The sequence below is a fragment of the Bos grunniens genome, chromosome 3 (genome assembly GCF_055505025.1).
Source record: "Bos grunniens cultivar Pamir isolate PY7600 chromosome 3, Bosgru_T2T1.0, whole genome shotgun sequence".
NCBI classification, from domain to species: domain Eukaryota; kingdom Metazoa; phylum Chordata; class Mammalia; order Artiodactyla; family Bovidae; genus Bos; species Bos grunniens.
In genome coordinates this window covers 15,419,631-15,545,789 of record NC_141167.1, presented here as the reverse complement: position 1 = coordinate 15,545,789, position 126,159 = coordinate 15,419,631, and the positions used below count along the sequence as shown (strand labels likewise).

General features: G+C 39.2%; 2 protein-coding genes, 1 long non-coding RNA gene and 1 pseudogene across 4 annotated transcripts; 2 read left to right on the top strand and 2 right to left on the bottom strand.

Annotated features, from left to right (window-relative positions):
• Positions 1-11,783: 11,783 nt before the first annotated feature.
• On the top strand, positions 11,784-12,789 carry LOC147375079 (large ribosomal subunit protein eL19-like; annotated as a pseudogene).
• A 3,532-nt stretch (positions 12,790-16,321) lies between these two features.
• TMCO2 (transmembrane and coiled-coil domains 2) lies at positions 16,322-18,954 on the bottom strand. The gene is made up of 2 exons (XM_086381053.1): positions 18,663-18,954; positions 16,322-16,719 (listed from the first exon to the last, which is right to left on the bottom strand). The coding sequence occupies exons 1-2, from the start codon at positions 18,894-18,896 to the stop codon at positions 16,405-16,407; spliced, it is 549 nt and encodes a 182-aa protein (XP_086237179.1). The 5' UTR covers positions 18,897-18,954; the 3' UTR covers positions 16,322-16,404.
• Positions 18,955-26,290: 7,336 nt separating this feature from the next.
• RLF (RLF zinc finger) lies at positions 26,291-106,764 on the bottom strand. 2 transcript variants are annotated; one of them, XM_086381020.1, is made up of 8 exons: positions 106,515-106,764; positions 75,163-75,317; positions 74,177-74,258; positions 71,419-71,551; positions 64,482-64,684; positions 40,949-41,085; positions 35,956-36,097; positions 26,291-31,406 (listed from the first exon to the last, which is right to left on the bottom strand). In XM_086381020.1, the coding sequence occupies exons 1-8, from the start codon at positions 106,749-106,751 to the stop codon at positions 26,757-26,759; spliced, it is 5,739 nt and encodes a 1,912-aa protein (XP_086237146.1). In that variant the 5' UTR covers positions 106,752-106,764; the 3' UTR covers positions 26,291-26,756. The 2 variants fall into 2 exon arrangements, with proteins under 2 accessions (XP_086237146.1, XP_086237153.1); XM_086381027.1 differs by lacking the exon at positions 40,949-41,085.
• An 8,248-nt stretch (positions 106,765-115,012) lies between these two features.
• Positions 115,013-119,612, top strand: LOC147375076 (uncharacterized). The gene is made up of 2 exons (XR_015156503.1): positions 115,013-115,152; positions 119,497-119,612. It is a non-coding gene; the product is annotated as an uncharacterized LOC147375076 (long non-coding RNA).
• Positions 119,613-126,159: the final 6,547 nt, after the last annotated feature.

Below are 126,159 nucleotides of genomic sequence, written 5' to 3'. Positions count from 1 at the left end.
TAGGTTCAAAAATTTTCTAGAACGTCCCACAGAACTAAGGAAAACACCTCACTTACATTACAGGTTTGTTATAAGAATACAACTGAGGAACAGCCAAATGGAAGCGGTAAGGCAAGGTATGGGCTACCGGGTGGCTTAGTGGTAAAGAATCCACCTGCCAATGTAGGAGACACAGGAGTTGCAGGCTCAATCGCTGGGTCTGGAAGACCCCTTTGGAGGAGAAAATGGCAACCCATTCCAGTATGCTTACCAGGGAAATTCCATGGACCGAGGAGTCTGGGGGAGGGGGAAGCGGGGGAGGGGGGACGGGTAGGGGCGGGCGCTACAGTCCATGGGGTCTCAAAAGAGTTGGACAACACTTAGCGACTAAACAACAACCTCTTAGAGGCTCTTAGTTCCTCACCAGGAATTGAACCCAGGCAACAGCAGTGAAAGTCTTAAGACCTAACTGGGGGTTTTGCTAGTTGCAGCAGGCTGGCTCAGTAGTTGCAGCATGCGGGAATTTTCATTTAAAAATCTCAGCGCTCCCATCCCAAGTGAAGTCAGAGGTGGCATTTTGCCAAAGAGAGTGTGACCTGGATTAAAGCAAAGAGCTAGGTTAGATATACCTGAAGTGAAGGAGCTCTCCTGCTGCTGCTGCTGCTGCTGCTGCTAAGTCGCTTCAGTTGTGTCCGACTCTGTGCGACCCCAGAGACGGCAGCACAGCAGGCTCCCCCGTTCCTGAGATTCTCCAGGCAAGAACACTGGAGTGGGTTGCCATTTCCTTCTCCAATGCATGAAAGTGAAAAGTGAAAGGGAAGTCGCTCAGTCGTGTCTGACTCCTAGCGACCCCATGGACTGCAGCCTACCAGGCTCCTCCGTCCATGGGATTTTCCAGGCAAGAGTACTGGAGTGGGGTGCCATTGCCTTCTCTGAGGAACTCTCCTACACTGTTTAAATTTAAATTGGGAATTTAAATTGATACAGCCACTATGGAGAACAGTGTGGCTGCTGCTGCTGCTAAGTCGCTTCAGTTGTGTCTGACTCTGTGCGACCCCAGAGACGGCAGTCTACCAGGCTCCCCCGTCCCTGGGATTCTCCAGGCAAGAACACTGGAGTGGGTTGCCACTTCCTTCTCCAATGCATGAAAGTGAAAAGTGAAAGTGAAGTTGCTCAGTCATGTCCAACTCTTAGCAACCCCATGGACTGCAGCCTATCAGACTCCTCCATCCATGGGATTTTCCAGGCAAGAGTACTGGAGTGGGGTGCCATTGCCTTCTCCGGAGAACAGTATGGAGTTTCCTTTAAAAACAGCTACCATATCCTGCAGTCCCATTCCTGGGCATATATCCAGAGAAAAACACGATCTGAAAGGATACATACAACCAAAGTTCACTGGAGTACTGTTTACAATAGCCAGTGCAGGGAAGCAACCTAAATATCAACCAACAGAGGAATGGATAAAGAAGACATGGTGTGTGTGTGTGTGTGTGTGTGTGTATTTATTTATATAATGGAATATTACACATCCATTAGGAATAATGTCATTTGCAGCAACATGCATGAACAAGAGATCATACTGAGTGAAGCCACAGAAAGAGGAGTATCCTAATACGATATTGCTTATATGCAAAACCTGAAAAGAAATGATACAAATGAACTTATTTGCAAAACAGACTCACAGAGAACAAACTGATGATTGGTTACAGGGGAGGGGGAGAATATATGCATATATACAGCTGAGTGGCTTTGCTGTGCACCTGGAAGTGTCAATAACATTGTATCAGTTATACTCCAATATAAAATGAAAAGTTAAAAAAATACCTCAAGTGAAAGAGCTTTACTCCTTATCTAAGAACAGATTTCTATCAAAACTCAGTGCCATGTGTGTCTTGAAATTTACAAATGACTTGTGGTCACAATAACACCTGTTAGCACATTGATTTGACTTGAAAATTTTTCTAAATGAAGTCTGATTTAGCTAGTTTGACAAAGAGACTGGCCTTGCTGATTTGCATGATTCTTATTTACAATAAATTGAGCTGCAGCTGCAGCTAAGATATATTTAAAGTGATATTTTAATGCTAAAGATGTGTTGCAATTAACAGTATCTTGAATTTCTCATCTCTTCCTAAATGCCTCTCAGTGAGAGTGATCAGTATAATTAAAGGTCCCTTGAGAAAGTTAAGGAATCTAATGACAGCATAACAATTTTTTTTGCAAGTCAGATGGTTATAAGTTCTTCGTTTCAACAAAATTAGTGGTGGAGCTAATTGAACTGTCAGCTGATGAAGGAACACTATTGGATTTTTGACATAAAGTCAGAAGGAAACTGTCCGGTGAAAAAAAATGCAAAACCTAAAAGCTGAGAATTATGTTTTTTTTTGAGGACTTTGCTGAAGACTATAACCTGGGAAGGCCTTTCAGAACTCTGAGGGACTGTTTCAAAGAAGTAAGGGATAACCAGGATAAGTGAGTTTTTGCTGGGGAAAAAACAACATGTAGTCAAACACGAAAAGATTACTGCTAAGGACAAAAAACAGGCATCTCAAGTTAATAGTTTCAGTGCTTCTCTGTGAATCAGTTCGGTTCAATCACTCAGTCATGTCCAGCTCTGCGATCCCATGGACTGTAGCACTACAGTTCTTTGCATCAAGTGGCCGAAGTATTGGAGTTTCAGCTTCGGCATCAGTCCTTCCAATGAATATTCAGGACTGATTTCCTTTAGGATGGACTGGTTGGATCTTCTTGCAGTCCAAGGGACTCTCAAGAGTCTTCTCCAACACAACAGTTCAAAAGCATCAATTCTCCATGAATGGGAATATGTAAGACTCTGGGCTCATTGTAATTATTCCTTTTGATATATGTTTTACTATCCAGGGCCAGTATGCTCATTTTCTCCATCCTAAATTCCTCTCAGGGCACAATGTTGGGGCAGCTGCAGTAGCTGATGATGTGATGACAGGCAACATTCTCTGTTTTTGCTGTTGATGTTTTCTTGTTTTTTGACCATGTGCAGCTTGCAGGATCTTAGTTCCCTGACCAGGATTTGAATCCAGCACCACTGTAGTGAAAGCACAAATTCCTAACCACTGGGGCAGCAGGGAATTCTTATAGGTAACATTCTTTGTTTACTGAAATAGCAGGCAGTATTTTTTTGTCCATAAAACCAAAGAACTGATTAATATTCTTCTAACAAAACTACCAGCATTATCATATATTTTTGTGAGTAATATTCCTCAGCACTGTATCAACTAAAAGAAGAAATAAAATTGAAAGGGAACCCTTTTATCTAACAGTAAGAAGTAGTCATTTAGATACATGAATTAATTGATAGAGAAACCCCATCTATCTCACCGAGAGTTGCATTTCCAGTAGAATTTTACCTTTTATGTTTATGTATTATCAAATTTGTAATCATGTCATTTTGAGCAGTTACATGTTAAGGATGACTATAATAATTAGTTCAGAAGAATTCTTTCTAATACAGTCAAACGATTACAGAAAATATTTTAAAATTTTACCTATATACATATTTTTATTGCAAAGACGTGATCAGTAAAATGTTTTTCAAACATAAAACGTATTACATTTGGATACCATTCTATGGGGAAGTAGAACATAAATATAAGTTGTAGAAAAACAGTAGAATTACAGAATGTTGAAGACCTCATTTATGTAATTTTAACTGGATGATGGTTATTCGGTTGTTATGTAGATCCTGTTGGATATATTATGACTAATGATTTAGATTTTATCTTAAATCGTCATTATTTACAATTTACAATTACATCGAAAAAGCAAGAGAGTTCCAGAAAAAACATCTACTTCTGCTTCATTGACTATGCCAAAACCTTTGACTGTGTGGATCACAGCAAACTGAAAAATTCTTAAAGCGATGGAAATACCAGACCACCTGAGCTGCCTCCTGAGAAATCTGTATGTAGGTCAAGAAGCAACAGTTAGGAACCGGACAGGGAACAACAGACTGGTTCTAAATCGGGGAAGGAGTACGTCAAGGCTGTTTATTGTCACCCTGCTTATTTAAATTTTATGTAGAGTACATCATGAGAAATGCTGGGCTGGATGAAGCACAAGCCGGAATCAAGATTTCCAGGAGAAATATCAATAACCTCAGATATGCAGATGACAGCACCCTAATGGCAGAAAGTATAGAACTAAAGAGCCTCTTGATGAAAGTGAGAGAGGAGGGTGGAAAAAGTTGGCTTAAAACTCAATATTCAGAAAACTAAGATCATGACATCTGGTCCCATCAGTTCAGTTCAGTTGCTCAGTTGTGTCTGACTGTGACCCCATGGACTGCAGCATGCCAGGCCTCCCTGTCCATCACCAACTCCCAGAATTTACCCAAACTCATGTCCATCAAGTCAGTGATCCCATCACTTGAAGGCAAATAGATGGGTAAACAATGGAAACAGTGACAGACTTCATTTTGGGGGGCTCCAAAATCACTGCAGGTGGTGACTGCAGCCATTAAAAGACGCTTGTTCCTTGGAAGAAACATTATGACCAACCTAGATAGCATATTAAAAAGCAGAGACATTACTTTGCCAACAAAGGTCCATCTAGTCAAAGCTATGGTTTTTCCAGTAGTCACGTATGGATGTGAAAGTTGGACCATGAAGAAGACTGAGCGCCAAAGAATTGATGCTTTTGAACTGTGGTGTTGGAGAAGACTCTTGAGAGTCCCTTGGACTACAAGGAGATCCAACCAGTCCATCCTAAAGCAAATCAGTCCTGAATATTCATTGGAAGGACTGATGCTGAAGCTGAAACTCCAATTCTTTGGCCCCCTGATGCAAAGAAATGACTCACTGGAAAAGACCCTGATGTGGGAAAGATTGAAGGCAGGAGGAGAAGGGGACGACAGAGGATGAGATGGTAGGATGGCATCACCAACTCGATGGACATGAGTTTGAGTAAGCTCCGGTAGTTGGTGATGGACAGCGAAGCCTGTAGTGCTGCAGTCCATGGGGTTGCAGAGTTGGACACAACTGAGCAACTGAACTGACTGACAGTTTTCCAGGATTTACATACATTGCAACTATTTCAATTTATGATGAAAACTGTTAGATATTGTTCAGTCACTAAGTCGTGTCTGATTCTTTGCATCCCCATCGACCGCACCCCCTGGTGTGCTGTCCTTTCCTGTTCTTCACTATCTCCCATAGCTTGCTCAAATTCATGACCACTGAGTCAGTGATGCTATCTAACCATCTTATCCTCTGCCGCTCTCTTTTGCCTTCAATCTTTCCCAGCATCAGGGTCTTTTCTAACGAGTCTGCTCTTCAAGGTTAGGTAGCCAAAGTGTTAGAACTTCAGCTTCAGCATCAGTCCTTCCAATGAATATTCAGGGTTGATTTCCTTTAGGATTGACTGATTTTATCTCCTTTCAGTCCAAGGGACTTTCAAGAGTATTCTCCACCACCACAGTTGGAAAGCATCAATTGTTTGGTCGTCGGCCTTCTTTTAGAAGACAAATTAGATCTCAACTTAAAAATGAAAGGAGATAAACATTTTTCTCAAAATGCTCTCTTGGACTTTGATTGCTGTGTCCTCTTCAATCTTGTCTCCTCTCTGGGTCCATCCAGCCTGCTGCATTCAGTTCAGAGCCTCACAGAAGCCCCTGCCACCCAGACTGTGTGGCTAAGGGTACAGACGTAGGGTCACTGCTTGCATGCTAGGACTTCACAGCTATACCACATATTAATAACGTAAACCTCTGTGCATCATTTCCTTACCAGTAAAATGAGAATAATGGTATTTACCCCCTCATTTTGTGAGGATTAAATGAAGAAAATCATGTAAAGCTTTTAGTCAGGTGTCTGGCCCTGAGTTAGTGCCCAATAAAGACTAACTACTCGCTCACCATACTTGGGAGAATCACACCTTAGTTGAACTGTCACCATTAGTCTGAGGAGACAGAGGATCAGAAAGCTGGTATGAGGTTTCTAAAAGTCAAACTGGAATTTAATCATTTATTTAACAAATATATGTCTACTAAGTACTAGACAGTGTTCTAGGTGCTGAGGATACTACAGTGAACCAAACAAAGCCCCTTCCTCTCCTGAAACTTAACTTTCTTAGTGGGCTGAAGTGGATGACCAGTTGATAGCTAAGAAGCACGTATACAGCAGTAAAAGCTGAGGATGTGATAAGTTCTATGAATAAAAAGTAGGGAAAGAAGGATGCAGTGTTGGGATGGGCACTATTTCATATTAGATGGTCAAGGAAAACCTCTCAGGTTCTTATGTAAAAGACTGGGTCACCAGTCTTTATGGTGGGTATCGAGCCAAAGAACACAACCAATGGGAATCCCCTGGCAGTCCAGTTGAAACTGTTCATGTCAGATTGAGACTTGAACCCTGGCAAAACCCATGGTCTTCCAACTAAGATCACACACCTGATTTCAGGACTTAGTGAAGCTCAAGTTCTTGATGTCTCATCACAGAAAGAATTCCTTGAGAGACAAACTGATAGGCAAGAAGTAGATTTATTAATATAGGAAGCTTGAAAGAGATGAAAGTGGGCAGGCGAGGGAGCTCTGCCCCAAGGATTAAGTGGGCTACAATTTTATAATCAAAGGAAAGTTTTGGAGTAGGAAAGACCCCCTTGTTTGAGTAGACATCAGGTTTACATCATTAGCTCCTCCTTCGTATTGGGAAGACAGCATCTGACCCTATGAGGTCAAACTAGGGTTGTCATAGTGCTTACTCAAATCAGTAGAAGGGTAGTGACATTTTTCTTTTACCTAATAACCTGGAGGCATATCTTGTGCTCTTATTGGCTTTATAGTTAAGCAAGACTACTTAGTTTCGTGACCTTGTTCTGATAGCTTTCTTGAGTGATCACTGACATACAGTGTTCTCCCAAAGTCCTAAAGGAAATCAACCCTGGATATTCACTGGACGTGGCTTCAATACTTTGACCCCTTGATGCAAAGAGCCAACTCATTGGAAAAGACCCTGATGTTGAAATGGAGCAGGACCATATGGTCCTTGACCCCACACCATGTCCTCTGCCTGCCTTTTGCCTGTGGAAAACTTTAGTCAAAAAATAAGTGTAATCAGAGAAGTGAGAAATGTGGAAACAGGAAAACAAAGGAGACTAACAATAATGTAGTCATTAAGCATAGTCAAGGACCTTTAGTTCTTTCTCAAGAGCTATAGATAATGTTCTGAGCCATATCCTGTGAGCTGTCTTACAGATACCAAAACACCAGGTGGAGAAGTTAACTACATGCTGACCAGACTGTACCCAGGACTTGAACTGCCACAGTTCTGAGAATTGACCTCAAAGAAATGGGAACAAATGCACCCTAAAATTGAAGATTTAACTATTCCTAAAACAACCAAGATGATGCTGGTCAGACCACTGGTGACCAATTGAACATGACTGTTAGAGATGACTGTGCTGTTTCTGCATGTAACCCACTGCCCCCCAACGCACTCTATTTATAAAAACTCTGACCACTTCCTTATTGGCAGGAAGCTGGGGGGAATTGGCCTTTGGACAGATGTCTGCCACCCTACCCCCACCCCCCACACACACAGTTGCCGGCATCTGAAATAAAGCAAACTTAACTTTCCACCAACCTGGTCTGCTTATTGGCTTTTGAGCACTGAGCAGCTGGACCCCCCCACACACACCTTTGGGTAACAGTGCTGGGAAATATTGAAGGCAGAGGGAGAAGGCGGTTACAGAGGATGAGATGGCTAGATAGCATCACCAACTCACTGGACATGAATTTGGGCAAACTGTAGGAGAGAGTGAAGGACAAGGAAGCCTGGTGTGCTGCAATCCATGGGGGTCACAAAGAGTTGGATGTGACTTAGAAACTGGAACTTTCACAGCTACCTGTATAAATATTCTATTCCTATTCCCAGGTGGCACTAGTGGTAAAGAATCCATCTGCCAGTGCAGGAGACATAAGAGACGCAGGTTCAATCCCTGGGTGAGAAAGATCCCCTAGTGGAGGACATGGCAACCCACTCCAGTATTCTTTTATTTGTTTGTTTTTACCAGACATCCTGGAATGTGAAGTCAAGTGGGCCTTAGAAAGCATCACTACAAACAAAGTTAGTGGAGGTGATGGAATTCCAGTTGAGCTATTCCAAATCCTGAAAGATGATGCTGTGAAAGTGCTGCACTCAAGATGCCAGCAAATTTGGAAAACTCAGCAGTCGCCACAGGACTGGAAAAGGTCAGTTTTCTTTCCAATCCCAAAGAAAGACAATGCCAAAGGCAATGCTCAAACTACCGCACAGTTGCACTCATCTCACACACTAGTAAAGTAATGCTCAAAATTCTCCAAGCCAGGCTTCAGCAGTACGTGAACCGTGAACTTCCAGATGTTCAAGCTGATTTTAGAAAAGGCAGAGGAACCAGAGATCAAATTGCCAACATCTGCTGGATCATGGAAAAAGCAAAAGAGTTTCAGAAAAACATCTATTTCTGCTTTATTGACTATGCCAAAGCCTTTGACTGTGTGGATCACAATAAACTGTGGAAAATTCTGAAAGAGATGGGAATACCAGACCTCCTGACCTGCCTCTTGATAAACCTATATGCAGGTCAGGAAGCAAAAGTTAGAACTGGACATGGAACAACAGACTGGTTCCAAATAGGAAAAGGAGTACGTCAAGGCTGTATATTGTCACCGTACTTATTTAACTTCTATGCAGAGTACATCATGAGAAACGCTGGGCTGGAAGAAGCACAAGCTGGAATCAAGATTGCCGGGAGAAATATCAATAACCTCAGATATGCAGATGACACCACCCTTATGGCAGAAAGTGAAGAGGAACTCAAAAGCCTCTTGATGAAAGTGAAAGTGGAGAGTGAAAAAGTTGGCTTAAAGCTCAACATTCAGAAAATGAAGATCATGGCATCTGGTCCCATCACTTCATGGGAAATAGATGAGTAAACAGTGGAAACAGTGTCAGACTTTATTTTTTGGGGCTCCAAAATCACTACAGATGGTGACTGCAGCCATGAAATTAAAAGACACTTACTCCTTGGAAGAAAAGTTATGACCAACCTAGATAGCATATTCAAAAGCAGAGACATTACTTTGCCAACAAAGGTTCGTCTAGTCAAGGTTATGGTTTTTCCTGTGGTCATGTATGGATGTGAGAGTTGGACTGTGAAGAAGGCTGAGTGCTGAAGAATTGATGCTTTTGTACTGTGGTGTTGGAGAAGACTCTTGAGAGTCCCTTGGACTGCAAGGAGATCCAACCAGTCCATTCTGAAGGAGATCAGCCCTGGGATTTCTTTGGAAGGAATGATGCTAAAGCTGAAACTCCAATACTTTGGCCACCTCATGTGAAGAGTTGACTCATTGGAAAAGACTCTGATGCTGGGAGGGATTGGGGGCAGGAGGAGAAGGGGATGACAGAGGATGAGATGGCTGGATGGCATCGCTGACTCGATGGACGTGAGTCTGAGTGAACTCTGGGAGTTGGTGATGGACAGGGAGGCCTGGCGTGCTGTGAATCATGGGGTCGCAAAGAGTCGGACATGACTGACTGACTGAACTGAACTGAAATGAGTCTTGCCTGGAAAATCCAATGGATAGAGGAGCCTAGCGGGCTTCACTGTATAAGTTTGAAAAGAGGCAGACACGACTGAAGTGACTTATCACACACATTCCTATCACAATGGTTAGGACTCTTTGCTTTCACTGCTGAGGACCCAGGTTCAGTCCCTAGTCAGAGAACTAAGATCTTGCAAGCCATATGGTGCAGCCAAAAACAAAAACAACAAAAAAGACACAAGCAAGCCAAAGAGTGGGAGAAAGTATGATTTATTTCTTACAGCAAGTAAGGAGGACACCATGGATTTTTCCCTACAGCAGTATCTCCCCAAACAGCAAAACTGGGGAAGTTCTGAACTGTGGGAACATGAATATTCATGAAGGGGCTCAAGCTAAAGAGAATTCAGCATAGAATTGGGGCAAAGCTTGCCAGAACCCAAGCTTTAGTTGATTGAGGGTCAAAACAGGTCAACATTATCATTCCTTAGTTTCCAACCAGTTTGGGATCTTTGCATGTATTGACAGTTACCATCCTCCACCTGGGTGGAAACCTTGTGTGTTAGTTGCTCAACTGTGTCCAACTCTTTGCCATCCCATAGACTATAGCCCACCAGGCTCCTCTATCCATGAACTTCTCCAGGCAAGAATACAGGAGTGGGTAGCCATTACCTTGTCCAGGGGATCTTATCAGCTCAGGGATCAAACCCAGCTCTCCTGCATTGCAGGCAGATTCTTTACCATCTGATCCACAAGAGAAGCCACTAAGGTGGAGACCTCAGTGCCTGAAGAACAGCTCAAAGATATAGATCAGATTGTTAAAAGGCTCTGTTTTAGCACTCAACAATTGTTTCTTGTGGAGAAGGCGATGGCACCCCACTCCAGTACTCTTGCCTGGAAAATCCCATGGGCGGAGGAGCCTGGTAGGCTGCAGTCCATGGGGTCGCTAGGGTCGGACACGAATGAGCAACTTCACTTTCACTTTTCACTTTCATGCACTGGAGAAGGAAATGGCAACCCACTCCAGTGTTCTTGCCTGGAGAATCCCAGGGACGGGGAAGCCGGGTGGGCTGCTGTTTATGGGATCGCACAGAGTCGGACACGACTGAAGCGACTTAGCAGCAGCACTGTTTCTTGGCTGCTTTTCCTTTGTTCCTGCCTTCTTTTGTTCCCTTGTTGTTGCTGTTCAGTCGCTAAGTCCTGTCCCACTCTTTGTGACCCCATGAACTGCAGCATGTCAGGCTTCCCTGTCCTTCACTATTTCCCAGAGTTTGCTCAAACTCATGTCCATTGAGTCAGTGATGCCATCCAACCATCTAATCCTCTGTCACCCCCTTCTCTTGCCCTCAATCTTTCCCATCATCAGGGTCTTTTCCACTGAGTTGACTCTTTGCATCAGGTGGCCAAAGTATTGGAGCTTCAGCTTCAGCATCAGTCCTTCCAGTGAATATTCAGGGTTGATTTGCTTTAGGATAGACTAGTTTCATCTCCTTGCTGTCCAAGGGACTCTCAAATTCAAGGGACTCTCCACAGTTCAAAAGCATTATTAATTGGCGTTTTGCCTTCTTTATGGTCCAGATCTGACATCGGAACATGATTTAAGCTCATTAATTACCAAGACCTGTTCAAGGGCAACCATTTTGGCCAGGCTTAGATCACAAAATGGCTTAGGCCAAAAATGGATTCTCTTATGTCAAGAAAGCCATGCCTGGTTCTTTTTCTCTGAGGGCCCCATATGTTATCTGTTTACAAGATTAGCTGACATTTGAGTACAGACAGACCCAAAGAAAATAAGAGAAAAACTGTGGGGCTGGAATAAGTGTGCCATGCACAGTGAACAGCAAGAGCAAAAAGGCCTTGAGGTCTGACAATGTTTAGCATATTTGAGAAGGAAGAGACTGGGGAAAGAATGGGAAAAGTAAGAAGGAGCGGGGAGTGTGCGGTCATGCCATAATGCATAGTCTTTTACTTAAGAATTTGACCTTTACGCAGAAGGAAATAATAAGCCATTAAAAAGTTTTGATAAAAGGAGTAATATGTTTTCAGCTACTCTGTAAAGAATAAATTGAAAGGGGACAAAGATGAAAGTAGGGAGTCCAGTTAGGAGCTCAATTCATAGAAGATCCAGGTAAGAAATGTTTGTGCCTGGGACTTGGTTGGTAGGGGTGTAGCTCTAGAGAAGTGAATCATGGAAAGTGAGTAATAACTTGTTCCTCTTTGCAGAAAAATAGTATTGATAGATGGGCTGGAGAGCTCCATGAGGCAGCCCCTATTCATCCTTTGTAACTTTAGCCCTGACCTGGCACAAGAAAGGGGCTCCATAAATGTCAATTCATCAGTGAAAAAAAATACATTTTTTTTTTGGCCGCTGCAGCTGCAGCCATGAGTATGCTTAGACTTCAGGAGAGGCTTGCCTCCAGAGTCCTCTTTTGTGGCAAAAAGAAGGTCTGGCTGGACCCCAGTGAGACTAATGAAATCGCCAATGCCAACTCCCATCAGCAGATGTGGAAGCTGATCAAAGACGGGCTGATCATGGGGAAGCCTGTGACTGTCCATTCCTGGGGTTGATGCCGGAAAAACACCTTGGCTTGCCAGAAGGGCAGGCATATAGGCATAGGTAAGCAAAAGGGTGCTGAAAGTGAAGTCGCTCAGTCGTATCCAACTCTGCAACCCCATGGACTGTAGCCCACCAGGCTCCTCCATCCATGGGATTTTCCAGGCAAGAGTACTGGAGTGGGTTGTCATTTCCTTCTCCGGGGATCTTCCTGACCCAGGGATCAAACCCCGGTCTCCCGCATTGTAAAGGCAGACACTTTACCCTCTGAGCCAGAATGGGAAGAATGCTCAAATGCCCAAGAAGCTAACCTGGATGAGGAGGATGATAATTCTGTGCCAGCTGCTCAGCTGATACCATGAATCCAAGAAGATTAACCACCACATATATCACAGCCTGTACCTGAAGGTGAAGGATAACGTGTTCATAAACAAGCAGATCCCCATGGAACATATCCACAAGCTGAAGGCAGACAAGACTCAAAAGAAACTTCTGGTGAACCAGGCTGAGGCCTGCAGGTCTAAGACCAAGGAAGCCCGCAAGCACCATGAAGAGCATCTCCAGACCAAAAAGGAGGAGGTCATCAAGACTCTGTCCAAGAAGGAAGAGACCAAGAAATAAAGTTCTCCCCTTCTTCTCTGTACAGTGGCCTCAGCAACTGCACAAATCAATAAAAAACAAGGCTTCATCTACCAAAAAAAAATAGATGGGCTGGCCTGTGTGGAGACTGACATGGAAGCCTCAAAACAGGCCGTTGTCTGGGTTTTGCCAAAGAAGAGAGACTGAATTTGGTGAGTAAGGATTCTCCTCCTTAGAGTGGTGGCCACCGGTATAAGGCAGTTCATGTACCCCATCTAACCTGAATGGTAAAGTAGCTCTCAAACCTTTTCTCTATTTTGCCTTGATTCTCTGCTTGCCAAGCATCCAAGATCTCTTAATTGATGTATTTTACGTAAGTGATTTGATCTCAAGAAAAGAATGACCCTCCCCCACTAGGAATGAGTATTTGGTATCAATCTCTTATGATTGTGGTGTGAATCACCTATCTTTTCGTGAACTGAGAGCCAGGAACAAGGTGATCTCCCTCAGTTTCTTTTGCGTCTAGCTCATTGTATCCTCTGTCTCCCGCACAGACTACCAAATGTATGTTACTCCCCTGTTTAAAAATCTATACTGGGCCATTTCCAAGAGTAATGGTATGAAATTTAAGGCCCTTCATTACCTGACATTGAAATGGTACACCTCTGATTGGAACTTGAATCCATGGTCTTTTCATTAGAATCACTCACCTGGTGTCTGGACTTACTGAGGATCAGGTTCTTTGTGTCTCAGAGCAGAAAGAATTCAGTGAAAGACAAAGTGATAGGTAAGAAATGGATTTGTTTAGAGAGAAGCATGCCCTGCAGACAGTGATTGGGCCATCTCAGAAAGCAAGAGACCCTGAAATATGACATGGTTATTTTTTATGGGCTGGGTAATTTCATAGGCTCATGAGTGGGAGAATTATTCCAATTATTTGGGGAAAGGGGTGGGGAGTTCCAGGAATTGGGCCAATACCCACTTTGTGATCTTTGATGGTCAGTCTCAGACCTCTCATGATGCCTGTGGGTGTTCATTTAGCTTTCTGATGTGTTAAAATGAGTGTATACTGAGGCACCAGGTCTAGCGCAAGTCGACTTGTCTATCATCTTGGACCTATTTGGGTCTAATCAGTTTATGTCATGTCCTCGGGACATTCTTTTAAAGTTTGTGCCCTGTTTCAACATCACTCTGCTCTTCTGGGTCCTTCTTTTGATCTAGCCCAGAGCTGTAACCAAGAAAACTGGGATTTTGCAGGAAGGTGCTGAAAATTAGCACAAAAATTGAGACACTGACTTTAAAAGATTGATTGGCACTCCTTCAGCAGCACAATTAAAAACCTTCCCACCTACACTGTCAGATAATGTACGTTATTGATAACCCCCATCTGTTCTGTTCACGAATTAAAGCTGATTTGAGGATGAAGTTAGTGTGTCCTTGCCTGAAGCCAAAATCCTTCATGGTACCTCTGGCAATAGCCAGTTCTCAGTCATCCTGAAATTCTCTTTGTCCTCCAGGTCAGCCACCCTCTTTTGTCTATGGCTGTGTGATAACCCCACCAGTAGGAATACTTTCCATGTCATTCTTTTGAATTATGGTTCTAGAGAAGACTCTTGAGAGTCCCTTGGACATCAAGGAGATCAAACTAGTTAATCCTAAAGGAAATCAAGCCTGAATATTCTTTGGAAGGACTGATGCAGAAGCACCAATACTCTGGTTGCCTGATGTGAAAAATCCTAATGCTGGGAAAGATTGAGGGCAGGATAAGAAGGAGGAGACAGAGGATGAGATGGTTGGATGGCATCATTGATTCAATGGACATGAGTTTGAACAAACTCCAGGAGATAGTGAAGGACAGGGAAGCCTGGCATGCTGGGATCCATGGGGTCTCAAAGATTAGTGTACATGGGGTCTCCAAGAGTTGGACACATCTAAGTGACTGAAAAAAAAACAAAGTTTGTGGAATCTGAGACTCACTGAGAGGACCACCTGCCACCATCTCTCCAGGAAGCTATCTGTCTAATCAGGGGGACACACTCATTGAGTGGAACAGCAGGTAGGTGCCTCCTTCCCTTCTTCCCTCCCTGCTAAGCCAAGATTCACATGTGGAAAATTCACATAAGTCGAGATGATATGACCCTTGTTCAGTATTATTATTATTTTTTTTTGACCACACGGCTTGCAGGATCTTAGTTCCTCAACCAGGGATCTGATGCCGAAACCTCAGCCTCTCTGTACACTGGTGCCTAATTGAATCTGGGAAACAGAGATTTGGGTGAAGCAGAAAAGGATAGCTTTATTGCTTTGCCAGACGAAGAGGGACACAGTAGGCTAATGCCCTCAAAATCATATGTCCCACTTGGGGAAGATAGCAAGAAGTTTTATAGTATTGTTCAAAGATGGCATGATCAATTCCTTGACATTCTTCTGATGGGTTGGTGGTGAGTAAGTTGGAGTCAGCAACAACAACCTTCAGGTCCGACTGGTGTGGGGTCTCCATGCTATGGGCAGCGCACCATCATTAATCAATAACTTGTCCCACTGAGAGGGGTTTCAGTATCTGCAAAACAGCTCAAAGATCTTGTGCTGTTGATGGGGAAACAGGACCTTGCACCAAGGCTGCTCTTGAGTGTTTCTCCCTAGTCTTCTATCTCCTCTATCCTTAATTATGGGCTTCCCTGGTGGCCCGGCTGATAAAAAACCTGCCTGCCAATGCAGGAGACATGGGTTCCATCTCTGGGTCAGGAAGATACCCTGGAGTAGGAAATGGCAACCCACTCTGGTAATATTGCCATGGAAGTCCCATGGGCAGAGGAGCCTGGCAGGCTACGGTTCTTGGAGTTGCAAAGAATCATTGGACAAGACCAAGCACTCATGAATGCAGGCACGCACCACCCTTCCCTAATTAACAGCAGCTTGAATCTACCCACTGGAACTCAGGGAAGGTCACGGAGGCTGAATGAAGGCCGTTTCCTATAATCAAAGAAATGGGGGATACAGAAAGAGTTTGTGCCTAGGAGCCCTATGGGACCCTGCACAATATCAAACTGAATCCATGCCCTTGGCAGTGAAAGTGTAGGCTCCTAACCACTGGGCCTCCAGGGAATTCCCTGTACTGTTTTTGTAATTCTTTGTTCTGAAATTACCCATCCAACCACCAAAACAGTGCCCCAGAAGTATTCAGGACAGATTCCCAAGAATTACCATAATGCTCTTACTCTTAGCACAGAGTAAGAATTAGTAAAAGTTGGATAAAATCAAACAATCTCCTTTATGTCCAGCCCCATCCTTGCCCACCGCTGAACAATTAATGCAAGGAGATTCCAGGCCACGTATTTTAGACCAAAAACAAACAAAAAGGTCAGCTTCCTCTCTATAGGACAGTCCACAGCATCGCCCGTAACAGTACTCCCCTGTTTTTATTGCATCTAATCCAACCTCTTCAGCATGGAGCTCAAGGTCACATCCCTAACCATTCTCCCTTCTATTCCCTCCCCATGGTTCCTTTTCTATATGGCTGCTTATGGTCTCCAGCCTGCCAAGCAGGCCCCACAAACTCAGACATTTTTAACCACCATGATTCCCCACATGACCCCACCAAACGTACACAAGTGGAAACGGCCCTGCTGAATAGAGAACCAGTCCTGGCCAGGTAATTTCAATATAGTTCTCTATCTTTATTGATACACCACCGCACACACAAGGAAAACAGTGCTTTTCTAGAAAAGGTTGGAGTCCATCACATTTCAGATGTGGATGTAAACCCTGATGTAGGCAAGGGACTCTGGCAGTCAGAGCAGCTGCAGTAGTGGTCAGAGGAGTACTCCCTCTTTGTGGTAGGTTTTTGGGAAATGATCATCCCTTCCAAGTCCTTCACTTTGTTTTCCACTGTCTGAAGCTTTTTCAGAATCTTCTCTTGCAGACCCAAAGACAGGAAAATATTATTGTCTTGAAGTGTGAGATCACTCCCTTCTGGGTTGACCAGCAAAGCCTGAAAAAAATCTGAGCCTTTCTTGTAAAGTTTGTAGAGTGTGATTGCAAACAACAGTATTTTCTAAAATAAAACAACAGAAGTTGAATGTTACTTGTTTATTCACATGAAATGCCACAGTCTACTGTAGATGCGAAAACAAAACTCTAATAGTAATAATAATCCCTCATTCCTAACAAAACATCCTCACACCTATTTTGTCTTTTGATCTTTACTTACCACAAAGTGGAGAGGTAGGCAGGGCAGGGATTATTATTTGCATCTAATTAATAAAGATTATAATAGTAAATAATGTTTGCTGAAAGTTTGCGTCATGCAAGGCTCTGTGCTAGAAGTTGCCTTGCCTGTGCAGGACATATTTATGTAGAAAAAAAAAAAGAACCAGATAATTATTTAGATACCTTCCAGTTGGGACCCTGTCATTGTCCAAGGTCACATACTTGGAAATGGTAAAGCCACGACTGGAATCCAGGAATTCTGATTTCCATGTATATTCTCTTAGGACATGGCAGTCTGAAACACTGGATTTCTTGGTCATGGAAATTTTTTTTAAAAGGTGCTAGGACAGAGTCTAACTAGGAAAAGAAAAAAAAAATCACGTTTTTCCCTTATAATAACTAGCATTGCTTATTGAGCACTGTTAATGTGCTAAGTTTTATACATACAATACCTCCTTTAATTCTCACAAAAAACCCCAAGGGGGCACTGTTATCAAACCCATTTCACAGATAAGGAAACGGGGGTTTAGAGCCTAAGGGATTGCTCTCAGCTCACTCAGAAACCCCTGCAGTCTGACTCCAGAGTTTATTACCACTCTGTTATACACCTCTTTTCCTTGGATGAAGTGCCTGGAGGGCTGCGAATCCATCTGATTGAATTAAGCAATAACCAAACAAGAGCAGAACCAAGTAACACAGATGAGAGTTTGGTGTTTTGCCTTCTCTTCTTCTATTAGTTAACTGAAATGCAGAATATGCATATGTAGATACACAAATCCCTGTTAGGGATTTCGATCAGTTGGACTATATTAAATGAGATTTTGGAGAATGTAATTTGGAATGCTAAAAATTGGGTTCGAATCTCAGCTTGGCCAGCATTTACAATCTATGTCACCTTGGGTAGGTGATAACCAAATTCCCTCACCTACAAAATGGAGTCAATAATCCCTGCCCTGCCTACCATGCAAAGTTTTCAAAGGTTGGGAGAAATGCAGGTGAGTGATTTCTCAAGAGGAGTGACATGAAAATAAGTGAATGCTACAAAATAATCCAATAATAACTTCTTTCAGCATTTACCAAGTAAACCAGTCACTCCGTAACAAAGCCCTCTTTAAACCCCATCTTCTTAAATTTAGGCTGAACGTCAATGCTCCTGTTTCCTTGTTTGTCACATGAAAAGAAACTCTATCCATTTCATGGAATTGTTGAAATTCTCAAAAGATTTTAACTATATTATAAATATAGCTGTTATTATTGGTAATTAAACAGAAGTATATAAAATCTGAAATGTTTCTTGTAATTTAAGGAGCCCCTGTACATTCATTGCAGTGACTAAATAAACATATATGTACATGCTTCCTCATCAGTTACAAAGCAAAGGCACAGTAGGAACAGAAAGGCAAAACCCAAGATGCCAGTTATACTTGTGGTGCTATTCTATAAGAAGTACTCTACATGGTGTCGGGCACATGGTTAGACACTCAAAGATGAATACGAATACATGATCAAAGAAATCTGGAGATAAGGCTGCCTTCTCATGTTATAAGCTTCTTTAATCTGTTTATTATAAGCAAGCCAAAGATCATTGTGAGAAAGCATTTTTATGTCAAAAAGCTAATTGAAGGAAAAATTTTAGGGATAACCTAATTTCAACCAACTACAGAGACAAAAGGTGCACTCTCGCTCATCTGCATGGTCTTAAAACTGGGTGGCAGCAATATGGGAGAGAACTGACCAAATTTCACAATGCGTAACTATTTAAATTTCTCCATAACAAAAGAGTATAACCTGAATTGACTGGACACTTCGTTTCCATAAGGCATACATTCCCACTCCCAACAAAATCAAAAAGGAAATTCCCAGGATAACTTGCACAGCCGGAGCAAGGTTATCTAGTGGCCCCAAATTTGTTTGCTGAGGCACACTAGTCTCTCCCAGAAGAGTTGCTTGTAGATAATTCCATATCGAGCTCAAAGAGAGATAATCTATGATGATGTCCCAGATAGAAGATGAAGATGACATTTTAATATACCAGCAGCTCCAGGAACTACATGTGCAGAGGCTTCAGGAACCTAGATATGAGTTGGGAAGAGTGGTCTGGGAGTCCAGGTGTTCTGGAGCCACTGTGAGCTGTTCTTTGTGATGTCACTGTTTTGGAGGCCAGCTTGCTTCCAACCCACCCACTGATCCTTTTCACTCAAAACCAGCCAGGCAATGGCCTGAGTTTTCAGTTCAATCATATCACTTTCTCTGATCTTTGACCAGTCCCAGCGCTGACACAGCACTGTTCAATAGAACTTTCGGCAATGATGTATCAGGTCTTTCCAATGTGGAAGCCACGGGTCACTTGAAATGTGGAGTGACTGAGGGAGTGAATTTTACATTTCATTTAATTTTAATTAAATTTAAGTAGACACATGTGGTTACCTTCTTCGTGTATAGTGCATTTCCAACAATCCACGGGATGGAGAGCAGTTATTTTCACATTTCAAATAAGAAAAGTGAGGTTAAGTGGAGATTTGAGGAGACAGGATTTGAAGAGGGACTTTCTAAAGAGCTGGGTTTCCCTGGTAGCTCAGTGGAAAAGAATCTGCCTGCCAATACAGGAGACACAGTTTGATCTCTGGGCTGGAAAGATCCCCTGGAGAAGGAAACGGCAACCCACTCCAGTATTCTTGCCTGGGAAGATCCCATGGGCAGAGGAACCTGGCAGGTTATAGTCTACAGGGTTGCTAAGAGTCCAACACGACTACACACACACACACACACACACACACACACACACACACACACACACACACACACACACACCCAAGCTAATAGTGTACTTGGTGAATGTGCAGGGAGGTTATTAGTGGATCATTTTGTAGCATTTCCTTTTTTGTATGTCACTACTGCTTAGAAATTGTATCTTTGGGAAAGCTTTTGACATATTTGAGCCTCATTGTGCTCATCTATTTACGCCTTCGTAAGATTTATATAGGAACAAATGGTATAATTGCCTAAGCACTTTGTAAAGAGTAGCATGCTGTCCCATAACCTACATGCCATGTTATCAAATCCATTATTTACTGACTAGTACCTATGTACTTGTCAAGGAGGTATGAAGATAAAATACAAGGTCTGTTCCCAAGAGTCTTACATAAAAAAGGTAGTTCACACACAAGTGTATCATATAAATTGTGAGATCAGTTATGAAGACACCAAGAATCCAACAGAGGGCTTGTACCGAGAGGAGGGGCATGGTAAGGAGGGAGAGAAAGGGGGAATTATGAAAACTTCTGGAAAAATATTGTCTGCTTTTCTGGTTTGTTCATCTGGTTGACTCAAAGAAAGAACATGGATAGGGATGCCTGGAAAATATAACTATTTTGTTCTTTTTAAAAAATTGTTTATTTTTGGCTGTGTTAGGTCTTTGTTGCTTCTTGGGCTTTCCTCTAGTTTTGGTGAGCGGGGACTGTTCTGTTGAGGGTGTGGGCTTCTCACTGGGTGGCTTCTCTCGTTGAGGAGCACAGGCTCTAGGTGTGCGGGCTGGGTAGCTGCGGCTCTGTGCTCAGCAGTTGTGATGCATGGGCTTAGTTGCCCTGTGGCATGTGGGATCTTCCTGGACCAGGGATCGAACCTGGGTCCCTTGCATTGGCAGGCAGATTCTTAACCACTAGGCCATCAGGGAAGTCCTAACTGTCTTGTTCTTGCAGGAAGGGGAGGTACAGCAAGTTGCTCAAGGTGTCAATGTGTGCTGTGTGCTTAGTTGCTCAGTCGTGTCCGACTCTTGCGAACCCACACACTGTAGCCTGCCAGGCTTCTCTGTCCATGGGATTCTCCAGGCAAGAATACTGGAGTGGGTTGCCATTTCCTTCTCCAGGGGATCTTCTCAACTCAGGAATCGAACCTGGGTCTCCTGCATTGCAGGCAGACTCTTTACTGACTGAGCTACCAGGGTGTCAGGGACACATCTAGAACATGGAGTCTAGAATGGTGTTGGATATATAGTATTAAAACCATGTCAGGTCAAAATGACATACTGATTTAGGCGTGACTGTTAATGATGTTAAACCTATAGTCTGCTTGTGACTGATCACAATTAGAATCTTTTCTAGAAAGGAATAAAAATTACTCAGGTAATTGTTTTACCATAACAAGTTAAACATAGGCCAGAAACCATTAAAGAATGTTAACCAGAAATTTTTTGGAGAAAAATATAGTTGTGACAACAGAATCATTACCCAAGATATCCTACACTAGATTCCCCTGTTACATGGCACCTTACATTTTACTTTCAAAACACTTGACACGATTAAGGTTATTTGTGCAATTTGGGGTTTGATATGTCTCCCATGACTACTGTGAACTGAAGGAAGACAGGGACCATGTTCATCTGATTCACTACCGTATGTTCATTGTATTCACTGCTTGGCACACAGCAGGCATTTGAGTATTTCTAAGTAAATACAAAGTCCCTAGAAGAATTCCAAATATCCTTATAGCCTAAACTGTTTAATCATCAAGTGCCTATTCCATTGGTGTGCTTGTTTCTATGGAAGTTTTACAGAGTAGCTGTTAAAAGAGGATAGGCGCTTGGGAGTCTACTGGATCTGGCTTCAAATTTTGGCTGTACTATTCACGAACGTTGTTACCTTGGGCAGGTTACTTGAGGCTCAGTATCTTCATTGGTAAAGCAAGAGTAATTCCCACCTTATAGGACTACTGTAATGAGAATTCGGTAATTTGTGTAGAAGGTAAAGGCAACTATCATTTATAGTGATGTTTATGATCAAATGCTAGGTATTGTAGACTTCAATAGTATCAGTTCAGTTCAGTCACTCAGTCGTGTACAACTCTTTGCGACCCCATGAATTGCAGCACACCAGGCCTCCCTGTCCATCACCAACTCCCAGAGTTCACCCAAACTCATGTGCATCGAGTCGATGATGCCATCCAGCCATCTCATCCTCTGGCGTCCCCTTCTCCTCCTGCCCCCAATCCCTCCCAGCATCAGGGTCTTTTCCAATGAGTCAATTCTTCACATGAGGTGGCCAAAGTATTGGAGTTTCAGCTCAGAACTAGTCCTTCCAATGAACACCCAGGACTGGTCTCCTTTAGGATGGACTGGTTGGATCTCCTTGCAGTCCAAGGGACTCCCAAGAGTCTTCTCCAGCACCACAGTTCAAAAGCATCAATTCTTTGGCGCTCAGCTTTCTTCACAGTACAACTCTCACATCCATACATGACTACTGGAAAAACCATATAGAGCTCCTCAAAGAGAATCTAGTCTGAAAAACCCATTTATTGTTTGACTCCTCTTGGACGCCTAAACACTGAGGAAGAATTGATCACAATGGAAGGTGTATCTCAGCCCCGCTTTAGTATCATCCATCCAGCCATCTTTTAGTCATTTCCACAGTAGTGCCCTATTAAGACTCTGACTTAACATGCGGCAACTTGTGATTTACTTGGTACACACTTTCAAACCTTCACTAGACTCATTTCCTGTCAAACAATACCCAAAATCTAGAACATGGTTATAGACACTGAAATACCTGCTGACCTATCTCATCTTCTAACTCTTTCCCTTTCCCTTAACTCTGGCTCTACTAGACTTGTCAGTGTCACTAACACACCCAGCTGTTACACCACAAAGATTTGGCACAGAATTGGATAATCCCAACTTCTTGTTTCTTCAGGTTTAAACATTGCTTTCTTTACGGAAACTTTTTCTGTCCTTTTTTTGGTTCCCTCAATCTGGGCATCTTTCATAGCACTTTTCATTATTTGCAGTTTTGTTTAATGTTTGTTGAACAGGTCACCCTCCTCGAAGAGGTTCAGGCCTCCAAATGCAGGCTGTTAAGAGTATATTTCTGCAAGTGTAGACCAAGCGGGCCTGTTAGCACAGTGGGCCACTCTTGGTAGGCTCAGTTTTACATACTAGGAGGCTATGTCCCAAGTCAGGAGTATAAAGCCACTCGGTCTCACAGGCTACTCTGGGTATGAAGAAAGGACTGAACAACTTCTTTTAGAAGTTTCTTTCGGAAAGAAAAACTCAAGAGGATCCGCTGGTGGTCCCTCCAGTGGTTAGAACTCTGAGTGGAAGCACTGCTGTGCTTCCATCCCTAGTTGGGGAAACTGCAAGTAGCCTGTGGTGTGGCAAAAAAAAAAAAAGATCTTTTTCAAAAGTCACATGTTATTCGCAGAGACAGTAATTTCTGTTTTCCATCTCTTTCTCAAATGAGGAAGTGTCAGCACTGGACACATAACTGGAGTTGAACCTGCATGACTCAGAGCAGGATCTGCATGACCTGGCTTTTACCCATGCTTCCAACTTTATTTCCCATTACAAGCTTTCACAGAAAGTACAGCTCAATTACAAAACTGGTATTTCTGGTACTTTAAATGCCACCTGCGACTTTCCATCTTTCATCCTTCACATTAAGTTCCCCTTCCTGATATTTTCCCAGTCAGATGAGACTGGAAAGAAACTTAGCTCCACTTATTCCTAATTTTTATCAGCTAGACACTGCTGATCCCCATCTTTTTGATCTGTCAAGTAAGAATACTAACAGTACTGACTTCATGGAGTTATGAAAATTCAACAATATTGTTAAGTACTTAAAAAAAAAAAATCTAATTATCCTGCAATCTCACAGCACTTTCCACTTTGTATTCTAGGCCTCTGCTTCTAGAACTTTTCTGTGCCTATGAATCATCTGGAGATGTTACTGAAATGCTGATTTTGGTCAAGGAGGTCTGGACTTGACATTCTACATTTTGAACAAGTTCCTAGATGACATCCATGCTGCCGGCCCACAGTCATACTTTGATTCTTTGCAACCCCATGGGCTGCAGCTCATCAGGCTCCTCCATCCATAGGATTCTCCAAGCAAGAATACTAGAATGGGTTGCCATGTCTTTCTCCAGAACTTCCTGACCCAAGGATCGAACCAGTGTCGCTTAAGTCTCTTGCACTGGCAGGCGGGTTTTTTACCACTAGCGCCACCTGGAAAGCCTACCCCAGCCCTCACATTGAAGCTCCATAATGGCAGACTCCTTAACAAATTCGTTATTTTTATGTCCCCCAAATACCTGTAATTATCTGTAAGTATGTGTGTACTTAAGTGTTTGGCTAATGAGTAACTCCGTCCTTCAATGACTGTCCTTGCCCGTGCAGCTCAGAAGCAGGCAACCTGGGACAGAGGGGATAGGCTGGGGCTGAAATCCCTAGGAAGGCTCATCAAAACCTTTCTTCTCCACATTGCCCACTTGTTCTTTTTCACATATGTGCTCACAAACATGGAGAAACACAGAAGCAGGAGAATTCTGGGTAAAGGGCAAGAATCAAAGTGTCTGGCATTCTCGATTTCTACCTATTAATTTTAGGGGGCACAAACTCAGCGCTTCCAGGTCTGGAGGATTTGGAGGACAATCCCCAAAGAGGTATCAAGTAAAAATGATAGTACTAAAAGCTTCAAAAATAACCCTCTGACCTTCTGTATTATCATATAATCACACATGCTGGTTTTAACAGAACGTCATCTTCAGTAAACATCAAAGGCTTCCCTGGCGATCCAGTGGTCAAGATTCTGCCTTCTAGTGGAGGGAGTGCAGGTTCAGTTCCTAGGGCAGGAGCTAAGATCCCACCGGCTTCCAAGCCAAAAAACCAAAACGTAAAAAGAGAAGCAATATTGTAACAAATTCAATAAAGACTTTTAAAATGGTCCATATTGAAATATCTTAAAAAAAAAAAAAGATCAAAAGAAGCAAACCATTCCAACTAGAATAGAAAATGCTTCTAGGATCATATTAAAGCAAACTTTCAACTGGGTTCTAAAAACTAGGGTTTGGTACTACTGCCAGTGACTCACTTGGTCCTTCCAGGGTGTAGGAGTTAGGAGTGGTTGAATACAGTTGAGTCTTTTTCTTTTGGCCAAACCACACAGCATGTGGGACCTTGGTTCCCCAACCAGGGATCAAATCTGTGCCGCTTGCAGTGGGAATGCAGAGCCCTAACTAAACCACTGGACCACTGGGGACTTCCCCTTTTTGGATGGATACAGTTGAGTCTTAAAATTAGCAGCTTTCTCTTGGTCTGGTCTAAAAATCTCTAGAATGAGGAATTTTTAAGATGAGGCCACGGGTTATTTCTCATGCTCAGACCACAGGTAAAGGACCTTTTGAAACAATCACTTACACCTCAACACTTCGTAAGGCAGGAAACTGAAGCCCAGAGGGGAAATGAGCTCAAGATCCCAAAGAACTCAGTCAGTAGTGACCTCAGCCTCTAAGAAGTTCCACTGTTTCTGCCACTTTTGCTTTCAGTAGAATCTTGTTTGAGAATCTTGTATCCTACTAAGATCTGAGCCAAGAAATGACTTCAGCTTGGTGGTGGTGGTAGTGGTGGTAGGGTGCTTTAGACTCTTAGGCTGAGGAGATGGTAGAATAAAATTCTTTAAGAGCTGACAAAACAAGGTTTAAGGGTCAGAGAAAAGATCTTAAAATTCTAACCAGAGGCATAAGAAGGTGATTTTAGGACTATCTGTGTCATTTCATTGTTAAATAATGATAAAGTGACTTCACAAAGAACAGAGAATAAAGCTGCTATATAAGAAAACAGTGCTTTTCTTGTCATTATACATGGATGTCCCACTGTCCACTGAAACTTTAACACAGAGGCCAAACTCATCTTGTGTTTCTATTGTCTTCCCCCAAACTCCTTTTTAGTCTTGCCTCAGTTGGTTGCATCCATCACTACAGAACCTTAAGTTTTCCTCAAAACATTTTCTCTACCCTCCAGTGCATAATAATCCTCTTAAATTTCTCAATTTCATCTACTCGTCCCTCTGCTGCCGTTGTTTGCCTCTCACCAAGTTTGCCTCAATTACTTTAACGGACTTAGATCTGTTTCCATTCTCAGCCCCTCCAATCACACTCATTTCAAGCAATCTACAGATTAATATGAATGTTGTTTAAAATTCTGTAAAGGCTCTCGGCTGCCTATGGACTCAAGTCCAAAGTCCTCCGTGTTCGTGGTCTGGTTCCTATCTCTACAAGAAGCTCATATGCTCCAGTGCTCCCCTTTTACTGTCAGCCTATCACATTATTTGTAGTTGCCTGGAAACACGGCTTTATTATCTCTGAATGTGTTGAGCCGTATGCCTGGCATACCCTCTCCTTTCTACCTGAAAAACTCCTGAACATCCTCTTCCAGGAGCTACCTTGACTCCCAGAGTTAATTACTCTATTACTCTATCTTAGAATTTTCTTTCCACAAATTTTTTAAGACAACAGTCATTCAAAAGGAAGCTTGATCTGAATGGTTTGGTTAAGAACTGGGGTAAAATATAAGTGCACATTTCAGAAAATACATGTGCAATTCCAATTCATGTGTGGCATGAAAACTCATTATGAGTAAACAAAAAAAATGGGTGAAAAATTGTAATTTATTGAAACTCAACTCAAAAAATATAAGATGCTGTAGTGTACAATATATTACACAAAGCACCCTCAGGCGCACATTCAAGTCAAGTAAGAACTCCATACCCCTTTCCCTAGCCCTCCCACCCTGGGACCTTAGTATCTGTTCCATATACAATCATGCACACTTAATTTGAAAAAGGAAGCCCCAATATATTTTGATGTATTAATTAGCACCAAACAAGAATACAGTTCCATTTTTTAATAAACAAAACAAAAAACCCAATCAATAAACCAACTGGAGAGCTAATGGACTCAGCCAATACTGCTGACATAGATATTATACATTCATGTAAATACACAGCCTATTCTACCCTAATGATGGTGTGGCTGGTTCTCAGCCTTTGTTCAAGTTGGCAACTGTCCCCACGTTGCAGTGCTGGAGCCAGTCTGTTTCTAAAACAAAATTGCTATTTAGGAACTTCCTACACAAAGCTCATCTGTCTTTTTTGTTGGAAACAAGTCTAAAATTGGTGTGGAAAACTTAGATCTTTCAAGGACAACCACTGGCCGTAGATAATGAAGCTGTTTTAAGGCAAGTTCTCCACAGTCTGTTAATGCTTTGTCCAATACGACCCTCAGGTTTTCCAAGGAGGGAACTGTTGTCGTCTCAGCTACTATTAAAGGTGGGATTGCAGTCAGGTTCTCATGAATTGCAGAGTCACTGGAAGAATGAGGTATGTCAACTTCAGGGTCATTGTCATTCACCATATTGTTTGCCATAACACTCCCTGTTAAGTCATTACACGGTTGTGAAGAATTACTTAATGTTAAGTGCTCTGAAGGCTCCCAATCATCAAAATCATCTTCTTTCTCTTCACTTTCCTGAATAAATTTCAGAAATGAAGATTCAAATCCCATTGGTTTATAAGTCTTCAAATCAAATGACCTGGGCTGTGGATGCTTCCTGAAATTCTCTTTTGGAACATGGGTTGAATTTTTTACAGTGTTTTCTTGCCCTGAACTTTGCTGCCCAGTTTCTGAGTCTTTGATCCTTGGTAAAGGCAGCTGGAAACTTGTGAAATAAGTCCCACTTTCAGTCCCATCAGGATTAGGTATGGAATTTTCTATTTTACAAGGAGGAGGCTGAACTATATTACATTGTTCCAAAGAAGTGGTTTCTGAACTATGGTTACATTTCAGAGTTCCTCTGTAGAGCAGAGAATCTGCATCAAAAACTGGGTTGCTCTCTGTACATCCTTTCTGGCCTCCATCCCTTTCGCCTGGATGAAGGGGGTCAGCGGTCTGCACAGGCATGCTAGTGTCTGCTGGGGGATGGCTATGCTGTATGAGCTCTGATTCACAGCTTCCATCTTCTTCTTTCTTTATATAGGGCTCTGCTTCAGAAATGGGCTCCTCCTTAATTTTGGTACCGTACTTAACACACATGACAAGGTTTTCCATCTGTTGCTCTAGGTAGGCACTACTCATCTGATGGGTGCGTTTGTAATGCCTCACTATGCTGCTCTCCAACTTCACCACAGACAAGCATCCTTGAACCATGCAGGGGTACTGTGTGTGCTCAGAATGCTCCACACACATATGGAGGGCTTCAGCTCTCGTTTTAAAACTAATTGGAGCTTTTTTGTCTTTGATTAAGCCACACTTTTTAGCCTTGGCATTAAACGATTTCCTGGTCGTCTGATGTTCGTGCCCCTGAGGGTGAGCTGTTTGACACACCTTTTCACTCCGTAGTAACCTTTCATTTGCTACTTTCTGGCTTCTAAACAGATCATCATAATAGTCCTTATGTCGGTAATATACATGTTGAGAATAATTGCTGCGATGGGTGAAAATCTGGCCACAGCCATTAAGATCACAATGAATTTCATAGTCTGAATGTATTTCTCCTTCAATGTTATGCTGTTCCATCAAGTGGTGCTTCAACTTACTGAATGTATAAAAAACAGCAGGGCACTGAGGCTGGTTACAGGAAAATCTGGCCACTGACTCAGCTTCAGAAAGCACTTTCGGCTCTTCAATGTGATCTAGGTTATGAGAGTCACTACAGTGCTTCGCAAGAGCTTTGGAACACAGGAAGCGTTTGTTACATTCCTTATATTTGCAGGCAAATATCTTTTTACATTTGACAAGTTCCCTTTTGGTTCTCGCTTTGTCTTTCTCTAAACATAACTGCTCTTTGTTGTATTGATGTACAGTCCTGTAATGGCGAATCAAGCCTTTGAGATTGGTGAAGGAGGAGTTGCAAGTTTTATGAATACAATGGAATGGTTTGTGGTATTTATTCAAAATGTAGCAGAGATTTCCTTTAGCAACAGTTCTCCTGCTACCTCTGCCCTCTCTTCCTTCTCCTTCTTCTCTATGGCTGCCTATTGGTGATGAGAGATCAGATATTTTGCTTTCCGTTTCTTCACAGGATGACTCCAAATCTGTTTCCGAACTGCACTCATCCTTTTTAGAATGACAGTGTGGCTTCTCAGAGTTACCACTGGGATCACCTCCAAGTTCTGAAGGACAATCAACTTTCAACCTGTCTACTGAGCATGGGCCTTCATGATCACATTTTTCATTATCTAATAGTTTTTGAGTTACTCTGTCGCTGCCAATTTGATGTTTATTTTTATAATGAATCCTAAGGTGTGTTTTTCGCGTAAATGACCTTTGGCAAATATGACACTGGAACGGGGAATATCGATGTTGAAACATGGTTAACTGAAGGACTTTTTCTTTTGAATAATTATGCTTTTTAAGATAATGCATTAACAAAGCCTCTCTAGTCACAAATTCATATTTGCATCCTTGAAGCTCGCAGAAAAAAGGCTTGGCTGCCAACTGCGCCAGGTACTGACTTGGCATATTTTCATCTTGATTCTGAAAATTAAGATCTGAGATTGTAGCTGAAACTGCTTGAAGAGACTTAGCACCACTGGATGGGTACCCCTGCAATGACCCTGAGAAAGATCCATGGGTTATTGAGTTTTTCAAGCTTAAATGTTTCAAGCGTAACAGAAGTTCCAACATGGTATCCTCTGTACAGGGCCTTTTAGAGGCACAGATGGAGGCTTCTGAGGAATAGCCTTGATGTTCTCGTTTACATTTAGTATGGATATTGTGATCCAGACCTTCATCTGGGGAGTCACTGTTTGTATCTGAGCTGGGTTTAGGTTCTGCATCAAACTTTTCAGTCGTTGGATTGTGTTCATTACCCAAACAGGGAAAGAGATCCTTTGTCTTTACCTTTTTGGGTTTGAAATGGTATGGATGAACCTTCCGTAGGTGCTTCTGCATGCCTCTTGCGTTTTTGTATGTGGAACCACAGCCATCAAAACCACAGGTAAACTTAGTCCCATCAAAACAAACTGCTACATTGGAACATTTCTCCTTTAAACTGGAGGGCACAAAAACTTTTTCATGAGATAATAATATATCCTGCATGGTTTCAGAGTGATCCAGTGTGTCAATTAACTCTTCATTCATGGAAGCTGAAGAGCTATGACTTAACTGATCACTAGAATTACTGTCACTGTTTTCTTTCAGATTTTCTGTAGTTTCTATCTGAGAACTAGCTGATCCTGCACAGAAGAGAAGATCCTCTGGTAAACGTGACTTATCAGTTTGGTCAAGCAGATGGGGCTGATCAATACAATCCTGCTTTTCACCTGCTGCCGGCTCAAGTTTCACTGTTTTCTTCACATCTCCATTTGAACTTTCAACATTATGCATTGAGAGGTGATTCTGATATTCAATTTTGGAATAATAGAACTTTTTGCAGCCAACGAAGTTGCACGTGTAAGATGCATCCCTAAAGTGTTGTGCTTCATGGTGGTAAAGCTGTCCCAAGTCACTGAAAACAATATTACAGCCATTTAATTCACATTTATAACGCAGATCATCATGTTTTTGTTTATGGTTAAGCAGTTCGTTCACTGATCCAAACCTAGCATAGCAATCTATAGATACACACATATAAGGCTGAGGACCACAATGCACTTGTTCGTGCTCTCGCAGGTGAAAAGCAGACATGAAATGTCGTCGACAATAAGTACACTTCTCTCTTCTATTTTTCATATCTAAGTAGTGCTTGGCATTTTCATCATTATTTTGGTGTTCAGCTTTAAGATGCACACTTAAGTATTTGAACTGCTTAAACACACGGGAACAGTCTGTGCCAGGACATGGGTACAAATCTCTGTCTTGCAGGTGGCAATCTTCTAATTTGCTGAATGTGACATATTCATGTGACTCTCCTTTGGCTTGTTCATTCAGTGACTGACCTTGCTCCAGGGCTGCAGAGGGACTCTTGGGACAGATTCCCTTTTGAGAGCCTTTCAAGAGTAATTTCTTTCTAGAGCGGTCCCTTCTGCTTGGTGGCATTTTAACATGTTCCATCACATGAGGAACAAATATTTCTTTTCTCTTGAATTTTTTAATACAAACCGGACAGGTGTAAATTCCATCTTCCATATGCATCTTAGAATGATGAAGAATCCTGGCCTCTATACATTCTCGCTTACATAACAAACAGAAAAATTTATACTGAAGCCACCTCTGGTATCTTTCAGAAGAACCAATGGGTTTCTTGTCTCTTTTCTCCTTATGTTGATCTGTCACATCTCTTCTTCTATATTGTTTATCTTCTTTACCTTCCTCATAGTCACTGAGAAATGACTCTAAAACATCTGTGTCATTAATAGACATTTCATAGCCACTTAGATCATCATCAGAATCTGAGGCTTCTTGTCCTAGAAGTTGGTGGCAGTGTCGTTTTAAAGTTTTCCAGTCCCAAAATTCAGGATCAAAAGGCCAGTGGGCTTTTAAAGCTAGTAAAAGCTCACATCGGAGAGAATTTGGAACTGGTGCATTTTCTTCATCAAATTTTTGATCTGGTTGGGAATACAGTTCTTCCAACATGTTAAATCCATCCAAACTGGGTTCAATTAAAAATTCTGTAAGTTGACAAGCTCGTCTAACTTCTAAATCTTCTGGCAAAAGACAAGCAATTGTTTTACAAACTGATGCCTTCATTTCTTCATCCTCACTTGTTCTGAGTTGAAGAGCTCTGACACACAGTAAAATCGACACCCCAAGACCAGCATCTTGTGCCTGTTAAGAAAAACAGGGAAGAAAAGGTTTTTTTTCCATATGGAAAACTACATAAATTTGGAAATACTACATAAATTTCACTGATAGTATACACACATACACTCTTCTTAAAACTTATAAACAACAACAATGTACATTTATAGAGTATCCAACTTTATAAAGCACTGCATATTATTATTATTATTTGGCCACACTGTGCAGCATGCAGGATCTTAGTTCCCCAACAGTAACAAAACCCATGTTCCCTGCACTTGAAATGTGGAGTCTTAACGAATGGACCGCCAGGCAAGTCCCAAAGCACTGCATATTAAAGCAGTCCTTAACCCTCAGCAATCTACCTATGTGCCAAATGTGTAAATTAAAAAGGCACATAAATTCAGAGGAGCTCAGAATAAATAAGGTCACTGAAAGAGTCAAAAAAGAACTGTCTCAGCTGGGTAGGAAGGATAGGGCTTAAATAAATGGGTTTAAGAGGAAATACATGTGTAAAAGGGAGTTTAAGACTGAATTCAATTTAAAAAATTCATGTATCATGAACAACTGGGTGTTTTCAAAACCTCAAGGGTAAAATAAATGATTTTTCCGTTTCCTCCAAAAAAAAAAAAAAAATCAGTACTTTATAGTTACAGGTGTACTGAATCTGTTTCCCATAGAAAAACAAAAGAAAATTTCTCTAAAGCAGCAGGTTCTCAGAAATTAGTCAAAAATCATGAAAAAGACCTGGTTGTATATGATAAAAGGCAAGTGCATTTAAAATGATCCTTTCATGTGAGAGGCTGAAAGGATATGTGAAAATAATATGAACGAAGAAAAGCAGGATCTTATGGCAGAGTAGCTTAAAATACAGTACTGAAAAGCACAGAATTTTGAGCCAGACTGACTGCCTTTGAACCCCAGCTTCACAACAGTGACAAGTTCTTAACGCCTCTAAGCCTCAGTCCCCTTATCTGTAAAATGACAACTGTAGCGGCAATATTAGATTTTCTCCTAATGTTGTTATAAAAATGAAGTAAGGTAACAGAAAGTGATTAATACAATGTTGGCACACAGTACATATTCAACAGAATCCCATATAAAATACTTGATGATAAATCCCACTGTTCAATTTGCTAAGCAATTATTCTGTGTTGGGTACCATTCTAAATTCTGAGAACACAATGAAATAACTGCCATCAATATACAGAACCCTTATTAATCTTGGACATTATTCTGAATAAACTTTTTGCATAGATTATCCTCATTTGGCTTCGCTATATCCCACGTGCCCTTGATACAATATGCCAAGGCACTTCTTCAGTTTCCTGTTTAAAAACCTATCAAATTATTCATATCCATCAGTTTCTTCAAAATTCAGTTCCACATTCCACACCCTAATTCTAATTTATTCACCACTCCTTTAACAAGTAACTACCCATTCAGAATGTATAATGGTAGTTCTGTGGGGTTGTTTTTGGAAAAGTATTCTTAGTGATTTCACAAACTTTACCATTTCAACTAGATTGGGCTGTTTAAGAAAGAACAGATCTGGATTCTTTGCTGTTTACTCACACAGTCTTGTGAAAGGGGTTTAGTAACCTGTTAAGAACCTATGAAAAATTTTAAAACTTAATGGACTTTCTCCAAGTCCTCTGTGCTCTGACTTACAAATGATAACCATTGTATCTGACTTACAAATGATAACCATGATGCCATTTGTCAAGATACCCAGGGTCTAGATCCTTACAAGTCACACATTTCTAATTTTCAGCTTCTTTATTACTGAAGAGAAGGGAATAAAACTAGACAAAATTTTGCAAAATGATTCTAACTTGTATGTTCCACCAAAAAGAGCTCAATGGTCAAATAAACTGGCTTCAAGATTATCCCTCTTCTTATACCTTCCATTTCAAATATAACCAACATCTATATCCATTCTTCTGTCATACTATTTTTAAAGCCTTGAGAGACACCCTACATTCTCTAAAGTCATCCCTTCCAATATGAGTTTCTCAAGTCACAGAATCAAAGTTTAAGAAGTCTTGAGCACCTTTAATTGATTATCTGCTTTAAGCTCTTTATTTAGAGAAAACTAAAACCCAGAAAATAAGGAGGTACTATTACAAGGCCTGCCTTCCACAAAAGACCCAATGCCCACAAAAGTTTTTCAGCATCATTAATCTTTTCCTTCCCAAGGGCTATGTAACCGGTTGCTATGCACTAAGATCATTTCACCTCTTTCACAAAAATCAAATACCTGATTTTATCTGGTTAGAAAGTCACCCAGAATCATCAGTGTATCTCCAAGCTCCCCTTGCAGCTAGGTGACCGTGTTTGTGAATGCGTTAGAAGGAACAGGGGAAAAGGTGTGTCATAGTGTGGTCTGCTCCCCACTCTACTCGCTATCTGGAATGAAGACATTATAGCTGGGACTGGAACAGTTAGATCTTGGAACATGAGATGGAAGCTATATGTTAACAGCAGATAAAAGGAACCTGGGTTTCTGATATGTGGAGCCATGAGAGGATCCTTGGCCTATCTAGCTGGGTTATTGATTTGTAAAAGAGAGGGAAAAACTTTTCTTCTTCACATCACTATCATCTGGGATATCTCCAGTCACAGTAGAACTAGATCCCAAATGATAGAGGTTAGATCACCTCTCGCTTTTGAAAACCTAGAGGTGTCTTGCTCAATTTGAAAGGAATTCCATTTCACTCCCCTTCCACCCACCAGTCCATAGCTTTTCTACCCTTTAGGACAAATATCATAAGTAAAGATTACAGGGGGAAAATATCCTAGGACTAGGATGAAAAATAAATGGGTTCTGTTTATACAAATGGACAGCAAATTCCTTGGTATGTGTCAGAAACCCATCTTCTCTAATCCTCTAACATTTTCCCATTTTTGTGATTCCCTGAGGTAAAGAGAAATCTAAAATAACCCCCTGACCTTCACTTTTGTATAATCTCCTCATTTTGAGTATAAGCAGAACCTATAAATATGGAATTATTCTTATGATTATGTTATGTTATATGGCAAAAGAGACCCTGCAGGTGTAATTAAAGCCCCAAACCCATTGATCTTAAGACAAGTGGATTACCTGACCCAATCACTCAAGCTCTTTAAATCTAGGTCTGGAAGTCAGAGGTGAAGGAGGTCATATTTGAAGAATTCTTTGTGCCTTTGCTGGCTTCAAAATGAAAATGAGAGTGGCTTCCAGGAGCTGAAAACAGGCTGTGGCTGACAGCCAGCAAGAAAATGAGGATTTTAGCCCTACAACTGAAAGGAACTGAATTCTATCAACAATACGAATGAGCTCAGATGTGGACTGTCTACAGAGCCTCCAGATAAAAACTCAGCTTGGCCAACACCTCAATTTTGGCCTTGTGATACTGAGCCGTGAACCATGCCACACTGTGCTGGACTTCTGCCCCACAAAACTGTGAGCTAATAAATGGGTGCTGACTTCAGGGCTAAGCTGTGGTGTTCTCTTATGCAGCAAGGAAAAACTCAGCCTTTCCTTCAAGATTAAATAAAACAAACAAACCCTAAAACCAAAACTTCTAAAAGGCCAGTTGTACCACTGATTATTTTAAACAGGCAAGTTCTGTAATTACTTGAACATGCTCCTATGATAGGGATACAACTTCATTTGTAGTGATGAGAAATAATAATCACCTAGCTTGTCTAAGTATGAATTTGCTTCTGATAACTGTTTTACATTTTCCTATCTTTACTGGAGAAGACTAGACACACAGTATTAAAATAGGATATGGATAGTACTAAAATAGGATACATTAAAGGCTACAGAACATATCAATGATACAACTGTGCCTTGACTTTAGTATAAACAATCCTTGGATATTGTCAAAGAAGTAACCCATAAAACATACCCATAAACCATCATAGATACAGGTATACAGGGATCTCTGTCATTGAGTAGACACTAAAAACAGAAACCAAGCATAGCATAAGGCTCGTCTAAATCTCCAGTCTTAGCATTAATTTATGGGGCCAAATTCAAAACACTAGGTTTTATACATAGCACTTCATTTTAGGAAATATTTATTTCTTAAAAAACAAGACAAAACTAACTTGCTTCCTAATTTGCACAGAAGCTTGCAATCTGTGTACAGTCCTTTCCTCTAAAACCTAGATAATCTATCACTCCATCATCAAGGAGTTAGTCATTCCATTATCAAGGAGCTGGAAAATACAATTATACTTTCTTCACTAATAATTACTATCCTAATTTACCAACAAACATGTCTGTATATAATACAGAACACTATTCTAGGAAAACCAGACCTAGGTTGGGGTGACTGAGGGGACAATCAAGAAACAATCTTTCCTTCCTCCAGTGGTCTGTAATGTCGATCACTATTTTCCACAAAGAAATATTGTTGATTCCTAGGAAATCTGCAGAAACAGCTAGCTATGTCTAGTTCCATAATCTTATTAAATCCCATTATTTCTCATTTTCCCTTATTTAAAAAGAGTTGCCTGAGAAGTTGTCTCCCCACTTATTTCTTCCCTCCAGTAACAATCAGCACAAAAAACATAAATTACTCACTTCAGTTTGTATAACTCTAATCAGGCAAAATAAATGCTGCTGTGTTTTAGCTATGACACCAAACTGACGACAGCGCTCCAAAAAAGTGTCCACAGAAGGGTCGATTCTTCTTTGCAGTTTACTCCAAAAGAGAGTCAATTCCCTATTTTAAAAAACAGAGAGAGATTATGATAAAACATTTAAAGGAACTGGTATCGCTACCCCAGTTTTTCAGTTTGTGAAAGTAAGCTGACAGTAGTGTAACAAAATCTAGAAGAACAAACCATCTATATTCCCTATTTTGCTGTTTAGTGGCCAAGTCATGTCCGACTCCCTTGCGACCCCATGAACTGTAGATCGCCAGGCGCCCCTGTCCATGGGACCTTCCAGGCAAGAACACTGAAATGGGTTGCCACCTCCCTTTCCATATTCCCTATTGCTTCCTCTCAAACTGGTTAAATTGTTAAAAAGAATCCTCCTTGAAAATTTCCCCACTTTCTTCTTTGTGCCTGGGGGAAAAAAAACAACAGAAGACTACTTCCTTTATGCTGACATTTTCAAAGACTTCTTTAGATCCCACCTTATCCTAAAAGGTTTTACTCCTTACACTGATAATTATAATGACTGAATCAAGCCCTGTTCTAGTGGGCAAGGATCATCAGGCACCACTATGCTGCTAACAAAGTGCATACAACTATGAAGTAGTCTAATGGTATATATACTTCTCCACATTCATCTCATGAGAAATCCTTTTCCATCTCTAAAATGTCATAATGCTACTTAGGCCTGTATCTTGGAATGCTTAAATATTACTAATAAAATTAGTAAAATGACACTCTTGGAAATGGCTACAATAGAAGAATCCCACAAATATACAAAGAAAAGCTTGAAAAGAATAAGTTACATAAAAGCACTGAATGGGTTCAGAGAAACTCTCAAGAAAAAGCACTAGAAACTCAAAATCATCCAGGACAGAAATGAGTTATAACGTGAATATGAAATGTGAATGCAAAGAAAGTTACTTAGCAAAATAGAAGAGAAATGTTATCATTTTCTCATATTTTTAAGGAAGTAACTGACATTTGGATATGGTAAAATTCTTACATAGATATAAGATAGGCCAGCTATGAAAATAGCTACCAGGCAAGTAATTGGGATGACTGTTCATTTTTAAACTTACAAGACTTACACATATGTTTATCTTACTAACAAAACTTTAGAAAATGGAGAATTACATATGCTCAGAGATAAAAAAGAGTACCTACTGAAATATATGTACATGAAATCTATGCTATTTGAAAAGAAAAAATCATTAAAGCTAGTGAAACCTGATTATAAAGATAAAAGGGTAAAGAATATCTACTATCTAAAATTCATCAACTAGCTAGAAGTTTAAAGTTAGGCAAATTTGATAAAGTGATAAAAGGCACGTTGAGAATTAAAATGTCTCAAAATGTTTTTTTTAATAAGTAAGAATGTGTGGGGTCTGATTTATTCCAAATTAGGTGTTTCAAACTCTGGTTATCTTAACTCCAAATAACCGTGACCAAAAAAGAGAATTTCTATCATGTATTTTATATCTGTATACATATTTCCACAGTTTCAATTCAACAATTTAAAACTACTATTGCCATCCCAAACATAAAACCATGCCTGAAACCATGACAACTAGTGGATTACTTACTAGTGAGAAAGTCAAGATGTCACTTTAACCATCCATTCAAATCTACATACCAGAATAATGAACTACCACCAGCAAATTATAGTCTCCCGGATCATACATGTACTTTAATCACTATAATGATGTGATCTTTTTAAATAGACAATCATTGAAAAATATACTGAAAATGATTCTACTGTATGGATACTTCCAATGTTCAGATGATTTACTTCACCTTCAAATTAGGTCACTGCCTACCTCAAGATAACAAATTACATACAAATTTATAAAAATTGGAAAGGAAATTTAAAGGAAAAACTGGCAGACATCTACCTACCAAGTAAGAACTTTACACTATGTTTCTGCAAAGTAGGAGGCCCACGATGTCACATTGTGATCCAGAATTTAGACATTTTAGAAGCAAGGCAAAGACAACTTTGTGGAATTAAGGAATGACCACCCCCTTAAAAGGGCTCCTGGAAAGGCTGATTCTCATGATCTTTTTTCATAAAAAATGTCAGTTAAATATTAATAAAACATATGGATATCCTGGATCTGATCTTTGCCAGGTGCTAGGGACTGACCTATAAATTGGACAACATATATGGATGTTGTATGTGATGGATGGTATATCCATCACAGTCTAGTTGAGAGAGAACAGACATGAAATTACACCTGAAGAAACATAAATAACAACACACAAGATTTAAGCTCAGAGATGCTACAGAAACCAAAGGTCAACGTATCAAACACTGACTGAAAGTTTACAGTGGAGATTAAAGTTCAACTGTATGATTTTATTTTCAAAGTAGCAGCGGTAACTACACATGTGTATGTACACTGTCCCATTCAAAATGGTTACCTTTCTCACCTGCATGGCTACTCTAATTACATTACCACTGCCAAACATCTACAGGGAACTCACTCCTTCAGCCCTTCCTTGACTTTTATAGACAGCCAAAAATCTTTTGTGGCCAAGCTTAATGAATAAGCTAAGTGATATACCTTTTGAGATCAATAATATGGTAACCGCTATGAAGTAGTAAGATTTACTGCAATTTGTTAAGCATCTCTGAAGGAAATTTCTAAAAGAATAAAAAAGTTTGGGCGACAAGTTACATAGTTTACCTTTCAACTATCTTCAATGGTAACCAAGCTCAAGAATGACACTTTATAAATTCTAGTATATATATGTATTTAAAAATAAATGACTGTTTTTATTATCATATTCCAACTTTACTGTTGCCAATAAAATGCCAATTAATATTTTTTTTTCTTTTCTAGACAAATACTCCCATATAGTCCACTATCTTCAACACAGGAACATCTCTATCACAACAAAAGAATCTAATCTATTTGAACAGAATTCCTGGGATTTATTTTCCTTAGTAAAATTCAGTTTTTATGTCATGACTATTCTAACTCTAATATCTACTACCTTACCACCCACTCCCCTCTCTCCAAATAGAAGGGTGAAAGAATACTTCAAAATTCTAAATGTTATATTCTATTGCCCTCTGAAATGCTTGGAAGAAGCTTACTTTTAACAAAGTGTGAAGTGATTTAAGATTTTCTTTCCTTTCCTTTACTCATTACAGCGCCTCAGGAGGCCAACAAGTGGGAAATCCCTGTTAATCCCTTCCTGCTGCAGGAGAAGAGCATTAATCCAAGACCCATTAGGGAAACAAGGGAAGCTGTATGAAGAATATTACAAGAACCATGTGACTACAGTTTAAAAAACTCTTTATAATCTGTAACACATCTCCTATGTGATTTCATGTGATTTCTTTGCACTAAAAACCTAGCTGCAGCTAGCTGATATTACTCCTTATAGGCAAAGAAAGTAACTATAAAAGAAAAGATGCCTATATTTATTATAGGCAAAGAAAATAACTATAACAAGAAAAAATGGGGGTTGCTCCCCCAGCAGTAAATAAATACATCTGCTTTACTGAGGTTAAATCTCTAATTTCTTATGCATGAAAAGCAAACAAATCCTTCTACTTGACAGTGATCAAAAATCTCACTGCTCTGCTAAAATTTCTTTTTACCTACATCATTTCTTTTGGTTGGCTAATAAAATGCCCGCAATGATTATTACAAAGTATAGTCAGTCCTGTCCCACTATCTCCTCCCTCATAGGAGATGTAACTCTAGCATAGAGGAAGTGGCAGCAGAAGACTGCCACTGAGTTCTGGCCCTTGTCAAGGAAACAGCCGTATGAGCAGCCAAAACCCTGCGCTTCACTCTACGACTCTGGCCCTGAGACGGTGGGCAGCGGAAGACTTCTAGAATTCCTTCGATCCTCCACTCCCTTATCTGTACAATGATTATTATGAGGACTGGGTGAGATAATCTATGGAACACAAATAATATTTCTATACAAATTAGTAAATAAAAAGAAATACAGTAACATAAAAAATGCTAACAGTTATAAAACTTTACAAATATATACAGATGCTCCACAGGGAGATCAATAAGGGCTGAAGTATATATAAAAGGCTTTACTAGGTTTTCCTATAAACAAAATGCTTATTTCCAACTTCAAGCCATCCTTAAAAGCTCTTCTAATCAAGATGATGCAAATCAAAAAAAAAAAAAGCTGATGCAAATCCAACCAGTCCATTCTTTGCATACTACCTCCTCTCTAACACCCTGCTTAAACTCTGGTATACAGTGAGCACCTTTCTCTAATACCTTATAGTGTTATCCATACCACTAATCTGATACTTACTGACAGAGTGTTACATTTTAGAGGTTTGTCCTGCTGTCCTAAATAGCTTCAATACAGTTAGGATGAAAGAACCATGGGTTACATTTATTGTTTCCTTTTTAGCAACTAAATACTCTGTATGCAAACAAGACATAAACTGAATTAAAACCAAATAATGCAATTTTGCTGAACAGTACTAAAGTTGCAAAAAAGATTACTATTCAAAAGGGTTTCCCTCTGTAGTGCAAGTTTGACCTAGAAACCTAGATAATTAGTGCGTTTCCAAATATGAGGGTGAAAGTGACTACCAGAAGATGTGAAATAAATGTAAAGGATAACAAACTCACACCTATTTGGTTCATACTGCCATAATTTCATCTTCAAAGAAGAAGATTTATATTGAAGTTAACAGATAACCCTCCATGAAATAATCAAGAGGAGCTCAGACTTTTCACTCTTTCTTTATTTTTGGACTCAATATTTTTAATTAAATGGTTTAGCTTGTAAGTGAGATTTAATTGTCATGTCATCATTTAATCCACTTAAGACTTTAAGTTTGAAACAAACCAATGTTTTACATAAACCCTAAATGCTATACTATGTACTAACAAATAAAGGGAATAAAAACTAAATATACTTACCAAGAACAATATACACTTGCAGTTTGGAGCTGCTGGGTAAGGTAAGTCGTACAAAGAACAAATGCTGTGTTATCCTGACCCTCAGATTCCAGATTACATATGATGTCTAGTATTTCCTTGCAGTCGACCTTTGCAATCTATCAAAAATGAGATGACTAAGTCAAAAAGAAAATGGTGACTTTTCTATAAACTTTGTTATATAACATGAAGCTTCTTTATGTAACGTTTTCTATCTTTGATAATTCATGAGGCAAGAATTAGAAGCGTATAATTTTCTTCTACTAATGGCTGAGTCTGCTGGAATATTTCACACAAGAAATTATTAAACAGAAGAAAACAGACACTATGAGGAAGTTCCACTGCAGTCCCAACACAGATAAAAACATTTTTGTAGAGTTAAAAAAAAAAATTACTCGTGAACACTGTTACTATATAGAAGAATCAAATTATGCATAACTTCAGGTTATTTTCACCTGAAGTACCATCTTTTTTTTCCCTTGTTTTTTGTTTCTTTCTTGTTCAATTTTATTCAAGTCACTCAAGTTACAGAAAGAAAAATACCATGCTTACCCTTCCTCCCAGTAGGGCTAAAGGAGGCCTGCTGAGAAACTGTTTTAAATATAAATGCTACGGTAATATATAGTTTTCTCATATAATTAAGGAAAAAATATTTTGTATAAATGAGTTTTTCACACAACTAAAACACTTTCAGAAACACATCTTTTATATTTATACTATTTATAGGAATCTTAAAACAAAAAACCAATCTCGGAGCAAATAAGAGTTTTCTGGGGATCTTTTTGTATAGTGGTAAAACAGGAGATTAAGACTTCTAAAGAACCTTTCTCAGTCTATTTTATCCTTTTCCTGTCTTAATAAACAGGATATGAAGAACATAATTATTTCATGATTGTGTCAGCACTATAAATGTCAATTATACTAGGCACCAACCGCACAAAACAATGATACTTTCAGGACAAATGAGATGTATTTTCAAGGCAAATGAAGCATATAGTTTAGCTCATCTCTGGTGTTTCTAAGTCTCTTATTTCATAGGTTCAGGATTATGTACATCTTGTTCAAAACTCAGCATTTATCAGTGTCCGAAACATAAATACACCTAGTAAATATGTGCTAAATGAAATAAATGAAATCCGGTCTAACCAGGGTAAACAGTTTATGTTTACAAAGTGAATCTTATTTCTGTGTTTTTTAATCTTTTCAAGGACAATCCAATGACATAATAAGCAATGTTTTAACAGTGGTTAAAAGCAATTATTGTAGAGCCAGACTGTATACATTCTCTTCCCAGCTCATAGCTACTAGCTGTGTGATCCTAGATAAGTTATATAACCTTTCAGTAACTTACTGCCTCTTTCCTCATCTATCAAATGGGAATAACAGAACCTCCCTATAGTTATTGCAAGAATTGTATGTTTCAGCACAGCATAGTGACTACAGTTAATAATTCCATACTGCTTATCTGAAATTTGCTAAGAGTATATGTCAATTATATCTCAAGTTTTAAAGATGTGGTTCATGTGCCTATTAAAGTCAGAGTTAAAGCTTTTCATTAAAAGTAAATAATAAAAAATTGTTTTCATAAAACACATAAATTTTAAAAAGAAAAAAAGTGAACCTTGGGATACTAGAAAGTAATTGAAAAGATCATTCTCAGATGCAAAAATCACTTGGTGCAAATTTATATCTAATGAGTGTTGGGAGGGAAAGTTAAGTTATTAAAGCCTAAACATAATTAAATTCAGGTTTCAAGGAAAAAAATAAAATCATACATTATAAAAATGGAATTCCATGTCCTCTACCATAGCTGAATCAATCACAAGGGTCATCTAGAGACGAAATGCCCAGAACAGAGCCACTTAAAATTGCGCTGGCTGAAGGATCAAAATAAGGATTCCACAGCAAGTAACAAGAGTTGCTCCAGAGCCACCACCACCACCACCACCTACACTCCACGCCATGTTAAAGCTCATGTTGAAAACCAAGAACTCTAAGGTTCAATTTTTGCAGCAGTATAACATCTCCAAGCTGAGAAATAGCTCAAGAAGCTCTCTATTGCCAGGCATATACATTAGAATGGAAATAAATACAAGCTGCATTTCTAGAATATTTTTATTCATTTCAAATAATTTTACTGTAATATCTCACTTTATCAACATGTTAAGATCTGTAAGATTGGCAAGGCAGGTGGTATTCTTACTTCACACAAAAAATGAGCCTAAGACAGACTGTTTCTTGTCTCAAGTCAACTGTGGTAAACAAAGGGAAAAACTAATCTCATGCCATTTTACTCCTAAAGGGAAATCCTTAAATTTTGAAAAGGTACATTTCAGAAATGTACAGGCTTTCATCCTTTGGAACCAAAGTGTTTAGAACAGTAACAGTGTCTATTAGGCCAGAACAGTCGCTCCTCCTCTCGCCTAACCAATCCTTCTCCTCCTCCAACATCTAATTGAAACTCTTTTTCCATTATCAAGTCTCCATTCATAGATTACTCTAGCATCCAGTGATCTGTTGCCCTGCCCTGAATTCATAGCATGTTGTCAACACTTTTAATTGGGCTGTTTTTAATTCTACTTTGAGTCAACCATTAAACTAGTGATTCACGCTGGCCTTTATCCTTTGTTATTTTACCTCTTCGCATGGTTTTACTTTGGCTCTCCAATCAGATGATGAATGGAGAAGAGCAGTCTTATAAATGATATCCAAAATCCTCTGTGCACTAAATCTGGTCAGAAGGAAAATGTACGTATTCTTCAGTCAAAGTAGTGCTATTTACTAAATACTTATGTACTGTGCTAGACATTGGGGATACAAGTCATTTTTGCCCTCATGTAACTCACAGTCAGGGATAATAAATAAGCAAGATTATAATGTATGTTAAAGACTACACTGGAGGTATACAGAGTATTTTTCAAATACCTTTTGTCAGAAAAATCTAACTGAAATTTGGGGGGAGGGATTTGAAAATAACTTCTTGGATGAAGTCACAACTGATATGTGAATTAAAAGAATGAGTAGGAATAAGCCATGAGAAAGAGGAGAGAGAAATAAGAAAATTGTTCCAGACAGGAAGAAAAAGACATGCAAGGGCCTAAAAGTGAGCATGGTACTGAAGGAACAGAAATATCTCAACATAACAGAGGAACAGAGCAGCACTGCTGGAACATCAGATCGAGCGATTCCCAGGAAGAGAAGCACTTCTGCTCTTCCAGCATCCCAGTGCCTTCTGAGTCCACCACAGGGTAGTGTGGCAGCCAGCCCCTGCATTGCACTAGCCTCTAGCAATTTCTCAAACTGACTTCAACTTTTCTCCAAAAGCTATACATTTCTAGTAAATTTTAAATACTAACATTCTTTTAGTTTGTGTTCAATACTGCCATTTACCTTACATTTTAGAATATGCCTGATAATGATGTTTCTAACACAAGGTCTGTAACACCCAAGCACATGCAAGCCTGTTAAGCCGCTTCAGTCGTGTCCGAGTCTTTGTGACCCTATGGACTGTAGCCTACCAGGCTTCTCTGTCCATGGGATTCTCCAGGCAAGAGTACTGGAGTGGGTTGCCATGTCCTCCTCTAGTGGGCCTTCCCAACCAGGGATCGAGCCTGCATCTCTTATGTTTCCTGCATTGGCAGGTTAATTCTTTACCACTAGCGTCACCTGGGAACCCAAGTACATAATTTTAACACATTTTTTTTTATTATTCATTAACGTGATAATTTTACTTCCATTAAGGTTTTTTATTGAGAAAGTAGCACATTTTATGGTGGGCCTATTTAATAGTAGAATTATTTTAACCTTCTGATTAAGAACTCTGCCTCACACACACCTATCTAGGCTATTAACACTGGAACATTCTTCTAGTCTTACTTTCCACTTTCATTTTACTAAGTAATAAACAAATCTGATTGTGTCTGTTATCTGTCCCTCCTTACAGGCTCTAAATCCCCCAAAAGCCAATACCATACCCTCATTTTGTACTTTTACCCACCACCCCCCTAAATGCCTGCTTCAGGATCACTGTTTAACAAATAAACACCAGTTAACTTTTTTTCTTGGGGTGGGGGTAAAAAGAATCTTAGTATTTTGCCCCAAATACCTGCATTTTCTTGAATGTCGAGGAAATGTGGAAATATGACAAAAAAATTAAGATGACATACTTTTTAACACCTTATTAGTAATACAGTTATATTACTTGTCCCCAGCTACTGCAATTGAAAGCACACTAAAAACAAATACATGGACAAAATATTTATCAGCTAAAGTAAATTAAAACAAAGGTCACTGACAAGATTTTGAGCATTTCAATCAGTATCTAGAAATACTTTGTACCTGGACAGGAAATAACCTTCTTATTCTTAAATATGAATCTTATTTCTGGGTTTACATTTTATAGCTATTAAGACAAGTATAACACGCATCAAATAATTAAATCTTTGTTTACTATTTATCTTATCCACTAGAATACATATTTCAGGAGGGCAAAAGTTTATTCCATTCACTACTGTATCTTCAGTGTACAACAGTTCCAAGCACATGAAGGAATATCAATAAATATTTGTTGGAATGAAAGATAACTACAAGATAAGTAAGTGACCACAAAATGGCAGGATAAGTGGGAAAGACTGAAAACAAGAAGCATAATGTGGACTAGAGTAAGCAAAGAAGGGTTTAAGAAAAATAGCTCTTCAGGGGATACCAGTGTCTAGATGGACAAAGGTGTAAATGACCCCTCAAAAGCTGCCAGAATGAGCAAACAAACAAATGTGAGAGTAGTCATGGCATATGAGGGGAGGAGGATTATCTGATAAAACTGTAAAGAGTGATATTTACACTTAGCTGGCACTCAGTGAAACTAAGGTTGAATTAGTAAGTAAGATTAGAGACTTAGGATGGGCTTCCCTGGTAGCTCAGCTGGTAAAGAATCCGCCTGCAAAGAGGACACCCTGGTTTGATTCCTGGGTTGGGAATAGAACCCAGTACTACCCACTCCAGTATTCTTGCCTGGAGAATCCCCAGACAATCCCCTGGCAGGCTACAGTCCACAGGGTTGCAGAGAGTCAGACACAACGCACAGCACACAGAGACTTAGCACAGAGCTCAACTGCGTCATCAGAAGGTGTCATGAATGAGGCCACGCCATAGAGTTGTGCAGTTTCACATTACACGAAGGTAACCAGCTAAGGAGGTTAATAGGGGCTAAAATTTAGTCAGCTTGCCAAGCCCTAAGTTCCAACATGTGGCACTTCTTCTTTGAAGTGAGACCTCTGAAAGGCAATCACGTGAGATGGGGGGACAGTGGAGCACAGTATTTCTTGCTGATTTCCATAAAAGTACCTATAGGCTAATGCTAGTGGAGACTCTAGGACATGGAATTTATCCTTTGTGTTTTATGGGGAATCACAGGTTTTGCTGTTACTGTTTCTTCTGGATATATACCTGAAAGGGATGACTGTAATTCAGCATAGTTCTTAGTTTGATTAACTTATATTTATTATATTTCTCCTGATTATAAAAAATTTATATTAGAAAATCTGAAAACATAAAAATTAGCCTTAGACCTTACAACTCAATAATAACTAATGTTAAAAATACAGTGAATTTTAATCGAGTATTCTGTCTATATACACTAACTACATAGCATGGGTTCAATACATGGCTACTGCAAATAGGTACCTATTCTAGACAAAGGCTGGATTATGCTGATTGTATATTTGTTCTTTTATCCTAATGTTCTGTTGTGACTTAAGAGTTTTTTTTAATCAGTCCATAAGACAGAAAGGAGAATGTAAACAGATTGTCGAGGCAGAGACAGAAGTAAGATGTGAAGAAAAAAAAGCATTGTAAAAGTAATAATAATGATGATAATATTTCTAAACCTTATACAGCATTACGTATGTCATGTACTGTTCTACAATTTATATAAACTAAATTATTACATCTACACAACAGTCCTACAATGTAGATAAACTACTGTTATCCCTATTTATAGATTACAAAACTTGAAGCATAGAGAGATTAAGTAACTTGACAAAAGTTTTACAGGTAGTACACATCCCTAGATCTACCCCAGATGGTCTGGCTCTAGAGTCCACACTCTTGGCCACTTATGCTCTATTGAGATGCTTTAAGGGTAGAACTCACAATACACTATTACTAAATAGAAAGGAAACTATATCCCCAACTGTTTGCTCTTTGAAGGCAAGGAATATGGTGACTGTTTTATGTCTAGACATTTACTGAATTGAAATGAACGGACAGTGAGCAAAACTAGCTAAGAACTTAGAAGCATCTGAAAGACTACTCAGGCTCATTCATTATACACCATGTTTTCAACCTTAAGCTTCTTCCAAACCCTAAACAGTCTCCTCAGATTTTTCCTTACCAAGATTTACCTCATAAAGTCTGATAAACTTAATGATATAAAAATATAAACCGTGCAGAAACATTATTAATGACATTTAAATATACCAGAATCAAAACTGTGTATAAAGGCTAATGTTGGAAACTCAGGTGTCAAAGACAAAAAACATAAGACTTTACTGTATGAATTTTATATATAATGGTTATATGCTTCCCTGACAGCCCTGGTGCTGAATAAGGAATAAAAACAACGAGTTGGACTTGACAAGAATAATGTCTGAAAATTCTCCTATGGCAAAGCACTTAGAAATCCTGGATAAAACACAACTAATGTGTTTCTTAAATACACAGTTGAAAACTCAAGAAAGAAGTGTGAATGGACAACTGCCTTAACTTTCTGGGTTGTTGATAATTTCACTAAGAGGCTTGGGTTTTACAAGTTGTGTTTAGATGATAAAGCTTGAACCTGAGGACAAGAAGTTGGCATTGAGCCCTTCAACATATGGTTGGAACCTCTGAAGAGCTCAAAACTCAAGAGAAAGTACAGACTAAAAAAGGGGGAAAAACAGGGATATAACAGGAAAATATGTTTGTCCATCTCACCCTGGTTCTTGTAGGACCAAAAAGTTTTGGGGAATTTTAATCTGTCCTGATTCAAACTAGAAGTCTCATACAATACTATTCTGTTTGTCTAAAAAATCCAAACTGAGAAAAACAAAATAAGAAGATTCTGGCTGGTAATATCCTTGAATCACCTGGTAGAAGCAAATGCAAAAATGATTTACAGAGATACATGCTAACCAAGGCCTATGAAAATTTTCAGACATAAAGCATTCCCTACCCCCATCCATCCCACCAAAACTGATGCTCACAATCCCAAACTATAAAAAGCACAAATAAACAAGCCACTCCAGAAATGTCACCACACACAATAAATATCAGATTTAGACTCCTGAGAATTTCAGATAACAGAATACACAGCACAAAGACTGAAACCTAATATGGACTTTGGTTGGTTTAAAAAATGAAATAAGGAACTAGGAATAAAACCACCATATGACCCAGCAATCCCACTCCTAGGCATATACCCTGAGGAAATCAAAATTGGAAGACACACACGTATCCCATTGTTTATTGCAGCACTATTTACAATAGCTAGAACATGGAAGCCACCTAGATGTCCATTGACAGATGAATGGATAAAGAAGTTGTATATATACACAATGGAATATTACTCAGCCATAAAAAGGAACACATCTGAGTCAGTTCTAATGAGGTGGATGAACCTAGAACCTATTATACAGAGTGAAGTGAATCAGAAAGAGAAAGATAAATACCGTATTCTAACACATATATACAGCATCTAGAAAAATGGTACTGAAGAATTTATTTACAGGACAGGGGGACAGGGGAGGAGTAGGGTGAGATGTATGGAAAGAGTAACATGGAAACTTACATTACCATATGTAAAATAGATCGCCAAAAGGAATTTGTTATATATCTCAGGAAACTCAAACACGGGCTCTGTATCAATCTAGAGGAGTGGGATGGGGAGGGAGATGGGAGGGGGTTTCAAAAGAGAGGGGATACATGTATACCTATGGTATACATGGATACATGTATACCTATGGCCGATTCATGTTGAGGTTTGACAGAAAACAGCAAAATTCTGTAAAGCAATTATCCTTCAATAAAAAATAATTTTAAAAAATTAAATAAGGGCAATATAAGTTTGATAATAATTTGGGGAAAAGAGACAGAGACAAAAACATGTAGGAACCTTAAATGCATAGTTAAGTGAAGGAAGTCAATCTGAAAAGGCTACATAATGTATGATTCCAACTACATGATATTCCAGAAAAGGTAAAACTATGGAGGCAGTAAAAAGATCAGCGATTGTCAGGGGCATGAGAGGAAAGTGAGGGATGAACAGGCAGAGTACTTTAGGGCAGTGACACTACGCTGTGTGACTCTGCAATGGTAGATACAAGTCATTACAGGTTTGTCAAAACCCACAGAATGTACACCACCAAGAGTGGGACCTAAGATAAACTATGGACTTTAGTAAATAATAACGTATTGGCTCACCTATTGTTAACAAATTTAAGACATCAATGACAAGATGTCAACGGGCGACTCTAGGGCTGAGGGAGTACAAATGGGAACTCTGTACTTTCTGCTCAATTTTTCTGTAAATCTAAAACTCCTCAAAAAAAAAAAAACAACAATCTAATGATTAAAAACAATTTGATCATTTCAATAATTAAATTATTTATCTTTTTAGTACTGATCTTCAAGAGTTCTATATATATTCAGGATTCAAGAATTCAGTTCAATTCTACATATATTTAATCCTATATCTATTCTTGAATATATATATAGTTAGCAAATATTTTCTCCCATTCTGCAGATCAACTTTTCATGTTGTTGACTTTGACATACAAAGTTGGATACAGTCCTACTTGTTTTTCCTTTTGTCACCTGTGTTACTGGTGTCGGATATAAGAAACAACAGCATAATCAAGGGTCTTAAAGATTAATTCCTGTATTTTCTTTGAAGATGATACAGTTTCAGCTAGTACATTTAAGTCTGTGATTCATTCAGAGTTAAATTCTGCACATGGTATTAAGGGTCAAACTTCATTCTGCTGCAAGTAGATATCCATTTGTTAAAGAACCAACTATTGAAGACTATTCTTTCCACCACTGAATTCTCTTGGCAGCCATGTAGAAAATCAACTGGCCATTAAGTGTGAAGGCTTACTTCTGGACTTTCAATTTCAGTCTATTGATTTTTTTTTTCCTACACTTTTGCCAGGAAAACACTGTCTTGATTACTGACATTTTTAGTGACCTTTGAAATAAAGACAAATGAGCCCTCCAAGTTTGTTCTTTTACAAGACTGTTTGGGCTACCCAGGGCCCCTTGAATTTCCACATGAATTTTAGGATCATCTTGTCAATTTCTGCAAGAGAGAAAACAGAATTTTGACACAGGTAGCACTGAATCTGAGGATCAATTTGGGGAGTACTGCCATCTTCAAGGTATTGTTTTCTGGTCCACGAACATGGGATGTTGCTCCATTTACTTCTTTCAACAAATTTTTGAAGTCTTTAGTATACAAATGAGTCTTGTACTTCTTTTAAAAGATTTATTCCCATATTTTTTATTCTTTTTGATGCTATTGTACATGAAATTGTTTTCCTAATTATATTTTTGTGTTGTTCATTGTTAGATGTATATACATAAAAATCATTTTTGTATATTGTTCTCATTAGAATCATTTATATATAAGATCATGATACATGCAATCAGAAATACTTATACACCTTACTTTTCAATCGAGATGCCTTTTAGCTATTTCCCTGCCTAACTGCTCCAGCTAAAACTTCCCATACAATATTTAATAGAAGCAGCAAAAGCAGACATTCTTGTTTTGTCCCTGATCTTATGGAAAACCATTCAATCTTTCATCATTAAGTATAAAGTTGGCCGTGGGTTTCCACAAATGCTCCTTATTGGGGCGAGGAAGTTTTCAGCTTATTCCTAGATTGCTGAATGTTTTTAACACAAAAGTGTACAGGATCTTGTTAAATGCTTTTTCTGTCTCTGACGACAGAGGCAGACATACTTTTTGTCCTTTTTTCTATGGCACAGTATTCACATATAACCTACGGACATATAACCTTCTGTATACTTTAAATCACCCCTAGATTGTTCATAATACCATCATGTCTGTCTCTCTGTGACCCTATGGATTGTAGCCCACCAGGCTCCTCTGTCCAGGGGATTCTCCAGGCAAGAATACTGGAGTGGGTTGCCATTTCCTCCTCCAGAGGATCTTCCCTACCCAGGGATCAAACCAGTGTCTCCTGTACTGCAGGTGAATTCTTTACCCTTGAGCCATCGCAGAAGCCCAATACAATGTAAAGGTTATGTAAACAGTTGTTGGAGTGCACAGATTCAAGTTTTGCTTTTTGGAACTTTCTGGAAAATATTTCCCTGAATATTTTTAATCCATAGGTGGAGGCAGAACCTAAGGATACAGAGGGCAGACAGCACTCCTTTATTTTATATTGCTGGGTTTTGTTGAGGATTTTTGCATCCATACTCATTACAGATATTGATCTGTATCTTTCTTTTGATGTCGTTGTCTGGTTTTAGTTGTCAGGATAATAATGGCCTCAGTGCATGAGTTTGGAAGCACCCCCTCCTCTTTTTTTTTCTAGAAGACTTTGTAAAGGACTGGTGTAAACTTTTCTAATGTGCTTTGCACAACTGATCAGTGAAGGTGTGGGTTTTTCTTTACGGGAAGTTTTACAATTACCTACTCAATCTCTTTACTAGTCATAGGTATGTATATTCAGTTTTTCTTCTTTTTTTTGGTTAGTTTTAGTAGCTTGTTTCATTCTGAGATCTGTCCATTTCATCTTAGCAAATCCAACATTTTGGCATATAGTCATTCAAGGAATACTCTCATAATCTTTATCCCTGCTATGTCAGTTGTCATGTCCTCTCATTTGTTCCTGATTTTCATAATTTGAGTATTCTTTCTTCATGTTCAGTCTAACTAAAACTTTATCAATTCTGTTGATCTTTAAAAACAAAAGCAACTTTTACTGCTTTTTCTATTGATTTTATTTCATTTATTTACATTCTAATCATGATCATCCTCCTTCCTTCTGCTTGCTTTGGGTTTAGTCTGCTCTTCTTTCCTGTCTTTTAGGGCAGATGGTTAAGTTATTAATTTGAGGTCTCTTTTTTTTTTGGCCACACTATGTGGCTTGCAGGATCTCAGTTCCCCAACCAGGGAGTGAACCAGGGCCACAGCAGCGAAAGCCCGGAATCTCAACCACTAGGCCACCAGGGAACTCCCAGGATCTTTCTTAAGACTGATATTTTACAATCATAAATTTCCCCTAAGTGCTGTTCAAGCTGCATCCCATAAATTTCAGTGTGTTGTGTTTTTATCATTCAATCCAATGTGTTTTCTAATTTACCATTTTTTTCCCTTCGATCAACTGCTTATTTTGAGGTGTTGTTTAATTTTCACATTATTTGTGAATTTCCCAAATTTCCTTCTGTTACTGATTTCTAATTTCATTCTATTGTGGCCAAAGAACATACTGTCTGACTTCAATCCTTTTAAATTTACCAAAGTTTGTTTTTACGGCCTAACATATTTCTATCCTAGAGAATGTTCCATGTGCAATTGAGAAAAATGTATATTCTGCTGTTCTTGGATACAGTATTCCACAGATGTCTGCCTGGTCTAGTTGGTTTACAGTAGTGCTCAAGCCTTCCATATCCGTGTTTAGTTGGTTTATCCACTACTCAAAGTGGGGTATTAAAGTCTCCAACCTTTGTATTTGAATTGTCTATTTCATCCTTCGACTCTGCCAGTTCATGTATTTTGGGGCTCTTTTGTTGCTCATGGGCTTCCCCGGTGGCTCAGACAGTAAAGAATCCGCCTGTAATGTGGGAGACCTGGGTTCGATCCCTGGGTTGGGAAAAGGACATCTTTTTTGGATGTTAGTTCTACAAGGTCTTGTAGGTCTTCACAGAACTGTTCAACTCGAGCTTCTTCAGTATTATTTGGTTGGGGCATAGCCTTGGATTACTGTGATACTGAATGGTTTGCCTTGGAAACGAACAGAGATCATTCTGTCGTTTTTAAGATTGCACCCAAGAACTGCATTTCAGACTCTTTTGTTGACCATGATGGCTACTCCATTTCTTCTAAAGGATTCCTGCCCACTGTAGTAGATATAATGGTTATATGAGTTAAATTCACCCATTCCAGTCCATTTTAGTTCACTGATTCCTAAAATGTCTATGTTCACTCTTGCCATCTCCTATTTGACCACTTCCAATTTACCTTGATTCATGGAGCTAACATTCCAGGCTCCTATGCAATACTGTTCTTTACAGCATCAGACTTTACTTCCATCACCAGTCACATCAACAACTGGGAGTTGTTTTTGCTTTGGCTCTGTCTCTTCATTCTTTGGAGTGATTTCTTGGAGTGATTTCTCCACTCTTCTCCAGTAGCATACTGGGTACCCTCACAGAACTTCCCTCATAGCTCAGTCGGTAAAGAATCTGCCTGCAATGCAGGAGACCCGAGTTCGATTCCTGGATCAGGAAGATCCTCTGGAGAAGGAAATGGCAACTCACTCCAGTATTCTTGCCTGGAGAATCCCATGGACAAAGGAGCCTGGCAGGCTACAGTCCATGGGATCATAAGAGTCAGACACGACTTAGCAACTAAACCACCACCATCACCGACCTGGGGAGTTCATCTTTCAGTTTCATATCTTTTTGCCTTTTCATACTGTTTCCCTGTGTATGGGCTACCTTTTTTTTTTTTTTTAATAAGTGAATATTTTAAAAAATATATTGTGGCAACTCCAGAAATCAGAATCTTCCATCTCTTTGGGGTTTACTATTGTTAATATTTGTTTAGTAGTTTTCTTGGAATAATTCTGTAAAGCCTATATTCTGTCATATGTGGTCTCTGCTTCATTAGCTTAATTCAACAAGCTAAATATGTTGCCTAAATGCTGTGAAAAAGTAAGTCTACTTTTCTTAAAAAAATTATTTTTTGTTGCACTGGGTCTCTGCTACATGCAGGCTTTCTCCAACTGTGGCAAGCTATTTTCTCTAGTTGCAGTGCATGGGCTTCGCACTGTAGTGGCTTCTCTTGTTGCAGAACATGGTCTCTAGAGCATGAAGGCTTCAGTTGTTGTGGTGCATGGGCTTAGTTGCCCCAAGGTATGCGGAATTTTCCCAGACCAAGGACTGAACCAGTGTCCCCTACACTGGCAGGTGGATTCTTTACTACTGGACCACCAGTAGTCTTTCTGTTTTTGCCGAACAGCTCTGTGTGTGTGTCGGGGCATCCTTTCAATATTACAGTAGGAAGTTAATGGCTCTTCCTTGCCCTTCATCTCCTACTTGTATGCAGCCTCTCGGTAAACAAGAGTGAGAGATTATAGCCTTCTCAAGTCATTCCTTGGCAGACACACAGCACTATACATTTGTGTTACCTTCCAGAGCACTAGGAATACATCAGAGGTTTTCAAAGTCCTCTATGGATATCCTTTATCTCAGTTTTTCTTTTTAAATTTGTCAGCCTTTTGTTACCTGAACTGGTAATTCCTCCTCAGACAAATGTCATGTGAAACAATTCCCAATGATTATTTCTGATAAGTGCCCTGGAACAGATCTTTTGGCAGAGTGGGCTCTGAATCAAATAAAAACAAATGCTGAGAGCAGAGGTTTTCGGAATGTTGCCAAACAGGTCAAAGAGTGACAATTCTGTGGAGTCAGGCTTTTGCTGAGTTCCACAACCATTCTGCTTCCTCGGGTGGCTGCTAGGAAGCTTACGGGTTCAAGGTTCAAACGCCACCAAGCTCACTGTTCTGACATTCATCTGTTTTTCTTGAATAAAACTTTCTAGGATTATGGTAAGCCTTTAATTTCCGGAGGTCTAAAAAAGTGAATGCCCTCCACACTCTGGTTTCAAATGCTGATAACTTGGAACTCAATTTCCAGCACCGACCTTTCCCCAAATCTCACACTGTGTGAACACTGCTGCTGGTTCTCCCTTGTGTCTTGTTCATCTCTGTATTCCCAGTGCCTAGCACAGTCCCCAGTGAATATACATTAAATGACTGGAAGGCATGCCTGTATTATTTCTTATAGTAACAATGAGAATGTACTATTATCTCAAAATAAAATGTTTTAATTTGAAAAAGAAAAAAAAAGATCACCTCAGTTGTTGTAGAAAATAAATTCTGGGGCAAGAACAGATGTTATTAGAAGGCTTTCATGATAATCAGTGAATTAAACACCAATGGTACAAGAGGTAGTCACTGGCATGAAAGAATGTGCGTTTAGACGACTTATTTGTCTTCTTTAGTTATCATCACGCTTAGGCTACCAGGTAAACTAGTATTCTGGCCAGTGGCATTACTGTAATATTTTAACATTTACCTTTCTCTAGAATGATGGTTTTCAATCTAGTATTCTCCTGATCAGTTCTGGAGTATAAGGCAAGTAATTTGTTCCTAATGAAGTGAAACGAAGTGAAGTCACTCAGTCGTGTCCGATTTTTTGAGACCCCTACCAGGCTCCTCAGTCCATGGGATTTTTCAGGCAAGAGTATTGGAGTGGGTTGCCATTTCCTTCTCCATTGTTCCTAATAGGAGATCTTAAAAAAACAAGCTGGTAAATGTTTCTTTCAAAACAGAGACAAAGTGGATTTAAGATTATCCATATAATGAGATCTCTCTCACTTGCATCCCTGAGTAGGAAAAAGGGAGGAGTTATTCTTAGCAAGTCTTCATGTCTAATAACCCTGAGTCTACTTTGGGAGAATTATTCATCAGGTTCATAGACATTACCTGAAAAAAAGGCTGTGCTTCTAAAAACCAGGTTTCTTTTAAACTGCAGCAATACCACAGACCAACACTATGCTATCAAGTTGGTCATTTGTATGTTTCTTGAAGAAATAAATGGTCACTGATGCTTCTGATTAAATCCTATGGCTTAATCCTATGAGTATCTGAGAGACACCTGAACTGTCCTACTGAATTCTTGAAAATGACTGTGTCTGACTAACTCTCCATAATGATCCCTACAGTGTAATCATGTATCAACCAAAATACCTACATGTAACCCATGAAAGTGGCTTCCCAAGTAGCTCAGTTGGTAAAGAATCTGCCTGCAATGCAGGAGATGTGGGTTCGATTCCTGGGTCGGGAAGATCCCTTGGAGAAAGAAATGGCAACCCACTCCAATAGTTTTGCCTGGAGAAAATCCCATGGACAGAGGAGCCTGGCAGGCTACCGTCCATAGAGTCACAAAGAGTCAGACACTACTGAAGCGACTGAGCACAACCCATCAAAGTAACAGTAAAAGTGAGATCCAAATATATACTGAGGTCTAGGAAGAAGTTTCTTCAAAGTTAGTTAAAAGAACTCTGGGGGACTTCCCTGGCGATCAATGGTTAAGAATCCACCCTGAAATGTAAGGGACATGGGCTCGACCTCTGATTGGGAAGCTAAGATTCCACACACTGCAGAACAACTAAGTCCACAAGCCACAACTACAGAGTCTGTGTGCAGCAGCGAAAGATCCTGCATGACACCACTAAGACCCAATGCAGCCAAGTAAATAAAATATTAAAAAATAAATAAATAAAAGAACTCTGCTCTAGGGGATAAATATTTAAATTGGCAAACCTTCCACTTCTTCATACAATCTACCTTTAGTGTATTTTCTGAGTGTACATCTTATTCACCATATGACCATAAGGTTACATGAAGTAAATTATCCAGATTTTAATTACACACTTTATTATTCCTCATTCAGGATCCATCTTAATCTTATTTAAACTACACCCGGAATTTCTATGCTCTTGTTTACTGTTTCTTCTATTCCCAAACTGAATTCCCAGTGGGTCCCGTTTAAATGTATTTGCTCTGTTTATCATTTATATACCTAGTGACTATGTTAATTCCCAACAGTGTTAGACCAGTGAGTAAATCAGGTCCTGTTTGTCTTTGTCTTTTCCTTTTCCCATCAAGAGAAGAAACAAGCCTCGTAACCACATCAGACACTGAAGATGTAGTTCACTCAAGGATCAAAACTGAACCCCTACCTTATCTGTGCCAACAACTCTGCAGACAAATTTCTTGCTCTTCATAGTAACAGAAGTGCTTCATGTTTAAAACAGCTTTATCCTTTATACTATATGTGGAAAACTTGATCTTTGCAAAGATTCTCTTTCTCAGTAATAAAAATATACAAATTCTGGCTTTGAAGCTGACTCCATCAACTAATCTTAATTGTGCCTGGCTAAATCTTCCCCAGCAGAGGTTTCCCATTACATACACCCATTACTGTGATACCCACAGGTGCCAACACATAAGTACTTTTATTCCCAGCTGTTGCCGAAGTTAATTTGACTCTTCTCCTGAACTCAGAAGAAGATGGCAAATGTATATGTAACTTTGCTGCCTTAGAACATATGCTGATTTTAAACTCCAATTAATGAACATCAAGTGATTCACTGGTCTTTTTCCACAGTAAATTTTTAAGATTTCTTTAATTGTGCTCTCACTTGCAAAAAATAGCATCACTGGATAAAAGACTAATTATGATGGTACCAGTGTTCCTTTAAAAATAATTTTACAAAGTGTGCCAAATGTTTTCACATCAACATACTTAACAAATTAACCCCAATCATTATAAAAATATTTTAAGTTGCACCTATACATAAATGTATAAACATGAATGGAATGAAATACCACCAAAATGTTTCCCATGAGAACATGACTCACCAATGTTTACCAACTAGTAATAAGTTGTACAGAGCTCTAAAAAGAGCTGGCCAGAGAGTCAGGAGATCTGAGTTCTGGCCTGGGCTTGGACTTAATAATTAGCTTAATGAAGGTAGGGCCTTGGAAACACTACCTCTTGGCCTCAGTCTCACCATTGATAAAACATGGAAGGTTAAACTAAATGATAATTAATGGTTGTAACACACTAGGAAATCTGAATCTTGCATAACAAAAGTCAGCAAACATTTTTTGTAAAGGGTCAGAGAGAAAATATTTTCAGTGCTGCTGGTCAAATGGTCTTGGTAACAGCTATTCAGCTCTGCTACTGTGGAGCAAAGCCAGTCATAGATAATAAACCAATGGGCGTGACTGTGTTCCAGTAAAACTTTATTTACAAAAACAAACAGCAGGGTGGATCTGGTCCACAGGCCATAGTTTGCCAGTCCCTGTTGTAGAAAAACCAAATCATACTTCCAATAACCCAGTTCCTCATATTCTCAACAAATTTGTTGATATTTATATAACCTCAGGAAGAAATCCTATTTTCTTGCCTTGTTATTAATAAACCATGAGAGATTCGGCACAAAGTGTCCCATATTCTCCCTTCTTTGCCATTTTTGTCAGCAGCAGAACACTCCCTTTCTTCCAGTCTCTCAAGGTCTCATGAGTCTCTTGAAGGGATCTCTGTACATTATCCTCTATTTTGGTCCTGTCAGCAAGTCCCATTCTTTTTCCTCTTGCTAACTCCAATCTCTTCTCCTAAATCTATTTCTGTCTATGCTTCCTAAAACACTGTTTCAGTCATTTTACTTCCTATGTTCAAAACCGTTCTAATTTCTACTGCATCAAAAGTTCAAATGCACTGCCGTTTCCGAGGCCTTTCTTTTCCCTATCCAACAGGTCTTATTACTTCTCGCAAGACCTCAACATCCACGCTTTTCCCCAGACAAGGTGTTCTCTAGTGGTTCCCTACAAAGTGCACGTTCATTTCTGTACCTTTACTATCAGTTATCCCTAAACCATTCTTTTTACCTACATAAACCCCACCATTATTTCAAGGTCCAACTCAAGGATCAGTTTTTATAAAGCCTTATAAAAGGCTCTACACCACTCTACAAAGATATGCTCTCCATTTCTACATAATCTCAGGGAACTATCATATAGCTAAGTATCTACTACTGTTTCTGGCAACCAAACAAGGCCATACACACACTTTTGTATTTGCCATTGCCTAGTGCAATGCTAAAAACAAAACAGGTTTCAAATAAACAAAGTCTGAGAGATTAAAGGAAAAGTAGTTATTACAGAAGAAGAATCAAATCCAAGGTCTCGCAATTTTGGTTCTTCTGAATTCTTTTGGCATGTATCAGGTGCTGAGACTAACCATTACTCCATCTTACTCTGATTAAGCTTCCCAACACACAATATTGCAGCTGTTATTAGAGGCAAGCAATCTTCCATCTCCTTACCCTTCCCAACATTTCAGTGGCTTTGTAGTACAGTCTGAAGTCAGGGAACATGATACCTACAGCTTTGTTGTTCTTTCTCAAGACTTTTGGCTACTTGAGATTTTTCATGTTTCCATACAAATTTTAGAATTCTTTGTTCTAGTTCTATAAAAAATGCCACTGGCACTTGATAGGGTTTGCACTGAAATCTGTAGACTGCCTTGAGTATGGTCTTTTTAACAGGAGTAATTCTTCCAATCCAGGAACACAGCGTACCTCTCCATCTGTGTCACTTTCCGTTTCTTTCATGAGTGTCTTACAGTTTTCCTTTTTTTTAGAATAAAACACTTTATTTCTTTAGGTCCATTTTAGATTCACAGCAAAATTGAGAGAAAGGTACACAGATTTCCCTCTTAGCCCCTGTCACTGCCTCCCCCATTATCAGCATTCCCCCACTGGAGCATGACATTTGTTACACTGATGAGCCTACTTGACAAATCACAATCACCCAGAGTCCACAGTTTACATTACGGTTCACTCTTGGTGTCGCACATTCTATGGGTTTGGACAAAGACACAGTGACATGTTTTATACATTATGTTATAGTATTATGGTATTATACATATAATATGATACATTATATTATCACACAGAGCAGTTTCAGTTCAGTTCAGTTCAGTCGCTCAGTCGTGTCCAAATCTTTGCGACCCCATGAATCGCAGCACGCCAGGCCTCCCTGTCCATCACCAACTCCCGGAGTTCACTCAAACTCATGTCCATCAAGTAGGTGATGCCATCCAGCCATCTCATCCTCTGTCGTCCCCTTTTCCTCCTGTCCCCAATCTAATGCCCTAAAATTCCCACTTGCTCCACCTAATCTTCCCTCCCTTCCTTTTCAGACTGGCTTCTTCAATTGGTAATATGCATTTAAATTTCCTCCATGTGTTTTTATGGCTCAACAGCTCATGTTATTTTTAACACTGAATAATATTCTATTGTCTGGATGTACCACAGTTTAATTATCCATTCACCTGTGTGCTTAGTTGCTCAGTTGTGTCCGACTCTTTGCAACCCCATGAACTGTAGCCCACCAGGCTCCTCTGTCCCTGGGATTCTCCAGGAAAGAATATTGGAGTGGGTTGCCACTGCCTACTCCAGGGGGGTCTTAAAGTTTTCTGAATTACAGGTATTTTCCTCCATACTTAAACTCATCCAAGGTACTTTACTCTTTTTCATGTGACTATAAATGAGCTTGTTTTCTCAATTCTCTTGACAGTTCACTGTTACTATATAGAAAGTGCAAAAGATTTCTGTATATTTATTTTGTATCCTAAACTCCTGATGAACTTTACTGAACTCACTGATGAGCTCTAGTAGTTTTCTGGTGATGTCTTTGGAACTTTCTATGTAAAACATCATGTCATCTCCAGACGGTGACAATTTTACTTCTTCCTTTTCAATGTGGATTCTTCTTTTTTTTCGTCTGACTACTCTGCAATGTGGGAGACCTGAGTTCGATCCCTGGGTTGGGAAGATCCCCTGGAGAAGGGAAAGGCTACCTACTCCAGTATTCTGGCCTGGAGAATTCCAGGGACTCTACAGTCCATGGGGCCACAAAGAGTCGGACACAACTGAGTGACTTTCACTTCCACTCTGGCTAGAACTTCCAATACTATGTTCAATCAAAGTGGTAAAAGTGAACATCCTCATTCTGTTCCTGATCTTAGAAGAAATGTTTTCAGTTTTTCACCATTGAGTATGATGTTAGCTGTGGGCTTGTCAGATATGGCCTTTGTTATGTTGAGGCATGTACCCTCTATTCACACTTTTTGAGTTTTTTATTTTTTTTTAATCACAGATTTTTAATTTTGTCAATGCCTTTTTTGCATCTATTGAGATTAACATAATTTTTATTCTTCAATTTAATGTGCTGAGTTACACTGACCAATTTGCAGATGTGTGTGTGCTTAGTCACTCAGTTATGCCTGACTCTCTGCGACCCCATGGACTGTAGCCCGCCAGGCTCCTCTGTCCATGGAATTCTCCAGGCAAGAATACTGGAGTGGGTTGCCATGCCCTCCTCCAGGAGATCTTCTCAATCCAGGGATTGAACCAGGTCTCCTGCACTGCAGGTGGATTCTCTACCATCTGAGCCACCAGGGAAGCCCAAGAATACTGGAGTGGGTAGCCTATCCTTTCTCCAGGAGAAATTTCTGACCCAGGAATCAACCCTAGGGTCTCCTGCACTGCAGGTGGATTCTTTACCAGCCGAGCTACCAGGGAAGACCAGATATCAAACCATAATCATATCCCTGGGATAAATCCCACTTGATCATAGTACATGATCCTTTATTGCTGAATTCACTTTGCTAATATTTCATTGGGAAGTTTTACATCTATGTTCATCAGTAATATTAATCCATAATTTTCTTTTTTCGTGCTGTCTTTTTTTGTCTGGTTTTAATATTAGGGTGATGCTGGCCTTGTGTAATGAGTTTGAAGTATTTTTTCTTCTTAATTGTATTTATTTATTATTTTTGGCTAGGCCTGGGTTTTGTTGCTACACATGGGCTTTCTCTAGTTGCAGTGCATGGGCTCCTCATTGTGATGGCTTCTCTTGTTGCAGACCACAGGCTAAAGGCGCCTGGGCTTCAGCAGTTGATGTATACAGGCTTAGCTGCCGCAAGGTATGTGAAATCTTCCCAGACCAGGGATCAAATCAGTGTCCTCTGCATTGCCAGGTGGATTCTTAACCACTGGACCACCAGGTAAGTCCTGAAGTATCCCTTCCTCTACAAGATTTTAGAATAGTTTGAGGACAGTTATTAAGTCTTCTCTAATGTTTGGAACATTCACCTGTAAAGCCATCTTGACCTAGAGTTTTGTTTTTTAGGAGTTTTAAAAACTACTGACAATTTCATTCCTGGTAATTGGTCTGTTCCTATTTTCTATTTCTTCCTGGTTCAGTGTTGGGAGAGGTAAACTTCTAGAAATTTGCCCATTTCTTCCAGGTTATCCGTTTATTGGCATATAGCTGTCTGCAGTAACTTCTTACGATCTTTTGTACTTCCCTGGTGCCAGCTGTGAGCCCTCTCCATTTCTGAAATGATTTGGGCCCTCATTTTTTCTTGATTGAGTCTAGCTAAAAGACATCAAATTGTTTATCTTTTCAAAGAACCAGCTTGTTGAAAGTTTCAATGATCTTTTCTATTTCTTTTTAATTTCTCTTTCATTTATTCCTGCTCTGATTCCTTATGATTTCTTACCTTCTACACTTTGGGTTTTGTTTGTAAGTTCCTTTAGGTGTAAAGTTAGGTTGTTTATTTGATATTTTTCTTGTTTCCTGAGGTAGGCTTGTATTGCTATAAAACTCCCTCTTTTGCTTTTGTAGTTGGCTTTAGTGATGTGGTAGGCCGGCACAAGGCACCAACCATAGCAGAATATGTTCAAGGAGAAAAACATTAAACAGCAAATTCAGAAAATTCATTCGAGAAATTATATTGAAAGGGGAGGAGAGAAACAAGGTGATAGCTGAAAGAAGCATTTCTTTTTAAAAAATGGAAGAAATAACAGCATAAGTGCTGCTACGATGGTTACAAGCAGAGGGGGAATTGATAATGCAGTAGAGAAAAGGAGAACTGCTGCAGCATTAACCTTGAGGGGATAAGAGCAGATGGGATCTGATACAGAAGTCTAGGAAGCTGTTGGCCTTTGTAGGGGGAAAGCACATATAGTTTATCCTCAGAACAGAAAAGAAGGTGTAAATACATAAATGCAGGTAGGTCAATAGATGCCATGGAAATTTTCTTCCAACATTTCCAATTTCCTCAGAGAAAGGGGAAGAAAGCTCATCCGTGGGGAAAGGGATGGGACAGAAAGTACTGTAGTATAGGTTAAAAGAAAAAGTTAAGAGTATGAAATAGTAACCTCAGAGAGTGGGAGAGTGAATAGACTACAGAAACATAGTGTGACTCAATTAAAGTAAATCAGTTAGCAGGTTTTTCCCCACCCAAACCACTAATGCAGGTAAAGATATAAAGGAGGTGGAGATGTAGGGATAATGAGGATACAGGTTAGTCAAATAAGTATAATTAAGGAAGAGACCAGCAGAGGAGTTGAGGGTATATGCAAAGGAGTGATAATAGTGATTGACTATGGAAAAGCAGGCTAAGGAGGGAAGTGAGTACATGAGAAGAGTGAAGGAAAGTGAAAAGCGGATAGGACCGATAGATTGGTTGGTCCTGGTGGAGTCTGTATATTAAAGTCTAAAGATAGGGGCTTCCCTTATAGCTCAATGGTAAAGAACTCGCCTGCCAATGCAAGAGACATGGGTTCCATCCCTGATCTGGGAGGATCTCACATGCCAAGGAACAACTAAGCCACACTCTTGAGCCTGTGTTCTAGGGGCTGGGAGCCACAACTACTGGAACCTGCGCGTCCTTCAGCCCCGGCTCTGCAACGAGAGAGGCCACTACAATGAGAAACCCGAGGACCACAACTGGAGTAGCTCCCGCTCTCAGCAACTAGAGAAAAGCCCACATAGCAACGAAGACCCAGCACAGCCAAAAATAAACAAATAAAATTATTAAAACGGAAAGACAGTTTCACTTGGAGAAAAGATATTTACAGCTGAAAACTGTCATAAAAGTTTAAGAATCACTACAGCATAGAACCAGATCCTCGTGATTCCTTCATTTAACAAGAAAGTTCGGTGTAGAGGTAAAACGAGAATCTATATTAAGACCTGAATGGCAGGTAAGAGAATTAAAGGCAGATGATGAAATATCTATTATTTTTCTCTCTATAATTTATCAAAAGACTAATTACAACTTTTCTAAGGAAAACGATGATTTAGGCCCCCCCCCAAAAAAAAAAAACCACACCAAAAAAAAAAAAACCTTGTCTGCTTAATTATTGTTCAAAGTGTACCCACAGGTTCTAAAGTCCTATACTTCTCTGCTTACAGAGTTAAATGTATAAAGTAACTTAAGCTAACTGCCATTATCTTTAGTTTATCTCTTGACACCACTATTAATAATGTCTACATTTCCCAGAGAAATTGTTAGTTTAAGAAGAAAAAGTGACTTTCACATTTAAACATTTCAAAACAAACCATCAGCCAAATTCATAAGCATTTATCTGCATATTTTTAATTATCTACTTTTCAAATACACCTAAAAGACACAATTTTATATTCAATGTGCTGAACAGTTAAATATACAGTTAAAATGGTACTTATCAGTAGCCTGACCAAAAAAAAGTCTTGGTTTTCATCCTGTCATGCAACAATTATTAAAATCTAATAAATTCATTGTATGAATGACAACAGCAGTTACTTGCTTTACCTACCTCCTTAATAGCATCTTCATTAGGAAGAATGGAACATAAGCATGTGATATAGGCTTGCTGAAAAGATGACACATTTGAAATTTCTTTAGATTCTGCACACAGTTTTGATAAAGCAGTAGCCTGGGGGATGCAGTTAGATTTCAACAAATGTTTTATTCGCATTTGCAGAAAGAAAGGTCCTTCTTGTGCAATCAATTTATTGACTAGAAAAAAGGAAAAATAAAACAGTTTGATAACATACCACATATCAAGGTTGTGAAGATGAAAGTTTGATATCTTTTGTTGTTGTTTGTTTTTAGCAGATAAAAGGTCAGCTGACATTACTGGAAGTTTATTCTGATCTCTGTACTCATTTAACAGAGCAAAGAGCAAAATAACGTTGCTAATTATTCCCATATTAGCAGTTTTATTCTGAACATCAAACCATTAAAAAAAATTTTTTTTAACTCTATTTTTTAGCCATACCAAACGGCAGGTGGGATCCTAGTTCCCTGACCAAGGATTGAACCCGTGTCCCCCTGCACTGGAAGCATAGAGCCCCAAACACTGGACCACCAGGGAAGTCCCACAAACACCAAACCTTTTAATAAAGCTACTACTAACATTTCACCAAAATTCATTCTTTCACTTTCTCCTCCCTCACATCCTGATAAGGATAGTAAGGAACAGTGAAATGAACTATAAACATAAGAACACGGAAAATGAAGTATCCTGTGTCATATTAACAACTACCACTTAAACACTCATGAAGTACCAAGCTTTGAGTGTTTTTACACACCTCTCATTTACTCTTCACACCACCACCAAGGCAAGTATTGTTATCCCCGGTTTAAGGTTAGGAAAATCAATACTCAGAGAAATTAGGTAACTTGCCAAGGATTCCAAAGCCAGTGGTGGTCTTTCCTCTAAACCAGGCATTTCTCAAAGTGTGTTCCACCGAGCAAAAGACCTGAGAGATAGTCCTAGAAAAAAAAAGGATTCCTTGGTCAAATCTCTGAACAGTCCTGCAATGAAGAAAACTGTTCACTCTTATTTAAACCCAATGTTACCCAAACTGATTTGACCAGAGAACCCTTTTACACGTATCATTAACATGACATAAAGTCCGTGTTCCTGGTTCAGTACACACTTTGGAAAATGCTGCTCGGAGCAGTACTCACATTGATTTGTACAGTGTTCTGAGCAAGCCCTTGGTTTATAAGTAGTAAATATTCAACAAGTGTGTGGCACTGTTACCCAGTATCACTGAAAGAACAGAGGTGGGAACGTACATGCGAAGCTGAGTGGCAAGCGAGCACTCTAGGTGTTTTAGATGGTTCACCTAACACAGTGTTTCTCAAACTTGAAAGTGCTTTCTGAATCACCAGGGAAATCCTATTAAAATGCAGATTCTAATTCAGTAGGTCTGGAGTGCGATCTGAGATTGTGCTTTTCTAATAAGCCTCACAGATGATACCCATGCTACTAGGTCTACAGGCCACATGTGGAACAGAAATCGTTAAAATTAATGATAAACCACCAGGGTTGGGGGAACCAATGGCCCAATCTTAACTACATATGAGAATCAACTATAGAGATTTTAAAATTTTCTCTTTAAAAAAAAATAGGTAACATTATACATGCAAATGACACAAAAGTCAAAAGGCACACAAAAAGATGTACAGTTAGAAGCTGTCTCCCTTCTACTTTGACTCCAGTCTCTTAGTCTCTTCCCTCAAGAAACAATAATCATTTTTGTTTATCCTTCCAGTACAGTTCGGAGAAGGCAACAGCACCCCACTCCAGTACTCTTGCCTGGAAAGTCCCATGGACAGAGGAGCCTGGTAGGCTGCAGTCCATGGGGTCGCTAAGAGTTGGACAGGACTGAGGGACTTCACTTTCACTTTTCACTTTCATGCATTAGAGAAGGAAATGGCAACCCACTCCAGTACTCTTGCCTGGAGAATCCCAGGGATGGGGGAGCCTGTGGGCTGCTGTCTATGGGGTCGCACAGAGTCGGACACGACTGAAACGACTTAGCAGCAGCAGCCAGTACAGTTTGTTTATCCTTCTGAGTACAGAAGACCTATTTCTTTTCCTATTTAATATATCATACAGGTCATTCTATCACATCACTGTACACTGGGAGCTCAATACTTTTAACAAGTGTGTTATTCCACTGTACAGATCAAATATAACTAATTTAACCAATCCCCTCCCGATAAACTTGCAAGTTGTTTCCCATCTTTGGCAACTGTCAATAATGCTACAATTTACATCCCTGTACAGAGACCATTTCACAATGCATGGCTGTATCTATAGAATAAATTCCTAGAAGTGAAACTGTTGCCAGGTGGATGTCCAGAGATTGTACCAATTTATACTCCCAGCAGGCATACGTGGAAGGGGCTCGTTTCCTGTGGCACTTCAGAAAGGTCAGTATTCAGAGCTTCAACTCTGGAGATTCTGATTTAGCAGATGGAGCCTGGACCTGGGATATGTGTCTGTGCGTTCTGGCTTTAAATTCCACAGATTCTCTAATACACAGTCAAGGTCAAAAGGCATGGACAGAAAATAGATTACTTGCATGTGGACTTCTTTATTTTAGTCCTACAAGCACTAAATTCCACAAAAGGAACTCACAATCATATCTCAAAGAGCTCCTCATTCCTTACTTCTATTTTCAGTAATGGTATTCTCTCAATTTTTTAAAAAAAATGAAATTCTGGCATTACCCTTTCCTTGCCAACTCCTTTCCTAAGAAAATCAACTTAGTTACCGTGTCCTAGCAATTCTTTTAAAAATTCTCTTCAACCTAATTACTTCATGTTATTTCCTGCCACATCTGTCCCCTCCATCCTAAACTGCCTAACATCAGATTATGCTCCATTTATCTACTCTATCAAGTATATGCATTTTCACAAATCTCACACCTGAAAACAGGTATGTTAGCTGTACAACCCAACCCCTTCTAAATTCCTGTAACATTTTACTTCTTTTACCACACATATTTTTCTCTTTACATATAGTAATAAGTGATCAGAGTATATAAAGGTTAAGATCTTAGATTTTGGAATCAATTAATTGATGCCAAATCATGACTCTCACACATACTAAGTTATGAGGCCCTTGGACAAATTAGACCTTCCTGAGTCTCAAGTTTCTTTAACTATGAAAAGACTGCCTCACAAAGATGAAAGAATCATAAATGAAATACCAGAATGCAAGTAAGACACAGAGCACAGGGCCCAGGCAGAGTGAATGCTCAATACTACTTGCTATTTTTTGACTCTGATATCTACATTATACTATCAGCAATTTGAGGACAAATACCGTGTCTTGTTAACTTTTGGATAAAACCATGTATTTAGAAACCAAATGGTTATCACTTTTAATCAATCAAAAACTTTTAAATATTTCCTCATCTGGGCTCAAATTCTGTCTCCACAATTTTAACTACATGGCCTTGCCCATGTGTAATATCTCGCCTGTTGAATGGATTAAATGAGACGGAAAACACAGTGCCCATCACATAACAGGCATGCTATAAATCACAGCTATTACTTCTATGAGGTAAAACTACTTTACTCAATATATTACAGTCACAGTTAAACCACTCTATCAATTTTTAACACAGAGATCAAAGCTGAGTTTTAAAAACACTTTGTTATGTTAAAATCAATCCTTACTTATTTTATAAATCCTTAACTGTATTTTTAAAAAGGAATCCATCCATACACGTCAATATTTAAAACGACACAACAAAGTGTACACTAAGAAGTCTCACTCCCAATTGTGTTCCCTTCTGTGTTCATTTTTCAAACGTTTTAATAAAAAAAATGTTTAACCATATAGCCTCTCCTCCAGCTAGATTCAACAACTGAACCATTTTGCCATATTTCTTTGTCTAGTTTTGCTTTTTCTGAGCCACTTAAAAGTAAGTTGCAAACATCATGACAGTTTACCTCCTATATATTTCAACATGTAATAAATTGTAACATTCAAGGTCCAGTGAAAAATTATCTTTGTCTTTTTTAACAGAAGAGTGTTGTTTGTTTGCTTATTTTACTGAAGGCTCAGGTGACACATGACAAGTCATACAATAGCTTTAGAGGTATGTGGTAGAAGGGAAACAAAAAACAGACTGCGGTGGGAAGAAAAACAACCAGGAAGAAGTAAGAGCTGGCTGGTTCCTTCTCTACTAGATTGAGGGGAGGAAGTTACTGCCTCTGAACAATTAGGATGGCTCTCTTCCCTCAACCCGTAGTAGGGAGAGAAATAAAAGAGCAAAAGCCTATTGATTTGGCCCTCCTGAGTCTCAAGAAAAATAAGGAAAAGCCAGTGTTTTGATGTCATGAATTAAGAGGGGAGGAGGATGCTGGGGAAGGCACAAGTCAGTTGGAAAAACTGACAGATACCAGATGGCAGCTCTGGGTTTTCTCTAGCACAGTGAAAGAGGGTCTCCAAGGTGGACGGGCCTGAGAACTTTGAAGCTATGGGTTGCTGCCACCACCACTGGAAGTACGGGTGGTTTGTGGGCCCTGGGGCTCAGGCCAGGAACCACCAGGAGGACCTTGGCTGGGCTTGGTCTTGCCATCTCTACATTTTGTGGTAGGCTGCTAGGGTGGCCTGGGGTAAAAGCCTTTGATACCTGGGTGGGAGGACTTGTTCATTTCCCTGCTGATCAGGCCGGCAAAAGTGTCCACAACTGGTACATATTACATGCTTCAGTAAGAAATGTCTTTTTTTGGGGGGGGCGGGGGGGTAGGTGTGAAAGTGAAAGCCACTCAGTTGTGTCAGATTCTTTGTGACCCCATGGACTGTATAGTCCATGGAATTCTCCAGGACAGAATACTGGAGTGGGTAGCCTTCCCCTTCTCCGGGGATCTTCCCAACCCAGGAATCAAACCCAAGTCTCACACACTGCAGGCAGATTCTTTACCAGCTGAGCCACAAGGGGAAACCCATTTTTTTGAGGGGCGGGAAGGGGGGCAGTGGTAAATTTGAGACTTCATGGCAGGAAAAATAAAAATCTTATGCACCTTTTTAATTCAAAAACTAAACCAAAAGGCATTTACTCAGTTACTTGGAAGTTAGAAAATTTATTTTTAATGTTTCTGATTAGTACACTACTGAAAAACTGCAATTAATGAAATGATAGTCACTGCTCTCAAGTATCAAATGTGTTAATATCTCGGCTGCAAGGGCAATGAAGCTACACAGGAGGCTTTCTAAATCTGTTGATCTGAAATTAGTAAGGGCCAGTTGCAAAAGCAAGCAGGTCACAGGCTGCTCACCACTTACATTGTGGTTCTCAGAAAAATTCCTTACATATGTAGGTATCCTATACCCATTCAGAATTCTACAGATGTTAGGTACTTAATCTTTATTGAATATACAGGATACCATGGGATATTAGGTAAACAGTGCTTCTTCCCATTTCTTTTTTTTTTCTATGTAAAAAAAAAAACCTGAATACTATTAATTCCAGAGGTAGGAGGGTGAAATATTTGATTAGTTACATCAGGAAAAAAAACGAGGGACATTTAATGCAATTCCATCTCTTCCCTCTGGGGCTTGAGCCTGTCTACAAAGGTCATGCACTCTTCACTCCTGGAACCTTATCTGGGAATCTGCTAATTCTAGGATCCTTTTGCAACTATTTGGCTTGTCCTCTAACATTGTTTTTTTTTAAAACTTCCCAGGTGGCGCTAGTGGTAAACATCCCTCCTGCCAATGCAATTTTTAATAATGATAAAAGGTAATCATTGAGCGTCTACCTGCCTATATTTACAAAAGGATGCCATTTATCAAGAACCTCAACATAAAACATATATACAAATCTATTTTCTATTTAACAGGTCTTTTTTTTTCCTTATCAGTATAACTGATAAGCAGTAGAATTATCAGAGGTAAGGAACCAAGAGAAAATCTAAGCACTCTTATTATCAATCATCTCACTATAAAGAAAAACCCAAGTAACATGTATACAGTAGGTTATCAAACTTGGGAAATGAATAAGTTAACTGAAATATTTTAAGACCTGTCTCCATGCTACGTAGCTTCAGTTGTGCCCATTTCTTTGCGACCTTATGGACTGTAGCCCACCAGGCTCCTGTGACCATGGGATTCTCTAGCCAAGAATACTGGAGTTGGTTGCCATGGGGGATCTTCCTGACCCAGGGTCAAACCCTTGCCTCTTATGTCTCCTGCGTTGGCAGGTTCTATCGTTAGTGCCACCTGGGATGCCCATATTTTAAGACATCAACATACAAAAGGCCCGAGGCTTGAACTAAAGATATATCAAAAGTATAAATAAAAACTGTTTTGAAACTCATTCTTATTCCAGAAACACACTTAACAAAGATGTGATCCTTGTTAATTTTCTACTAACTTAAAGCAAACAAAATCATAAATGTTGGACATGTAAAATGAGATATTTTGTGCGTCTAAATGGAAACATCAATCCAAATCCATAAATCTGTTGGTCTTCAACTGACAATTTTTAAATAAAAATTTTCTTCTTTGTGTATCTCTATAAAATGCTAAATTCCAATGTTTCATAAATCTAAAATAAAGAGTAATTTTCTGTCAATAGTCCTCAGCTCTAGTAACCAGTAAACAAAATATAAGCAAAGCTCTACTATATACCAAGGACTAGAAGCAGTAATAATAATAAGAAGATAGCTCCTTCTATCACAGGAGCTCTGTATAAACACTGTTATTCAAAGCAATATTTAAAAACAAGTACAAAGGGATACTTTTAAAACTCTATGTTAAAATTCAAGAATCTTTAAATAAAACATTAAGTGCTAATGGCTAGTTTTTATTATTCAAAGGAGACCAGAATGACTGTTTATTTCACACAGGTGACATTCACAAAATTTTAACCCATAAAAATTTTTAATTCTCTTAGAACTAAATCCTCCTTCAGTAGTCAGTATAGTTTTAAGCTTACCTTCTTCTGTTTCTACTGGCTGTTGAGATAAAATTTTAAGAAGAACAGGATTTTTCCACACCCCTTCCTTGGTAACATGAACCAGTATTTGTAGGTTATTATTCCCAAATTCCAATAACGCATCATGTGACTCCTAAAAAAAAAAAAGTATATCCAGAAAACAGGCAATATAAAGTCTTTTTGCCTTTTCAATATATCTGAAAGTCTATGAAAAGCCCTGTATCTTGGATTTCTTAAAAATAAATAAGCAGGGGGAAAAAAAATAGCTATCCTCAAAGTTTTATGAAATTCTGTTGCTGCTTTTAAATAATGAAACTAGGGCATTTTCACTAAGTTAAAGAGTACCTTTAAAATGTTTTCCTGAATTCCCCTATGTAAAATTATCACCATAATTCAGTTTACATCCTTGAATTACTAAATTATTTTAAGGTCACTGGCATAGCTTTCTTTTAAAAGATTCTGCAGTATTCACATAGGCAACCTATTCCTTCTAACATAAGCATGACAATGATATCTACTGTTATGTATCTTTTTAATTGTTTAAATTCTTCTATCAAAGGACTTTAAACGATAGATGGCTCCAGGGACTTTAAATGCAGGGGCCACAGGTTCAATCCCTAGTTGGGAAACTAAGATTCCACAAGCTGAGCAGCATGACCAAATAAACAAATAGAGAAAAAAAAATTTTTTTTAATAACCTCAAACAGAGTCTTCAAAAACTATGGTGGAATTTTAAAAATAATTTCTTGTTTAAGGTAAAACTATCCGAAGTGCACATCTTGAAATCTACAATATAGAAATACAAGTGCAAGATGTTCACTCTAGCATTATTTACAATAAACAGCAAAGAGATCTGGCCAAATAATTTATGGTGCAGCCACATAAGAGAATCCCAGGCAGTCATCAAGGAAGATGCAATCCTAGACATACGCAATCCTAGACACATGTCCATGATAAAATCATTAAGTTAAAAAGGTTGCAAAACATAGGATCTCGTTTTTATTTAAAACCCCATTTCAGAATGTATTTTTATATCCATAAAGAAAAGGTCTGGAAGGGTTACACAAGCTGTAAATAGTGGTTGAGAATGCTCTCTGCGGCCTGCCTGGTAAAACTATTCTCTTACCAAAGGTATCCTCAAAACATATTCTGATGCCTTATCCATTTTTACCTAAAATAAGAAAACTTCCATTTTTCATGCTTTATATTTCTACAGGGATTGTGTCATATTTTATCTGTACCTCTACTGTATTTATTTTATTGAACACATATTCAGAAATGTGAATATATATATCCTAAATTGTCTGATAAATATTTTAACAAAGTTGTACAAGCAGGGAGGAAGGCAAATATTTTATTTAGGCATAAAATCTAAAAAAAGAATGAAGAAATCTAAGGAGAGATACTAAGAAAGTATCACTCTGCAAAGGGATACTAATAAAAAACAACAGTAACAGCCCTAATAAAAGAATAAGTTCATTTGCCCTTCTAGAATTAAAATGTCTTATGCCAGGGCAAAACTACTGGCAGACCCCAAAACAAAGAATGACAAAATCAATATGCTCTGTATGAAAGATGATTTTAACAACTGTATGAATATGTGAAGAGTTAGGACATTATAGGGATTAGAACATAACAAAGAATTCATCTTAAACAGAAAATCTAAAGAGTAACAATTATGCAGGAACTGGCGATGAACAGGGAGGCCTGGTGTGCTGCAGTCCACGGGGTCGCAAAGAGTCAGACACGACTGAACAACTGAACTGAACTGAACATTATATCATTTCAATTTGGATTATAGTCAAGAAGAAAGAAATTTTCAAATAATGAGGTGTGTCTGTTAACACACAAACCTTGGCTTATGCCTGCATGAAACAGGTCCAGGCTACTATGGAGTTTGTGTCCTTGAGGAAACAGTTAAACAAAGCAAGTTCTAGGTATAAATCTAGGTGTTAACTTTAGGCAAGTTAATTCACCTCTCTATGCCTGCCTCCCTATTTATAAATTGTGGTTCAAATGATCTCTATGTTATATAAGGTTTGCAATTTGATTAAAACATACAAAATGTGAAAACAATGTAGAGCACTGTTTGCCACATAATTAATGATAATAACTGAATGATAGCTTTTTTACTTATTAAGTCTGTTTTCTTTAAACAGTTTTTCTATCTCCACTGCTAACAGGTAAATTTGCTTTCTATTGCTGGCAGTACACTTGCTTTTTTTCTCCTACCTTACTCTCCTCTCCCCAACTTGCTATTTTCTGATCTGCTCATCTGAGAATGCTTATTATCAAGCCAATAGATGAACTAACATAGCTCTCCTGTAAGTAAAATGCATGAACAGAATCCCTGATGACTACTTTTAATTGTTAGCATTGTAAGTCCCGGAAATTTTAGGGGAAATTACTAGATAAATGTATCATGAATGAACCAAATAGTATTGCATAATAAACATATACAATTTTATATTTTAATAGATTTATTCTGTCTAAAATTTTGTTTCTGAAGAATGAAAAATTTTTTGTTGACTTCTAAGCTATGTAAAGACTAACAAAACCAAATGAAAGGGAAAAAAAACCCAATAATTTTTAGGATACTCTCTTCATCTGGAAGGCCTCTTTCTCATTCCATGAACTTAATACAATATATAATGAACTTGTTTTTGTTCTAAGTTTCCAATTTCAGTTTGCTGGGAGAAATTAACTAGGTGTCTTAGATATCCAAACAGAGACCTTTTTTGAGGCCAAATCAACCCACCTGTAAAGACTGAAGGAAGAGTACCCAGGCTTCACATGGCAGTTCACTTTCAGACACTGAAAGCAGTAATTCAAAACAACTCCTAGAATATGAAAAACTAAGTCAGTATATAACACTGGTTATAGTCATAATCAAGTACAGTATGACAGTGACACAATACACATTTTAGATATATTTAGACTATTTCAAATTTGTTTTTTACTCTTCAAAATTTTATTCAACATTGTTATATTAACTTTTCAACTTTAAAAAAGAGAAAAAAGAAAAACTATGAAGCTTTAGAGAAGGAATAATAGGATTATAAGACAAGGAATGTTTGTGTTCCAAAAATAGTATGATGTTAGAGGTCTGGGATTTTGGAAAATAGGAAAGAAAACAGTTAAGACCACAGAAAAGTAAAATCGATCATCCAGACTAAAATTTATCCTACCAACAATCTGTAAACTGAATCAAGGTGATTCCAGAACTAAAAACTAACAGCTGTTATATTTTTTCACTCTGCAAATAAAATACATTAAAGGTGTAATTCTGTCTGCTATTAGGCAGTGAAGTATTAAAATATCAACTAAATCGTTATGGGCTCTTAGGGTGGTAATTTTACACTGTGCCCTGATACTTTCTGCTAGTAAAACTCAAATAATACAACTGAGTTGCAGAATTTCACAGTAATTCCCTCAAAGACCACTACACCTTCCAGATACTCTGTCACTTCAGTTGATCTATACCTAAGGACAGAAAGAAAATGTTATCAATCTAAGCCTGAGGAGAAAAAGAGACTGTAGGGGCAATTAAATATCAGGCTGCTTGGCTGCAGTTTCACTTATACTTGTCTCCTGAAAATGGGAATATAAAGGGGTCAGAGCAAAGGAAATTTCATTCAAAGGTATGACCCTTTAAACAATGTGATGCCATAGTAAAGAGAAGTCCGGCAAACATTACAACCAAAAATACTCAATTTTAACAGTGATTTAAGTTCTTAAACTTACAGTACTAATCTGCCAAGCACTAACAGGACATCTTCACACTCAGTAGTTAAATACGGGCGAGCACTGGCGAAGCTTCGGATGGCAAGCCGATACACCTCCAGGAGATACACAATATGTTCTGATGCGTTCTTGTTGCTTGCATACTGCAACAAGGTCTAAAAAATAAAGTTTTAATTATTTTAAAAATAAAGACAATGAAACAAACAAGACTATCTTTGTTCTCAAATGCACTACCCCTTCCCTTTTTTCTAACAGATGCACACTCCTTTTATTTGGCACTAGTTTCTTGAGAGAATTCTATTTTCATCACTTAATGAACTGTTTCTGTTGAATTAAAGAAAAGCCAGAACTGCTCTTTTGACATGAGAATAAATCTACGAATAGAGCCATAAAATGCTGATAGTTGTTCTCAATAGAGGTCTGGAGTTATCATCTCTGAAATTTAGTAATTAGTTTCATTAATACAACACTAAATTGAGCACCAACCATGTACCAATACAATGGCTATACAAGATTATGATTCCTGCCTTATACAAAAGACATTGCTGTGTGTGGCCCTTAGCTCTTTTTTCCCACATAGGACTGATTAGGCTTAATTTACACTTACTAATTTATAAAAGGTTATGGTTATATTTAATGAAGTTATTTCGAAAACTAACATACATGCCAGATGCTCCAAAATCACTGTGGACAGTGACAGTAGCCATGAATCAAAAGAAGTGCTCCTCAAAAGAAGAGCTATGACAAACCTAGACAGCATATTAAAAAGCAGAGACATCACTTTACTTACAAAGGTCCTATAGTCAAAGCTATGGTTTTTCCAAGAGTCATGTAGGGATGAGAGACGGACCACAAAGAAGCCTGAGCACCAAAGAAATGATGCTTTCAAACTGTGGTGCTGGAGAAGACCCTTGAGAGTCCTCTGGACAGTAAGGAAGTTAAACCAGTCAATCCTAAAGGAAATCAACCCTGAATATTCATTGGAAGGACTGATGCTGAAGCTGAAGGTCCAGTACTTTGGCCCCCCGATGCAGAGCTGACTCATTAAAAAAGACCCTGATGCTGGGAAAGACTGAGGGCAGGAGGAGCTGGGGGTGACAGAGGATGAGATGGTTGGTTGGCATCACTGACTCAAAGGACAGGAGTTTGAGCAAACTCTGGGAGATAGTGAAAGACAGGGAAGCCTGGCGTGCTGCAGGTCTTGGGGTTGCAAAAAGTCAGACACGACTTAGCGACCAAACAACAATCCCAGATGCCAGTTTATTTGTTTACAAAGGGGACAGTCATATTAACACCTAGAGTACCTCATTCCCCATATTTTGATATAATAGGTTTTCTGGTGAGTTAAAAATCTAAAACAAAGGAAAACCAGAAGGCCTGAAAAATTACATGTTCAAATCACAATGGAAAGCTGGCTTCTCTTCTCTTTGGACATTGTGGAAAATATGCTAAGTTCTTGTTTGGAGTCTCTCTAGGTTCCACAAAGTTGCTCTCCCTTCTAGTAATATACTTCTTTCCTCTAACAACTGAATAGGTTTTGCTTATGCTTAATTGATACATGCTTAATTAACAGGTTAAGACTTGAATTATCCAAGTTTCCCGCCCCCTAGAAAACACATTCTGACTGGGTAGGTAGGCAGTTAAGGCTACTTCAGTAACAATCTCTTCAAGGATTCCTAACTTCCTATATTCTGATCTTTCTGCCTAGCAAAGTACAAATAGCTTGGTGATATTGCAGGATTCCACTGATTTTCTGTAGTTTTTTCCTGTAGGTTTTACAAGAACAGTCCCTGTATCAGTTCTGATAATTAAGTACTGTCTTGATTATGAAAAAAAAAAAAAAAACAGGGAAACTAATGATAAACCATTATATCATATACTTTATTAAAAGCTCACTTAACTTACACACTGAATTATCTGATCATTGCATACTTGAATGATCAAGATACTTAAGCTATTAAGTTGGTAAGAAAAGTAATTGCGGTTTCGCACTGTGAATTTTAAATCATTATAACTAGGCTCAAACACATTTTCATTAATCAAAATAGGAACCATTACAATCAATGCATTTTTGCCAACAAGAAGTTGGTTTGTTTATTCCTGTAGCATAAAAATCCGTGCCTGGGGATTTGACAGACTCTTGGAAAGTATTTTCTGCCTCCTGCTGATTGTGGATGCATTTTCCCTGCAAAAAGTTGTTGAGATGCTTGAACAGGTGGTAGTCGGTTGGTGAGAGGTCAGGTGGAAAAGGCAAAACTTCATAGACCAATTCATTCAACTTTTGAAGCATTTGTTGTGTGACGTGTGGTCGAGCATTGTCGTGGAGAAGAATTGGGCCCATTCTGTTGACCAATGCCGCCTGCAGGCATTGCAATTTTGGGTGAATCTCCTCAATTTGCTGAGCACACATTTGCCGGGATTCAGAAAGCTGTAGTGGATCAGGCCATCAGAGACCATGACCCTTTTTGGTGCAAGTTTGGCTTTGGGAAGTGCTTTGGAGCTTCTTCTCAGTCCAACCACTGAGCTGGTCATCACCAGCTGTAATATAAAATTTATCTTTTGTTGCACATCACAGTCCAATCAAGAAATGGTTCATTGGGGACTTCCCTGGTGGCCCAGCGGCTAAGACCCCGTGCTCTCAAAGCAGAAGGTCTGGGTTCAAGCCCTGGTCAGGGAGCTAGAACCCACAGGCCGCATCAAAGATCCCACGTTCTGCAACTAAGACCAGGCACAGCCAAATAAACAAATGAAATAAATTTTTTTAAAAAAAAAGAAACGTTCATTGTTGTTGCACAGAAAAATAGAAGACAACACTTCAAAAAGACGATTTTTTTTTTTTCGCAGTCAAACACCCACTAGCTGAGCTTCTTCCAATTTGCTTCAAATGCCAAACAACTGTAGAATGGTAGGAGTTGAGTTCTTTGTCAACTTCGCATGTAGCTGTAAAAGGATCGGCTTCGATGAGCCTCTCAATTGGGCACTGTCAACTTCAAGAGATAGTGAAGGACAGGGAAGCCAGGCATGGTGCAGTCCACGGGGCTGCAAAAGAGTCAGACACGACTGAGCGACTGAACAACAACTTCTGACGGCCGGCCACTATGCTCCTCGTCTCCAAGGCTCTCGTCTCCTCTGCAAGACTTCTGGAACCACCACCGCACTGTGTGCACAGGAGGGGTCCTGGGCCAAATGCGCTGTTGATGTTGAGTTGTCACTGCTGCTTTACGACCCATTTTGAACTCGAACAAGAAAATCGCTCTAATTTGCTTTTTGTCTAACATCATTTCCACAGTCTAAAACAAATATAAAATATACAGAAAGCAACAAGTCATTAGCAAAAACCATAAAGTGAGAAATGTGCATGAAAATGATGTGTAACATAACCACATTAATTTAAGAATATATTCCAATTTCAAACAGCAAAGTTCAACAACGCAAAATCACAATTACTTTTGCACCAACCTACTATTTCAGTACATCCATTCAATTAAGTATCTTGCTGCTTTACCAGTCACTTTAGAGAAGTGGACTCCTTCTATATTTTCAGAAGAGCATTATGTCCCCATCTAATCAAATCCCAAATTTTAATAAAATAAGAAAAAACTGAATGATAACAGAGGATCATAAAACTGATCCCATAATAATCCTTTCTAGCTAAATGAGTGAAGAGAAAGCATGCAGAATTGTGTGCTTATTAGTTACATAAATAAGACTTCATACTTGCTGTTCAGTCCCTAAGTCATGTCTGACTCTTTGCAAATCCATGAACTGCAGGCTTCCCTGTCCTTCACTATCTCCTGGAGTTTGCTCAAGCTCATGTCCACTGAATTGGTGATGACATCCAACTATCTCATCCTCTATCGCCTCCTTCTCTTCCTGCCCTCAATCTTTCCCAGCATCAGGGTCTTTTCCAATGAATCAGCTCTTTACATCAGGGGGCCAAAGTACTGGAGCTTCAACTTCAGCATCAGTCCTTCCAGTGAATATTCAGGGTTGATTTCCTTTAGGACTGACAGGTTTATCTCCTTGCTGTCCAAGAGACTCTCAAGAGAGTCTTCTCCAGCACCACAGTTCGAAAGCATCTCTGGCACTCAGCCTTCTTTATGGTTCAACTCTCACATCCATACATGACTACTGGGAAAAAATCAAAGCTTTGACTATATGGACCTTTGTAAGCAAACTGATGTCTCTGCTTTTTAAAGTGATGTCTCTGTTTTTTAATACTCTGTCTAGGTTTGTCATTGCTTTTCTTCCAAGGAACAAGCATCTTTTAGTTTCATGACTGCAGTCACCATCCATAGTGATTTTGGATTATTTCACATATCTCTTAAAAAATCTCTTAAAATCTATGTCAGAAAGAAACTGTTTTAGGTCAGCAAATTACTTATTTTCTGCATTGGTTAATCTGAAAACCAGAAGGCTTTACAAATTTATATTCAATATCAGAATTTATGTTCCATAAGATCAGGTAACATCTTATCAACCTTAGTAGGCCAAACACTCCTCCACTCACTTCCATCTCCATAAGACATTCAAGTCTCATTAAATGTTTACTGAATAAATTTACCATTTTACTGAATAAATTCATCATTCTATTCATTTGCCAAATATTTTTTCATAGCCTACTCCAGTAAGGAGCTAGGTACTAGGGGGAAAGACACAGGGGCCTATCCTGGAGCTTTCAGAATGAGTCAACACAACCTGACGGTTGAAACCACATGTGCAAATTAACCAGCTGCTGGCCACCATGTGCAGAGAGAAGCGCGGAGGGAACAGAGACGAGGCTGTTCTTCTCAGAAGCTCCTGCCACCAATCTAGTGTCTTCTGACACAGACGTCCAATTAAGCCTCCCAAGTCACACAAGATTCAATACCCTGTGAGTACTTATGTTTACATTTTCCCCTATACTTATTTATATACTTTTTATATTCCCAAATCTTTTCCCCCTTATATGTTAATCACATTAAAGAAGTGTCCTTTTCTGCTATATTTAAAATGGAAACCAGTAAGGTCCTACCGTATATAGCACAGGGAACTCTGATCATCGTTACGTGGCAGCCTGGGTGAAAGGACAGTTTGGGGGAGAATGGCTGAGTCCCTTTGCTCTTCACTTGAAACTGTTACAACATTGTTAATCGGCTATATTTCAATATAAAACAAAAAGTTAAAATGGCTAAAAAAAATTTTTTTTTACAAGGGAGGTGTCCTTAACATATCCACTATGTGCATACTCTGGACACTGAAAGAACCACTGGAACAATCTTCTTTACTATCATAGGTTTTAAGAACGCAAGATTAAACTGAATGAATTATAGCCATCCAAATAACATTACTTTGCCAACAAATGTCCGTCTAGTCAAGGCTATGGTTTTTCCAGTGGTCATGTATGGATGTGAGAGTTGGACTCTGAAGAAAGCTGAGCGCCAAAGAATTGATGCTTTTGAACTGTGGTGTTGGAGAAGACTCTTCAGAGTCCCTTGGACTGCAAGGAGGTCCAACCAGTCCACCCTAAAGAGATCAGTCCTGGGTTTTCTTTGGAAGGACTGGTGCTAAAGCTGAAACTCCAATACTTTGGCCACCCCATGCAAAGAGCTGATTCATTGGAAAAGTCCCTGATGCTGAGAGGGATTAGGGGCAGGAGGAGAAGGGGACGACAGAGGATGAGATGGCTGGATGGCATCACCGACTCAACGGATGTGAGTCTGAATGAACTTAGGGAATTGGTGATGGACAGGGAGGCCTGGCGTGCTGCAATTCATGGGGTTGCAAAGAGTCAGACACGACTGAGCCACTGAACTGAACTGAAATAACATTTTAAAGTAACTCATGTAAACAAAATTCCATCAAAAGCAGAAAAGAAAAATGGGAGTCTTTTATTTCTTTTTAGAAATTTAAATTTTAGACACCAACAAAACTAAGAAAAGGGCAGTAAATGATAATTATGACTCCCTCAAGTTCATTGGCATTCTTCAGAAACCAAATTAATGGCCAAATTAATGGCCTCTTCTCTTTGTTTCAGTAAACTTATTTATTCTACTAAAGTTTACTATGTAGCAATAATGTGGAGGGTAAAAGAGATGAAGACTCCATTCCTGCCCTTAAAGAACTAAGTACACTTAGCCCAATCAGATACCATCTTTATTTTAAACATTCTCACAGGATGTTCTCATTCATATCTCAGGCAGATTCTCTCAAGTCCTTGCTATATACCTCAAATGCCTGTTAGACATTTCCATCTGGATGTCCTATTCAAATCTAAAATTCAACATGGTGAAAACAAACATCTTCCCCAGCAAATATGCTCTTCCTCCTATGTTCCATCTGTCTCTTTTCAGGAGCCAGAGCTAAAAAAAACTCTCTCTGAAATCACCACACCAAAGCTTATTGACTCAATGGCAAAAACATTAATACCTTTGTCTCTGATCTTATGCTTTATTTCCATAGCCAGTGGCCTAGACCAAGCTCTGAACATCCGTCATCTGGAATGCCACAACAGTTTACTTCTCTAGGTTAAATACTCTTCGGTTCTGTTATGTGTTATAATCATAAGTTCTTTGTACATAAAAAATTAATGCACGGGGGAAAAATTAGAAGGAATACAGCCGTATTAACGTTAGGAAGAACCACTGGAAGGACTGATGCTGAAGCTTCAGTATTTTGGTCATTTGATGCGAACAGACGACTCATTGGAAAGTCCCTGGTGCTGGGAAACACTGAGGGCAGAAGGAGAAGCAGGCGTCAGAGGTGGCTGGATGGCATCCCCGATGCAATGAAGATGAACTTGGGCAAACTGGGAGATTGTGAGGGAAAGGGAGGCCTGGCGTGCTGCAGTTCATGGGGTCGCAAAGAGTCAGACACAACTGGGCACCTGAACAACAGTAGTAGGATTATAAACAATTTTGTACCATTTTTATGTTTTTCTGAAATTCTTCCCAAATTTTCTTTATTAAGCATTATTATATTTACAGGAAGAAGGAAAGATTATCTCCCCTTATCCCAATTCTATCTACATTCCTCACTATATGGTTTCAAACAGGCTGGTTAGCATCTGGACTATTCTCTGAAAACTACCAGGGAAGGAGAAATTTTTTTCATAATGGTCATTGTTTATGCAGGGATGCATTCCGATTTAAGACTCAAATGGTTTGAGACTAACTTTTCCAGTGGAATAATCATAGATAGTATTTTTGAGCACACACTATGCACTAGGTATTTTCCTAAGAGCTTTACATGGTACTAACATTTAATACAATAACCCAAAGAGCTAAGTGATTTATCACCAGCCGATTTTTAAAATGAGGTAACAAAAGCACAGAGAGATTATTTTCTGAAAGTCACCATTGTAGTAAATGCTGGATTTAGGATTTGAACTGTGGTCATCTGACTCCAGAGCCCACACTTAACCACTCTGCTACAAGACTTTCAAGAATGCACAATTCTACAACTATTTTACTTGTATTTTAAATTCTGCCCCTCCTGCCCCCAAGCATTAGCTTTAATCTTCTACAACAAGTAGTATCATAGGTATCATTTGATCTTCTTCCCAAGAGTTTACAACATTTAATTCCCATTTAAAATGACTGCTTCTGGGGAAAGTTTTTCAGCCATAGTGAGACTGACACTCCACACTAGAATGTTGGTGGTTCACAAAGAAGTGACAAATGGTATCTGGTACTTGGTCCTTACTGTTAAATCTGTATGTGACTTTTAATAGAAGAGGATTTGCATTATTTTAAATTTTGGCCAGTAAGCGAGAAATCTTATTGATTTTAATTTCTCAACACATGAAATTCCCAGAATTAAATAAATTTGAGTAAAATGTGACTCTACTATGACAGACTTCCAGCAGGGTAGCACTTGAGTTGGATTTCTGAGGTATGGGTCAAGTCTGCAAATGCGAAAGTGAGGGGAAAAGAAATACAGGTAGACAGCAACTTGAACAAAATCATAAAAAATCAATAGAACAGATGGGGCAAAACAGTGACAAGACTTAACATCACTTGGTGAGGAAGCATAGGAGATTTCTCTCGAAGAGACTAAGCTGGGTGTGAGATGAAATGGAATGGGAAGTGAACAGCTGGCTGCTTACATTCAGAAAGTGGCTAGAGTAAATTACAACTTTTAAGTCTTAAAACATACATGGCTATTAGACTGCACCTCACACTTTTTATATTGGTTATAGTTGGCTTTTTAAACCCAGAAATATGACTTGTTACTTTATCTACCTACCTATTTATCTATTCTGATTAACTTTCACTGGATGCAATCCATCATCCTAGCCGACCAAGATTATTTTTAGATACTGATTCTGTCATGGGATTTAACTATGCTTTCTAATTTCATTTTCAATTTAAAAAAATATCTTTTGCTGGGCTTTTTCCTGGTGGCTGAGTAGTAAAGAATCTGCCTGCCAATGCAGGAGACACAGGTTCAATCCCTGCTCCGGGCAGATGCCACATACTACACAGCAGCTAAGCCTGTGCGCCGCAACTACTGAGCCTCTACTCTAGAGGCAGGAGCCGCAACCACGAAAGCTGCAATGAGAGAAACCACAATGAAAAGCCCGTGCACTGCAATTGGAGAGCAGCGTCAGCTCTCTGCAACTAGAGAAAAGCCCTTGCAGCAACAAAGACCCAATAAGGCCAAAAATAAATACATAAAAATTTTACAAATATATCTTTTGCTTTAATAAAATAATAAATTTTTTGTAATAAAATACCCTTTATTGTTTAAAAAAATATATAGATAAGTGGAGAAGTAAAAATAAAAATGTCATTAATAAACACTACCACTACTCCCCAAACAGACCACTGTTAACAGATAAAATTAAGTTTGAGGGGTTTTTATGCCTAAATAGTAGCATATTAATGGACTCAAGCTATATTATTTTGTAAAACTTTCTTCAACACCAATATTTTTATACCTCATGTGTATACTACAATTTATTACACAAGTCCCTGTTTCTGGACATGATGGTTTCTAACTTTTCATTACTATGCAAAGTTAGAAATTTCTATATGCAATATTTATATAATTATTATAATATTTAGCACAATGTTCTATAAATAGAATTGCTGGGTCAAAGGATGCATAATTTTTAAGAATTTACACAGTGCTAAATTCTGCACCAGAAAATTTGTTCCAATTTATATTCCTATTATTTATGTAAGATATCGACAGATTGAGAAATTATCACAATTATTGTACATTACAACCTAAATACAATCTTTTCAAGGTCACATGGATAGGGCAAATACAGTATTTTGTTTATTCAACTTACAATCCTTTCATTACTACTGTGATTGAATAAAAATTTTCATGATATTTTATGATATCTTTAATTACTACAGCATCTATATGGTATCTTCATCTCAGTTATCAATAATAGTAAGGAAGAGAGCTTGAATGAGAACAGTATCAACAGTTAAACTTCCCCCCAAAATTGAAGAGGAACAAATTCTAACTCATTCTATGAGGCCAGCATGACTCTGATATCAAAGCCAAAGACTACAAGTAAAGAAAACTACAGACCAATATCCCTTATGATACAAAAATCATCAACAAAATATTAGCAAGCTGAATTCAATGGCATATTAAAATAAACTATACACTATGATCAAGTGGTATTTATTCCTGGAATGCAAGGATGGTTCAGCATATGAAATCACATTAAGAGCATGAAGCGAAAAAACCTCACGCCACCTCAACTGATGTAGAAAGAATATTTGAAAAATTCAGTAACCTTTCATGATAAACACTCAACACACTAGGAGCAGAAGAAAAGTACTTCAAAATAATATAGACCATGAATGAAAAATCCTAACATTATGCTCAATGGTGAAAGACTTAAAGCTTTTCCTTTAAGGTCAGGAAGAAAGATGTCCACATTCCCCATTTCTATTCAATACAGTACTTGAAGTCCTAGTGAGAGCAATTAGGCAAGAAAAAGAAATAAACAGCATCCAAATTGAAAAGAAAAGTAGTATCACTGTTTGCAGATGACATGATTTTATATGTAGAAAATATTGAAAATTCCACATCAAAAAAACTAACCAAATAAACAAGTTCAGAAAAGTTGCACAATATGAAATCAACACACAAAAATCAGCTGTGTTGTTTTTTTGTTTTTGGCTGCAACACACAGCTTGCAGGATCTTAGTTCCCCAGCCAGGTATGAAAGCACAGAGTCCTAACTACTGGACCGCCAGGGAATTCCCTCAGTTGTGTTTTTATACAACAACAATGAACAATCTGAAAAAGAAGTCAATCATTCCATTTATAATTGCATAAAAAATACAGGAATAGTGACTTTCCTGTTGATCCAGTGGTTAGGAATATGCCTGCCAATGCAAGTGACCTGGGTTTAACCCCAGGTCTGCCCACATGCCATTGGACAACTAAGCCCTTGTGTTCCAATTACTGAAGCCCACCCGCCCTACAGTCCGTGGTCCTCAACAAGAGAAGCCACCAAATTGAGAACCCATGTATTGCAATGAAGAGTAGCTCCTTGTGCCACAACTAGAGAAAGCCCACATGCAACAATGAAAAGCCCATGGGTTACAACAAAGACCCAGTGCAGCCAAAAATTAACAAATTTTAAAAACAGAGGAATAAACTTAACCAAGCTTCAAAGTGAAAGACTTACACACTGAAAACTATAATATTAAAGCTTAATCAAAGATGCTAAAGAAGACACAAATAAATGGCAAGACATGACACAAAAATGTTCATGGAATGGAAGACAACAGTGTAAGATGTCAATTCTACACAAAGCAATGCACAGATTCATGAAATCCCTATCAAAATCTCAGTTTTGCGAGAGGGGGGGTGGGCATCTCAAGGGACCCTGAATTGCCAAAACAAACTTGAAAAGAAGGATAAAGTTGTAGATCTCACACTTTTTTTTCCCCCTATGTCACACTTTCTGATTTCAAAATTTACTACAAAGCTACAGTAATCAAAGCAGTGTGTACTGGCATAAACACACACAGACCAACGAAACAGACTAGAGAGTCCAGAAATAAACCGTCGTGTGCATGCATTTGTGTGTGCTAAATTGGTTCAGTCACGTCTGACTGTTACCCTATGGACTGTATGTAGCCCACTAGGCTCCTCTGCCCATGGGATTCTCCAGGCAAGTGGGTTGCCATGCCCTCCTTCACAAGACCTTCCAGACCCAGGGATCAAATTGGCGTCTCTTATGTCTCCTGCACTGGCAGGCGAATTCTTTACCACTAGGGCCATAAACCCTCATATATATGGTCAAATGATTTTCCAAGGTGCCAAGACCATTCAGCAGAGGAACAGTCTTTTCAACAAGTGCTACTGGAAAAACTGAATATTCATATGGAAAAGAATTTGTCTCTTACCGTATACCATATACATAAATTAACTCAAAATAGATCTAAGATCAGACTCCCAAGGAAAAGAAATAAAAGCAAAAATAAACCCTAAACAAGACCTAATCAAACTTAAAACCTGTTACACAGCAAAGGAAACTATCAACAAAATGAAATGTCTTTTTTTGAAACAGGGAATGGGAGAAAACATTTGCAAATGATATGACTGACAAGGGATTAATATCTAAAATATACCAATAACTTGTACAACTCGATATCAAAAAACCAAACAACACAATCAAAAAATGGGCAGAAGACCTAAACAGGGATCTCTCCAAAAACAAAACATACAGATGACCAACAGGTACATGAAAGGATACTCAACATCACCATTAGAGAAACATAAAACCACAATGAGGTATCACTTCACATCAGTCAGAATGGCTATCATCAGAAAGTATGAAGATAACAAATGCCGGAGAGGCTGTGGAGAAAAGGGAGCCCTCCTACACTCTTGCTGGGAATGTGAACTGGTGCAGACGCTACAGGAAACAGCATGAAGGTTACTTCAAAAACGAAAAAGAAAGCTACACATGATCTAGCAATTCTACTCATGGGTACAAATACCAAAAAGACAAAGACTCTAATTTAAAAAGATACATGTACCCCAATGTTCACAGCAGCACTATTTACAATATCCAAGATGGAAAAAATTCAAGTGCCCATCAAAAGACAACTGACTTAAGATGTCGTACAAGTATGTGTGCACGTGTACACACACAAACACACAAAATGAAATATTACTCAGTCACAGAAAAGAATGAAATATTGCCATTTGCAGCAACACGGATGGGACCTACAGAATATCATACTAAATGAAGTCAATCAGATAGAAAAACACAAATACCTTATGATATCACTTATACATGGAATCTAAAAAATGCTACAAATGAATCTATATACAAAAAACAGACTCACAGACACAGAAAATAAATTTATGGTTACTAAAGGGGGAGGTGGGCGATAAGTTAGGAGCACTATGGGATTAATAGATACAAACTGCTTCACATAAAACAGATAAGCAAGAAGGATTTACTGTATTACACAGAGACCTATATGCAATATCTTGCAATAACTTATAATGGAAAACAATCTGAAAAAAAAAAGTAACTGAATAGTTTTGCTGTACACCTGAAACTAACACATACTGTAAATCAACTATACTTCAAATAAAGAAAAAAGGAAAAAATAGATCTAAGAGCTAAAATCATAAAACTCTTGGAAGAAAACAATGGGAAAAAGCTTCATGATATTGGATTTGGAAATTATTTCTTAGATATGATACCAACAGCATTACATAACGAAAGTAAAAATATATAAACTGAACTATATCAAAATAAAAACTTGTCTACCCTGAAATCTGGACACTATCCTTGTGGTAAAAAGAAAACCTGCAGAACAGGTGAAAATATTTGCCAAATCATATACCTGTTAAAGGATTAGTATCCAGTATATATAAAGAAGTTTTTTTTTTTTTTTTTTCTTTTTTTTTTTTTTTAATTTTATTTTTTAAAAAAAAATCACATGCTCCCCATCCTGAACCCTCCTCCCTCCCAACCTCCCCATACCATCCCCCTGGGCCTTCCCAGCACAACATCAGAAAAAACAACCCAACAATAATAGGCAAAGGACTTAGATTTCTCCAAAGATACATAAGTGGCCAATAAGCATCTGAAAAGATCAAACAGAATAACAATTGTTTGTAAAGATGTGGAAAATGTGGAACCCCTGTGCATTGTCGATGGGAATGTAAAATGGTACAGCCACTGTGCAAAATGTATGGTGGTTTCTCCAAAAATTAAACTGAATTACCATATGATCTAGTAATTTTGCTTCTGAATATATACCCAAAAGAACTGAAAGTACAGATTTGGAGAGTTATTTGTACCCATGTTCATAGCAGCATTATTTACAATAGGTAGAAGCAATCCAAGAATACATCAAGGGATAGATGAACAAATTGTGGCATATAAACACAATGGAATATTATTCAGCCTTAAAAGGGAGACTTGACATGTGCTGTTGCTGCTGCTGCTAAGTCGCTTCAGTCGTGTCCGACTCTGTGCGACCCCAAAGACGGCAGCCCACCAGGCTCCCCCATCCCTGGGATTCTCCAGGCAAGAACACTGGAGTGGGTTGCCATTTCCTTCTTCAATGCATGAAAGTAAAAAGTGAAAGTGAAGTTGCTCAGTCGTGTCCGAGTCCGACTCTTCGCAACCCCATGGACTGCAGCCTTCCAGGCTCCTCCGTCCATGGGATTTTCCAGGCAAGAGTACTGGAGTGAGGTGCCACTGCCTTCTCCATGTGCTACAAAGTCAATAATCTTAAAGTCCTCATGCTCAGCAAAATAAGCAAGCCACAAAGTGACATATGTTTCCACTTATGTCAAATTCATAGACAAAAAGTATAGAATGGTGGTTACCAGAGGCAAGAAACAGGGAGGAATGGGAAATTAGTGTCTGATGAGTTCAGAGGTTCAGTTTGAGAAGATGAAAATGTTTTGGAGATGAATGGCGGTGATGGTTGCATAACAACATAATATACTTAATACCACAGAAATGTATGCTTAAAAATAGCTAAAATGGCAAATTTTATATTATGCATACTTTACCACAATGTAAAAAAATACCCAAAAAAGTTAACTTTATGTCTTGAGATTTAAGAAGAGCAATTTTCAAGAAACAGAAGTGGGTGAGCATGAACAGGAAGAGTGGGGAAAGAGAGGACGATAAATTCAAATATTTCCCATTTCTGTTTTAGTAAGTCACTACTACTAAAGAGATCTAGGATACTTCTTGAATACGAAATTTTAAAATCTGAGCTTTATCACTGGGGAAGATTACAATTCTGAGGCAGCTATGTAAAACAGTGAAATAAAAATGCCTTTCAGTTGGGGAGTCAAACTTCTACCTCCATTATTTGCCAGCTAACAGTGGGTCTTGATTTTTTTTAAAACATTCAACTGAAATAACTGAGTACTCATTTTGCACTAGACAATGTGCAATATAGCGTAAAAACATAACAAACAAACAAAAAACCTATGGCAAAACACACGTAACAAAATTTACCATCTTAATCATTTTTAAGCGAACAGTTCTATGATATTAAGTATATTTACACTGCTGTGCTACCACCATCAACATCCATCCACACAACTTGTTCCATCTTACAAAACTGAAACTGATCCGATTAAACAGTAACTCCCCATCCCCCCTTCCCTCCACCCCCTGGCAACCACCATTCTACTTCCTATCTGTGTGCAATATACTTTCACAATATTGTATTTTCTGTTTGAAAAAAGCAACACAAGAGTGTGGTAATGGCATCAAGGTATACAAATAGAACAATGGAACAGAATAAAGTCCTGAAATAGACCTACATACATATGGCTAATTGATTTTCAGCCAAGTGCAAAGGAGATTTCTCAATTCAGTGGGAAAGCAGTCTTTTCAACAAACGCTGCTGGGACATTTAGATGCTCCTATCTTTTTAAAAAAGAACTTCCATCCATCACTCACACAACATACAAAAAGTAACTCCAAATGGATCATAGATCTAAATGTAAAACCTAAAACAATAACACAGAAGAGAACACAGAACATCTTTGTGCTCTTAGGCAGATTCTCAGATATAACATGAAAACTATCAATAAAAGAACAAGTTGATAAACTGAACTTTGTCAAAATTAAGAACATGTGTTCTTCAAAAGACACTGTTGCTGCTGCTGCTAAGTCACTTAAGTCACGTCCGACTCTGCGACCCCATAGACAGCAGCCCACCAGGCTCCGCCGTCTCTGGGATTCTTCAGGCAAGAACACTGGAGTGGGTTGCCATTTCCTTCTCTAATGCATGAAAATGAAAGGTGAAACTGAAGTCATTCAGTCGTGTCTGACTCTTCACGACCCCATGGACTGCAGCCTACCAGGCTCCTCTGTCCATGGGATTTTCCAGGCAAGAGTACTGGAGTGGGGTGCCATTGCCTTCTCCAAAAGACACTGTTAAGAGAGTAAAAAGACAAGCCACAGCCTAGGAAAATACATGCCAACAAGCCATGGCTTGGCTGCTCCTGGGGCCATCTAGTAATGTAGGCCTTCTCTTTCCTGTTAATGTCTCACCCAGTTTTCCCTTGAAGTTCTTGATAGTGTCTTGTGTGAGTTTACCAACAGTTCTGTCCACAGCGTGTGGCTGACACTATGTCATTTTGCCTCAGTTCATCCTTGTCATGATCTGCTCTCCCTGAGCTGGTAGTGAGCACCTCAGGCTCTCTTCATGCCCACCCTCAGCACAGTGGAATCTGTATCACAGTCAAGGGTGTTCCCTCCAGAGATACCAAGTGAACCAGTGACAGAATGTGTGTAACTTAAAGGTGATACAAATCACCACCTCCAATCTGTCTACCCTTTGCCATCTAAGCCACAACATTTAAAAAAGCAAAAAACAAGAATATATTAAATAAAGGGCTTGGGTCCAGAAACACACACACACTCCTCTCGAAACTCAACAACACGAAAACAATCCAATTTTTTCAAGTCGGCAAATGAGTTGAAAAGATACATTTCCAAAGAAGATATATGGTTGGTAAATAAGCAGGTGAAAAGACACCCAACAAAAGTCACTAGGGAAATACAAATAAGAACCACAATGAGCTGCCACTAATTTTAGGATGGCTAAAACTATAAGAAAAAGACTGGCTACGCCATGTGCTGATCAGGAAGTGGAAAACTAGAACTCTCATACATTGTTGTTAGGAATGTAAAACGATACTACTCTGAAAAACCTGACACGTGACCCAGCCATTCATTTACCCAAGAGAAAGAGAAAGCATTTGTTCACACAAAGACTTATACATGAATGTTCATAACAGCTTTGTTTGTATTAGCCAGAAACTGGAAACAAGCTGAATGGCCAACAGGTGAATGGACAAACAAATCATAATAAAGCCATACAAAGAATACTCAGCAATAAAAGGAATTAATTATTAATATATACAACATAAAAGAATTTCAAAATAATTATACTGGCTGAAAAAACACAAAAAGAGACTGTATAGGGTTTTTATGCAAAATTCTAAAAATGGAATATAATCTATAATCTAATCTATAGAGAAAGCAGCGTAACTGAGTGAGGATGGAAAGTTATTATGGAAGGAAAGTAAGAAAGAGGAAATACAATGGGAGTAGAAAGCAAGTTCTAGGAGTGATGGGTATATTCATTATTTTGACTGTGGTTTCATGGGTATAAAAATATGCCAAAGCTTATCAAGTTTTAAATATGAGAGGTTTACTGTATATCAATTATACCTCAGTAAAGCTATTTTTAAGAAAAGACAATGGTCCACAAAATGTACAAAACCATTAAAAAAATTTTAATAAGTTTTACATTTTAATTGTCAGATTTACTATTTTCACTGCAATAAAATGTAAAAATTCTGCACATAAAGGTAATACAAAAAGTGAAAAGATAAACCGAAGACAATATAATTCTGACATAATGACCAACATACAATTCACGTCTAGAATATACTTTCATAAAACCTGTTAAGAAAAAGACAATCCAAATGAAAAATAAGCAGAAAATGGGAAAAGATAACTCGCAAAAGAGGAAATCTGAATAGCAATAAATGTAACCAAAAAGATAAGCAACTCTTCACATGAGAAAAACAAAAACCCACAATAATATAGCACAGTCCACCCACCAGAATGGCTAAAATTAAACTGTCTGACTACACCAAGTATCAGCAAGAATACAGGCCTATAGTAACTTTCAAACACTGATAACTGCATAAACTGCTACAAGTACTGTGGAGAATAACTTGGAAGTATTTATTATAGTTGAAGATAGGCCTATGTATGAACCCAGGAATTCCACTCAAAAGCATATACCCTGAAAGAAATTCTTGCATCCATATATAAATATACAAAGAAAAGATGTCTACCCCAGCAGTTAATGTAAATGCCTCCAAATCCATTAATAAAAGAATGAACTGTGACATGTTTACATAATGAAATACTACATCATGAATGTATCAAAAAATGAATGTTATCAAAACTATATATACCAAAAAGTATACATATAACTATATAACTCTTAGTATTCAAAGAGCTTCAGAAGAATGCATGTCCATGCCTTCGTGCTAAGTCACTTCAGTATGACTCTTTGTGACCCTGTGGACTGTAGCCTGCTAGGTTCCTCTGTCCATGGGATTCTCCAGGCCAAGAATACTAGTTGGTTGCCATGCCCTCCTCCAGGGGATCTTCCCAATCCAGGGACCAAACCCACATCTCTTACACCTCCTGCATTGGCAGGTGAGTTCTTTACCACTAGTGTTATATAGTGCATCATTTAAGCAAAGCTGGAAAACATAAGAAATAATACTATACATTATATTAAAATTCACAAAGTAAAGAGATGCCAGAGAAACATTAAATAGCAAAACCAGGATGACAAAACCAGGATGGGAGGTAGACAATCTCTGACACGGCATACACAGGTAGCTTCAATTATTTCTGAGGTTGTGTTTATTTTAGCATTATGCACTTTACTACTTGTACGCTGGAAATACTTGTTTTGGAAAGTAGCATATCCTTCAAAATTTTGCGCAAAACTGATTTTCAACCTAGATTCCTATACCCAGCTTAACTAACCCAAAAGAGAGGGGAAACCTCCTCAGGAACTACTGGAGAGTAACTCACCCCCCAAATAGGGGAGTATAGCAAGTCAAAGGCATGAGGGCCAGAAAACAGGATCTAACAAGGGAAAAAAGCAAAGACAAGTACTGAAACAACATATGATAAAATGAAAATTAATTTAAAAGGGTGGCATAAGTACAAACCATACAAAAACACAAGAAATACAAAGGGAATGTTCCACTTATTCTTCACTGAAATGCAACAAATGATAACACTTTAGTAACTGTGTTTCAAACTTTTTCCATTTATCACTGCTTTATAAAATAGTATATTATAGTTTTCTAACATTTTTTATAAAAAACAACAGATCCTGGATAACCTTTCAAATCAATACATACAGCACTATCTTTTTGCCTGTATTTTTTTTTTTTTTAAGTTTTATTAAGTACAAAGGAGATAGAGAAAGCTTCTGACATAGATATCAGAAGGGGATAGAAAGAGTATCCCTTTTTGCCTGTTTAAATTTGAAAAAAAAAACCCTGAAATACACCAAAAAGGAAAATTCACACATAGTCCTACTACTTTAAAGTTCTCTATGCCATAAAGAAGTAAAAGATCACTCCTGTGTTCCACCTAACTCTATTCCTACTCTCTATGGCCAAATAACCCTGATAAATACAATTTGGTATGTCTTGGTACATACGCCTTATATACATAAACAAAAGCTTTCTGATTCTTTGTAATAATCTCCTGAGCTCAAATATTTTATAGCTCTGGGATGTTCAAGGGGTACTTGTTTTTTTGGCATTTTCAAACCTAAAATAAAAAAGCCCTCATCCATTTCAAGATGGATTTCTGACATTCCTGCTTTCCCTTAAATTAGTGGGTTTTTTCTCTTCTCATACACTTGCTTCAAATTTTGTTTGGCAATGAAGATGATTATAGAAAAGTGGCATGGAAATTCATTTCTATGGTCTACACCAACTGGAAGGCGAGATAATGCTGTTTACTCAAAACATTTATGTTTTAAATTATTGCATAATAGTTAGGCAAGGAAATTGTTTTACTTACTTTCCTGTTACCTAAGGACAAACTAGTTGGAAGGTGGATAAATACATATGACCATCAAACACTGACTACTGGTCTACTGTAACAATAAGCAAATGCAATAGGAAAAAATGTTTAATATTTATCTTCTCCACTAGACAATAAGCTCACTGTAGACCAGAACCCTGAATAGAACGTAGCAGGTATTTTACAATGATTTGCTTTTTGATTCTTTGCCAAGTTATTAAAGATCTAACTTATTTTTTTTTACAATTTTTAAAAAAATATTTTACTTTATATTGGAGTGGAGAAGGCAATGGCACCCCACTCCAGTACTCTTGCCTGGAAAATCCCATGGACAGAGGAGCCTGGTAGGCTGCAGTCCATGAGGTCACTAAGAGTTGGACACGACTGAGCGACTTCACTTTCACTTTTCACTTTCATGCATTGGAGAAGGAAATGGCAACCCACTCCAGTGTTCTTGCCTGGAGAATCCCAGGGACGGGGTAGCCTGGTGGGCTGCCGTCTTTGGGGTTGCACAGACTTGGACACGACTGAAGCGACTTAGCAGCAGCAGCAGCAGCAGCAGCATATTGGAGTATCACAGATTAGCAATGTTGTGATAGTTTCAGGTGGACACCAAAGAGACTCAGCCATACATATAGATGTACCCATTCTCCCTCCAACTCCCCTCCTATCCAGGCTGCCACATAACACTGAGCAGAATTCCCTGTGCTATACAGCGGGTCCTTGTTGGCTATTCATTTTAAATATAACTGACAACTTATTTTTGAAGTTTGATTAAGACAGTTTTTCAGATACATATCTTTGATTAATATGCCTATATACCAAAACAAATTCAAACTAAGGAGATTTAATTTCAAATTCTCACTGCATCACTTCATGGCAAACAGATGAGGAAAAAGTGGAAACAGTGTCAGATTTTATTTTCTTGGCCCCAAAATCACTGTGGATGGTGACTTCAGCCATGAAATTAAAAGACGCCTGCTCCTTGGAAGAAAAGCTATGACAAACCTAGACAGTATATTCAAAAGCAGAGGCATCACTTTGCAGACAAAGGTCTGTATAGTCAAAGCTATAGTTTTTCCAGTAATTATGTAGGGATATGACGGCCCTCAATCTTTCCCAGCATCAGGGACTTTTTAATTACTCCCTATTTTATAGACAGGAATACAGAGGCACAGCAAAGTTTAAGGTCACAAAAGGATCGGAATGAGGATTTAAAATGAAACCTCTTAACTTCAAATGTACGTTCCTGTGTATGTTCTCCATTTCATTAGACGATAAAACATGACTGACCAAACATGATGTTTTACCCATACTTACTTTTAGAACTTCATGGGATAATCTGTCTTAGGTTTAACATTCTCATTAACCAAGTCCTTTAAACATCAGAATCAAGATTTCACTATGAAGGAAGAGCCAAATAAGGATAGTGAGCATAACAACGAATGTAAACAATTTCAGCTCAAATTAGTCGAGTAGCTTCCACTGGGACGGCCATCTACCCTAGAGGGATAAATGATAACCCATCAAGGGGCAGAAATATAATATGGAACCTTTTGTTTAGTTGCACTATGCCTTCGTTGCTGCATGTGAGCTTTCTCTAGTTGCAGCGAGCAAGGGGCTGGTCTCTGTTGTGGTATGTGGACTTCTCACTGGGGTGGCTTCTCCTGCTTCAGAGTACAGGCTCTAGGTGTGTGGCCTTTGGCAGTTGTGGCACACAGCATCAGCAGTTGTGGCTCGAAAGCTCTAGAATCTAGGTTCAACAGTTGTGGTCCATGGGCTTACTTGCTCCTCGGCATGTGAAATCTTCCCAGATCAGGGATCAAACCTGTGTCCCGTGCCCTGGCAGGTGCATTCTTACATAAGCACCACCACGGAAGTTCAATATTGAAACTTTTATTCAAATTAGTTTTTAAAACCTCACCCTTTTTATACTTCTGTGTTTGCTTGTACTTTATATATTGGTATTGCTTTAAAAATTTTAATATTCATTTATTTCAATAAGGATGCACAAGGCAAATGTTTGGAGATGACTTAGAAAAATAATCTTTAGCAAATGTTTCCCAATAGAATTATTTACTTTTGAAGGAGAATCACATCTAAAAGGTCATCTCATTTAAGTAGCAATTTGAAGCCCCATAACAAACTGATTTGGCTCAAGGTAATACATCCATTCAGTGGAACTTTATTTGAAAATGTATAAAGATAACAACACAGAAAAAAAGTTAGCTAATGAAAAGCATGAGGGTCTTTCCATTGATTCAGCTATGAATTAGTCTTTCTAAAGATTCCCAAATCTCCCCCAAATAGAAATGATCAATAAATGTTTGTTGGAAATGAGTACACTGACAAATCTCTCACAAAAATCACTAAATTGTATCATACATTGCAACGGCCTCAGGTTAGGCCACAACTAACTCTACAGTATGTTCTGCTTCTTGAGAATCTCAAACAGCATGGAATCCTAAGGTTACAAGGTCACACTGAATAATTAAGACACAATCAAATTTTAATGACTTTTAACTAATAACATTTTCAAATAGAGGCATGTTTAAAAAGTAAAGACAAATCTCACAGGGGGAAAAAGTAAATACCTAATACACATGAAAAAATACACAAATGTTGTTAACTTAATAGTGTAATAGCAATTATCTGCCACAACCAGATGGGCAAGTATTAATAAGTTCAGTAGTATCAGAAATGGCAAGGCCAGTATCTATCAAAATTTTAAAAAACATTCTCTTTAGTCCAGTATTGTAATTTCAATTCCAGAAATTCCTGATATGGATTTAAATAACTGGTGCTTAATGTTTAAGGTTATTCACTTCAATATTATTTGTGATAACAACAAAAAAGAACACAAATGACTTAATTGTGGGGTACTGATAGAGAAAATTGTCCTGATACAGAAAATTGTCCTCAATATAGTAAATTAAAATGCAAATTTCGGAAGAGTGTATATTTTCATTTTTGAAAATACACGAGACACTGTTAACTTCTCTGCCAAGTGACTGGAGGAACTGAAGGCAGAAGAGGGCTTTTACTTTTCCCTTAAACTTTTCTGTAACTTTATATACTCTGCCATGAGCATTGCTTTTATAGTTAAAAAAATTTTTTCAATTAAGAGTATTAGGACTTCCCTGATGGTCCTGTGGCTAAGACTCCACGTTCCAATGCAGGGGGTCTGGGTCCGATCCCTGGTCAGAGAACTAGATCCCACATGCTACAACTAAAGATATCAAGATGTCACAACTACGACTCAGCACAGTCAAACGAATAATTTTTTTTTAAGTGTTGACGGTTTTGCTACCTGCACAATTTAAAATTGATGCAGTTTTCAATGGAATACCAAGAAGTTATTTTTTTAATATAGTCAATATGCATGTCTTCCACATGAAAAGATATCTACATTAAATGAAATAAGCAAGTTTTAGTATATAAACTTGACACTATTTTTTTTTTTGGACACTATTTTTTAAAGACAGTACATATCATACAAAAAAATTCTGTAAGTATATGAATGAATGATGAAAATGAAAAATATTTTAGTGTATTGTAACTTTTAATTCCCAAACTGTTATCTAAAGAAAATGTAGCACTGAGATATAGAGGTTTGTGATAGCTTTCATCTTTACTTTCTTTTCTTTTACATTATTCTACTTTTTTACAATTAGAATGTGTTTATGAGTTAAACAGTGAGACTGCATGGTACTTTCACTTTCTGCTTTATGCATTTATATGTCTTGTCTTAAACTTCTAGAAAGAGCATGCATCAGTCTGGAGTCACAAAAAACAAAAAATAAGTATTCAGTTTTATTACCTTAAAATATCTTATATACCTTAAACATATAAATATACATATACATGAAAAAAGAAAATGAAATCACAAATTAAAATACACCTATTTTATACAATCATTCATCATAAAAATACAATTCCCAAGCTAAGTCATTTATTCTATCATACCTGGCAGTAATTCTTACAAGTGTCCATATTAAAAGGCATTACTGTTCTGGCTAATGTGGCACACTCAGGTTATCTCTTTGGGAGTAAAAATACTTTAAAACCAAATAAATGTCAGCACAATCAGCTACTAGATCCCCCCCAAAAAAGGACAAGAAAAGGCCTCGAAAAAACACATTGAGAAATCAGTATAGCACAAAAGTGAGGAGAAACAGATAAATACATCAGTATTAATAGTTTCCAAGCTAGCTGTGCTGCAGAAATACAGGAAAACCTAGATGAATAAACTGCAATTCATTCTCAATTTCCAAAAAAGTTATAATACATTAAAATATTGTTCATTTGGGGACAATAAGTATAATCTAAAAACTACAAAAACTTTGGAGGGAAATTTTTTTTATACAAAGCTCACAGTCGTTTAGGCTGAAACCAAGAAATCAAAACTCAGTGGTGTGCAGAAACATAAGGCAATCAACTATTCACCATAGTGATTTGCTTTACTATAATGAAAGAGGCCTGGCATGCTGTGATTCATGGGGTCGCAAAGTCGGACACAACTGAGCGACTGAACTGAACTGAATGAAAGCAAGACATGTGATTTGGGGGCTGATACAAGGTTTAGAACATGGCAAAATGTTTTATAGACAGCCTTATCTTAGCAAATGTTATACTAAACTTAAATGTCTTTCTAGGCATCACAGTGTGTCTTCTATTTTTTAAAAAAGCATTTCTCCAAACATCATCCCAACTTACATAAACACAGAATCCTTATTTCATGAAGTACTTATGAATACATGTATTTCATGGAGCAAGCATAATTTAGGAAATGCTGATTAAAAAAGAACAGCACAGGCTCTGGAGTCAGACTTCACCACAGCTGTGTGATCTTGGGAAAGTTACATAATTTCCCTGAGTCTCAGTTTTCTATCTGTAAAAGGAAAATACCACCACTTACCCAAGTGCCTGGCACACAAAAAGATGCTCAACAAATTAAATATCTATTTTTTCACATGGTTTCCATGTTGGCCTATGTCAGCAATGAAAGTTTCAGGAATCTATTTTTTTATATCAACTTGCAATCTATGTTTGGGTTTTCTAATATGGTGTCAATCATATCCAAAATAAATACTTCAATCTAAATAAACCTTGCTGAAAAATTCATTACTTTAAATGTTTGTGGAATATAAGAAACCAGGGGAAGTTCTTAGAAAATGTAAACAAAATTAAAACGAGATTCTACTTTTAGTTAATCAAAATACAAGAACAGTAAGACCTGATCCCTACTGGAAGCAGCATGACCTTCTTGACCAAAAAAAGTTCTTATTTCTTGATTAAGATAGGTTAAAACTCACTTGTTACTCTCAAGAAGTCTAGTCAAGGATTTATGGAAGGAAGGAGACAAAGGATCAACAAATACTGACTGAGTAGCTACTAAAGGCCAGGGACTAATATAGGTAGGGGTAAACAAAACAATCAACACCCTCATGCTGCTTACAGTCCAAGTGGGCATACAGACAAAGAGACGTATCAGACAGTAGTCAGTGATTCAAAGAACTATAAAGAAGTGTTAAGGAGTCAAAAGAGGATGGGGATGAGCTACTTCAGATAAGACAGTCAATGGAGACCTCTGGGACAGGCGACAGGCGTCTAGAACAGAATGAAAACAAATATTTTTTGGTCTGCGAATGCCTTTGCAGTCTTGAAATAAGTGATGTTTTCTATTTAGATTTTTTACTAACGTGGTTCAGGAGAGCATGATCCACTGGTAGGCACAGAAGTCACTAGAGGCCACAGTATAAGAGACTAGGTGGTACCGCAGTAAACGACGGCACCTAAAGCTCCCACTGCTTCACAGATCACATTTACAATAATGTTTTGGTTACATGCACTGAAAAACTAGCTTTTCTGATTATAACTAATTGTTCTCTAGTTCCTATATAGATATCTCCCAAGAGAAGCCAGCACAAGAAGAAAAGCTAATGCATTTAATAAAAATCCTTTAAATAATTGAAAGAAGCAAAAATAAAAAGATATTGCTCAAGAGTCTTCATGGCCACCAACCTCAAGGAGTTTGGAAGACTGATCCTTGCTATCTCAGCATCTCCAAGTCATGTGTGCTCAGTCCTGTCTGACTCTTTGCGACCCCATGGACCGCAGCCCGCCAAGCTCCTCTGTCCATGGGATTTTCCAGGCAAGAATACTGGGATGGGCTGCCGTTTCATACTCCAGGGGATCTTCCTAACCCAGGGATCGAACCCGAGTCTCCTGAGTCTCCTGCATTGGCAGGCATATACTTTACCACTGAGCCATCTGGGAAGCCCTAGCATCTTACTCAATACTACATCATGTCTCCTATTTGCCCCCTCCATCAACTCTAGCCCTCATTTCACACATGTAAATCTGTACCTTAATATGAATGTAAGCCAAATTGACAAGTAATGTCTCTAAAATCGCCTATCCTGTTTCTTCACAGTAATTTCCTGTGGTAAATCTGCCTTTTAACATACCAGATTTTACATTAGGTGTTCCTACAAAATTTATTCAACAAATTAGTTCTGTGGGCCAGGCATTGTATTAATTTCTAGGTACCAAGAATAAAACAAAGACTTATTGGCTTACTAGTCAATACAAGAAATAAACATGGAAAAAAAAATTCAGGTACCATGCTGATGTACAAGATGCTACTGGAGTACATATTCTAAGGGGAAGAGTCACCTCATTCTATCTAATGAAATCAGAAAATGTTTGAAAAAGCTTATTACTTGAGCTAGGTATTCAAGGACAGATAAGCAGATGAGTTAAGGGAGGACCCTAGGATTAATCAAGCAGACTTAGAAATGAACACTGAGGTGAAGATAGACAAAAAAAGAGAGAGAGAGAGTTGGGTGTAAGGGGTGGAACAGTCCAGATCCTAAAAAGCTTTCCTTGCCAGGTTAATAAGTGCGAATTTTATTTTGGCTTTGGGGCAAAAAAAAAAAAAAAAAAGGAAGAATTTTAGTGAATACAGTGACCAACAAGATCATGTTTATAATTTAGAAGGAACACCAAAATGGACTGTAGGTAAGGTCACTTGGAAGGCAAGGAAGATTAGTGAAGAGATGTAAAAGGACATTATGAAGCCTGAACTAAGACCATGACAGCAAGAAAAAGAGTTAAAACCAAACAGGTATATGCAAGCCAGAATCAAGATTGCCGGGAGAAATATCAATAACCTCAGATATGCTGATGACACCACCCTTACGGCAGAAAGTAAAGAGGAATTAAAGAGCTTATTGATGAAGGTAAAAGAAGAGAGTGGAAAAGCTGGCTTAAAACTCAACATTCAAAGAACTAAGAATATGGCATCTGGTCCAATCACTTCATGGCAAATAGATGGGGAAACAAAGGAAACAGTGACAGACTTTATTTTCTTGGGCTCCAAAAATCACTGCAGATGGTGACTGCAGCCACGAAATAAAAAGACACTTGCTCCTTGGAAGGAAAGCTATGACGAACCTAGATAGCATATTAAAAAGCAGAGACATTACTTTGCCGACAAAAGTCTGTCTAGTCAAAGCTATGGTTTTTTCAGTGGTCATGTATGGATGTGAGAGCTGGACCATAAAGAAGGCTCAGCGCACAACTGATGCTTTCAAACTGTGGTGTTGGGGAAGACTCGAGAGTCCCTTGGACAGCAAGGAGGTCAAACCAGTCCATCCTAAAGGAAATCAACCCTGAATATTCATTGGAAGGACTGATGCTGAAGCTGCAGCTCCAATACTTTGGCCACCTGATGCAAAGGGCCCACTCATTAGAAAAGACCTGGATGCTGGGAAAGATAGAAGGGAGGAGGAGAAGGGGACGACAGAGGACTAGATGGTTGGATGGCATCACTGACTCAATGGACCTGAGTTTGAGCAAGCTCTGGAAGATGGTGAAGGACAGGGAAGCCTGGTGTGCTGCAGTCCGCAGGGTTGCAAAAAGTTGGACACAACTGAGCGACTGAACAACAGGTATATGCAAAGTGTCAAAAGAAAGCAAACAACTAAAAGGAAATCTATTAAAATCAAAGAAAGCGTCACAGATAAGGTGACATTTGCACAGGGCCCTAGAGAAGGAAAGTCAGCCATGCAGAAAATGTGAGAAAGGATAGAACAGCACGATGAGGGGGCTTCCCTGATAGCTTGGTTGGTAAAGAACCGCCTGCAATGCAGGAGACCCTGGTTCGATTCCTGGGTCGGGAAGATCCAACGGGAAGGGATAGGCTACCCATTCCAGTATTTTTAGGCTTCCCCTGTGGTTCAGCTGATAAAGGGAAAGGCTAAGCACTCCAGTATTCTGGCCTGGAGAATTCCATGGACTGTACAGTCCATGGGGTCACAAAGAGTTGGAAAGGACCAAGGGACTGTCACTTTCACTTTTCACAGCACAAAGAAAGGGAAAGACCTAAAAATGCTTGATGAGCTGAGTTCTTGTTAAAGTAGTAATGCCATCCTTTGTAGATCAGTCACCTGGGAAATACTTACTGAAGGCCTAAGGTGTGTTTTGGATCTGATGAATCCAATGACAATTAAGATCATCTTTCCAAAATAATGCACCTAAAAACTTGTAGGCACAATTTTAGTCACAGAGTAACTGAGCTCCCATACTTGGTCCATGGCATCCAAGTACAGTAATTCTGAGTAAGAGTAGAACTGGGGTGGTGGGACTGGCTGAAAAGTAAGCTGGGGGCAAGGCTGTTAAGACTTCTCATCCCAAGAAATCCGGATAACTCAGTTTTAGAGCCATTGGCTTTTTATAGAGATTGTTTTATCTAGTCCACACAACAATGTATTTACATAGAGAACAGTAAGTACTATTATTACATTTGCAAATGAGAAACTTCGGTTTAAAGAAAATTAACATGACCCAAGGTCACACAGCTAGTTTAAACGGTAAAGATGTTATAGAATGGCAATCTGACTTAGGCCTTTGGACCCAATCACTAATCTAGGGAAAACTGAAATATATTCAATACTCACCGAGTTAACATTTAAAAATCTACAAAGTCACTGTTAGTCCAAAACTGGAAGTGTCTCATAAACAAGGATTACTCATAAAGCTACTCTCAAAGTATAATCAATATACTTTGATTGATATATATTGGGCAGTATACTGCCCAATACTCTCAAAGTATAATCATTCACTCAATAATGTCAATTTTGTAAATGAAGTCTACTGTAAAAGTCTTCAAAATCTGTGTTACAAATACACCAACCAGTTGGAAAACTTCAGGAATCTGGGTTCCCAAAACATAGTAAGAACCTGAGAGGATATCATCAATTTTTCAGCAGAACAAAGAAAGACTGTTTTCTAGAGTTAATTTTATCCACAATGTCTGGCAGACAATGTTTTTAGAAAAGGAACTGAAGGAAAGGGGAAAGAAAAATCCACATCCAACTGTCACTGAATACAAATTTTCACTGACTACGACTTCATCTAAAAATCATTTTCTTAGTAACTATTACTTATGAAGTTTCATTTTGATCATCTTTACAAACTTCTGAAAATTGAAAACATGCCCAGAATGAAACAAGCTTCTCTATCCTTTCATATGCTAGTTTATTTCTTGATTTGGTGCAATTCCAAAGACAGAGCCATTTCTTTTAAGTGCTGCAAAAGCTAGAGGGAATATGGTCCCAGCCTGTTGCAGGTTCTACTTTGGGCACTCTAAGTCCCTAAGACAATATCTCTAACTTAAACACATGATAAAAATACCTTTTGTGGCAGTTAAGCATCCCCGAGAGCACAGATGAGGCCTTTATGATAATCTAACATCACTACTTCTCTTTACACATTCATTAGGTACTCCCTGCAGGACAGGTCCCTATTCCCAGCACTAAGTGCAATGTCAGGCACACACACAGTCAGTAGGTGAAAAAAATCTGACTCTGCCTTTCCAATGTGAAACCAAAAGCTATTCAACCAAATTTGGATGGTGAAATTATCCTACTTCATCACAAAATTTAAAAAACATTCTGTATCTGATAAGAAAGGACACCCTAAGTTGACTGGGCTATGGGAAAAAATGTGCCAAAATAATGTGACAAATATTGTGAAGAATTGAAAATAAACTTTCTGCTCTATTTGTATAAAGCATTACAAGCAGATAAAGGTCAGAAAACAAAACATAATCTCACAGTCACATTTTGCCCAAGGTTATTAGCTAAAGCAAGTAAGCAGTAGAGTCACAATTAAGATCCAAATAACTCCCAATCCAATGTGCTTTCTATTACTACATATTGTCACTGATACTTTTACTTTATTAGTGTAAAAAACTGTTTCAAGAAAATTTCAGACCAAAAAAAAAAAAAAAAATTCACTAAAAAAAAATTACAAAAATATTTTCTTTTAAAAATTCTTCTGTGTCCTCGCATCTTAAGTGTTGCAAAGACAATACATTAAAAAATCAGTCAAAATCAAATCCGCCAGTACTAGACTTAAAGCAATGTGTGTGTGTGTGTGTGTGTGTGTGTGTTATTCTCTGACAAGCTTCAATTTGGTTATATCCATTCCTGCTATCCTTCCAAGAAGACTACGAAAGCTTAGAAGGCTTATCCCAAACCAACAGTTCTTCTGCTCTCCTCCTCACTAATCCTGGTCCAATTAGTTCCCTCTTCTCCCAAAGCACTGTTTTCCTTCTCTTCACCATTAACACTACAATGCCACCTCCTTTTCCGATACTTAACAAGACTCATTTTCAACCCTTCAGGCACAGGGCCTTCTCAGGCCACTCCATCTAAATTGGCCTCTCCCAGTTACTTCTACGTATTGATATGTATTACAGTCTGCAGTTAACCTTTACGTTTATTTTTACTAGTGGACTGTCTTCCCAAAAGATGTCCCATGAGCCCCGCCCACCCTTTGTACAAGGTATCCTCTTCCATCATCACCAAAACTACATCAGCAATACTGTTATTTCTACTACCTCCTCCAAATGGTAAACTCATCAAGGGTAAATGCTGTCTGATTCATGTTTCCTCAGCACTTGGCAAAGTGTTTGGCACCATTCTATGGAGTCAGTAAAAGTTTGTAAATCTGTATAGTAAGAATGTTCATTGAGAGTGAAAATGCCGAGGACACCTTAGTACTTCACAGTTCAGGGTAAAGGCTGCAGGTTGTAGACAAACGAGTGATACAATGCATGGAAAAGATTCATTGGCAAGGACAAAATATATTCAAGAGGAGAAGCGCTTCTGGCTCAGCAGAGAGGAGGGAGAAAAGCAATCAATCAAGTCAATTTTTGATTCTCCTCCGGACCAACAGAGCAAATTGTCCCTCAAAATAATAACTTTGGCACACCGCAATTTATTCTGCACGCCCAACTACTCATTAAGAGCCCAAGTGCCAACACACTACGATTATTTTGCATTCTTTAAGGTGCACCAGGTGAGAAGCAGAGGGGTGCTTCCAAAACCTGATTAGAACAAGCAGAGGAAGAAATAATCATGGTGCATCTTCAAATTTACAAAGAAAAATCGCGACGTGATCATGGAAAGAAAACTCAGCATACCAAGAAATATATAATCATAGGTTAGGACCCACTATGGCACAGAAATGGTCATAGAACTGCCAAAACAGACCACACTCCACATCTTTCCCAATCCTCTTCTACTCAAAGACCCGAATAACCATTGCAAGGATTAAGAGCCTCATTTCTGGCAGCACAATTCTCCAAAGAACATAGAAAAGGCGAAAGAACAGCTTTAATACCCTCCCCCCAAGGCAGCCAAAACCAAACAACCAACCAGCTCCACCATCCCTAAACAGAAAGCCCTAGACGCCTTTCAAAGCCAACTGTCATACCTTTGAGGGGCCCAAAAGACATTGACTCCAAAGATAAGTCTCTGGCCCCAACATATATCTCCGAATTATTTAGGAAAATCCAGGCATTCCAATTTGGACATCTGCACTCAAAAAAGGATCTCCTGGCAGAAAGGAGCAATCAATCTTTCAAGAGGCAATGGCGCTCCAACCACCCGGCTGGGGGACAGGCAACGACGACAGGGCACGGCCCTTCTAGGGAGCCGCCGGCGCCCTCCCAGCTCTCAGTCTGACCCAGCGCTACCCTCCCTGGCGGTGGCCAAAGTCGGGCACTTGGCGGAGGGGGGCCAGCGGTTGGGCTTTCGAACTGGGCCTTCCCGGCCCCGGGGGCGCGGCAAGACACGGAGGTGGCGCCTTTCAGTCCAGCCCCGGCAGCAGCAACGGATCCGGGGCCTCTTCCCCTGGTCTCCCCGCCCCGCCGCCCTCAGCCAGCCAGTCCGCCCCTCACCTGGCAGAAGCTCCGACAGTAGTTCAAAGATGAGACCTCCGACACCTCCTGCTCCCTCAGTTCTGTCTCCAGCTGCCACAGACAGGGTCGCAATCCGGAGGCTACCGGCGCCGGAGATGCGGGACTATGGCCCCGAGCCATGGACTCAGTCTCGGTTCCGTCTCCGGCTCCGGCTCCCACCGGAGCCTCAGCCCCAGCCCCGGCGGTGGCGGCGGCGTCTCCCTTTCCGTCCGCCATCTTCCCACGGCCCAGCAGCGCGTAGGCAACCAAGCCACGTGACTCAGACCTGGCCCCGCCCCCGGCCGACCGCGCGTGCTGACGCACTCAGGGGCGACTCAGGCGCCCGCTGGATTCCGTCATTGGAACTCTGGACGCTCCTCCCCTCCGCGGCCTCCTCTACAGGCTCCCTGGCAACCGCCTGGCAACAACTAACCAGAAGTTCCTGTCCACTGCCGTCCTTCCATTACTTTTGGAGTTACGGGGTCACTGAAATGGGACATACATGTAGACATAATCTATCTATGAAAGAATGACGTTTGAGCTGCGATCTGAAGAACGAGAGAGATGTAGCCAGAAGAGCCTTTTTAAAGGAAAGCATCCCAAGTAGAAAATAATAATAATAAGCAAGGTTGTGGAGGTTGTGAAGTTGAAATGAAGACTACCCCATGGGAACGTGGTTTATAATACAGAGGGCATTACACGTCAGTAGCTAAAGGATGCGGAGAAGGCAATGGCAACCCACTCCAGTACTCTTGCCTGGAAAATCCCATGGACGGAGGAGCCTGGTAGGCTGCAGTCCATGGGGTCGCTAAAAGTCAGACAGGACTGAGCGACTTCACTTTCACTTTTCACTTTCATGCATTGAAGAAGGAAATGGCAACCCACTCCAGCGTTCTTGCCTGGAGAATCCCAGGGACGGGGGAGCCTGGTGGGCTGCAGTCTATGGGGTTGCACAGAGTTGGACACAACTGATGCGACTTAGCAGCAGCAGCTAAAGGATGAACTTTTCAATAAATGGCGCTGGAACATTTTTTTCCAAAAGAAAAAAAAAATGGATTTTTACCTCAAACCATATCTAAAAATAAACACTGGATGGAGTAAAGGAAATATAAATATGATATCAAAATAGAGAAGAATTTCTTAAGATCCAAAAAGCACAAACCATAAGGGAAGATATTATTAGATTAAAACTGTTGATTCTGCAGTAACAAGTTTAAAAAGTTGGTGCATGATGACAACCCAAAGACTAGACAATATTCGTTACATTTATAAACATTAAAGAATTAATATCCGTCATGTGAGTGTATGTTCCTCGGTTCTTTGTCTCGTCACAACAAAAATTTGGAGCAACGGACATTAGAGCCCTTGGCGTGTCACAGCTCTTGGGTCTTGGACAAACCGTGCCACAGCTCTTGGGCAAATCAGTGTTACAGCCTGAAGAGAAGAGAGTGGAGGAGTGCGTGGGAAGAGAGAGAGACTGAGAGAGAGAGCGCGAGCGCACGAACGCGGGAGAGAGAGTCCGAGAGAAAGCGCTTTGGCTCCTCCTTTTATATGTTTTTTCCTCCACCTGGGCATGCCCTATGCAAATTGGGCTTAGCCAGGAGTGCTGTTTGTTCTGTTTGTTCTGCCTGAAGTCTTCACTCTGGTCCTCGGACCTTCCTTGTCTTTTAGCCACCGCCATTTTGGACTCCTTTTCCCTATTCTACCTACCTAACAATTCCATACTCATCAGATTGGCAGTTTTAAATTAGAACCATGTGTTAGGAATTAGGAAAAGGGAACTTACATGCTGCTGATAGTATAAATTGATACATCATTTAGAAGAATGTGTAATAATTAAAGATGCACATGTCCTGTAAGCCAGCAATTCCTAATAATAATAGTAATCATCATCATTGATATTCATTGAGATTTAATATGTGCTAGGTAATTTTCTGTTCTTTTCTAAGGCAAACCATTCAATATCATGGTAATCCAAGTCTATGCCCCAACCAGTAATTGTGAAGAAGCTGAAGTTGAATGCTTCTATGAAGACTTACAAGACCTTCTTGAACTAACACTCAAAAAAGATGTCCTTTTCATGATAGGGGACTGGAATGCAAAAGTAAGAAGTCAAGAAACACCTGGAGTAACAGGCAAATTTGGTCTTGGAGTACAGAATGAAGCAGGACAAAGGCTAATAGAGTTTTGCCAAGAGAACACACTGGTCATAGCAAACACCCTCTTCCAACAACACAAGAGAAGACTCTACATATGGATATCACCAAATGGTCAACACAGAAATCAGATTGATTATATTCTTTGCAGTCAAAGATGGAGAAGCTCTATACAGTCAGCAAAAAAAAAAAAAAAAGACCAGGAGCTGACTGTGGCTCAGATCATGAATTCCTTATTGCCAAATTCAGACTTAAATTGAAGAAAGTAGGGAAAACCACTAGACCATTCAGGTATGACCTAAATCAAATCCCTAACAATTACACAGTAGAAGTGAAAAATAGATTTAAGGGACTAGATCTGATAGACAGAGTGCCTGATGAAAGCAAAATGGCTGTCTGGGGAGGCCTTACAAATAGCTGTGAAAAGAAGAGAAGCAAAAAGCAATGGAAAATAGGAAAGTTATACCCATCTGAATGCAGAATTCCAAAGTATAACAAGGAGAGATAAGAAAGCCTTCCTCAGTGATCAGTGCAAAGAAATGGAGGAAAACAATAGAATGGGAAAGACTAGAGATCTCTTCAAGAAAATTAGAGATACCAAGGCAACATTTCATGCAAAAATGGGCTCAATAAAGGACAGAAATGGTATGGACCTAACAGAAGCAGAAGATATTAAGAAGAGGTGGCAAGAATACACAGAAGAACTGTACAAAAAAGATCTTCACGACCCAGATAATTACGATGGTGTGATCACTGACCTAGAGCCAGACATCCTGGAATGTGAAGTCAAGTGGGCCTTAGGAAGCATCCCTATGAACAAAGCTGGTGGAGGTGATGGAATTCCAGTGGAGCTATTTCGAACCCTAAAAGATGATGCTGTGAAAGTGCTGCACTCAATATGCCAGCAAATTTGGAAAACTCAGCAGTGGCCACAGGACTGGAAAAGGTCAGTTTTCATTCCAATCCCAAAGAAAGGCAATGCCAAAGAATGCTCAAAGTACTGCACAATTGCACACATCTCACACACTAGTAATGTAATGCTCAGAATTCTCCAAGCCAGGCTTCAGCAGTACATGAACCAGGGACTTCCAGATGTTCAAGCTGGTTTTAGAAAAGGCAGAGGAACAAGAGATCAAATTTCCAACATTTGTTGGATCATCAAAAAAGCAAGAGAGTTCCAGAGAAACATTTATTTCTGCTTTATTGACAATGCCAAAGCATTTGTGTAGATCACAACAATACCAGACCACCTGACCTGCCTCCTGAGAAATCTGTATTCAGGTCAGGAAGCAACAGTCAGAACTGGACATGGAACAACAGACTGGTTCCAAATAGGAAAAGGAGTACATCAAGGCTGTATATTGTCACCCTGCTTATTTAACTTATATGCAGAGTACATCATGAGAAACGCTGGGATGGATGAATCACAAACTGGAATCAAGATTGCTGGGAGAAATAACAACAACCTCAGATATGCTGATGACATCACCCTTATGGCAGAAAGTGAAGAGGAACTAAAGAGCCTCTTGATGAAAGTGACGGAGGAGAGTGAAAAAGCTGGCTTAAACTCAACATTTGAAAAACTAAGAATATGGCATCTGGTCCCATAACTTCATGGCAAATAGATGGGGAAACAATGCAAACAGTGACAGACTTTATTTTCTTGGGCTCCAAAATCACTGCAGATGGTGACTGCAGCCATGAAATTAAAAGATGCTTGCTCCTTGGAAGGAAAGCTATGACAAACCTAGACAGCATATTAAAAAGCAGAGACATTACTTGGCCAACAAAAGTCCATCTAATCAAAGCTGTGGTTTTTCCAGTAGTCATGTATGGACCATAAAGAAGGCTGACTGTTGAAGAATTGATGCTTTTGAACTGCGGTGTTGGGGAAGACTCTTGAGAGTCCCTTTGCAAGGAAATCAAACCAGTCAATTCTAAAGGAAATGAATCCTGAATATTCATTGGAAGGACTGATGCTGAAGCCGAAACTCCAATACTTTGGCCACCTGATGCAAAGACCCTGATGCTGGGAAAGACTGAAGGCAGGAGGAAAAGAGGACAATAGAGGATGAGATGGTTGGATGGCATCACCAACTCAGTGGACCTGAGTTTGAGCAAGCTCCGGGAGATGGTGAAGGTCAGAGAAGGCTAGCCTGCTGCAGTCCATAGGGTCACAAAGAGTCGGACAGGGCGGAGCGGCTGAGCAACAATAGCAACAATTTATTTGCAACTTTTTAAATTTATATTCCAGTTTCATGGGTACTCGCAGTTCCTGTTGATTGAAGCTGGGTATGTTTCAGTACACCATCAGCCACACATTTACAAGTGATGAAGTAGGGTTGTTTCTTTTTGCAGATTCATCTATTCCAATTCAAAAAGCATTGTGGATGCCTACTATTGTAGTGATAATTTCATATAAATATATGTAAACATCCAAATTGCTGGCTTTGAACCCCAGTTCCATTGCTTGTTAGTAGTATGCCTTTAGATCATTTAATTTCTTTGAACCTCACGTTCTTAAGATGGGCATAACTGTAGCCTATATCTCATAGGAATGCCATAAGGTCTAATAAAATGTAGCCAAAGTTTATCTTTAGGACAGACACAGAGAAATCTCTAAGTAAATATTACCATTACTTCTCTGAGGTTCAGTCTCAGAGAATAGCTTTAGCTTCTCTTATTGTAGACCTTCCGGACCCACACACATATACTGACTGTAGAAATGGTTTATTTTCATGATTACCCTGTGGGTAATAAAATGATCAGAGAACAGACCTATACTGTGGATTATTAAAGGAACTGATCAGGCTAGAATTTCTGACTTGCAGATTCAAGAACTTGGTTCTATGATATCATTCAGATGGTAATTAAATCACAAGAGCCCAATTTACTAATTTATTGTAAGAAATATAATGGAATCCCTATAGAAAAGATGGATTGGGAAACAAAATTAGCACCAGAAGTTTGCTTAGGGAGGTAAGAATCAGTGGAAAGGCAGCTAGAAGGTCTTAAGTCACCCTGGTACCAACACCCAGGCTTCTCAGAATTATTCTCCATTCTCTCTCTTTCCTTTCCTCAAACTCTAATCAGGTGAGATGCCAAATCCTATCAATTTGTCCTTAGGAAATTTTCTTCCACCCACCTCTTCTCTAACCTAATTCCACTTAGCCTTGCCCAGGGGCATGACAACATCTCCTCTAAAGGTCCAAGAAGAGCTTGGTGGGTGGGAGCAGTGTTTATACCCTAGAATCTCTTTTTGAGTGATTATCCATCATGACTGTCACCACTCCCTCCTAAACCCTCACCTTTGGACTTGGGATGGTCAGCTCACTGAAACCCTGGGAGCTCAGGTGTTCCTTGCTTGGAGGCTTTTTTGTTGTGTCTTGATGAAGAGTCAGGGACCTCAAAGGTAGAGAACCCCCAAAGGAGGTGGAAACTCTGAAAACCTCACAGACTCTGTTTCAGCCTTTTCCCTCTTGCCGGAGATTCCCCCCAGACAACTCTGATTTGCTCTTCGTTTTGGGGAATTTTATCTGTTGGGGTTAAGGAAGGATACGTTCCTTCATTGCACAACCACTCATAGACAAGTCTTACTTTTCTTTTGCTTAGGCTATTGCAGGAGCCCTGCAAGGGATATTGCTATTTCCAGATCCTACCACTTACTCACTGATTCATCTTCTAAATCTACCTCCATTGCTTAAACATGATAGCCCTTTCTTGCTTCAAATAGAATAAAAATACTCAAGCTGGCTTTTAAGTTCAACTGCTTGCTACTTCTAAAAGCACAGAGTTGTTTGGTAGTTCCCCAATCATGTCCCCACTCCATCGCACATTACAGTTTTTCTGCCTATGCCTTGGTCAATCTGTAACCTCTTCCTGAAACTTCATCCCACTTGGACTAAATAGAATTGAGATATAGTATCATCTAGATTTTACTTCCTTGGGTACCCAAATCACTGCAGACAGTGACTTCAGGCATGAAATTAAAAGATGCTTGCTCCTTGGAAAGAAAGCTACGACAAACCTAGACAGTGTATTAAAAAACAGAGACATCACTTTGCCAAGAAAGGTTCATATAGTCAAAGCTATGGTTTTTCCAGTAGTCACATGTGAATGTGAGAATTGGACTATAAAGAAGGCTGAGTGCCAAAGAATTGACACTTTTGATTTGTGGTGCTAGAAAAGACTCTTGAGAGTCCCTTGGACTGCAAGGAGATCAAACCAGTCAATCATAAAGGAAGGGCTGAATATTCATTGGAAGGACTGATGCTGAAGCCGCTGCTCCAATACTTTGGCCACCTGATGCAAAGAGCCACACCGATCATTGGAAAAGACCCGGATGCTGGGAAAGATTGAAAGCAAAAGGAGTAGGAGGCAGCAGGGATGAACTGGTTAGATAGCATCACCAACTCAGTGGACATGAATCTGAGCAAACTCCGGGAGCTAGTAAAGGACAGGGAAGCCTGGAGTGCTTTGACTATACAGACCTCTCTCAGCAAAGTGATACCTCTGCTTTTAAATGTTGAGGTTTGTCATAGCTTTCCTTCCAACAAGCAAGCATCCTTCAATTTCATGGCTGCAGTCACTGTCCGAAGTGATTTTGGAGTCCAAGAAAAGAAAATCTGTCACTGCTTCCACATTTTCCCCTTCTCTTGGCCAGGAAGTGATGGGACCAGCTGACATGATCTTAGTTTTTTTAAAGTTGCATTTCAAGTAAGCTTTTCCACGCTCCTCTTTCACTCCCATCAAGAGGCTCTTTAGTTCCTCTTCACTTTTTGCCATTAGAGTAGTATCATCTGCATATCTGATCTTGATTCCGGTTTGTGATTCATCAAACCTGGTGTTTTGCATGATGTACTCTGCATTGTAGTTAAGCAGGGTAACGATATACAGCCTTGTATATTTGGCACTCCTTTCCCAATTTGGAACCAGTTAGTTGTTTCATGTCAGATTCTAACTGTTGCTTCGTGAGCTGCATACAGGTTTCTCAGGAGACAGGTAAGGTGGTCTAGTGTGTGTGTGCTAAGTTGCTTCAGTCATGTCTGGCTCTTTGTGACCCAGTGGACTGTAGCCTGCAGGCTTCTCTGTCCATGGAACTCTCCAGGCAAGAATACTGGAGTGGGTAGCCATGCCCTCCATTTTCCTGACTCACAGATCAAACCCTGGTCTCCTACATCTCCTGCATTGTCAGGCAGTTCTTTACCACTGGTGCCACTTGGGAAGTCCAAGGTGGTCTGCTACTCCCATCTCTAAGAATTCTCCATAGCTCGTTGTGATCCACACAAAGGTTTTCCCGTAGTTAATGAAGCAGAAGTAATTGTTTTTCTGAAATTCCCTTGCTTTCTCCATGATCCAACAAATGTTGGCAATTCGATCTCTGGTTCCTCTGCCTTTTCTAAATCCAGCTTGAACATCTGGAAGTTCATGGTTCACGTATTGTTGAAGCCTGGCTTGGAGAATTTTGAGCATTACTTTGCTAGCATGCAAGATGAGTACAGTTGTAGTTTGAGCATTCTTTGGCATTGCCTTTCTTTGGGATTGAAATGAAAACTGACCTTTTCCAGTCCTGTGGCCACTGCTGAGTTTTCCAAATTTGCTGGCATATTGAGTGCAGCACTTTCACAGCATCATCTTTCAGGATTTGAAATAGCTCGACTGGAATTCCATCACCTCCACTAGCTTTGTTCATAGGGATGCTTCCTGAGGCCCACTTGACTTCACATTCCAGGATGTCTGGCTCTAGGTCAGTGATCACACCATCGTGATTATCTGGGTCGTGAAGATCTTTTTTGTACAGTTCTTCTATGTATTCTTGTCACCTCTTCTTAATATCTTCTGCTTCTGTTAGGTCCATACCATTTCTGTCCTTTATTGAGCCCATCTTTGCATGAAATATTCCCTTGGTATCTCTAATTTTCTTGAAGAGATCGCTAGTCTTTCCCATTCTATTGTTTTCCTGTATTTCTTTGCATTGATCAGTGAGGACAGCTTTCTTATCTCTTCTTGCTATTCTTTGGAACTCTGCATTCAAATGGATATATCTTTCCTTTTCTCCTTTGCCTTTTGCTTCTATCCAAGCACAGACTTGGATAAGATCAGCAATCCTGAGCCACAGAGTTTTTGAGAACTAGAGAGGGGACCTGGTTGAGTGACTGGGTTTACTATTCAACCAGTCCATCCTATAGGAAATCAGTCCTGAATATTCATTGGAAGGACTGATGCTGAAGCTAAAACTCCAGTACTTTGGCCACCTGATCCAAAGAACTGACTCACTGGAAAAGACCCTGATGCTGGGAAAGATTGAAGGCAGGAGGAAAAGGGGACAACAGAGGATGAGATGGCTGGATGGCATCACCGACTCAATAGACTGAGTTTGAGTAAACTCCAGGAGTTGGTGATGGACAGGGAGGCCTGGCGTGCTGCAGTCCATGGGGTCGCAAAGAGTCGGACATGACTGAACAACTGAACTGAAACTGAAGGTATGCCATGGGTTGCTTAGAGCTTGGCATTTGGGGTATTTTAAAATGCGTGATCCATTTGTGTTAACCATAGTTGAGGTCAGGGGTACTTCTAAGCCATATGCAAAAGGAAGATAATAATGACTATTTCAGCTGTCAGTGTAGATGTGAGAATCTAATGAGAAAAGGGATTCATGTAAAGTGCAAATATGGTGCTGGTAGATATTAGATGTTCAATAAATGGCAACTGCTATTACTGCTCTTGAAAAGAAGGCAGGCTTTCTACTTTTCCTTCTTATGCTACTTGACAAATTTACTCTAATAAAGATTTTTTTTTTAATGACTTGAAATAAGAACATGATCAAACTATGTATTTTTGTGGGTGGGGGCAGTCTTTGCTTTTTGATTTAATTGCAAAATATAAACTTTCTGTTAATAAATGTGTGTAGTTAAATTTATTTAAAATTCATTAATAGGTGGCAATGTGATTATTCAGTGGTTGCCAGTGGCCAGGGGTGAGAGGTAGAGGTAGAAATTGATTGAGAAGGGACATTCAGAACTTTTTAGGGTAACAGAAATTTTTTGTCTTTTGATTGTGGTCATTGCATGTGTATATACATGCGTCAAAATTCGTCAAACCAATCTAAATGGGTGTTTTATTATTTGTATACTGTACCTCAGTAGAGCTAATTTTTTAAAAATTCCAATGTTTTTATAGGCCTTATTATTTTAATAGTTATCCCCTTTAAATTAATTTAATAACTGAATTTGGCATTTATTATTTTTATTATTCATTAATTTTTATGTTGGATAGTAAATAATTTAATACAGTTTAGTTTAACTTAGATAATATCAGTAATAGCAATGGAAATGAAATGGTAGGGGGGGACATGCTATTTTTATACACATATAAAGAGCCAAAATTATGACTCTGACTTAGACACAGTGCTGGGCTCTTGGGGTATAAATTGAGATAGACATGGTCCCTGATCTCAAGCAGTAGCTTACTGTCTAAGGAGGGGCACATCCACAGAGAAAGATAATTTCACCTTTAAAAAATTAAATATTTTTGAATAATTAAAATATTCATTTAGTTTTTAAACATTTTTACTGATCAAATATCTATTGATAGACAGTAAGTGTCCCTCCCTTCCCTGTCTCTCAGTCTCATAATTCTCCTCCTTGAAAGCAACTATCATGAAACAGATTATTCTATTCATATACACACATGTTTGTATATAGTATAGATATGATAGCATTATATTATAGTAGCTTTATTTTCTCTTTATTCTAGTTCTTCTCCTTGTTGTTGGTCTTTTAACTGAACAGTCTACTCTGGAGATAATTCCACAACAAACAAATCAAATAGGTAGTTTTCAATACAAGAAGTGATGACAAATTGAAATTATAATGGGAGTAATCACAGTTCAGGCATACCAAAATAGAGTGAGATGGCCATGGAGGATCTGGTCCCAGACACCTCTCTGCACCACTGAGAACTGGAACTTTCTTTGACCTGTAGCAGGCCCAAGGACGCTACCAGCTGTATTCAGAACACCACCTGCCACCTTATGATCACAAGTTCTGTCCTTGTAACTGTACAATCATTTCAACCCCAAGAAATCCTTACTTAGCATGCACCCTTACTTTTCGCCAGCTCCAGTTACAATCTTGATAAACAATTCATGTAACTAACTGTAACCTTGCAGCTTTTGCCTTTATAAGCCCCCCTCATTTTGTAGTCCGTTGGAACACACTTCAAGTGCTTCTTGAATTTGTGTTTCCTGGGCTGCAATCCTAACAAACCACAAATAAACACCCTTTCATTTCAATCAGTTCTTTGTTTCTCAAATTCTGGTTAACAGAAGATAAAAATAATGGTAGAGGAATGAGAAGAATTCCATGGGTGTACAGATTATTGGCTAACTAGGTAAAGGTTTCTGGAGGATTGATGAGGCTGCTTCGTCTTCTTTATGCATATTCCAAGATAAAAACATTTGAACTAATTAGTAAAATAAACTCTCTAGTGGTAGGCTGTGTGCAGCTGTGTGACACTGTCCCGAACTCTGATAGCTGTTTGGAGGGAGCAAAAACAGTATGTGAAGGTCAAAGGTAAAGAAAAGGTGTGGTATAGAAAGTAAGCCTAGAAAGAGGCACACCTAACCGCTAGAAGCCCAGAGGCGCAGGGAGGTCTAGAGTTATAGATGGTGTTTAGGATTAAAAGAAGCTTGTCTGTAGTTCTCTCTAACTAGGATCGCCAGATTTAGCAAAGAAAAATGCAGAGCATCCAGTTAGATTTCCAGTTGAGATAAACAATGTTTTAGTATAAGTATGTCCCAGATCCAAACTTAACAGTATTTTATCTGACATAAATGAGTCAAGCTGACCACTTGTCACCATGCACTTAAAAGAGAAAATAGGGAAATAAGCATTTTTAATGCAAAGAGTATAAAAAGAAGGAAATATGAGGAGCTAAGGCAAGATCCTTAAGGAGCTTATGATCCTTAAGGAGCTTATGGCATAAAGTAAAGAAGAACTAAAGAGCCTCTTGATGAAAATGAAAGAGGAGAGTGAAAAAGTTGGTTTAAAACTCAACATTCAGAAAACTAAGATCATGGCATCTGGTCCCATCACTTCATGGCAATAGATGGGGAAACAGTGGAAACAGTGTCAGACTTTATTTTTGGGGGCTCCAAAATCACTGCAGATGGTGATTGCAGCCATGAAATTAAAAGATGCTTATTCCTTGGAAGGAAAGTTATGACCAACCTAGATAGCATATTCCAAAGCAGAGACATTACTTTGCCAACAAAGGTCCGTCTAGTCAAGGCTATGGTTTTTCCTGTGGTCATGTATGGATGTGAGAGTTGGACTGTGGAGAAAACTGAGCACCGAAGAATTGATGCTTTTGAACTGTGGTGTTGGAGAAGACTCTTGAGAATCCCTTGGACTGCAAGGAGATCCAACCAGTCCATTCTGAAGGAGATCAGCCCTGGGATTTCTTTGGAAGGAATGATGCTAAAGCTGAAACTCCAGTACTTTGGCCACCTCATGCAAAGAGTTGACTTATTGGAAAAGACTCTGATGCTGGGAGGGACTGGGGGCAGGAGGAGAAGGGGACGACAGAGGATGAGATGGCTGAATGGCATCACTGACTCGATGGACGTGAGTCTGAGTGAACTCTGGGAGTTGGTGATGGACAGGGAGGCCTGGCGTGCTGCGATTCATGGGGTCGCAAAGAGTCGGACACGACTGAGTGACTGAACTGAACTGAACTGAAGGCAAGATTTGGTTGTTGAGTTTAGGGCTGGGGGTCCCAGGCCAAGGAGACAATTCTGATGGTCTGGGCTGCCAGGGCTGGGGCTTAGGTCTAACTCAAAAGGTCAGGACAGAAAAAGGCCTTCATGTTCAGGGCTAGGGAGGCAGTTCTTTTGGTCGGGATCACTAAGGACAGGGCCAATGAGATGGTTCCTATAGCCAGGAAAATGAGTAAATAAGTCAATATATTCAGAATAATGTGAGCCAGATTTCTGAGTATTGAAGAAGATAGAAATATAGGAAGCAGGAAAGTCTCTTTCAAACCCTGTGCTGCTGGACTAGAATTAGAAGTAGAGGTGTGAGCCTACTTGGTGTACATGTGTGTGTATAATATTAACCATTATAAGGAGAGAGAGAGAGAAGGTATATGTGTGTTAGATGTAATTATGTGCTAGTAAAAGGGCTTTCTTATTTAAAACAAAAACTGCTTTATAATGTTTGCTGATTTCCATGGTGAAAGTATTCCCACCATAGCTGATTTCAAAATGCCGTTAGTTTAACAGTATTCCAGTATATTTAATTGTAGACTTTTGCAAACCCTTGGAAGTTGATTCCAGATCAACTGTTTAGAGTGCACATAATATGTATCTTTGTGTGTGTGTGTGTGTGTGTGTGTGTGTGTGTGTGTGTGTGTAATCATACATTATTTCCCTATGGGTGTCCTACTTCGTAGTCCTAGAGAAAGGATGTACAAGAATGACATTCTAATAGCCATAAGCCCACCTAGCATCTACATTTTGACTTCTAAATACCATTCTTCATTAAAAAAAGAACAAACATATATGGAGAAATAGCTGATCCCATGACTAGGGTAGTAAAATATGTTATTTGTTCCTTACTAAAAGAATTGGTCAAAGAATGAGGAGGTAGTAAACTAAATATTGACCCTCATCAGTATCAGGTTCTAATCCTGGGACCCATAAATGTTACTCTACATGGAAAAGGGTCTTTGCAGATGTGATGAAGTTAATAAAGGATCTTGAGGCAGGGAAATTATCTTGGGTTATCCAGGTCAACTCTAAATGCAGTCATAATTGTCCTTTTAAGAAAGGTCTGAAGAAGAACATGGAGGAAGATGACAAGGCAGGAGGGAGAGATTGGAGTGGTATAACAACAAGGCAAGAATATCAGCAGCCACCAGAAGCTGGAAGAGATAAATAAAAGATTCTCCCTTGAGCCTCCAGCCTGATCTCTGCCTGTCCAGTGGACTTGACATTCTTGTCGAAAATCATTTCACTGTGTATATATATATATATATATATGCAAGGTTATTTTTTCTGGGCTTTCTATTCTTTTCTGTTGAACTATATGTCTGTCTTTATACCAATACCACACTTTTTTGATTATTGTAGCTTTGGATTAAGCTTTGAAACCAGGAGGAGCTTCCCAGATGGCGGTAGCTGTAAATAATCTGCCTGCCAATGCAGGAGACTTAAGAGACTCAGGTTCACACCGTGAGTCAGGAAGATCCCTGGGAGGAGAGCAACCTAATCCAGTATTCTTGCCTGGAGAATCCTATGGACAGAGGAGCCTGGCAAGCCACAGTCCATAGGGTTGCAAAGAGTCCGACACAACTGAGCTACTGAGCACACACACAAGGGCAGTTAGTGAAATAGTTCACAATTTGTACTCTGTGGTAGCTAATCCATTATTGTTATGTAGTTGCTAAGCTGACTTGAAATCAGGAACTGTGAGAACTACAGCTTTGTCCTTTTTCAATATTGTTTTTTGCTGTTAGAGATCCCTTGAGATACTATATGAACTTTAGGCTGATTTTTTTTCTATAAAAATACAAACTTTTAGAAATATTTTTCTATGGAAAGAAATGGTATACTTTTTTTTCCCTCCTCCAAACCACACAGTTTGCGGGATCTTAGTTCCCTAGCCAGAAATAGTATCCAGGCCACAGCAGTAAACACACTGAATCCTAACCACCAAACTTCCAGGGAAATCCTTGGTACACATTTTTAAAATTCAAGATTCTCCTTAGAAAGCTTGTGACTAGCCATGGAGATGAAATTAGGGAACCTCTGGAGACATGCCTTAATGTCTGTACAGAGGAATGTCTGTACAGAGGAAATTGAAAATTCTAAGACAGTATTTTATGAGATCTCCAGTCCCTGTTTCTACCCATAAGAGATCAGGCTCGATAACCCTCCTGGTCCTCTTTTCCTGAAGTTATTGCATCAGAAAAGAGAGCTTATCTGACATTGGTTTATTTGTTCCAAAGACTTTTTAAGAGTTAGGTGGAGTTTAACATTTTTGATAGAATTGCTTTACCTTATTCATGGAGAAAAACATTCAACAAATACCATACAAACTGAGGAAAATTCTTAAAGTGATGGGAATACCAGACCACCTTACCTGTCCCTGAGAAACTCATATGAACGACAAGCAACAGTTAGAACCAGACGAGGAACAACGGACCGGTTCAAAATTGGAAAATGAGTACTTCAAAACTATATTGTCACCCTGCTTATTTAACCTATATGCAGAGTGGTTGTTGTTCAGTTGCTCAATCTTCACTGACTCTTTGTCACCCCATGGACTGCAGCACGCCAGGCTTCCCCATCCTTCACAATCTCCTGGAGCTTGCTCAAACTCATGTCTATTGAGTTGGTGATGGTATCCAACCATCTTGTCCTCTGTCGTCCCCTTCTACTCCTGTGCTCAATCTTTCCCAGCATCAGGGTCTTTTCAAATGAGTCAGCTCTTCCCATCAGGTGGCCAAAGTTTTGGAATTCAGCTTCAACATCAGTCCTTCCAATGAACACGCAGGACTAATCTCATTTAGGATGGACTAGTTGGATCTCCTTGCAGTCCAAGGGACTCTCAAGAGTCTTCTCCAACACCACAGTTCAAAAGCATCAAATCTTCAGTGCTTAGCCCTCTTTATAGTCCAACTTTCACATCCATACGTGACCACTGGAAAAACCATAGCCTTGACTAGACAGACCTTTGTTGGCAAAGTAATGTCTCTGCTTTTTCATATACTGTCTAAGTTGGTCATAACTTTCCTTCCAATAAGTAAGTGTCTTTTAATTTCATGGCTGCAATCACCATCTGCAGTGATTTTGGAGCCCCAAAAAATAAATTCAGCCACTGTTTCCACTGTTTCCCCATCTATTTGCCATGAAGTGATGGGACCAGATGCCATGATCTTAGTTTTCTGAATGTTGAGCTTTAAGCCAACTTTTTCACTCTCCTCTTTCGTTTTCATCAAGAGGCTCTTTAGTTCTTCACTTTCTGCCATAAGGGTGGTGTCATCTACACATCTGAGGTTATCGATATTTCTCCCAGCAATCTTGATTCCAGCTTGTGCTTCATCCAGCCCAGCATTTCTCATGATGTACTCTGCATATAAGTTAAACAAGCAGGGTGACAGTATACAGCCTTGACATACTCCTTTTCCTATTTGGAACCAGTCTGTTGTTCCATGTCCAGTTCTAACTGTTGCTTCCTGACCTGCATACAGGTTTCTCAAGAGGCAGGTCAGGTGGTCTGTTACGCCCATTTCTTTCAGAATTCTCCACAGTTTACTGTGATCCACACAGTCAAAGGCTTTGGCGTAGTCAATAAAGCAGAAATGGATGTTTTTCTGGAACTCTCTTGCTTTTTCAATGATCCAGCAGATGTTGGCAATTTGATCTCTGGTTCCTCTTCCTTTTCTAAAACCAGCTTGAACATCTGGAAGTTTGCGGTTCACGTATTGCTGAAGCCTGGCTTGGAGAATTTTGAGCATTACTTTAATAGCGTGTGAGATGAGTGCAATTGTGCAGTAGTTTGAGTATTCTTTGGTATTGCCTTTCTTTGGGATTGACTGGACATTTTCCAGTCTTGTGGCCACTGCTGAGTTTTCCAAATTTGCTGACATATTGAGTGCAGCACTTTCACAGCATCATCTTTCAGGATTTGAAATAGCTCAACTGGAATTCCATCACCTCCACTAGCTTTGTTCATAGTGATGCTTCCTAAGGACACTTGACTTCACATTCCAGGATGTCTGGCTCTAGGTCAGTGGTCACACCATCGTGATTATCTGGGTCGTGAAGATCTTTTTTGTACAGTTCTTCTGTGTATTCTTGCCACCTCTTCTTAATATCTTCTGCTTCTGTTAGGTTCATACCATTTCTGTCCTTTATCGAGCCCATCTTTGCATGAAATGTTCCCTTGGTATCTCTAATTTTCTTGAAGAGATCCCTAGTCTTTCCCATTCTATTGCTTTCCTCTATTTCTTTGCATTGGTCGCTGAGGAAGGCTTTTTTATCTCTCCTTGCTGTTCTTTGGAACTCTGCATTCACATGGGTATATCTTTCCTTTTCTCCTTTGCTTTTCTCTTCTCTTCTTCTCACACCTATTTGTAATGCCTCCTCAGACAGCCATTTTGATTTTTTGCATTTCTTTTTCTTTGGTCTGTTAAGGTGTTTTCTAGTAGTCATGTTAAAAAAAGATACAATTAAAATTAACTTTAATGATATATTTGTTTAATCCAATACATTGAAAATATAATGATTTGAACATGTGATCAATAGAAAATTATTAATGAAATTTTCCTTCTTTTTATACTAAGACTTAGAAAATTTGTGTGTATTTTACAATTATACCTCATTTTATTTTGTACAAGCCACATTTCAAGTGCTCAATAACCTTAAGTGACAATAGGCTACCATGTTGGAAATGCAGACATAAGGCCTGAAAAATGAGTTGCTTGGTTGGAGGGTAAATGTCAAAAAAAATCAATGCTTATTATGATAACTTATTCTTCATATGTCCAAGTAAACGGGTGAGCTTCATAGGAAATCACAAAAATCTCTATTTATAATGCTAGTCAACACTTATTTAGCACTTTCTATGTGTCAGGCACTGTACCATGAGCCTCACAAGGGTTATTACCAAAAATTTGGCTTCTCTGTACACCAGTGCCAAATCAAATCCCAGAGACAGAGTTATGCGTGAAGTAGGAAAGGACAGCGTTGTTGCTTTGCCAAAGGGAGGAGGCACACCAGATTTCTGCCTTGAAAAACTGTGTCTCAGCCCCAGAGAACTAGATGAGAATACTTATGACACTGGGTCAAAGATTCAGTCTCTGATAATATTAGGGTGTGAGCAGGGCTTGTTTCTGCTATTATCTATCTCTGCTTTATTGACTATGCCAAAGCCTTTGACTGTGTGGATCACAATAAACTGTGGAAAATTCTGAAAGAGATGGGAATACCAGACCACCTGACCTGCCTCTTGAGAAACCTGTATGCAGGTCAGGAAGCAACAGTTAGTACTGGGCATGGAACAACAGACTGGTTCCAAATAGGAAAAGGAGTACGTCAAGGCTGTATATTGTCACCCTGCTTATTTAACTTATATGCAGAGTACATCATGAGAAACGCTGGGCTGGATGAAGCACAAGCTTGGAATCAAGATTGCTGGGAGAAATATCGATAACCTCAGATATGCAGATGACACCACCCTTATGGCAGAAAGTGAAGAGGAACTAAAAAGCCTCTTGTTGAAAGTGAAAGAGGAGAGTGAAAAAGTTGGCTTAAAGCTCAACATTCAGAAAACTAAGATCATGGCATCTGGTCCCATCACTTCATGGCAAATAGATGGGGAAACAGTGGCTGAATTTATTTTGGGGGGCTCCAAAATCACTGCAGATGGTGACTGCAGCCATGAAATTAAAAGACACTTACTCCTTGGAAGGAAACTTATGACCAACCTAGACAGCATATTAAAAAGCAGAGACATTACTTTGCCAACAAAAGTCCGGCTAGTCAAGGCTATGGTTTTTCCAGTGGTCACGTATGGATGTGAGAGTTGGACTGTGGAGAAAACTGAGCACCGAAGATTTGATGCTTTTGAACTGTGGTGTTGGAGAAGACTCTTGAGAGTCCCTTGGACTGCAAGGAGATCCAACCAGTCCATTCTAAGGGAGATTAGTCCTGGGTGTTCATTGGAAGGAATGATGCTAAAGCTGAAACTCCGGTACTTTGGCCACCTCATGGGAAGTGTTGACTCATTGGAAATGACCCTGATTCTGGGAGGGATTGGGGGCAGGAGGAGAAGGGGGAGACAGAGGATGAGATGGATGGCATCACCGACTCGATGGACATGAGTTTGAGTAAACTCCGGGAGTTGGTGATGGACAGGGAGGCCTGGAGTGCTGCAGTCCATGGGGTCGCAAAGAGTTGGACACAACTGAGCGACTGAACTGAACTGACCTGAACTGAGGGCTTGTTTGGCCTTAACCTTGTCTCAGGTGATCAGTCTCCTAGTCTTGACCAGTCTGCTAGTCTCTGATCCCTTTAACCTTGCCTCAGGTGATTCCTTGCCTGTTTCTCCTTTGATTATTCTAATCTGCCTTTGGCAACTATTCTGATCTGCCCTGTGGAACTCAAGGAAGGTCATGGAGGTTGGAGTCTTGCCTACAAAAATGGGTACAGAAAGGCCTCCATGCCTGGGAGCCCCATAGAGCCCTGCTCAGTTTCAGGGTTATTTCATTTGTTTTACTCTGTCAATACCCAGTAATGTAATAATAATTATTGTCATTTATATAAGTGTTCTTCAAAGTTTATATATATTAATGCATTTAATCCTCAGGCAACTATATGATGCTATTTCTTTCATTATTCCTTTTTTAAAAATCTGAGACACAAAGAAATTAAGTAAGTGCAGATCCACAATTTGTATGCTTATTTTAAAAATATGCATTACTTATTATTTTTTCCGGTCTTACAGGAGGGTCATGTTGAAGATTTGCTTTCAGATGTATTGTTTGAAGAAATAAATCACAGATCATTGTATACTGCTGGGTGATACTGGGTCATTAAAGATGTTGTGACTGTATGTTACTGTTGTTGTTCAGGCACTAAGTCCTATCTGACTCTTTGCGACTCCGTGGACTGCAGCACACCAGGCTTCCCTGTCGTTCACTATCTCCCTGAGTTTGCTCAAACTCATGTCCATTGAGTCAGTGATGCCGTCTAACCATTTCATCCTCTGTTGCCTGCTTCTCCTCTTGCCCACAATCTTTCCCAGCATCGGTCTTCTCCAGTGAGTCAGCTCTTAGCATCAGGTGGCCAAAATATTGGAGCTTCAGCTTTAGCATCAGTCCTTCCAATGAATATTCAGGACTGATTTCCTTTAGGTTGGACTGGTTTGATCTCCTTGGTGTCCAAAGGACTCACAAGAGTCTTCTGCAGCACCACAGATCAAAAGCATCAGTTCTTCAATACTCAGATTTCTTTATGTTCCAACTCTCACATCCGTACATGATTACTGGAAAAACCATACCTTTGACTATACGAACCTTTTGTCAGCAAAGTAATGTCTCTGCTTTTCAATACACTTTCTAGGTTTGTCAGCTGTTCTTCCAAGAAGCAAGCATCTTTTAATTTCATGCCTGCAGTCACCGTCTGCAGTGATTTTGGAGCCCAAGAAAATAAAATCTGTCACTGTTTCCACTTTCCCTCCATCTATTTGCCATGAAGTGACTCCTTATTGCCAAATTTAGACTCAAATTGAAGAAAGCAGGGAAAACCGCTAGACCAAGCAGGTATGAGCTAAATCAAATCCCTTATGATTATACAGTGGAAGTGAGAAATAGATTCAAGGAACTAGAGCTGATAGACAGAGTGCCTGAAGAATTATGGATGGAGGTTCATGACATTGTACAGGAGGTAATGATCAAGATCATCCACAAGAAAAAGAAACGCA

Excerpts from the sequence above, each read along its gene's own strand:
- RLF (XM_086381020.1), bottom strand. The coding sequence starts at position 106,751 with ATGGCGGACGGAAAGGGAGACGCCGCCGCCACCGCCGGGGCTGGGGCT. Across the intron at positions 75,318-106,514 it reads ACTGTCGGAGCTTCTGCCAG|ACCTTGTTGCAGTATGCAAG; the intron begins GTGAGGGGCGGA and ends TTTATTTTTTAG. Across the intron at positions 71,552-74,176 it reads TCTTCCTTCAGTCTTTACAG|GAGTCACATGATGCGTTATT; the intron begins GTGGGTTGATTT and ends TTTTTTTTTTAG.
- TMCO2 (XM_086381053.1), bottom strand. The coding sequence starts at position 18,896 with ATGTCATCTTCATCTTCTATCTGGGACATCATCATAGATTATCTCTCT. Across the intron at positions 16,720-18,662 it reads GAAGTGTCCAGTCAATTCAG|AAAATACTGTTGTTTGCAAT; the intron begins GTTATACTCTTT and ends GTTTTATTTTAG.